Genomic DNA, 120,001 nt, shown 5'->3' on the forward strand with positions numbered 1-120,001 from the left:
TTTTTCAACTTAAAATATTTATTTGTTTATTCAAACATACCTACCCGGTATAATAAAAAATAATACAATCTATTAATTAATATTTATTTAAATAATAATCATTAATCACTAATATTTTTATAAGGATCTGTAAGGGGGTCAGAAAGTAAAGAAGGATTAAATATAGGTGGCATTGTTGAGGATGTTGCCATGTTGGTGTAGTTAAAGTAGAAGGTTGCTGATAAATATCTGATGGATGATATGTGGATAATGAAGTGGATATTGTTGATGGTGTTCCTATGTTATGATGCAGAGAAGGGTTGAGATTATTGAGATAATTTGCTTAACAACTATACGGAACTTCGGATTGCAAAGGATTTATACTGTAGATACTATGATTAGATAGGTCTGGTACAGGTTTGTTTGACTTGGATGTATGAACAGGGTTCTGGAAATTGTGTGGTTGTGGTACTGTTTTGGAGTGAGATTTGAAAAAACTAATTACGTGTGTTTTAAAATCCAGTTATGGCTCATCAAATAATTTTTTTATGTGGTTTAAAAAACTCATTAAAAGCGCTACATCAGGATCTACATCTTCGGATTTTTCTAACATACGCAACAATTTTAATTGGAAAGGAGTCTCGGCATTTTTTTTTTTTTTACTAATAGTGTACAAATTTAAATAAAATATATGAGTAATATATGATATAAAATATAATAATTAATTAATAATAGACTTTTAAGATTTCTTAGATTATATTTGGCATTTCGATACACCGTAACATTTTTAAAATATTTTGATTTATCTTGAGTTGTTTATGGACATTTTCAGTTTTCAATTTTTTTTATATTTTTTTTCTATAGATGTCAATAAAATTTTATTTGTTGGGTAAAAAAGCTTAAAAATTTAATACAAGGATCCTAATATATTGTTACATTGGTGTATGAAAAATATTAAAAATCCGTTGTCACAATTATTTTTTGTAAACATTTTAAGTTCAAATATTGACAAAATACGTAAAAATCACGAAAATGTGCAAATTATTTTGAGTTAGAAATTCATAAAAATTTTTCTTTTTAAATCCAAGATTTGAAAATATAACACAAGATTTCTCATAAGATTGACTACCTTTATCAAAAAAAAAATTTATCTAATATCTAAACTATTTTATACATAATTTATGATCACTTGCGCACACGTGTAATATAAAAAAAACATTTTCGTTTTTAATACTGAAAATAATAATGTTTTAATTTTAATTTTTTGGAAAAATTCAAAATGGCCAATTTTTAAATCTGATTATTGATTAAGAAGAATTTTTATAGTAAAAACATTTATCTAAGTCAAGTAGTTTATTTTTTAGAATTTTTTTAAAATCAAAATGTTTTCGAGTAAGTATACATCAATTTAGAACGTGAAAACTTTTTTCAAAATATTATTTTTCGGAATTTCCTGACATGAGTATATTTCTTAAATTTTTTACTAACCATATAATTTTCACAGATTTTAGCATACGTTTAAGATCAATTTTTTTTTTTGTCAGTTCTGTTACACTTTGTATACTAGGAGCCATGTATTATATATTTTCAAGTAGACCCAACTATTAATATTTGTTTAAATTTTAAAAATAAACACACGCATACACAGTACACACACATTGTCAAATCAATACATATATTATAGGTCCACTCAGAATCTAAGACTATTGTGTATTATATGCAATTTGTCTATAATAATGTATTTAAAATTAAAGTAGAACTTACTTTCTTTTTTTCACTGTTTGTTGCGAACAATTTAATGCATCAGCGTATACATATTTTTTTTTGAAATTCCCTCGTCACCACTTTTTCCTTGGTTGATAAATTTAGAGTAATTATCACGAATATGACACCATGTATTTTTCATTTCTTTTACTATTTAGTTTTTAAAAGAAAATTAAAAATGCATAAGAATCATGAAATAGTAATAATAGTAGGTAGATAATAATAACTGCAATTATTTGGTCGGTGAATTATAATAAAATAAATAGTCTTAACCTAAAATATTAACTATATAAATTTGTTTTATTTTAAGTTAATCTACTGGTACAAGTTTTGGTGAATTACTGTTTGATTTTTACATTCTTCGGTGTACTATTAGGGAAATCTTAAAAGAGACATTATACGATTTTATGGATGGTTTTACAACTAAAAGAATTGCCAGAACCTTCAACAGAAAGATGGGTTGAAATTGCTAATACTTTTTATGACAAGACTAATTTTCCTAACTGCTTAAGAGCAATAGATGGTAAGCATATTCGATGTTAAGGTCCAAACAATTCAGGCTCATTATACTTCAACTACAAAAAGTATTTTTCGATTGTGTTGATGGCATTTGCTGATGCCAACTTATGTTGTATTGCAATTGATGTTGGTGCCTATAGAAAAGAGGGCGATTCAAATGTATTTAAAGAGAGTTGTTTTGGAAAAAAACTTTATTCAAATCAACTCCAACTACCAGAATTAGCAAATTTACCTAACACAAATGAACATCCTCAGCCTTTTGTATGTATTGGAGACGAGACATTCGCCTTACATTCTAACCTTTTAAGACCATACCCAGGACGTGGTCTTAATGATACCAAACGAATATTCAACTATAATCTATCAAGGGCATGAAGGACGGTGGAATGTACCTTTGGTGTTCTGGCTAATAAATGGCGTGTCATCACATATGTCTTCTTATATTGTTTTCAGTTTCAACACATTTTTATATTTTTTTTAGTGAATATATTTTTGCAACCAATCTTTTGGAATTTTTTAACTAAATGTTATTAGTTTTATTTGATTTTAGCTGTAAATAATCTACAAATTATACGGTTTAAAGTTTAAAGTTTCAAAATGATAACAAATACTTAACATTGTTTAGCGTGTCCTCTTATTTAATATAAAACAGAACTTATACTTATTAAGAATCAATTACACACATATTTAACAAATACTATTTATTAATGTAATTACAATAATAATTTGCTTAAAAGATTACTTTTAGTACCCAGTTCATTTATTATAATATCATTATCTATTTCCGTTAGAATTGATTTTTCTATAGACATCAACACAAATGCTTCTAGATTATCGTTTGTCATTGAATTTCTCAATCTATTTTTTAAATATTTAAGGGTAGAAAAAGTACTTTCATGAGAAACTTGAGAACTTGAGTTACTGGCAAAGTCAACAGATATTTATATGCTAAAGTTAATAAACTATATGCACTAGAAAATAAGTTGTATTATTTATTATTATAAACCAAAAAAAGAAAATTTAAAATCGAAAAACTACAGAATATAATATAGTCCAAAATTGCACAGGCACTAATAAATCAAAATATGATAACCAAACATTATTTAAAAAAAGTTATTAATAGAATTATATTCAATAATAGGCGTGTTAAATATTATGATTTTTGATATTTTAAATAAATAATTATAATACAAAATATATTATAATATTATATTACTATATTAATCGAAATTAAATTACTATTGTTGTTTTCACTGTGATGTAGGTTAACGACAGGTATGTAATCTACATTTATTAATACTCAGATACTCTAGAAACAAAATTTATATTACAAAGATTTTTTCGTTAAACCATAATATAATCATTATAAACAAGGTAAAAAAAACAGTATATTTAATTTTGTAAAATCATTTAAAAAATACTATTACTGGTGTTTAAATAAAATTAATTTTGTATAGTATGACCTGATTTTATCATCTCTTTCATTAATACTTTTGTTGATGTGATGAAGACGGATCGTAATGTAATAATTTAAAATATTCTTGACTTGACTACAAATCCTTGTGTGAATGGATGGTGAAAATAAATATTTTTTATTTAATGCTGCCACCCACTTGTCCCTTAAATCCTTTTGTTCAGGACACCTATTTTTGAATAGCAAATATAAAATATTATACTTGTGTATACCTACATGTTATATTTCTTAAATAACGAAAAACATTTTTCAGTATTGAATAACAATGTACTTATGTAATTTTAGTCCCGAATTTCCAGTCCGTTGGGAACTGCAACCGGTAACACAACACTTTTCTACCATCATGTGATGGTAAAGTGGAAAATCAAAAGTGTTGTTTCCAACTTATATTAAATTTTTTGGTTTCATTTAATTTTTTGTTATTTTGACTTTCGATGTAGTCGTATTGGCGCATTCTTATAGTAAAATAATAGACACAAATGATTTAATTTCTAAGATAATTAGAGCATCTAAGAGGATATTTAACTATAAATAAGTGGTTTATAACTGGTGTACCGGCTCTACTGAGCTCGGTGGATTCCTTTTCGGTTTTTCTTTCTGCTTCAGGCCCTCAACGCTGTTATTCATGCCGTACAGTACGCATACGAATAGTCCGATCGCCAACTCTGGCTCATACTGAAACGGATCCAGGTGTTTCGTCAACAAGTAAACGTTCATCAAGATGTTAATGTAATGTATGAGTGGAACTAGCGGGACCTACGAAAAAGGAACATACGTTTATACTTTATTTAAAAGTTATTGCTCTCTTTTGAGACAGAGTATAGTAATTTAAAATTTCAAAGATTTGAAATGTCTTTGGTAAATAAATATAATTGAACCATACTTTCTATACCTATATTTTCTCAGTATTTATTTATTCCAGAGCCTGAGACAAACTCGGTTATAATATCTTCAGGTTTGAAATGCTTATAACAGACCCTGGAACTATTCTTAGATTTTCTTAATGTAATAATTCAATATGAGGGGCCTCAATGCAAAACGTATTTTTTCCATTTTTTTTTCAGTAGAGCAGGTTTTCTGCTTAGGGTATTTTGAATTGGCTTAGACCATCCCGGAGGGTTTTAAAAAAATCTAAAAAAATATTTTTTTATTGTTTATAAATTAATTTCTTTTCTGTTTAATTTATTTATTGTTCTTTTTTAATATAAAAAAAATCGTTTTCTCCAAAACGGACCTTTTCCGGAATAAGTACGTTTTGCATTAAATTTGGAATAAGTACGTATTGAAAAAACTATAAACAATTTTAAACAAAACGTACTATTTCCGGAAATCGAACATTTTGTAAAAAAATCTATTAATTAGTCCATTTTGCAAAATTATTTTTGATGGAATTCATCTATTCCGGAAAAAGTACATTTTTAAACAAATTTTTTAATATGAAAAAAAATTAAAGAATGAAATGGTAAAAAGATTAAGGAGTTACTGATAACCAGGGTTCGGGACTTATAGCACTTTAAAACACAATAATAAGCGCTAAAATATGCAATTAAAAACCCTAGAATATGCATAAAAAATTAAAAAATATGCATTTATTATTTTATTAATAACTTAATCATTTATTACAATTAGTGTCACATAAAAATTTTTTAAAATAAATCAACTGATAGTTTCTTGAATTTCCGAGTTTTTTGAATTTTATTCGTCAACTATATAATGATGGGAAAAATTAAAAATTAAATTTAATAAATAAATAATTTTACATTTATGTGTCTTACCTTCATGGTTACATTGAATAATTAAATGTTTCCGCAAGTTTTCAAATGTAAATGCTCTTCTATTGTAGGATAACAGAGTTTTGTACGATGAAAATGACCTCTCGACGTCCACTGAAGTGGTCGGTGCATATTTAAAGTATACAAAGTCATTGCATGAATAATCTTCAGGAAATTGACTCATATCCGAAATTTCATCTTCTCCTTCTAAAATGTTTGATATTTTCTTTAGCATTTTAAGACCTTCATTATTTTCAAAAACTTTTTGTAGTTTTAAAAGTACTGCTTTTCCTTGAGTTCCTTTTAATGACTGAAATTTCGATTTTACTTCTTGAATAACAGTAAGTGAATCGGCCAATGGAAGGTTTTTTGTTTGTAATTTTACAATGGCCATTGTAAGGACTTGAAAATTGCTTTTGATATAAGCCAAATTGTTTTCCAATCCTGGTTTCAGTAAGCATAATTTGACTTTTTTAATACTATCTGCATCATTTTCGTCTAGGGCATTTATTACGCTACATATTATTTGGAAATTTTCACAGTAATAAATTGCGGCTTCAAGCCATGTCCCCCAACGTGTTAAGATAGGTTCTGGTGGTAATCTTATTCATTGAGCTATCGATTTAAACAAAGCAACACGGTATGGGGCTTTACGAAAAATTTTTTTCATGTTTGATATCAACTCGTCGACAGTATTGAATTGTCCACGAATTTCTTCAGCTATCCGATGAAGTGCGTGTGCACTGCAAGTGGTGTGTATCATTTTGGTATATAAATTTTTGAGAACTGAACCGGCCTTTACCATGTAAGGAGCTGCGTAGGATAAGAACAGTAAGACGTTGTTGTACATAATATCTCCAGGCCATAAAATGGTCATTGCTTTATTAAAAACTTTACAAATAGTATTATGATTTGTTTTTTCTAACTCTTCTGAGTGCAGTAGAAATGAACGACCAACACAATCTGACTTTAAAATTCCAACAATAACATTTGCCACACATCGTCCTTGTACATCACATGTTTCAACAACTGACACCCAAATTTGATTGTTTCCAATTTCAATTCTCATTTTATCCATTACTTGGTTATAAATGTCGTCAATATATCCTTTTCGTAAGGTAGCTTCAAATGAAATACTTTTACCCGTATAACTTTCTAAAAATGAACGAAATATTGTGTTTGAAAGTTTATTAAACGGTATGTTCGCGGCAACCATTGCTTCGCATAAATCTATATTGAAATCTGATTTGGTAGGTTGATTGGTTAACAGTTGTTGTGATTTCCTTTGAACTTGATCTTTTTGTCGTTTGGCACTTTTTACGTGTTTTTCAGTTCGAATGTGTTGGCTTACGTTAAACTTTTTTTCGAAATTAATCTTTGATTCACAAACTTTGCAAAATAATACAAACCCATCAGTAGATAATATTTCAGATCCAAATTCAGATACATAGTTTCTCAAACGCGCACTAGCGGATTGTTTTACTTTCCCCATTTTGAGTACCTATAATATTATGTTTACGAAAAAATGTACACGATTACAAGCACGCAGGCGAATACACGGCGACGGATAAACGTTGCGGACTGAACAAATAATCGGAATTATTAAATAACTATTATTGCCTTAATGGCTGCCAGCCGTCCGAACTATGATTACCGGGAATACCTTAAGTTTCACAGAACGTTTTATAAAAACATTATATAATTATCGTATTGCTCGTACCGTAACATATTATTAATAATTATAAAGAGTTGCGAGTTGTACAGGTATAGTAAAATAGGTACAAAAGGTTGCATTACTATTTTCTTTTTTAGATTGGTTGAAATTTTGGATAATTTTCCAAAATATGCAAAATAAGCACTTTCCGGCAATATGTATGAAATATGCAAAAATATGCACATTCAAATTTTAGATCTGGTATCACTGCATTGAGAAATGAATTTATTTCGCACTCTGCTACATTTTACAATAAATAAAAAAAGTATGCAAATGCTATAAGTCCCGAACCCTGCTGATAACATAATATAACAATATATTTTTAAACTTAATTTACACATTTATTTTGTTTTATTTACCTACCATGGTAAAATTTCAAACAACATATTAGTAATAATAATAATAATGAATAACATATTATAACTACAAAACATTATGTAATAAGTAGTATAACAATACATTTTAGTAACATTTTAGAGTAACAAATAAATTAACTTTTATGGACTAGAAATGAGTTATAATATTATAATAATTTATTTACCTACCTTGGTAAAATATCAAACAAAATAATAATATTAATAAATAACACATTATAACAAAGTATATAATATGTAGTATAAAAATACATTTTAGTATTTTTGAGTATAAAAATATAAAATAATAAATTATCAACTAGAAATTAGTTATTTAAGCATAGTACTTTATTAAAATGTATCATCTTCATACTCTTGGCTATCTACTTCAGCTGATGTTTCAATCACTTCATCATTTAAAATATAATTATAAAAATCTTAAGCATCTGGTGGTATGTTGAAATACTTTAACAGTCTTTTTACATCATCCCTTTTCTGTGGTTTTACATGACTAGTTTTAGGTAGTTTTTCAACCAATCCTATATTTTCCAAATTTCCATTTTTTTTTTAGTACAGGAACTCTAATTGGTTCTCCTTCGTATGTTTGAGAAATACCAACAGTTTTTTTCCTTGGGTATAAGCAAAACATTTTTGTTCAGTACTTTTGAATTCTGTTTTTTTAATATTTTTTTTTAGTTGCTTCTTTATAATCCATAATAGATTAGTAATTATCAAAAATTTTGATAGTAGTGCATTTCTTAAAAACATTATAATATTCTTCAGGAGAAATTATATTTTCCATTTGTCTAAGGTCTTTCTCTATTCGACCGAAAACTTGGTCGGGTGGCATGTAGCTGTGTCCACAAACTGGAAAATAATGGTTGATTTCTTTAATAATTTTGGCCTTAAAGTTAACAAAATGTAATAATGCAATCATTACATATTGGTTCTTGTTTTGTGCCAAACAGGAATCAGAAAACAAGTTGATAATAGTAGGAGGATTATTTTGACTTTGAAACTTTGTGTCAATCATTTCTTAAAAATCAATGAGCACAGATGCAACTTCATTCGGACCTCTCCCACTTTGAGTTTCAAGCCATGTGTACATATAACAACTATCAGAGTTTTGTTTTTCTGAGTTTAAAACAAATGTAAGATTGTAGAGCCTTGAACTACTTGTTGAGAATAAATTATTTATTTAAGAATTATATTTATTTTAGAATTATTTATTATAATTTTATTTTTCCAAAGTAAAAACATTTCACTCACAGATAATCCAGGTGGAAAATATGAACGACCTGTATCTGCCCTTGAATAATGGCTTTTCTTAGAATTGAATAGGGTAATATATTCATAATTCACGTTATAGCATAATTTTATTTTGTTACATTACAATAATATTATGAAATGAATATCTATATCTAAATATAGATGTGTAATGAACAAACTTGCTGTAGAATACGTTTCTTATGAGGATCATCATCATTATTCGAATACAAGAATGGCTTGAGACAAGGCGATAAGATATTATGTTAAATTGATAGTAATACATTATACTTATAATATATATTATTTGGATTTAATTTTTTTAAATTTTTTTGAAAAGTTCTGTATCCCTGAGGAATTTAAGAACATTCCTAGTTTCGATGTTAAGGTTTTTTGTAAGATGGGGGGGGGGGGGTAGATTACAATTTTGATGTTGTAATTCATACTTTCTACAGTCAGTGAGGATGCGTTTGATTGTCATAGGATCGTTACAGGTCGGGCACATGGGTGGGTCTTCTTTCTTCATTAGGAAAGCGTGGGTTAATCTGGTATGTCCTATTCTGAGCCCATTGATGACTACTTCTTCTTTCCTAGTGAGTGTGTTGTTTGGCCGAGGGAGAATATGGTTTTTTATTTCATTTAATTTGGTGTTAGATATTTTCTAATCGTTTTGCCAGATATTGAGATTTGTTTTTTTAATTATTTGTTTGATGTCAGTTAATGAATAAACTTGACATGGGATTGCTTTTTGCGAAACAATAGTCTCTTTCGCGAGTTTATCAGCTCCTTCATTTCCTGTTATATTTATATGACTTGGTATCCAGCTTATTTTTATGATGGTGTTTTCTTTTTATAATTTATATATTTGGTTCTGTATTGTTCTGGCAGTTCCGTTTGGTCTAAAGGAGTTTTAGATACTCCTGAGAGTGCTGAAAGTTATATTGTTGTTGCGGTAACGAGACAGTAGAGCGCACCACTTAATTGGTATTTCGTTCTCTGTCTAGTTGCATTGTCCCTTTGATCAGACCTTAAAGTGCATATAAACGTAAAATCAAAAACTTTGGAGGGCCATAACTTCGGAACTAAACGAGAGCGACAAATTCTGATTGCACCATCGTTCTTAACTCGTCGAGTTACATAAGTATTGATAAAAAAAATTGAAAAAATTGCTTAGCCCCTAAACTAGATTTATGCCATAATTATTAATAATAATAAAAAATATTAAAATTTAAAATGTGATATTGAAGCAATAATATATTGCTTGCTTTTAATATTTTCTAAATCAAATATAAAATTAAATCTTTTTTCTAGACTATTAATAATTGATAGGGCTAAACATCTGCAATATGTTAAATTGGTTTGCTGAATTAATAAAAGTCTTAATGATATTATCGTAGGTCCAACATATCCCAGAAAACAAGATTTTTCTGCTTGTATCTTATCAAGTGAAATAGCAAGCGGCTCCATAACCAAACAGTACTCTTCTAAAAATGACCAATCTTTTTTTTTTAGTTGTTGAAGTTTCAAATCATTAAATGAAGATAGTACAGTCTCTTTGTGAGCAATTATTTTTTTTATAGCGTCAAATGATGAATTCCACCGTGTAACAACGGGTACAGGAAATTTGCAACCACAGATATCATATACCTTGTCTGAGGCATCTGTACTTCGACTTAAAAGATTCCAAAAACTACATAATTTACTAAAAGCACATTTAGAATTAATTGTATAACACTTGTCAGAGATTTTGTCTACATCAACAGTTGCAATTAGATAAGTGTATATGCAGAACATGTAATGATCTGGTAAGCATATATCATCACTTTCCATATCTTCGGAATTCTGAACCATTGTGGACCAATCTATAGTATCAAAATCTGCACTACAATAATCAATTTCTTCTCCAGTATTATGATCATCATCACATATAATTTCATCGCCAAACCAGTTATCACTATTAATATTTAAAGACTCCTGACCAATAGATTTTAAAGAATATGTTCTGAATGCTTTGCCAAAATTGCTAGCATTATCAGTTACTGTATGTGATATTTTAGAGTTTTGAATATTATATGTATGAGTTATTTCATTCATAGTTTCTGTTATATTAAAATATGTATGACTACCTTTAATTCTTCTGCAACCAAGAACATATGAATATCTAACATAGGTATGCTCATCAATAAAGTGACAAGTCACACCTAAGTAACTTTTGTTATTGCTAGACCAAATATCAGCCGTAGTGCATATAAAATTTTGTTTGGCTATCAAATCAGTTAGAATAGTTATGTATGATATGTACTTATTATTTAATTCCTTAGACATAACTCTGCGATCGGGTAAAGAAGTTGCATCATCAAGGCCACATAAACCTTTTACAAGACGTTTGAATGCCGGTTTTTCGCATGTCACTAAGGGCCTCATTTCTTCCACAATGTATGCAAAAGTTAAATCAATAATCTGAAAAATTAAATGCACATACTAATAATTACTTACATAAAGGTACTAACATTTACAAATAATAAAATACATGTTAAAAAAAATGTTGGCAATATAAAAATTAAATTGTTCTATATATTTCTGTCGATTAAAAAATAATTTTATAAAAACTTTAGTTATTAACTTACTATAATTTTATCTACTCATAAGTCATAATTATTAATCGTGATTAATTATTTATAATCATTTTTAATAATTTATGTTTGAGTGTTTAACGATTGATAATCATGTTTTATAAAAAAATATTTCATTGGAAAGTAAAATATTGATCTAATAGTGTTTTATATTTTCTATATTTCTTATAATAAGTAAATGTACTACCAACTTGGAAAATAATCTCAATAATCTTTCAATTTCGAACACTGCAAAATGTACCTATGTTTTAAATAAATATGAAAACTGTTAATTAAATATTTAAATGTATATCTTTTCATTTAAATAAATAAAAATTATTTTTTGAAATATTTAAAAATGTTATGAGATTTTGGTTATAAATTTGCTGAATTATTAACATAATCACATTAATTAAATAGTTAATTACATTTTTAAACATAAATTATATTTGAACAGTTTCTATATCAAATTATTTTTTCAAGAGACAAGAATGTATTAATATCCACAGATATTAATACAATTTTGTAGGTAACTATAGTAGGTACTTATTTAAAATACTAACCAGTATTGTGCACACCTGTAGTTCAGAAGTCGGACCCTTAAGAACTTGTCAATTGCATTTTTTGACGATTGCTTTATCGGAAAAAGTATTTGTGCCTCTTTCCTATGTGCAGAAATCAAATGTTTTTTAGGCCCGAAGTGTTTCTATTCTCCATTTGAATATGAATTGTCTTTTTATTTCTTTCGCACAATTTACACTTGCCGGATATTTGATTTTTATTATTGATGATTTCAAAAAAGTCACAAAATTTATTGTGGGACTGTACACTGTATACAATTTCACAGCATTACATGAATAGCAAACGAAATAAATACGTGCAATATAATAATAATACGGTATTATGGCAAGACCAAGACAATTTTTCCCATCACTAATATTACCCAAAGTACCAACTTTAATTAAATACTGTTATTAGTTTTATATTCAATGGAGAGAGGTATTTACAGCACTAAATAAATATTGCGGTTTATAAAGATACCTTATCGCCCGTACGGTGACTGATGTTATTATTATAATATTTATTTGTGCTCACTGCTCGCACATCAACATTTGTGTCGTATTCGGCAGCTAAAAATAATTCCATTAAGGTTTTGTATTGCTATTTGTTACAAAATCACTTTATATTCGTGGTATCCAATTATTTATTATCTTGTTATCAATAATTCAATAATTCATTATTTTCTCAATTCCTGGAACGTGTTGTTCATCAAATGAAATATTACGTTTTTATTATATTCCTAATAAATTATTTCTTTTAACCTACGCTAAATGACTTGTTTTCTGGGAAATTTTTTTTAAAAAAAATACAATAAATATTGCAAGACTGCAAGACTCTTGCATTGTGGGTCTTGTTTTGGTCTTGGTCTTGCAGGCTCAGTCTTGGTCTTGGTCTTGGCAAAGCAATTCGTAGTCAACACTAGTTAGACATAAATAAATATCACACTTTGTGCATTTGATTCTTGATCGGCTTTTACATCCCTTCATCCTGCACCATTTTGGATTTGGTATGTACTTCTGGCGAATGCTCGAATCCATCCTTCACTTTGGTTGTTGGTGGGACTGGTGCCCTATAGTTTTGAGGTCTCTGTGTTGTCGTCTGATTTTCCTCGGTATCAGACGAATTTGATCCTTCAGATGATAGTTCACTTATATTTGGTGATTTAGTTAACCATTCTCTAGCAACAGCGATTTTAAAATTCATAAGGTCCATAATTTTATTTTTACGTTTTAGTAACTTTTGCGAGTCTTCTCTATATTCCAGACAGGCGTTTACGATGCTTAAGTCAATGAAATGTAGTACAACTTTTAATGTCCATTTTCTTAATTTAATCCACGTACGGTAACATTCCATTTGTTGATCAGATATATCTACGCCACCCATGTGCTGGTTATATGACTTAACAACATCTGGACTGGGTACTTCGATTTCCTTATTTTTCGTTTTACTCCATCTTTTTACTACACTATGCCAAGTATAGTCAGCATCTGAGTCGTCACTTCCATAATCTAAATCCTAATCGTCACTTAATGCGGCCAAAATTTCAATAGCTTTCGCGTTCAACTTTGCGCGACGCATCCTTGAATAATTATAACTCAAATAAAAACAGAAGGCGAAATAACGTATGATAATCAAAACTATGACACAAAACCCGAACAAGCCCAAATGTGTGGGTAAATTAAAAACGATTTAACCGCACACAATTCGGACGATAACTGATTAAATTATGTGACTGATCAAAGCATTATAACATTTTAAGAATATCATGTATAATACGTAAAATAATATAATAAACCCAGTGCCTAATTATGGACTATAAATGTACCATATGAATGCATATCTGAACTAAGAAAAAAAACCCATGATATTATGAATATAAATTGATAAAAATAATTTTAAACCAAACACAATAACACGCAAAATCAGGTGGGCTAGGTCTAAACACTGTAACTCATTTCGTAAATTATATGTAGGTACAAAATATTTCACCCAACCATGACGTTTGTGTGGGATAGGTCATAATAGTACTTAAAATAAAATAAGCCTCGGGTCACAAGTGGTACGCGTAATAACACCTACAAAAGTGTGGGATAGGTCCATAGTATTAAAAAGCTAATAACTATCTTCGGGCTAAAAGGGATATTAAATTTCAGTAATTATGCTTAATTAATTTAATTGTTTGGATAATTTGGTTAGGTATGTTTATGAGTAAATTATCATTTTTAGGTTAGGTTTTTAAACATTTGCTTAGTTTTCAAACAGTAGTGCCCATCACTAATATTTAATAAGCGAACTTAACAAAAGTGTGTAAAAATGATGAATACCGAAGAAAATTTAAAAAAAGAATATTTGAGTAAAAAAATGAAAAAGCGTGCAAGTGTTCAGCTTCTCAACGAAAACAATCATAAATTATATACTTATAAATACAATCACAGGATTGGTCAAACGGGGCACCCAGGTTGAAACCCAACCGAGATATACTTAAATCAAAATAAAGGTTTGGGGTTATAGTTTAGCATACGGTTGCCGCATGATGCCAGGTATTCGGACTTGCTGCGGTAATACCACCAAAGCCATCGAAAACAGACACCTGATTGTATGGTTTAGCATACGGTTGCCGCATGATGCCAGTTATTCGGACTTTCCTCGGTAATTATCTCCTCTTCGCTAACCAATTGGAAAATTATCCCTAAAAACGTATTCACAGGATAGCAGAGTATCTACCCTTTCCAGCGACGTATTTTTTATAGCTGTAGGGTGGATGGTTATTTTTTACGAATGTTCCAAACTTATGATATTATATCATACCGTTGCCGCATGATGCCCGACAAAACTCAAAAGTTCTCAACAGGGGGGTACCTCTCGATTTTTTGACGGAAAACCACAACTACCTCGATCGACACCAGCACTCCCGACGTTGTTCGGGGACCTTCAGCAAGTGTATTGCCAAAGTTATAAAACGTTGTAGCCATTATATCGTAGTGTAGAGGTATCCGCGTATAGTTATACACTGATTTGACGTGCGTATGGACCTGCTGCGGTATACAGCTTCTCCTCGCCAAGTGCCAACCATCGCAAGTGTTAATCTTATAATTAAGTCGAGAGGATAGCAGAGTATCTACCCTTTACCAGGAAAAACCAGTTGTTTTTTTTTAATTAGGGTAAACGGTATACTATATTTTATAACATTGTTGCGGTTGATGGATACAGGAGTGTCAATCATGGAACAGTATTGATTGTAGTTTGGTTATTTTTTTGAGGACATTATTCATGAAATAAGTCGACAAAGTAGCAAGTGATTTTCTGTATTAATTAATTTAAGGTGATTGTTGAATTCCGAGAAGAAATGTTTAATGTCAATATTTAAATGTTTTTTTACAATGCGATCCGTAATTTGTTGAATTCGATTAATTTCTGAATGTAATGAAGGAGACGGTGTAATTTTTTAAAATGAACAGTGTATAGTATTATTAAATAATGATGTTGGGAGGTTAAGAGATCTTGAATATTTAATAATTGTTAATTCTGGTATATTTAGAAAATTTTCTATTATGGTTGAATTGTTTCTGATGAAATTTTGGGTTACCGTGCTATCATAATCTATGAAATATTTATACCCGTCTTTGTTGTTGGATTTAACCCGAAAAATTAACGTGGCCGTTCGTAATTGTTAAATGTGTCTTTTGAAAATAGGTTTTGTGTAGATATTGTTGAAATTTAAATGTAATGATATCGTAACTAATATGAACGTGTCATATAGGTGTTTTACCTGTAAATATAAAAATTTTTAATTTATTCTTAGTTTTAGGTTTTAAGGTTTAGTTGATATAAATACCGTTGATAAATGTTGATATGTTTGATTATTTTGTAACATTACTGTTGCAAACACTAATGCATTTACAAAAAAGCAATTTTCACCCATTAGAAATTTAATCGAATAACAATTTACTTTTACTAGGCATTTCTTTTCGTCAGGTATGTACCATCTCTTCTATAAACACAAAAATAATGCATATAAAAATGTTATAATCTTGTAACTGTTTGTTATCAAAAAAAAAAAAAGAGAAAACTAATGGAACCATGTAAAGATTAAATTCAAAATGTTTTTCAAAATGCTCAATTTTACTAAGCATGTCCTTGAAAGCCACCAATACATAGTTTTCATATATAAATTATAATTTATAATTCATGTCATGGTTCGAGTATTTTTACATACAATTATATCTATTAAAGAATAAAGATTTCGTCTGTGTATGAAAATGTTGACAGTATCAAGAAGCTATTGAAGAACCTCAAATTAACAGATAATATTATACATAATAAATAATAATACGTAGTTATCTAAACACGACTACGTGTGACTCTTACTATACATAATGCTATGACACGTATATACTATGTTTGGATTTACACAGGGGGGGGGAGATGGGTATTGTCGGTTTGGCATGTTCAGTCGACGGTGTCATTAACATATTTTACCGCGTGAAATTGGACGATTTAGAATCCCGTATCGATCGCTTACCCGCCCATGCTACACTGTACACAGTCTACGTAGTATAAATACATACTTCGACTGCTCTTGTCGTAAGTATAAACATTATACATGTCTGTGTGTATTGTTACCACATACATATATAGTTATTCTCTTGTTGGGGGTGTACGCTCACCCTCTGCGGAGTGTCAGCGGTGACGGCGACGGGCGACAGTGCGGAAAATAAACCTGTCAGTACTCGAGTTTTTAGAGAGCCCGAGTCCCCTGAGGCATTCCGCATTAACTCCGGTCTAAATCGGACGAGTGCTGTGCGACGCGCGCGCATACAGTTCATTTCTGGACTACTTGGGGGGAGGGAATATCGGAGTTAGTACAGGATTTTTTTTTCGTCTGTGGGGTTGGATTGTGGAGAGCGAGGTGATGAAGTGATTGGTATGGATGTGTACGGACACAGGAACAATGCGTGGGATCGGAAATATATTGGATGGTGGCAGGGATGAAAGCGGATATGAAATGAGAGATACGTAGAGATCGTGTATGAGTGCGAGAGAAAAATTCCGGAGGTATAAAGAGTAGAGAAAAGTGACCTATGACCCTTTCGCCGCCGTCGCGCCTCGCTACCATGGTTACCGGACAACGACCCTAAATGTGTCACGTATACGTAACAACGGTTCTTCTGGCACCGGACTTGTCGTTGCACACAAATGCAAATAATATACATGTATAAAAAATATATTTCGTTTGTCATGTGTATCGTTCCCCCTAGTCCGTAATTGCTTTGCTCACTAAGGTTTGCACAGTTGCTATTATTTTTGGAGAACTACCCACCCATCTATGATATTACTTTATTATAATACATTAATAAAACTCTAAAGTGACACCGCTGGAGCATACGTAAGTGGAGATTTGTTCAAATTTTAGTGAGCTTATTTTTTTTTTTAACTAAAGCTTACATTTGAATAAGAAAACGAAATAAATACATTTCTGCACATAACTACACGTCTGAAATACATTTTTTTTACAGAACAATTCGGCGATATTACAGTCAGTAATTACCTATTCTGATTCTCTAAGGTAAGGTGTTAGACGGTAAATTGTTCCTGATAAATTGCTATAGCCGAAAGCATTTTTGGTTCTTTGATTTAGAATGGCATACATTACAGACAAGAATAAACTGATTGTGACTTATTTTCAAATGAAAAATACATCTAGTTAAGGAACATTTTAAAATATTTAATGTGGTATTTCCTAAAAAATTGCATCAACATCATCATGACAGATTAAATCAAAATAAATTAAATATTTTCCCTTTATCATAAAAAATAACAAATAAGATGTTAAAAACTAAAGTTATAATAAGAGCAAAATGCTATTCATGTGCCATAAACAACCTAGTTATATATTTTTTTTAAGATTCTCAGCGTAGCGAATAAATGTATTGTATTTATAACAATGTGGTTTTTTTCTGCCAGTCATCAACATTTAGGGTAGTAACAAAGCTCTGAAAGTGAATCTAGTTAGTACTCTTAACAGGTCAAAATTTAAATTTTACAATAGTTTTCGAAAACTTCTGGAAAATCAAAAAAAAATGGTAATTTTTTTGTGTGATTCAAAAACGAATAACTATTGACTATATTCTATATTAGAATTTCCCATACAAGGTTAAAAAATATTTAGATTTTTGTGTGCTATTTATGCTAATAGAAAATATTCTAATTTGGTAAATTATTTTTCATTTAGAAATTCATAAAAAATTTTCTTTTCATAGCTAACATTAGAAATTTTTATAGAAGATTCCCAAGTTTTTCTACCTCTACCATTACAAAAATTTCACTACAAAGTTACACTATTTATAGCCATGATATATTTTAGATTTTTATTTTAAATATTGAATTGGATTAATTATACAAATATGCTAGGAATCTAATATGACACAACGTCTGCATCCAGAATCATTTTTTATGCAATAACTTATCATTTAATTCAAATTTGACACATCCATTAAAATTGTATGCTCCACAATTAAAGTACAGCAAAACAGTACCCATTTGTTCACCTTTTTATATATTTATTATTTACTTATTTATTGAATCAATATTATATTTCATATTAACCGTTATGTAGCTTACTTAAAAAAAGAGTATTTTATAACTCAGCATTAAAATGGTAAGACTTGTATTTAAAATTTAAATAATATATGTTGAGGTATTTTATCAGAAGAACTGAAGAACGCCTGATAGTATCAACCTAGGTGGGATTTAATGACTATCTAGAGAGAGCAAATTGAATTACATAAACATGGCATGACACTAAAAAAATATTAGTTAACGTGGCCGATATTTAAAATTGACTTTATCATATGCTATTAATTATTATTATAAATTACTATAAAATGAAAATTCGTTCATTAATTATTATTATTTATTACTGTGAGGTGAACTGCTGTGATAGGACTAGTGATATGATTCACAAGCTCTTTTCCTTTGTCAAAACGTTAAGTTGATGGAGCGCCGAAAATTATGTAAACAATAAACATCCATTAAATTAGACAATTCTCTCTACACGTTTAGTTTTAAGGGCTAACCAAATCAACAATTCGTTAACTAGTCGTTAACTATTGAATTCATTTTCATTCATTATAAGTGTAAAATATTAAAATACTTCATGCAATTTAACTAGGTAAATTAAATTATTAAATCTATTTGTATTTTGTACACGCAAATTAAACGCTTTTTAATGTACAAAGGTTTGGACTAAAGGAAATTACCTGTATTGTACTGCTAGTTCTTTAATTTGGTCATGTTTATGACAGCGTTTAAAATAAAAATATCAGCCAATTAAGTTCAATTTAAAAAATAGGTAATTACTAAATAATATTGATTTTATAAAAACATTTCCTCCGTAAGTATTGGTTTAGTTTTGCCAAAGCGTAAATTAATTTGTATTTGTACAAAAATGAAGAAAAACACTCAGTGCAAAGAGTATTTGGTATATTCTGGCATTTCATGTCTTGACCTTTAAGACTTATAAATATATTTAAATGAGTCACTCGTTTCTGCATCATGCAACATTTATATAACTTATAACATTTAAAAACAAATAGGTACTTAAAAGAATTATTTTAAAGTGTATTTAAGTACCATTTAAAAGAAAAAAATATTTTAACATAAAAACTTTTATTTTAAGCATTTTAACCTAATGGATTTAATTAGTTCATTATCATTATTTCTACTGCAAAAAAATGTTAATAATCAACGTTTAAAAAAAAAAATTGTCATTGAAAATATTTATAAATCTCCTAAAAATTATATTTCTATTAAAACACCTAATTTGAATTATAGTTTATTTTACACTGAGAATACTTACACAGTGACAACATTATACAAAGTAATATTAGTGTAAAGTTTGTACATTAGTTTGGTCAATCGGCATATTATATTAAATATTATGTACTTTGCATTTTTATGGTCCACTAGAATTTTCCAAATTCTTAATGTGGCCCACGGAAAGTATTAATTGATTACCCCTGCTGTAGTAGTTACATATTGTGTTAGTGTTGCGTCGAGATAAATTATAACAGATCTTTAAGATATATAACATATTCAAAATTAATTAACAGTGATTTAGGTTAAGACTATTAATGAATAAAAATAATGTTTATTTAAAAATATATTAGAACGAAATATTTGTCTTACAATAATCAAAAAGAAAACACCATACGTACAAAAAAAACTGTATCTTTCCTTCCGCAGGCTTGTTTATCTACAATTTAGAAAAAAAGCAAAAAATCAATTTTATTTTTGGAAAAATTCAGTTGTTCTAATTAAATATCTAGGTATATAATTAAGTTATAATGTTACATTATTTGTGACTATAATTGAGATGACAGTGACATTATGGTAGATATAATTTAATATTAATAAGTACTAAAGTACCTACTTATGTATAAATGGCACTTGCATAATAAGTATAGGTGCCTACGTACAAGTCTACATAGGGTGTTACCTAAAAATGTGTCTACTTCAAAGATTTGCCTAAATTTTTTTATTATTCGGTATATCTACTTGCAAAATAAATTATTACAACATAAGCGTAAAAAAGTTATCGAACAGTGATCAACGCTAGGCAGTCACTGTATCCTGTTAGGATGAAAAAACGTTGATTCGCTTTTAAGGTGTGCACTCTCAAAAATTAATACAAGCAATCTGTTTCAACGACCAAAGTATTCCGATTTCTGACAATAATCTAATGACGCGTATTGTACTCTTACACCGTAGATATTTTGGGTTCGGTAAAGTAAGTGCGGGCTCAAATTCCCAAAGCCCCTATAATGGTTCCGGCAATGCTCAGGATAGAAAAAACATTTCGAAATTAGAACCGTGCAATGAAAAAGTTAAAAAGTAATTTCACACTTTAGTGTTAGAAAAACAAATAGCAGTTTGTTCTTAATGTAGATAGTTTAAAAAAAAGGAACATTTATTTATTACAAACAAACTGTTTTGCACTCGAGTTAAATCTTTTTTTCTAAAATCAAAAGAAAAAATATTTACTTTAATTATTTCACATTGTGGGTTATAATTGAATAATGTGTACAATAGTTTATTTTTTTTTGTCTGCGAAATTCTCAAATAATTCTAGATCAGGTTTAATCCGTGATTATTACTAGGTACCTAAAAGGAAAAGTAATATATAGCGTTGCTAGCGACATTATGTGTTTAAGAAAAGTTTTAGGAATGTATTCAAATATATTCATTTATATATTAAGTGAAATACTGAAATGTAAAAATTAAATGCCATCTTTTGCATTCTAAAGAAGCTTCCGGTGGAATGTGTCGCATTTAGGAAGCACTTGGATGTGTGATAAACTTATTATATCACTCATATTAGTAGCACAGTGGAACTGCGAAAGTCTGTTAGAGCTACGTGGATGCGTGACTGCGTAATTTTGTGGTCCAAAACTTATGAAATGTAATTCATGCGCCTGTAAAAATTGTATAACATTCATCATTAATGCACAGATAGAAAAATGTATTTCGTTTCCCATAAATTGGTGTTAAAATAACTAAGATGGCGTGTTGGTTTTCACTTATTAGGGTCGATATCACATTAGACGTTCAATCAAAATAAGTTATTTTAAAGGTAGTAATTTTTAATTTTTTTGAAGTTAATTCAACATCAATAGTTGTTTTATGGTTTTATCATTGTACTTGCAAATATAAGCTATTCTAACTCCGTTTATTTCCAAAATAACATTTAATTTAGAAATATAAAAATATTATACTGCATTCAGAATAACTTTTATATGATATCAATTTATCTCTTTTAATTCCAAAATGCTGTCTTAGTTTAATGCCACTTGCCTTTATTCATTAAAAAAAATTAACTAACTAATTAATTCGGTACATTTCAACTAAACAAATGCTTATAATTATTTATTTATTTTTCTCATCCCTTTCTCTCGTACCTAATTTTCTCGTTTTATATTTCCAAAGTAATATTTCTCCCGTTTTCATAAAATTAATTATAACCCTTATGTAAATAAAAAAATCACGACATACCCCTACAAACAAACCTAGGCTCGTGATTGGCTAGCAAGGCAACTACACAGTTCTTTATTTAAGATAATATTTTGAAAGCATCTGAGACGGTTTGATGGTAATTGCTTATAAAAAGGATATCTGGGTATAAGATAAAATCAAACGATTATCTACAACTCGGATATTTAAATTCATAATTTGAATTTGTATTTTATAAAAACTTAAGTATTTATAGTGTTACAGTATTTATTCAAGGGTTTCATACAAATACGCCAACTATAAAATCTAAATTCTAGTTGTATTTCTAATAAATAGATAAATAACTAATAATGTTTATCTATGTTTCGTTTCATTTAAATATTATAGGTATTTCTATAATTTATATTCACATACTTCCAAGTTGTTGTATGAAATAATAATAATAACAATATCATTAATCAGTAATCATTAAAAATCATTCAGTTCTAATAAATACTAACTCTCTACACACATACCCACATACACACAGAATTATTTTAGTTTAATTTAGTTTCAATCAATTGACAATTGTTAAGAAGCTAAATGTCAAAATAACTAATTTGTAAATTAAATAACAACATTGGGGTGTTGTATTAAATGTAGATTCCTGCACTAAGTAGGTATAGTTAAAATACCTTTATATGCTATATTTGAATTGATAAAATATTATTATTTTGAGTAGGGATATGGACGATTAAATTAAGTTTTTGTTATGTAACTTTAAAACTATATTAATTAATAACTTAACAAATCCATGTTTAATCATTTTAACGATTAATATTTTGAAAATCAACAAGCAGTTCTTATAAATACAACCATATAAGTATAATTTTTACACTAAATGAATTGTTAAAACTAAAAATGTGTTGTTGTTAAAATAACAATGAGTTTTTGTGATTTTTACAATTTTCGATTTTAATATTGTACTACTAACTTTACTAAAATAACTTTGCTAAACTAGCTAACTTTCTGATTTTTGGGTTATAGTATGAACTGTTTATGAGAAACCTTGTATTACAATTGAATCTTTAGCTCTCCTACTTAAGCTTGTTTTTGGGGACAAATTATTCTATATTTATATTTATTTTTTTTAGTTCTGTATAATATCTTGTAAAATAATAGTAAATATATCTCCTAATAATAGCTATACAAATTGAACACTTAATACATTTTTGATCACAAAATCATTCCCAATTTTTTTCATTAATTAAGCTTAAAAAACTCCTGCCTGTGCATCTTTTATATTTTAAACAACCATACTTAATAAAAACTTATGAGGTATCTAGCATTCAATTTTAGTTTTTTTTTTATCGACAATAAGTGAATGTTAAATGAAAATGAAAATACATTATAAATAAAATAATTCTAAAATGTATCAAAAATAGTCGAAATATTTTGTGAAAATATCAAGTATATGCGGATATTTGTCTTTGGGTTACGTCAAAAAAACAGTATCGATTTTGTCTTTAACTATCTTCACATACAAATTCCAAGTTTTTCTTAATATTTTTTTCTGTTTTCAAGTTAATTATTGACCTCTTCAAAGTATAAACTAGATCCAATTTGCATCAGTTACCCCCCTAAAAGTTGAAAATTGAAACATTTTTTCAACTAATTTTCGTGTATAGAGTCACAAAGAATAAACACACATGTTGTAAAATCAATATATTCATTGATTCGCTCAGAATTTAAGATATTCAGAAAGTATTCTAATACGGTAATATAAATTGGACGATAAATATTATCATAATACTTTTAAATATGTAATTCAGGTAGGTAATTTTAATTTTATATTATAGTCATGATCGGTGTTTATATCAAAACATAAACGCCGTGTATATTTTGTTTATGACAAGTCTTAATTCACTATGAAAATATAAAATTAACCCCAATAATGTGGTCTTTAGGCCACAAGATCACCGGGATGGCACGTAAAGCGTGACTAGTAGTCATAAATTCAGATTTCTGTGATTGATTTTCGTGCATCACCAACGAGGCATAATGAAGTCAGTTATTAACGAAATCAATTTAATTTGAGTTTAAATAAATTCAATATAACATATTATGTACCTACTTAAGTATATAAAAAATTAACATATGAAAAAAACATAATAGCTTCTAGAGTGTGTCTCAATAATGTGTACTCAATTACAATATCACTCGGTAGGTACTCATATGCTATAGAGAAATCAATTTGAATCAAATAAACCAAATATAGGTACATAAACAAAGTTATGCAAGAAGTTGCCTGTGATTTTTTCGGTAATTCGATTCAACAATACACATTTGTACGTTTTATTTATTTGATTAAATTTAGGTACAACTTTTGAGTAAATTATCAACTAAATAAAAATCCTGAGTTCCCGGAAAAATGTCTGGGCACTCTATACATATTTTTTTATTTTTTTATTTTTTATTGTTGGTTACATCTTCGGTAGCATAGGCCATTACCTTATGATTTTTATACAATTATATACTTATAAATATATACTTATAATAGGAGAGATAAAAAAAAGAACAGTTTATACAAAATTAGTGACTTAGTCTATTTAATTATTATATGCTTTTATCTAATTTTAATGCCTATATATTTTTTATTTAATGTAAATCGTAAATGATATACACTAAAATACAAAATAGTTAAGAGGACGCCACACCCGCATGCGTTGTCTCCGTCTTACAAACGAGTAACATACCAAATTTACGCTCAGCAGTTCAAGTTTTATGCCGTTAGCATAAAAATTAGAGTGAATTAACCTATTATGAAACTTGATGGTAAGAACTATATCCGTCTTTTGTTGGAAGTTTTTTTAAGATACTTCAGTTTTTAAGCGAGGTATGCTTGTATAATAAATGTAAATTAAAAATGCTCATAACTCACTTAAAAACTAAATTATTGTAAAAAAACTTCCAACAAAACACAGATAAAGTTTTCACCATCAAGTTTCATAATAGGTTAATTCACTCTAATTTCTAAGCTAACGGCATAAAACTTGAACTGCTGAGCGTAAATTTGGTATGTTACTCGTTTGTAAGACGGAGACAACGCATGCGGGTGTGGCGTCCTCTTAAGACTCGAAGTAGCACTATGAGTGTATTGGTTTTACAATGTGCCAAAAACCTTGGAAATCTAAAACAAGATTTCTCATTGGTGTTCATTACTGCAACCAAAAAATGTCTATACACATATTATGTAGAAAAGGTCTTTAAAAGGTGCATTTGTCACAATGTTTTCTGATCTCCGAGAGCACAAAGAAAATTTTTTCAATTACTTCCGGATGTCCATCAAAAGTTTTGACGAACTATTTTACAAACTGGAACACAATTTAGAACATTCATATTGGATCTGAGTACCAATATCTCCAGCAGAACGATTGTGTGTAACGTTGCGATAAGCTTATTTCAAATTTGAATTACCTATATTTTAGTTTGGATAAAATAATGTCAAAGCATTTTTAATTAACATACTAAAACCCAACACAAATTATGACGTGTAAGTTTTGCCAGCTTACTGCTTAGGTACCTACATATTATGTAATAAAACATTAATTATTATGCATTGAAATATGTACATATTTGTAACTTAGTATACAAATATAAAACTTTCTGTGTTATGTTAACAAAACAAATTGTATTTATAAAATATACCAAACTTTCGTTTTTAATAACAAATGTTTAAAATAAAATAAAACCATCATTTCAAAGGACACATTTATGTATAGCTGTATTAGTCAGATATTAACTATTTAGCAAATATTTAAATTAATTTGTGGAAATAATAACTGGCCTTGATTTGAATATATCGGGGCAATACATGTTTAGGAAATCAGAAATTTCAAGATTATTATTTTATAGTTGGAGACGGGTGATTGGTAATATGAGAGCAATTTGTTTGAATAGGTACATTTTTTTCCCCGTTTAAAGATTTGAGTATAGTAGAAAATCAAAAGTAAAAATGTTGATAGTTTTCGTGCACAAAATAACATCACAGTTAGACGTGTAATATAATAATATTATTGTATAGATTATTGTATTATTGTATATTGCAATAAAAGAAGATACAAGAATACACCTGAGTAGAAAAATTGACACAAAAACCAGCCATGTTATTATTATATATTTTACGGTTTCCCTTTTGACAAAAAAAGCTGTTGTTTCAATATTTTTTAGATATAAACAATAATATTTGTATTTCCTTGCGTTGGCCGGCGCGGCATATAGACAATTTGACTGCTTTGACGTGTAGGTGGCTTTTCAGTGCTGTTTTTGGTAAACCGATTCAGTATATATTTTGAATATTAAAAAAGCGGGTAATAGGATGTCGCTCTGCTCTACATTAGGTGTCTAAGAGGTGACTGTAATGGATGGTAATAAATTTGAATTCAATGATATCATATCATTGTATGCGAAGACGATTCAGAATGGAGACGGTATGTCAGTTTAGGATATTTTATATATTATATTGTTAATATTTATTATTAATATGGTAGCCGGTAAGTTGAATTAATATTATTCTTAAATTATCAGTGATGGTGGAAAAATATTAAATAAAACCTATGTAAAATTAGGCTGTTTTGGAACCGAATTACAACAAAATGATAACCATTATAATTTGTGCTAATATGCAATTTTGTCCAAATTTGAACTTAAAATGTCTGTACAAAATAACTGTATTCATACATTTTTTAGATTTATTATTTATGGAAAAAGCTGCTTAAGTGGAACCTTGTATTACATTTTCAATCCTTAGCTATAAAAATTGAACATTTTATATATTTTTAACTACAAAATCATTTTCAATTTTCAACTTGATAAATATTGTCAAAAGTTGAAATTTAAATGCTAATAGAAAAAAAATCGTTCCTATGTATTTTTAATATTTTTCATCTGCTATTGTAACAGTTATCAAGCGTCTTGTATTAAATTTTCATGCTTTTTAACCCAACCAATAAAATTTTATTGACATTATAGAAAAAAAATGAAAATAAAAGGAAAATAGAAATGTCTGACACAGCCTAAAACGAGTCAGAATATTTTGAAAATTTGTATAGAAACTTGTATAAAATGTTTAAATCTTACATATAAATAGAAAATTTTTTATAAATTTCTAACTCAATATAATTTGCTAATTTTCATAATTTTTACGAATTTTGTCAAAATACTGAGTTTAAGCACTCATAAAAAAATTATTGTGGATTTACGTTCAACTTTTTTTTAATTTTCACTAACAAAAACTTACAAGGAATCTTGTATTACATTTTCAAATTTATTGAAATTTTTTTATCAACTTGAGTTTAAAAAAAAAAAACAAATAATAATCGAAAAATTAATATGCCTATAAATAGTTCAACACAAATCAAAATATTTTGAATATTTGTTTTTGTATAGAAAATACTCACACAAATATTCAATGAAAATTGCATGTATCTACGGTAATTTTTGCTAAAGTTACACTAATAACTAAGATCGGTTCTTTCAAAAAATCGTTTTGCGTAAAAATTCCTGTTATTCCTTAATTTTTTGTTTATTTTTCCTGTTGCGTTTGAAAAATATTGGGAATTTGAAATTTTGACCACCCGAAATCACCAACTAGTTTCATTTTCCTACCACAAACTGTGCTATTTAAGAAAATCGAAGCACTTTTACTGATGAAGAAATCGTGATGACAGACACAAAAAAAATATATATATATGTATAAACACAAATTATTGTAAAATCAATACATTAATCGCTCCGCTCAGAATCTAAAAATAAAATTAAGGAAACACGGGGATTTTTACTTAGAAAAAAGGCCCACTTTTTTTTGATTTTAAATTTGATACATTTTGTAGAAATTTGAATTTCAAATTTATAAGCTATAAAGAAAAATCGTGACTATTTATTTTTAATATTTTTCAACTGCTATAATAGTGACAACATGTCAGGATACTTGTATTAAACTTTCAAGCTTTTTTACCCAACAAATAAAATTGTATCGATATTTATAGAAAAAAAAGCTAAACAAATTTGAAACCGAAAATGTCCGTAAAAATCTCGAAATGATTTTGAAAATGAAATGGTGTATAGAAAATGCTAATATAAACATTCAGTCAACATGTCATGTACGGTCATTTGTTTTAGAGTTACGCCAAAAACCAAAATCGATTTTTTCGAAAATACGACGACCGACTACATTACATATTATATCGTATGGGTATCTCAACAATAAGTGCATATCATTGAAGATGTATGCAACAAAATTTGGCGGCTCAAAAGTGAATGTATGGTGTGGAACCTACTGAAGATAACCGGAAAGAAATTGCAAATGGTTATCAAAAAGTAGCAAATTTTCCAAATAGGATTGGTGCCCTTGACGGTAAACATGTAAAGGTTATCAAACCCACAAAAAGTGGCTCGTTGTTTTAAGACTATGAACATTATTTTTCAATTGTCTTGATGCCCATATGTGACGGAAATTATTGTGTCACTTTAGTGGATGTTGGAGCGCAAGGGAAATTCTGCGATTCTAGCGTGTTTAAAAACTGTACATTTTACTAAAAGCTTGAAAATAATACTTTGAATATTCCTAACCCAATGCTTTTTCCCGGAAAATTTTATCTATCGTTTATCGAGCGCAAGGACAAATATTGAATGCAGTTTTGGAATATTATATTATTATCTAATAAATTTCATATTTTTCACAAACCAATAAAATGTGAATGTTGAGTTGGCTGTGTGTACCGTAAAAGCATGCTGTATCCTGCATAATTTTATACGCGTTAGAGATGGATTTACTTTTTAAAACACTCTTAGCATTTTTTTAAATGTGAAAGAGGTTAATATACAAAATAATAATGTGACAAGATGTGCTAATACAATAAGAGACAAGTTTGTCAATTTTTTTATTAGTGATACAGGAAATTAGAATGGTAAGAAAAATATATTTAATAAAATCTGCTTTTTTATTATAAAGAATTTGAATTAAAAAATATTTTCATACATTTTTAAACCATAATTAGGTATGGTATAAAAATTAAGACGATTAACACACTGAGGTTCTAATTATATACAACAGTCAAATATTTTATAAAATGAGACCTATACCTAAATTTAAGTTTATTTTTATATATTTAATTGCTTACCTATTTTTTTTTTTATTAGCTTCCTGTTCATTTTTGTGATACTTTGTATCTTGGTATAATGTATGATATAACCTGTATAGTGTATATTCAGGTCGTATTGTTTTTTACTCCTCAATTAAATTAGTTGTATAATAAATGAGTACTTAATATATACCTATTGTTCTTTGTATGGAACAAATACTTGAATAATTTTTGTTTTACTTACCTGTTTTTTTCTGATCAGCTTTAAACTGCATGGTGTCATATGTGAACACTACTTTTTATTTTTTTGTCATATCCTCCCAAGCTTTAAGCTTTAAATCTCAATCTCTGTTTTCTTCAACACCAGGGTTCCAAAGATTAATATGGATTTGTACCTCAATCATTATATTTTCTGTATCCATTGAGTTCATAGTGAATATAATAGTAATTTAAAAGTATCATATTAAATGTGGTAAGTGTGATAATAGGTTAATTGACTATAATATAAAAAGTAAAAACTAACACTATTGAAACTAGTGAACGAAAATTTGGCATGTCGTTGGCACGTGTGTACCACGGAGACAATAACACGTGCGGGTGCGACGTTCTCTTAATGTGCATCGTTACGCGTAAATTAAATTGGTATTATTATAACATATTAGGTATCTATATAGAATATACGATATATGTTAATTTTTATAACATATTTTTGTAAAAATATGTTTATTCCAATCAAAATTAAGACTACTCATTCAAGTAATCCCTTCTACCGTGTATATTGAATATTTAGTAATATTATAACTTATAATGATGAATGTTATAATAATTATTACATTATTTATATGTGATTTATTATGGATAAAAATAAGTTCAATCTTCAAATTATTATTTATTAGTACCTAGCAATATAAGTGTAAAACAATGTATCCTTATGAATACATGGACGATGGACAGTCAGAATCGTTTTTCCTTCGCAATGATTTATCATTGAATTCAATCAGTATTTTTGTTATATACTTATATGAGTGACTTTAGATTTTAAGACTCTTTAATTTATTTGAAAATATATTCGCATAAATTATATTACTTAATAATTAGTAATTAGTATAATATTTTATCATATTATAATATTGTCATAATTTTATAACCCAGTGATGACAAGTACCGTAGAATGGTGTAAAATGTAAAATGTAAATAAGTACCTATTATATTTATCTATACCCACCTTAAAATTGTCTAAACTAAATGTTTAAAACTAGATTCTTGAATATTATATTTTTATACACCTAGGAAGTGGCTAATAGCTAAATCCCGGCTTTCAGTGTCTAAATTATTTCATTCTTTCAAGTCATCTTTTTCTAACAGGGATCGGTGATGGTTTTATTATCTGTCTACCCCGTAATTCCAAATAAACCTGTAAGAAGGTTAATTAAAAACTATTAAATTAAATTCTTAAATATTTAGTTTTTTTTTTTTATTAGAGAAAATCACATTAATATTTCATTTCGTTATGCTAATTTACTAGGTAGGTAGGTACTTATTTCTCATGCAACCAGTTCTATTCAGGGCGTTAAATCGAGTTAGATCGCTAGGTTGGATGTGTCTTATAATGCCGTACATGTTAGTTATATGCGTGGAGTATGCATAATTAATGCGTATAAGTCAGAAGTGGCTAATGTAAGGAATTTCATAAAGGATTTGTACAAAGATCGTTGTCACAAAATGGCCGACCAACAGACTTTTTCAGGTCTGTTATTATACTACGCATGGGTAGAGATACACGCGCTCAATAGTCATGATATATATCTAGGTAGGTAGTTATTTACAACTGGAGATTTAACTGATTAAAATACATATTTTATCACTAGATAAATATGTTGATTTATTAATTATTACACCAGCTATATTCCTTAAAATTATCATTTCATTCTGCATACATTTTGAAAATTTTCAGATCTATTAGTGATAATAGTTTTAAAAAAAAACTTTAAAATCACTGTTTATTGAACATTCTGGTTTTTTGAAAATTTATAAGGTTTATATATTTAAAATAATAGATAATCTTATGCACATTTAAAAATACCATTTTAATTACAATGACTAACACTTAAGTACATATTTTGCTAATAATATAGATGATATAGATGCTAATAATAATTATACTGCAGTAAATCGTATTATTTTGTGGAATTTAATTAATTTTCTAGTCAATTTACTCAAATAGAATGTGTTTTAATGATCCACAACCCTCTATAATAGTCCATATAACATTGTTGGGCTATTCAGTAGGGAGCTACTCATTTAAATTAATAAACTAACCCTTTTAAGCCAATTTTACACTCTCACATTGATAAACATGTGATTTGGAGGGTGTTGAACACTTAACTAGTAATTTTTGGTAATCTATTTCCCACGCTTTAGTTTAATTTGTCGTATTGCTATGATTTATTATTAAATTTCTTAAATTACTAAAAACGAAATCTCTATTTTTTTAGAAAACTGACACATTAAGTGTATTGAATCAAATTAGATGATTAGAATGATTCATAAGTAAATTTTTCAAATTATTGTAATAAAAAATATCTGTCAAATGGATATATCTGTTAAAAAAAATATGTTAGATATCACTAAAAAAAATGTAGTAGGTGCTTACGAAAAAAAATAAAGGTTATAAACATGTACAACTATAGGTAAATATACAACATATAGACTGTCAAAGTGTACACCTCTTATATTATTTGGAATTTATTTTCGTGTCTGTTTTATAAAATTATTAATGTATTCACTATACATAATAGAATATAGTATTTTGTATAGTATCATTCGTTAAAAAGTTTCAAAAGATCCATCAATATGACGTAACTATTACACATACGGCCATACTATATTTTAGCCTATAATTTTATGTTTTATTTTCGTGCGGCTATTTTGAAAAATTGTAAATGTATTCATTATACATAGTATTAGGTTGCATTTTTTATACTGCCATTCGATTAAAATGTTTCAAAAGACTTATTTGTATATTTTTTTCTCGTGTAGGGTGCGTCGACAGCCATGATGAGTGACACGCGCCGTATTGGGGTCGTAATAATATACTGTAGCACACACTACCATGGCATAATATAATATAATACATCATAATTCATATTAATATTATATACCTATACGGACCGGCCCCGCGTCGTCTAATATGCGAGTACACTTTATTATTCACTTTTAAAATAGTGTTGAAAAATCTAGAAAAATCAAATCTTTCAGTTAGAAATCATCATTTATTTTTTTAACAATGGCCCTGCTGTGGAGCGAAAAAGTGGAATTGTGTTGATATGATCTTTATGTAGACACTTTTTATCTAGAAACTAGTAAAAACTAGTAAAAAAAACTATACAATATGTAACATATCATATTATATTAACCTTTAAAAATTAAAAATCGTTCTTTGATGCCATCAATAAGCTAGTGTAAAAGCAAATAGTCACATGTTATACTCACAACTATGATCTGCATTTAAAGTTTTGATAGAAAAAAATACATATAGTATAATAATAATTGTTACAAAAAATAAATTGTCTTCAAATTACTTGCTTAAAATTACATTATAATTTATAACTACAAAATTGTTAGGTTGGCATGATTTTACGATCCAAATTCACAAGTTAAATACTCAGACCTGGCTGAATTGAGAAATATCTTTAATTATATATACTACCAGTAATCGTATGAAATATGATATTCCGTAGACATCTAACATTTGATGGATTTGCCATTTATAACAATAGTGTTAAACTATATGTTTGGGTAAATGAAGTAGGCTGGACATTTAAACAAAAATAAACAACTCTATCGATGAGTTTATAGTGAAGGTGTTTATCGATGATGTACACCGACATAAAAATAAACAATACATTAATACGCGATTAGTATCAGCCATAATATTGTTGTACTAGGTGTGTATTGTACTGTGTAACCGCAGGGAGGAGGGAACTTTATTTTTCAAAATGTCACGGTTATTGTATGCTGCCGATCGCGTTGGAGTGCGTAACGACGACAGTGGCGGTGAAGTCGTCAATACGACAAAAGGCAGGTAACCTATACGGTGTATATTCGTCGTTGCACGATGTAGAAAGAGAGGCGCGGCGATACGAAACGTATACGGCGCCGCCGCGGCCGCCGTCGGCGAGACGCAATCGTCGATAAAAACGGCGCGGTGACTTGCGGTTGAGAGCGTGGTGGGAGAGGGGAGAATAACATAGACTGGGTTCTCGTGCGTTACTTTTCCGCTTACGTTTTGTTTTTACACAGCCAATCATAGTAATAATAATTTAATTATTATATGGGCCTAAATAATATTTAAATTTTATGAAGGGAGTGCCGAGTGGATCGTTAAAAAAAAATAACACACTTGGTGTGTGTAGTGGAGGGGGGGGGGTGGTACGACTGATCCCCCAACAACCCGCTACACATGAAATCCGTCACCAAAGGATCTGCTACTGTAATATTACGAAACCACGAATACAAACGACAGCAACAACAACAACAACATCAGCAATAGTAATAATAATCGCAATCGCATATCTAGAACGTGGCGCACGGGGTGTATGTGCTTGCACGTATTTACGGTCACACGATGGTGGCAGCATCTGGCTTCGGCCGAGGGGTGTATCCACGGGGTCGGGTGGCAGAGCGGCAGGCACGTTCCGGAAATTTAATTAAATCCACGAAACCGCTTTGGCTTTGATTACGGACTGAAAATCCCCTTTCCGTGAAACGATCGTCGGCGACGACGCACGACGGAGAGCGACGGCCGCGGTAGCGACCCTTGTGCGAGCGTCAAGACCGCGGCGGGGTGGACTTGCGCACGACAAACGTCCCTCTCACCCCCGCCGACAGCTTCGCCGCCGTAGCGCGCGCGACACATTATGGATTTACCCGTCCGCCCGACGAGTTGCACCGCTGCCGCCACCGTTCGACCGTATAATAATTGATCGAACGCTTTCTCTCTCTCTCTCTCTCTCTCTCTCTGTTTCCCACTTCCTCTTCCTCTTTCGTTCTCTATCATTCTTTTTTCTCCGTTTCTCTCCGCCGACGGTAGGCGCGCGCACTCGCTACCCAGACACCGCTCGTACGCTGCCCGAATGAACGAAACGCTGCAATAACGGCGAGCACGGCGGTACGTCGTTGTCGAATTCGTATCGTTTCGACCGTTCGTTGGACGGTATTTTTCTGATTCACGATCGCCCCTCATCGCCGACTTACTCACGATGCACCCCACGGGAGATGAACTGCCATCGGCGGTACAACGGCTAGGCCTTTGACGACCGAGTGGCTGAAACGAGCACATCGCCGACGGGCCAGCCAACGCTGACTGTGTCCCGAACAACGTCAGCCGGAACGACAAAGGGTGAGTAGTAGACGCCTCTCGTCAAATGTAATTATAACGTCGTCCTGTCATATATTTCAATTATTCTATAACGTCATAATTATTGTGTTATCGGCTTATCACATTGGTTGACGTAATTACGGGTTAATCTTATAACGATCGTCCTTAACATGTACCCGATGGATGTGTTTATAATACTTACGTAGACTTAATTGTAAAAAGCGTAACCACCACCCTTCCACTCATCAGTTTCCGACGTCTATCACTCGAAGAGTCAGTCGGCTGCTATGGCCTATGAGTGTCACGGGTGTCACCTGCCTACATTGATTAACAATTCTTTCTGTGTCCTTACTGTGCTTTTATTTTCATAACTTTAAACCAAAATATCGACTATATCAATATACGAAGTACGTAATATATGTATTAAAATTTGATAAGATATAACTTACCTATCTGCCTATTAGAAATAATAGTTTTGAAATTCAAAAAATCTCTAAACTTATATGCTCGAAACTCGTTTAAATTTTTACTGGCTAGTTGTTTTTTAAGCTACTTTGTTTTAGAAAAAATTTTTTGTTGTTAGTAAACATGGAATATTTTGATACTCAACTAGGTATGACATAAATGTAGGTTTTGATCAAGTTTACAAGTATTAACAATAGTATTCCATATTTTGTAGAAATTACTAAAAATATAGTATCGTCCTGTTCTATTTTTGAATAGATCAACAAAAATCAAGACTAGTTTAAAAATAAACAACTATAATAGGATAAGTAGGTGTACGGAATAAAATTAGTCGTGTTCACTCCACACATGACATAAACCTTAACCATCCTTATGTAAGGCTTAGGATACATTGAATTTGATATGAAATACTTTTGGAAACATAACTAAAACTATGTTAACACTATCATCGGATTCAAATTTTAAATAATAATACTTTGAAAGTTTGAAACAATACATTTAATCGCGAATCAAAACTTAAATGTGTTCACCAAAATTTAGTAAACTCGTATAACCGGTATTTTATTCTTCTATCATATTTAAACAATTACAATTTTTTAACTCAAATATTTGATTTCTAAAAATTTTCTGAAAATATATTGTTTTCTTTTTTTTTGTAATTTATAAACATACCTACCTATTACTTTTTCATTTTACAATTGACAGACGTTAACACTAGATTATATATACGCTTAAACATGCTAAAAACTGAATCAATTTTGTTAGTCAAAGCTATTCAAAGAAAAAAGTTTTAAAAATAATACTGCTATATCTGAAATGCACTATGCAACTTAAAGTCTAAAAGCACTTGGATCACAAGTAACATCCAATATAAAATAAGCGGAAGTCACTTTTTATGACAGGAGGGGTCATATGCTTAACATTTAACACAGAGGTTAGCTGATCAAAAAATCTAAAATGAATAAATTATGATATAGACAGTGATTAAAATGCAAATTTGTTGGAGGTGGTGAACTGTTGAAATATCACCCCTTCCCCACCTCTACTGGGACCCCATCGAATTCTGTTTATAGATTGGTATTTGGTATAGATAGGTATAATACTTATCACTACGCTTAGCAGTTATTAAAACGATTTTAAAATAAATTTATAAAATATATTATGATAATGATAAACATTAAACATAGGTTTTTAATATTTAATTTCTTAAATGTTTATTAAATTGACCTAACCTAACCTTTGACGAACTAGAATATAATTATAGGTAACGTTATCAACTTCTGCCATGCACAGAATAATGTCTTAATAGTTTTTGGTCATTTTTGGTAAATTGTTTAATTTAAATTACGATAAAGTATATAATCTCCCGTATTATCTACAAATTATAAGTTTTTTGTTTTTACAAACTTTGTTTAAAATGAACTTCATTGAACTAACTTCAATATCAGTAGGTAGTTGTTAGTTAATTATTACACGTATTATGCACATAGTTAAATTGAATTATAGTAATTTATAGTGTTATAAATAAATCGGGCTGGGTCGATAAAATCATATTACTCGTTCGTTTAGCGATGTATTGATCAAAACTGTTTCGAACAAATATTAATGATATTTATAATGAATAATGAATATAATTTATTAAATTAAATCACAAATTCAATACGTTAAAAACTAATTAAAATACGTAGAATTAATAAATGTAATTGGTAACAAAAAATATCTGTATTATTTTGGTATTAATATTAACATTTCCCTAATTTCAGATTTTTTGGAAATTTCGTTCATTAAAGGTCTGTTTTGCCATAGAATACACTGTGAAAAATAATTAAATAACTTTTGTGTTTCGACATAAATTAATATGTATAATTTATTCTTGACAATATGGGTGATGATTCAACGTAGTTCTTAGTTATTAAAATGATTTTTTTATTGTATTTATATATTAATTATTCTTTATTATTATGAAGTAATCATTGAGTATTATATACTTAAATACATATACATATATATTTATATTTATAAATATTTACTCAATGGTAGTTCATGTCACAGTTTTTTTATTTTTATTTGAACATTAACTTACATAGATTGGAACTCTTTTCCCCAACTCAAGCTCGCTTACTGAAGCAAATTATTTAATTTGTCCTTTTGTTTACATTAGTTATGGAGTGATATGAAATAACAAATGAATAAATAAAATAAAGCTAATCATATTCTATAATACTTACATTTAATACAAAATATGTGTTTGATAAATAATATTTGAATAGGTACGTTTTAGTTATCATCATTAACATAATTTAAAATATTGTTGATATGGATACGGGTATTCGTTTGTAGCACCAACAGTAATAATAAATAACCCTGGCAATGTTCCTTTTGCGTTGGTTAAAAAATGCAACATTCAAGTGCAAAAATCATCAGTTAAAAATCGTGTAAAACTACAAACACAATAAGTAGGTAGGTACTCGAATGAAATTTAATTAATTTTTTTCATCAACACTTTTTTATTTGAGTGGATTGTTTTCAATACGATTGTCGTCCAATATTATTTATTGTTGTGCATTGTGATGGTCAAAAAAAAGCCCCATCAAAAAATCTAAAGGGAAAAAATTCAAGTATTAAATATACCCCTGTAAAAAAGGCCATAGAAAAAACCCGGGAAAAGAAATGACCACGCAAGAGATATTTAATAACTGTACAATGTACATGTACTATGTATTAGTATTTTGCATAATATTTTATAAATGCATTATGTATACTTCATACTATATTATAATGTAATTTAACATCACTTTTAATTGGTTATAATCTCCATTATTATGATTAATGAAATAATATTAAATATAATATACATTTTAATAAATATTCAGAAAGAAAAAATGCAAAAATTTAAAATGAACATTTTTTCTTTAGACGTCGAACAATAGTGATATCAAGTGTAGGTACCTACACTAAATCCAATAAAGGTACCACTTTTTGAGTATACATTTAATAATTTTCATTTTGTGTTACCCAACTATTAATAAAAATGTTGATATTAAAATTTTTATTAAAATATTTAATACTGAATGTTTTGAGCAAAGTATAGCTTACTTAGTTTATTTTATCGTATTTTAATTAAGAAACTTTAAAGAAAAAAGATAGTACCTTCACTATACATTTTTACTTAAATTATTAAACGACTCCACGGAATGTCAATATTTGTAGGAACATTTAAATTTTTGAATAAATAATAAATATACAAGAAATCAAAACAGTTTTTTAATTAATAATATTTCTAAGAATTATTTACGACCATCACCAGCAAATATACTGATATAAATCTATGTTACTATATGTTTATATTTGCATGTTTATGAATAATTTAATTTTCAAGTAATTGTTACTTGCTATAGTTTTGTTTTTGTTTCTTTTATTTTAAATGTAAATCTTTATACTACACAATGTATTCATATGTATATATTATTTTTTAAATGGAGTTTTGTCAGTCAATAAAGAATAATAATAATAATACTGTTGGGTACTAGATACATTTATCTGTCAGATTCTTGTTTTACATATTAAAAGCTAATTACAAAAAATGTTGATTTCTTAAATTGTCTTAAACTATAAAAAATTATTAAACATTGAGTTTTTTCATGCAGGAAGAAGTTTCTAGGTGAATGTTTTTCTGAAATTTGTGTAATGCTCCTACAATTTTAATTCTTAACTGATATACAAATGATACAAAGAAAATCACAACAAAATGTTTTATAATATGTGCCTAGGTTTTAAACTATAAACAGAATATAATTATGGACGTTTTAAAAGATTAAATGCTCTTATGATTATAGTAATATATAAGTAATATAATAATAAAACCTCGGTGTATGATAATTCTGTAAGAGAACCAATGCGATCGCGTTAATATTCTGGTACGTTCGTTCGAGGAGGCTGTGCGCACGCGTATACACAAAAGTTCAAATGCCTGCCCTCGACGTTTTCCGTAACATAAACGGGACGTCAAATCATTGACACTGGTCGGCCGCAACGAGCTTGATCCTTTTTTTGTTTTTTTTTTTCATCTACTAACAACAAATGTGTGTTAAAACAAACGAGCATTATTCGAATAATCTGAGGTTAGTGATTTTTTATTTTATTAATCAGTTTGATGTTGAAATAAATAGGTAGGTACGAGGCAATAATGTAAAAAACCTTATCTAACTATGAATATTACTTCTTAATAATGACATTTGTTCGTTCCATTTCTACAAATATGTTTAATGTTTACCCTCTAATTCAAAAATTATATAGAAACAAAATCTTTTTTTTTCAGTTTGGTACAACTATAATCGACGTGATTTAATTAGTCTGTTGATGATATTATAAAAAAATATATTGGACTATTTTCATATTTTGCTGCTAACATCAATTACATGGTCATTAGCTTCCTTTTTTTTAGGTTATAGGTATTTATTTATATTAAATAAACCTAAAATTATAAATTTTTTTTAAACTAAGAAATTAAATTACCTATATACATTTGCTGTATATATAATTCCTCCATGGATTGTCCATTTTATGAATTATATAGGTACCATGTTTAAAAATAGCAACAATGTTATGGCATTTTTAGAATTCATTACATTCTAAACTATTATACTCAATCATATTATTTCATTAGTTTTTAATACGATATAGTACAGCGAAACCTTCCTTTACGGATACCTCTAAATCGTTTCTTAGGAACCTTTTACAAAATGTCTACCAACTGGGACCTCTGAATAGCGGACATCTCCGAATAGCGACAACATTTCAGTGACCCAAAATGTCCAGTATTTAGAGAATTGACTTTACTACATATTTATATTATATTATAGCGTTTATTATTAAATTTCAATAACTATAGCGTCTAGACTTAATCAAATTATTTAGTTTGACATTTAATTTATATCCAGTTTCATTTCTAATTGAAATTGTATTTACAATTTATGATACCTGTAGGCTACAACCTATTAAATTATGTATAATTTTATACAGAACTAAATATTCTACTTTGATATTCGACGTTCTTTAATAGTTTAATGATTAGTTTCAATATAAATAACTTGTGATTTGGTGATATAGTAGTGGATAATGACATTGTCATAATAATTATTATTAAAAGAAATTGGATTTTCTTATTTCTAGCAGTCAATTTTAAAATTCAATTTTACTTGTATACAAATTATACATTTTATTTATACAAGTGTAAATATTATATATTCATTATGTATTTATGTAATATTCAAGTGTATGGCTGTGGACATTTTTTTTTGTTTAATCAACTATAAGCATTCATGGTTGAGCCAAAAATAAAACCGAAAATAGAATAAAATCTCCATATCTGTGTCATCAAGTGGTTAATACAAAGGGTAGTTTTTCATATCTATACTCACGTCTTTTAACGAAATAATCTGAGAAGGAACACCAGATGTAATCCTTGTTATGAAAAGAAAACATTGTTATTATTAGACCTTGGCGATGTATGGCAGAGATAATAGCATACCGGACTGTCTTAATCGCGCGCATGGGACTAATGTTAATTATAAAGTAGAAAATAACGTTTTATAAATAAAAATGTCTTTTGTTCTAGAAAAATACTTTTATTCTAGTTGTTCCGGAAGTGGAGGTGATTTTAGATTAGAAAATAAATTGTATGGTCATGACTCATGATCCAATGGCCGTTTATATTGATCTTTTAGCACACGCATTCCCATAATATAAAACTAGTAACGAAATTAAATTGAACCGTATACTGTAAGAATTCCAATTTAAGAACCTATCTAATGATTAAAACAGAATGAATAAAAACAAATTGATAACATTGTAGATTCTTCTAGGTCTCGAGTTGTTTTTCCTATAGACGTATAAATCTAAACGTCTAATTGAGTTATGTCAATTTTGTGAAAACTTATACATTATTAAGATTGGTATAAAATAAAAGCTTAGTTGAAAGCTGGTTAAAAGTCTATCAAAAAATGAATGAATATTAGTAAAAAAGTATAAATAGGTATTTATAGTCATATATAGAGTAGAAGGTAAATCAATATTTAGTATTTAATATAAATAAATGTTTAAGTCATTTTAAATGTACAGAAAAAATAAGTTTGTTTAAGTAACAGTAATTACTAATTTGCATAATTTTTTATCGTTTGGACATGTACTTTTACTCAAACAACTTAGGAACCTGAACTCTTAACCTCATGATGATATTTGAATAGATTCACAGTTAACTATTTCTGTTTTCCGACTGGTATACCTGAATTAAAGTTTATAATGGCATGCTTCATGTTTTAAAAATTTTGATTGAAAGACGTGAATGCAGAATAGAATGTGATTAGGGGTAGGATTTGTATTTATATTTTTACTAAAACATGATAAATTAATTATTGTAAATGATAAATTCGTTTCACATGATTTGTAATAAAATAAGACATATTTTATTTTACATGTTTTTACATATTTCGTCATAAATACATATTTTTACATTATTTATAAGATTTCTGGTTTTATCTTTCATGTTTTGTAAATGTTGACAAAAATTCCAATGTATAAAATAATTTGTCAATTTATATCATCAAAATTAGTGGTTTAGTAGTATTATACAAATACTTCGACAATAGTACTCGTAAAAAATATAAGTGTAGGTATATTATAGGTATAAAATTGTATTTTATTATTTTAACTTAATTAACACGATAACATATTATAATTTCTTTTTATTACATATTTTTAATTTTTTGCTACATATTTTGTAGGTAAAAGTCAATGTTAATACCAAATTGTTGTAGTTATAATTTTGAAAATTTATAACAATATGTGGCTTGTCATTGTTTGACCTACTTCGAATTGATTGAAATATTGATTAAATTATTTAGAAATTTTTCTTATATAACAAGTGTAGGTACATATTTAAGAATTTTTTTTTTAATACATATTTTTTATTTTATACTACACATTTTGTCAACTTTAATTGCATATATATGTAGATATTTTTAGTTTTTCATTACAAATAAATCCCAGCAACAACTGTGATCCATGCAGCAACTATAGGTACACTTGAATATGATATTATTTTAAAAAATCCACAAATTTCAGATAGGTTAACCGAAGTAATTTTATATAAATAATGTTGAACAAATAATAACCAATAATTATTATTTTAGCATAACAGTTATACTAGGTATACATTAAACAAAAATAACAGTAATCAAAATCGTATGCGATGAATGTTTTATTTCAATGCAAGAATGACTTTATTGAGACGAAAATTACACGACGTCAAATTGAAATGACTATTTCATGAAATATTTTCGTATATTCTGTCTATGGCATCGTATTTATAAAATATTTTCTTTAAATTAATTAAACTAAAAAATGACATTTTATTAAAATCAATTAGTATAACTTTTATATAACAATTCATAAATATGAGATATAAGACTAATTATGGTACTTACTCTTATATATTTTAATTGTCTAGGAAATAAGCACATTTGATAAAATATCTATAAAGTTCTAGTTTCAAAATCTGTAGTGGCCATAGGTGCCGAGGATAGATTATAATTTATAATATCAATAATAAAAACTATAAAGTTGTCAGTTGAAAACTGTAATATAGAATAATTAGTTGCAGTATGGATTAAAACGTTTAAAACCTTAAGGAGTCTTTATATTACATTATTTATGAACTAAATTAGTTTACAACAATAGCTAAAAATGTAATGTCATCAAAAATTAATATGTCGTTAATAAACGGATGTCCAGAGAACTTATACTTTATACATTTATTTTTTTCTACAGAGACTGAATAAAATTTCAATAAGCTCGACTACTTGTATAAAAAGAGAGTAGGTAAGTTTGGCAGTTTTTGATTTATTGAATAAGAAACTGATTCTTTGTTCAATCTCACTGTCGTCCACGTTAAAAAAGAAATGCTTCTGATCAGCCCGACTGGATTGTCATAGGATTCTTTTACATTCTATAAAATGAAAGCCGTATTATTAAAACGAGTTTTCAGACGTATTTCAATGAAGCCACTCCCTGTATTGTCAATCCCAGTAAAGTACAAAAGTCCTGAAATGTATAGGGGTTATTTTCTACTTACTACTTATGTGCAATATACTTAGAGAATCATGTAACTTTTTCATTTTCCTTATGAAAATTGCTAATAAAATATAACTCACTTTTTTGTGATACAGAGAAACTTTGTCTGAACTTATTTTTTGTACACACGTAATGTGCTATATTTGAATATAAGTTTATAATATTATTGTAGAACTACATTTCAAAGGTATTATTGGAGAATCATTATGTATAAGCACAATGCTCACATTTTTTATACTGAAATTTATTATGTTTATAAAATAAATATTTAATATTAATACTTTACGGTATTAAATTGATCGAGGATTACACTTTTTTTACAGATGAGTTATTGTACAGTCATACCATTATATTTAATCGAATAAATAAGAATTATTGAAGTAAAATAAATATTTATTTATTTACTACATTTATTTCAGTTTAATTTGATTTGATTTTTCTCATGTTGTTGTACTTTAAATGTACTTAAAAATATTTTTTTTTAACATTTCTCTGATTTTTTTTATTTTACTCTCAATCGCATTAGTATGAAACTAACATACAATTTCATCTGTAAAACCATTGACCTGTATTTTAGCTGTTCGGTGAATCAAATAGTTTTCTATCGAAATATAAAACGTTATTAATAATAAATTAGGAACTATAATGAACATTGAACACTGATCACTGATCAATCATAAATTGTAAATTACCTACTCACACAGTATTGGCAATGTATAGCATTCATACTATGTATGTATAAATAGTAAGAAATTCTTCGCATAATACTAAGAAACTATATCAATTTTTTATCGGAAGAGAAACTGTTATATTCGTACGATGTTGGTACACTACGTATAGGTACGTTGAGTACAAAACAAACATTCATAATGCGTAACCAAAAAGCATGTTATGAATTTGAAGTTTGGAAAAGTGTTATTCACAGCAAACAATATTTACTTTTCTTGTTTAACTTGGCGGTAATACCAAGAAATCTTAACCTTATCAATATAGTATTTGCCAATTGGAAAACAGTTATAAAACATTTTAAGTTTGACTTTTCTTGTAAAGAGCCATTTCAGTGTTCAGTTATTGATGCGATAGATTTATTTTCAACAAAAGGTTATAGGTACTCGCTACCGCCTACCACTGAATAATAAAAAGGAAAATCCTTCTTTTAATTTGTTATTAATTTTAATTAAGACTTTTAAAGTATACAGGGAATTGAAAGTCTATATTGTGTCACCAACGTTTATTAGGTAGGTGTCTAAACATTGACATCGCCGTACCTTAGGTACGGTGGTTTTTTACTAGACTATTTAGCATACCTACCTATAATGCAAGCAACGATCATAGGCGCAAATAGCGTTTGAGATTTGGGGGGGCTGAAGCCCTAGGTACTGAATGAAGCATTTATACAAGTATTTAACACCTAAAAATTTTTTTTAGTACAACATAGGTATATCTTATATTGCTTACTTAATTACAATATTGACTGAAAATAAAACTTACTAAATATTTTTTTCAAATGTGCTATTTCATCTACTTATAATAGTTGTCAAAATTATATTTATAATTATACATTATACACCACATAAATTTTAGGAAAACAATAGGAATTATTAATACTGTATGTATGGCTTTAGAGCAACAAGTAACAACAAAATAATATAATTATAGAACAAATTTTTATTTAAAAAAATGTGCCCAATACATTTTTAGAGCTGTATTCGTCGGTTGGATTTAGCAAATGTGTTTAATATTATTTCAGTATCTACTATAATATCTTTTTCGATATTCAATATTGCTAAATTAGTAAATCGGCCCTGAGTCATGTTAGCTCTGACATATGTGTTGATCCTTCTCATAGTTGAAAAGGACCTTTCACAAGTGGCCGAGCTCACTGGTAATGTTATTGCCACTTGCATAATTTTAAATAAATTAGGAAATACTTCTTCATTTAGATGTTTTTTGATATTTTCAAAATTGACTTCTTTCATCATGTTTTTCATTACATTTATTTCACATTTTAAGTTTGAAGAATAGATATCAAAAGTATCCTGTAAAGTGTACATAAATATACAAACAAAAACAAAGTAGTTTAAAAAAAGTATTTGTCAAATAGAATTCATAATTTATAAATATTGCTCAAATACAAGTTACAACGTACCTTATAATAATCAATAAGAAAAGATGATTTTTGAAAATTTAATTTAAATAATTCATCAATTGCTATTGAAATTTTTAAACTCTCCTCTGAAAATCTACTATTCAAACTAACTATAATTGCATCTAATATTGGATAGTTAGCATGCTCTTCCCAATATTTTTTCTTTGACGAATCGTCTTCGTATAACGAGTTCTCAGCTTACTGTCTATTAGTGATAACTGATAACCTATTAGTTATTATAGTATAGCCCGTATAGGCGTATTAAATATGACGTAGGTACCTATAATGGCCAAATGGTATATGAATATGAGCTGCAAGTGAAACAATAGACTCCGAAATAAGAATTATTATTATTATTAGAATTATTATTATTCTTATTATTCTTAGTTCTTGGTAGGTATTATGGTTTATGGCTACAAGTCTACAATAATAATAAAAATTAAAAATAATACCATGACAAATAAAATTTGTTCATTAACGAATTACATAATCTTAAAAATACAAACACGAATTTTGCATCATAAACTATAATAATACTAAAAAGGCTTAAAAAAAATCAGAAAATGTTTGGGAGGGCTATTGAAGTGTTTGGGGGGGGCTTAGCCCCTAAAGCCCCCCCCTATTTGCGCCTATGGCAACGATACCAAAACTACTTGATTTCAAAACTATTATCTAATCACTACATATTTTTACTTTTTACTATGTTAACATAATATTTGGTTCAACAATTATTTTGACATTTCGTACTATGAGTATTGAGTACCTACATTTGTGAAGTAACTGAAAAATAAAAATTTATGATTTTAAGAAAATCTTTTTAATATATTAAATCACTGATAAATAAAAAAAGCATTTTATATATTTTTGAAATGTTGGTATCATACTATTAAAAATGTTTAAGAAATAGGTATGGTTTAAATGCAATTAATAATTGTTTTCATTAATTAAATAACTTTTTTAATTACTACATTATTTTTATACTTACATAAAAATACATATTATAATTTGGAATGTAATGTAGTTACCTAATTAATATATAATGTTCGAATCACTTGGTTTGGTATTAAATTTTTATATTATTCGTATCAGTAAAACATTTTATAAATGGTACTTGCTAACCTATATATATTTTATACAAGTGTACAGATTGTATACTCAAGTCTCAGGTTTATATTTGGTAAAATTAATACCCGCCATTTATTTTAAAGATACTTGGATCTTATCCTTCAACGTTTCAAACAAATTTTTGCTATTATTTACGTTTTATTTATGCATAATATACAGGCACTATATAAAATATTGCCTATAAATATACCTACTCATAAATCAAAACATTATTATTTTTAAAATTCATTTTATGTTGATAAATAATTATATTTATATTATAATTATTATTAACCAGGTAAGATTTATAAACGATGTATAAATAAATGTAAATACTTATTATTTTTTAATTACGTGTAGAATATTTTTTTGTTGGCTACACTTTAAAAAAAAATAGTATTTGTTGTTTTGATAGGAAATTAATCAAGCCAGAGAAGTTCCTTCCGTGGCAATTAATACAATTATACTGGTAATATATTGTTAACAGATGATTCAGTTTTAAAAATGTATTTTTTCAGTATTTTATTTACAAGATTTACAAAATGTACATTTCCTATAAAAAAAAAAACCAATAACTGATATTTTCTAATCTGAATTTAAATAACATTTTTATTGCTGTTATTGACTACTGTTAATAATAATTTGTTAAAGCATTTCACATTGATGAAGTGATAAATGTTATTTTTTTTTTAATATCATAATAACATTGAAAATATCAAATGCTGGGTATTTAATTTTTAATTTTAAGTAGCTATTAGCAAATATCTACTGTTTATCGACCTAACTAAAAATTGTAACTATGTTATGCATTTATAATTTATGAACTATTGAATAATAATTAGGAATTTAGCACATAGTAGGTAGTTCTAACATTTTATAAATTGTCTAAAGTAAAATGTATTTATCTTCTATGTTTTTATTGTGTGTTTAGGATTTCGCATTTCGCGATTTGAACAGTATATCAGCATGTTGATATTTGAAGTGGAAAATTCTTTAAAATGATGTTCCCTGGTGATCTTAATACAAGTTCAAGGGCTAATCCGCCTGTACCAGTATTTCCATTAAGGTCTACGGGATTAAGCTCTCAATATTCACCGTACTCTACTTCAAGATTTCAAGAAATACAACAAAAGTGCAATTTAAAATGCACTTGGAAATGCAGTTTTCTTCTAATGGTGTTTGTTACCTTCATAGTCACCACATTCCTTATTTATTTAATGGGTTAGTTAATATCAATAAAAAGAAGTTAAATTATGTTGTAATGTATTATTTGTTTCTTTGCAAATAGCTATGAAGAAATCATGTACAGACACCAGAGAAAAATGCGTGTTCGTGGAAAAATCGGGGGCCATTGCAATGGATTTGGAAAACTCACTGAAACTCACTACTGAAGGTATGACAATATTGCATTTCATTACTTAAATGCCATAACATATAATACAACAAAACATACATTTAAAAATACGTATATACCTATCTATATTTCATTATTACATAATAACCAAATTAATATACTATGTGTACGTTTACACCTTTAATCCAAGGCTTGATGTTTTGAAACGTGTTCAAAACAATCCATTTTTGTCATAAACATTTATTGTTATATATTATATAATATAACAATGATTGTAGAGGATAATTAATAATTCGTGTAAAATATTTATAATTTCAAAATAAAAAAAGGCCGACAAGTAGGTACTGGCTTTGGTTTACTGGTTGGTATGGATGTGTTATATTTCAATTCAATGGATTTATCATTGCATACGAAGAACGGTTCTGAACGGAAAAGTTGTATCATCTTAGAATATTTGCATAAATAATACAATTTAATAGTCTTACCAATCTTATGTTTACCCTTTCAATGTATTACAAAATAAGAAAGTTGTTATCAAAAATAATTTTAAATGTTTCCTTTTCAAATTTCTTAATTATTTTTACGTAATATCAATGTATTTATATATACATACATTATCTATGCATCTCCATAACTGTACTTCTGCAGTGTACAGTGATCTTATAATATAATATATAATTAAATATAATAAACATATAAAATCGTATATATCTTATCTGATGATCTCTATACATTATCTTATACATGGAAATGAAAAAGTCGTCATAGTTAAGCATTTATCAATAGAGTCAATAGATATGTTTTTATTACCAGGTTTCTTTTCCTAAATTGTTAGTCATTTTATTGCTAAGCAAAAGTATTAAGAGAGTGTCTCACAATATTTGTTTTCTCTCTCTGGCCTACTCTCGACATAGACAAAATGCATTCATTGTAAATCATTAAAATTTTTTCCATTTTTTTTGGATAATTGAATGTAAAATAAGGCACCACAAAAATAATAAAAAATGTATTTTTGAGGAATTGGCATATCAATTTATCTAAATATTGTCTCTAATAATTTTTATGACTGTTTAAGTCAAATATAAAGAATAATAAAATAAAACATAAATAAATATAAAATAAAAATCGGTATGTCAAACCTTTAAAAATTGTATTCATTACAATATTTATGGTGTGTGATACTTGAAGATTAATCAAAAATCATAAAAAATTTTAGTTTACATAACTGCTTCCACTTAACTGAATACCTAATAATACTTATGAATAACAATAAATAATTTAATTAAAATGTGTTTGAGGGGTCATTGTAAAAATTACATTCTAAGAAAATGACTGTTTATGAAATGCAAATAAATAAATGTGAGTTGTTTACTGTTGTTTTGTCAATATAATATGTATTATATTTTTTGAATATTTCTCATGGATAGTTGCATTTTTAATACATAGTATTTTTAACATATTTTATCTTCTACTGATATTTAAATAACCAAAGTTTATTTATTGGATTGAGCCTATTAGATGAAACTAGATTACAAAATAAAACTATTAAGATTAACTATTAGTTCATATGTTGCTTTATTATCATTTCTATTCTATTATTAGACCATCGAATCAAAAAATTTCGGGATTTGGCAATTGATCTTAGATGAGTCCTCGAACATTTAAATTCTTACTTTAAATTAATAAGAATTTTGTAGTCTATATTTTTCTAGTAACGTCATACATTTTTTTAGAAAATGTAGAAATACATTTTTACAAAAAATGTAGAAATACATTTTTCCATATAAATTCTTTTAAGTTATAATACATAAAATCGTTTTTTCAGCTCCGCCATTGACAACGACTACTGTTGCAAATGTGTCAATACGTGGTAAATTTAAAAGCGATGTAGCTCAAGACGAACAAAGTGATTTGCATCGCCAACATACTAGGTATCAATGGCCCTCAGTCTTGGAGATAACTAGTTTCAATACTCCATACAGTTCCAATGTATATCCATATCATTTTTGGAACTTGGAGTTTTATAATAAACAACCAGTGTTTATGAGGCTCAACCTAACACTGCCATGGGGAGCTAATTTCGCCGTATATGGTCGACGAAACGTAGCTCCTAGTATAACCCAACACGATTTTTCGGAATTCATTAAGGGGGGTAGATTGGACAACAGGCTAAGTCGCAGATCAGCAGATGTTATTGAAAAAGATCCTTTGGTCGTTAATGTGACATTAATACAATACCTAGACACTGGTCGATGGTTTTTATCGATTTATAACGACGATCTCCGACCACATACGGTAGTACTTAAAATCGCAGAAGCCGAAGATGTTTCAACGACTTGTCCCAACGAATGTTCTGGACACGGGTCCTGTTATCTCGGAAAGTGTGACTGCATTGATGGATATCAAGGAAACGATTGTTCTAAAAGTAAATATCTTTTAATTTTTATATTTCTTTCGATTTTATCGGATTTTTCTAAATTGTATTAATTAATAAAAACCCAATAAAGGTGTATGTCCGATGTTGTGTTCAAACCACGGAAAATACGGTGGAGGTCTTTGTCATTGTGAAGAAGGTTGGAAAGGTACAGAATGTGACATACCAGAAACTGATTGCAGATTAGCTGATTGCTCTGGACACGGTGTTTGTAAAAACGGCGTATGCCAATGCCAACAAGGATGGAAAGGGGATGATTGTGACGAAGGTACTGCGATCTTTTTATTTATTATTTGATTATAAAATGTATTTTCGTTTTCAGTGGACTGTATGGATAAAAGCTGTTCTAGCCATGGTATCTGTGTATCAGGTAAATGTTATTGCAAAGCTGGATGGCAAGGCGAAGATTGTTCATTAATGAACAAGCAAGTATTCCAATGCCTTCCCCGTTGTTCAGACCATGGTGCATATGACTTAGAAACGGGGGTCTGTATTTGCAATAAATTTTGGACCGGGCCAGATTGTTCACAAGGTATTTTTCACACGTCGTGCAATTAAATATTTAATAACATATTCATACATTACTGATTTTAGCTTTATGCAATCTCAACTGTGGTCCACATGGGAAATGTGATCAAGGTAAATGTGAATGCGATATTGGATGGACAGGTGATAAATGTGATCAACTCCCCTGTGACGAGAGATGCTCTGAACACGGACAATGTAGGAACGGCACATGTGTATGTTCTAGGGGATGGAACGGCAAACACTGTACTTTTCGTGAGTTAAATATAATAACTAAATTCATTATATAAATTATAATTCAATATTGTTTTATTCTAAACAGAATATATAATATTATGAGTTCAATTTTTTCGATATTTTCAGAGGGTTGCGATAACGGTTGCGGCAATCACGGAAATTGTGTCTTGGTTAACAACATGTACAGTTGCGTATGCAATGATGGATGGGAAGGAAAAAGCTGTTCGGTTCGCTTAGAAATGGAGTGCAACGACGAAATCGATAATGACGAAGGTATACATTTTTTTCAATTAGTGATGAGCAAAACAAACATTTGGCATTCTTAGTCTTGTTGATTTAGTCTTCGTATTGCTGAGAGATATAATATATATTATGTACAAAAAAAACATAAACAACTCATTCACTGTCCAGTTGACTTGAGAAAATCGGTCATAAAAGCATACGAGATGTTTATGGTTTTTGACAAAAAAGTGTTAGTGTTTCTTTTTTAACATTTCTTTGTTAGTCCTAAAGTGTTTTATTTTTTATTCATACGTACTTTATTTTTTTTTTTAACTAAAGCACACAGTTTACAAAATCCAAGTATTTTAAAATACTTACATCGTTTTAAAATATTCATCAAATATAGGAATTGTTTGCGTGTGGTCAGTTGTTTTTAGAAGTGGAACTTTATTTGCATTTATGCTAATTTGGCAGTTACTTTAACTAAATAAAAAAATTCATTATAACTTATTCATTCATCCGAAAACCGCATTTGATTTAAGAAAGAAGAATATTTTACATTTACTCGTGGAATATAGATATATGTATATTAAGGAATTTAACAAATATTATTGTATGATAGTTTTGTGTCCATCAAATTTTACCCTATTATTAATATGAATATATGCCTAATGTATAAATACTCCACTCTAAAATTATACGTTAATCAGGTGATTATTGAAACATATTTCTTTGATGCAACCATCACTAAAACACGTCAACATCCATGTACAGTATGTACTTATGCGGGTTACAAAATGGGCGTTACCTTCCTAGTAATAATGATAAATTACTTTTCGGTATCCTTTGACTATAAATGTACTATATAGGTACCAAGTTTAAAATTCGTATTTTATTAGCAACACTACTAGAATCTTGTAACTCTTTGGTTCCAGTATTGCACTTAAGTCTTCAAGTTTTGTTCTTGGTCTTGCTATTACTTATTTACAATATTTGTCTCGATTTTGCAAAATACAACATTATGTCAAGATCAAGATAGCAAGTTATAAACTAATTTTCCTCATCACTTGTTTCAATTATAATTACCCAGTGACCTAGGCGGATATAGGGGGAGCTTTAGTGATTAAGCCCCCTAATAATGTCAATGCCCCCTAACATTTCTAAATTTTGTTTAAGTTTATTCAATATTAATATAATAGAGGTTTAGCTATATAGCCATTTCTCCCCCCTTCCTCCAAATATCAAACAATATTTGAGCCTATGACTGGTGGCTTAATCTCTATGAGTATTTAAAAACATTAAATAGTAGGTATCTACCAGTAGGTTTACCATACTACAAATTATATTGTTACATAATGTTTAAATTATTTATGACTCGTGGTTTTACCACTAAAGTTAGGGACTAAACAAATGTATATTATTTATTGTAACATAATATTTTTAATTAAATAGGTATTCTGTTTTGTAATGTACAATTTAACATATATACTGTTTAGATGGAATGACTGATTGTTCAGATAGCGAGTGCTGTAATTCTGCTTCATGTGCTGAGCATATAATGTGTTTAGCTTCCAATGATCCTCTTGATGTATTACTAAGGAAACAGCCGCCGTCGGTAACGGCTTCATTTTATCAAAGAGTGAAATTTTTGGTAGAAGAGCATAGTGTCCAAAGCTATGCACATTTGGATGAATATAGAGAGAAGTAAGTGTTTGGTTATGTCATTACACCTATTCATACATAATACATACATATTTCAATCACTAATTTAAAGAAATGTATAATGGTTCACATGTTGGATACAATTATTTTTTAAGATTCTCAAATTTGAACAAATTAATGTCTCACACAAAGTTTAAGTTGTGTGTACCTAAATACAACCATTAGCCGTCCAAGTATGAAACAATTTCAAGGATATTTTCTACTTAAATTTACTTCGAAGCTTATAATGCTATTCATTTGTTAGCAACTATAACCGTAGATAAGACTGCTAGTCTCAGACTGAAAGGATAATGATAAATTAATTTATCATTTTTTAGTTTCGGATTCGTATTTTTTTCTAAATTTTTATTCAGTAGGTATTTGATAAGCGCCTGTGAATAAAAAATATTCCAAAAGTTGTTATTTTCATTTTATAGTCGATTTATAACCATGAAATATCGTTATGTATTTTTTAAAAATAAACGATTTAGATATTTTGAAAAAGTGCCCAGTGATCATTTCATTGATAGAGTACCTAGGCATTTATTGTATTTCGAATGTTTTTCAATTCACATTACTCATAAGTTGTACCTAATAAATATATTACCTGGTACAACACTATGACTTCTATACCATGTTATGTTACTCTCATTGAGCATTTTATTTTATTCCATTGGGATACAATTGATAAGTAATAATAATATGTTTAGGTGTATGGGGTTGGATAGATTTTACTATCTTTTTTTTTATTGTTATTTTACTTGTTTTACTTATTTTATTTTCAACACTGTGTTGTGTGTGTTAATGCTTTTATTACATAGATATGTCGAAATTCCATTGTGTACGTCTCGAAAAAAAAATACTTGTGACTCATTTCTTACTTTATTTGTAATACGTAGCTGCCTGTGTAGTACCCTTTTCTGAATAAAAATGTTGTTCCAAAAGGCTTGGCTTTCGGCAAAAACAATATATATATATTTATATATATTTATAAGTATATATACAATATACATATTTATATTATATTATGTATATATACGTATATTTTACATAATCACATTTACACTTAAATTACGTAATTGTGAAACGACAAGCTTGATAATATCAAGATCGACATATGAAAAACGTGCATTACGAGACTTTTCAAAATGCAGGTGGAGTTCGTTTTGGTTATTAAATAGAATTTTCAACATAATAAAGTTGAACAAATAAAATAATCTAACGCTGTTAAGATAGATGGTATATTATTATATAGTTTAAATTGTTACCAAAAAAAAAAAAGTAATAAAACTAAAACACGCAACACAATTCATAAAAGTATAAATCACATGATTAATGTTTCTCAAAAATCTATGTAGTACCTGTACAATTTATCATGATTTAAGAACAATTTTTTAGACATCTTAAACAAATATATTTATTAGAAATTTCGTTCTTTGATTTTAATAAATGCTATTAAATTTAAGTTAATTAAACTGTTATTTTATCATTTACCAACGAACTCCGCCATACTTTTGCGTTTGTAAGAAATTGAAATTTACAAAACGTCACTTGGGCTAATCCAATGTCCAGTGCAATATTTCTATATTTGGTTTGTTTAAGATGTCTTGAACTCACAAGAGTTAGATGATAAGATGTTTTTTTTATATATTTTAAAATGGTATTTTGGTAATATTCCTTCTCTTTTTCATTCTCTTTTTTTCTATTGTCCGTCCTCGTACACTTCGAAACGAATATGTACCATAGTGAATTTTGGAACTCCTTTACACCTGGGTAAGTTTACAAATTATAAATTGTAATTTTGTTTTTGGTTTTTTTTTTTAATATTTCATAAAGCTTGTATTTGGTTTTTTTTCTGACAGCACATAGTCAGATTGCTCATCATTTTGTTCTCATTTTGGTAAACAATTTAAGAAATGACTAATTGATTATAATAATATATATAATAATTTTATAATTTGTTGTTTGCGAAATTTTTAACCCAGATTATTGTAATATTTATTTTTTCGTAACTTCATCAAGAATGAGTAGATTTTTGTTGCCTATAATAAAAACTCCCCTTCTAGTATCTTATAATATTATAAACTATATTATTTGATTTAACAATTGAACATTTAACTATTCAAATAAAGGTATAAGGTAACAGCATGGGAAATATTTATGTACAGAGTTGGTGTCGATGTCGTTTACGGGATTAAAAAAAGCATGTGATTATTAAATTGGTTAAAAGAAAAAAAAACGTTAACTATAAGTATAGTAAAACTCCACCTGCAAAATGTTTACAAATGTTACTACTTCGTTGATATTAATAATAATAATAATAACACAAATTACGCTGTTGATCGAATTTGTATACAAGTTTGTTTTTTATACTATACTTACACATTTTGGTTAGCTTATTAATTACTATAATATACAGATAACCTCAGCTGATGCTCTTGCGATATGTTTACAAGTATAATACAGGTATCTACAACTTTGTTTTGTGTCATATGTGTCTCTAAATGTGTCGTCCAGTAGTAATTAGCATATAGGCATTAGAAGCAAACATTTTAGCACTGATATTAAATATTTTGTTTTATAGGTTATTTTTTTTATTTAAATAAATTTAAAAAAAAAGAAACAAACCAACAAAAAATGAATTGTTACACGATTGTAATTTTTAAGATGGATGGATCGATAACGCGGGCAATATTATAAAGTGATTACAATATCGGTACTTACCCAAGACAATTATTATTATTATTATTATTATTATTATTATTATTTTTATATTATATCAAAATATTTCAATATCACTATTTTTTGGGGGATATTTATATGCATATCTTTTATATTTTTTCATCGATTGTACATTTACGGATATTTTAACCAAATTGTGTATTTTTTTTGTCTACACATGATTATATTTTCATCACAATATCATATAAACTCAAAATTCTACAAAATGTACAAGATTTTACTGATGATGAAATAGATTTGTATACCATGCTGCTGCCTTAAACTTTAAAACAAAACAATTGTTTAATGCGTAGTATAGGCAGTTCCCAGCAATGTCTCAAAAATTCAAGAGCCAGTTACCTACCTAAAATCTGTGTAATTTTCTTACGTGTTTACTGTTTAAACACCCATTGATACATACATTACTTTATTCAATTTGTCTACAGTAAAAATCGGAAACAATGTAGATTTGATTTGAAAGTTGACCATTTAGCAAAATTACAGTAATGATTAGGTACATTTTATTTTATGTATTATTATTAGTATTGGATTCATTTGTTTGTAGAATAGGTTGTATTTTTTTTATACATTTCGATCGGGTCAACGATTTCCGTGTATTTTTGCGTAGGTACCGTGATTTGGGCAATCCAATCGAAATTATGATTTCACCGATGTTACATTGATTGCAACTAGTTTTTTCTCACTATTCTTATTATCCAACTAATTAATTCACATTTTTGGTGTGTACATTCGTATGTGAGGTATATTATAAATATTGTGTTTCTGTTAAAAAATTAAACTAACAACACCAACCATAACGAATGTTTTACTTATTGCATGTATTTGTGTTTCTGTTATCACCTACAACGCGAAATAATGCTTATTTAAAATGTCATTAGAATAACTGTAGAACGTAGGTACTGCACTTCATTTTACGCAACAGTCTTCTGAAACCAAACACTTTCGGCTTAATATTTTGCCTAATTTATGCTTGTTTTTATTTTATTTTTTGTTCAGGTATATTTTGCTTTTTGCATGCGAACGTGTACATATTATAATATTATATTATGTATCAAAATAACAACATTGTAAATAAATACCTAAATTAATGTTTGTTTAATTTTCGAACGGTATAACCATTGTTTAATTACCTACTGATTAAACTACTGTAAATCGTTTATACAAACATCTATGAATGGGATATGAATTATGATAGTATTACTTGTAAATATGCCTAATATGCAGATATTATCTACTTATTAAAATAGAATCGTTCACAATTAGAAGACGTATAATAGGTATGGCCTAAATGTCGCGTTGATAACTATCGCGGTCATACGTATGGATTTGTTTATCGATTAATAAAATATGCTATTATTAAAAAATAATTTATAAACATGCAGTTAATATCTATTTGCACTTATAATTACATCTCAACTACTCGTAATAGTAAACTGAAAAAATAGTAACGATTTTGAATTTATTTTATAGTTTATTATAAAAAGCCAAAAGCCGAATTGGAAATAAATCAATTTTATTCCAGCGCCTGTAAATGTTGCTTGTTGAATTGTGGCGTCTTTGTATCTTCCAATATTTTTAGATTTTTTTTTTTAATTACCATAGTTTTACTAACCGTTTAATTTTTCAATTACAATTTTCCTTCGTAAGTGTCTTAATTTTTTCATTGTGTCACATGATAATTGTCAATTCAGTAAAGTTTTTTTGTCATGTTTAGAGATTAAAGTCAAATATTGCAAAACGCACACATTATAGGTACATTATAATTAATAAACTATAATTTATTATTGCAATTGATCAAACATTACTGTTAAATCAGTTTTGATTTTGCTGGTTTTTCATTACCTAAACTTTAATTTTTTTTTTTTTGTAAGCTATTTTACTGGAATATTAAAATTGTTGGATACCTATTTAGGTATGTCTTGTGTTCCATGTGTGCTTGTGTAATAACACTAATTAACGGAATAACCAAATTTGTTCAAAATAATTAATGACAGTTAATAAAATGTATGATTAATTAATAATTATATACATTACTTATAAACTAAATTGTTAACCCATGCTACCTACCAACTTATTGATTATATTTTTCTACCAGTTTTATTTAATTTCTATTCACTGTAAATAAATAAATTATGTATATAAAAAAGGTAGTAGGTACAAAAACATTGTTTAATGGTCATAGGAAACTGTTTAAAATTAAACTAATAACTACCCGATTATACCAATATTGCTTATATTCAAGATTTAACATAAAACTTAATTTTAATTAAATTAAAACCAATTCAATTAGTTACCAAATAAAGGTAGTCAATATATTTCCACTAAATGGTTTTATTGATTAGCTCCTAACCATAGACAAACTAAAATATAATTATTTTTAAAGTACAAGAGTTACCAAGATGGTATTAAATAATAAATGGTGTCACATATAATAATGGTTGAAATTTAATAAATCTGGAAAATACAGTTAGCGTCGTATGTTATTAGATATCACTGCTACTTAAATAATGTAAATCAAACAAGGCAAAATCTGAACATGACATTTATAAAATATAAATAAACATTAAGCACAAATAATATTAATAACAAAATATACTCCGTGGCTTAAATTTTTTGTCTAATATTTTTAAAATGTATTTGACATACGGAATTATACATTATTATCAGAAATAATTTTAAATTTTATTTTCCAAAAATTGTATTCTGTGTACATTTATTATTTTATTTGAACTTCTTATGATAAATATTGTTGTATCAGACTGATCATAGAGTTAGGTTATTGTTTAAGTATTGTTTAATAATACATTGAAGTTCAATATTTTTATGTTTTTGACAATTGTACCTACAGTATTTTTTTGAGGACCGATTCTTAAAGTTTTTGTTTATAGTTTTGGCCAATACAGTGGTTGGTTTTGAATTTCTTTAATATTGTAAGTCAATTTGATTGTACATTAAAAATTAAAATAATTACAGATTTAAATGCTATTAGAACCTAACTTGCAAATAATCAAACAAAAAAACTGAAATCGGTTAAATATTTAACAAAATTAAATTACATGTAAGATGAAGGTGGTAGGTATCTTCAGATGTTTTATTCTTGGTCTTCTTTTAGCTATCTATATCGAATTAGTTTTTTGGTTACGTTTTAAAACTAAAAATAATTCTTAATATAGTATACAATTGTATTTTATTTATAGATTTGTTCAATTATTTATGGTACACAATTACAGAGTAATATTTGTTAACTCTTGTATACGTCCAACAATTTCTTAAAATAAATATAATGTGTTTTTGTACATAATACATCTAGATAACCTTCCTATGATATATTTAAAAATGCATTTTATAGGTAATTAACAAAATCGATCATTTCAATTAATTTATCATTTTTGTGACTAGGTATTCAAATAATAACTAAATCTTAAAAAAAAAAATGACAATTAAAGTGGTAATTTACTCTCAATGTTAGGTTATCTAAGTACCAAATTAAAAATGGTTTAAATTTGACTTTTTTAAACTATAAAAGTATAAACACTAACATTACCTAATGTTTGTATAATATTTTTGGGATAATGTTTTTAGAAGAAAATAACATATGTTCGACGGTGACTTGGTTTATTTAGTAGGTGCTAATTGTATTAATATGTAAATGTATTTTTTCTCTAGACGAGTATCTGTAGTGCGGGGCCAAGTATTGTCACCACAGGGGTTGGGAATTATAGGCATTCGAGTCTCAGTGGATCGAGATTCAAGATTTGGATTTACGTTAACTAGAACTGGTGGATGGTGAATACAATCAATCAATATTAGTCCCTAGAAATGTATTGAATGAATATGTGCGTGCTTAGGTTTGACGTAATGGTCAACGGCGGTGAAGCAGTGACGCTTCAGTTTCAACGAAGCCCGTTCAGGCCCCAGACCAAAACACTGTACGTGCCCTGGAATCAGATTGTATCTTTACCGTCAATAATAATGACAATAAACGAGGAAATGGATTCATATAAAGAATCTACGTTGGACTCAAATGGTAGCGTTCATTGATAATTATTTTACCAATACCAAAGTCAATAACCTCATCAATAAACTAATATATGCAATATGCATAGGTCTATACGAACATAATTCTTACAATGTAACACCGTGCATTGATCACAAAGAAAATCCACAAATTGTATCTACGTGGTTGCCAGAGAAAATCGGAGGCATGCCAGGAAAAAGTGTGATATTCGCGGAAACGCAGGTAAAATTTTCCACCGAAATGAGTTTTATATTATATTATATATGGTTAAGTGTACAATTATTGAACTAGGATTTTTGTAAAAATGCGTGTAACTGTTAATTATGAATATTATATAATATTTATATATAAACAATAACTTTGATTTTAATTAACAAAAATATTTATACATTATGTCTGTAACATTCAATAGATAATGATAATAATAAATTAATAGGTATTCATTAAAATTTAATTTGTGTAATAATTTAATAATATGGCACTGCTCAAGAGAAGTGTCATAACGTCCAAACACCTCTTTGGATACGCCAACAGTAAAATATTACAATATAAACATTTTTCAAACTCTCTTAAAAATTAAAATATTGTAAAAAACCTAAATTTGATCAGTGAAGTCAATTTACTCTATTGAAAAACCTTATTACACAAAACTGGAACTACAAAATACAAATTTGTACATTCGTAAGGCCGATATAACACACTCAGATGTAGCGTCCTCTTTAAGTATTAATTATTTTATTTGACTTGTTGTCTATTGACCTACTTTCTATTTACGTTGAATGGAAATACATTAAGTTCAGTAATCTAAAATTATCAATTGTAGAACAAAAATGTAAGAATTTTCAGTAAACAATTTAATTTTTGTTAACACTTACTGTTTGAGTAAATGTTTAATTGAAATCTACGTTTTGTATAAAAAGTATTAACTGTAAAATTGAAATTTTTATTTCTAGTTACTTCAAGAAAGTATTGGTATTCCTGGTTCAAATTTGAATCTAATATATAGAAGCAGCTGGGCAACGGGGTATTATTCGTATTTAATTATTCATCTCACTCAATCTGATATATCGCCACTACTAGAAGTTGTGCATATTTCTGTTGAAATTGAAGGATCAATTTATAATCATAAGCTTGAGGCAGATCCTAATTTGAAATACACGTTCACATGGGATAAGCGAAATGTTTACAAACAAAAAGTTAGTTTGTTTTATATAGTTAAATGTTCGTTAGTCCATTGTGTATTTACAATATATATATATTCGTTGTGAGACAATTTATATTTAATAAACACTATTGCACTAATTCATTTATAATAGGTCTATGGAATCGCAAACGCAAAAGTTTCAATTGGTTACGAGTATAAGAGCTGTAATCAAATCGTGTGGGAAGTACAAATGGCGGTGCTACAAGGTTTTGATGTGGATATATCAGACATAGGTGGATGGAGTTTAGATGTGCATCACCATTATAACTTTCACGAAGGTATATCAAATCGTATATTAAGTTAAACTTAAAAGTACCTACGTGGCTATGTAGATATTATAAATAGAATTGTACATTAATAGAAAATAGTAACATCTGAATATTTATTTTGACTAAGTATACATTTTGACTCATTAACAAGAATACTTAGAAAACAGTTTATATCATTTGGGAAACCTGAAATCAATAAATTTATATAACATCGATTTGTACATTTTTAGGGATTTTACAGAAAGGCGATGGTTCTATATTGTACTTTAAACATCAATATCCTCACACATTACACGTCGTGACTGGTACAGGTATGCAAAGGCCATTGAATTGTAAGGATTGTAACGGACTTGCCAAGGACACAAGACTGTTATCACCTTTAGCATTAGCCTGTGGTCCTGATGGAAGCCTTTATGTCGGAGACTTTAATCTTATTAGAAAGTTGACACCAGAAGGAAGTGTTTTTACAGTATTACAACTTAGGTGCTTATTTAGACAACTGTAAAAATATTATGTACCCATAACAAAATATGCAAAATTTTTTTCAGTGCCACTCAAGTATCATATCAATACTATTTATGCTTGTCTCCTACTGATGGACATTTGTACGTTTCTGATCCTGAAAAGCATCAAATACTTCGAGTGTTAACTACTACTTCAGTAGTAGTAGACCCTACAATAAACTACGAGGTATACGTTGGTTCAGGAGAACGTTGCATACCAGGTGATCAAGGTAGTTGTGGCGATGGTGGGAAAGCAATTCATGCAAAATTGTCGAATCCTAAAGGTTTGGAAATTAGTCAGTTATAATTATAGTTACCTAACTTAACCTAATATTTAAGTATTAAAATTTAAAATGTATAGCATAGGTAATATGTATTTGAATACAAATATTAAAAAAAAAAAATGAATTTGCATAGTAGGTATTACATGTTTGAAATAACCAACTTATGTCTGTGGCTAGTAATTATTAACTAAAAACATAATCATTCATTTGTTTTGGCCACCTTTTTGAAAAGTAATATAATGTAGCACTAATGGATTACTTATTATAAATTAAACCATACATTTAAATACTCATCTCCAGACATTATATTGCTCATTTTATTTCAAATGATACAATAAGAATTGACTACTATGGTACTAATTGTCTATTCAATGAAAAAATAAAAGATCAATAAAAGATATATAAGATAATTTTTTTTAAATATTACAATAAGATATGTACTTATAATATGTGTGAGAGTATTATTTTAAGATTAAGCATAAACTAATATTGACAACGACCTTCCTATGACATATTTAGAATTATTTTTCATTCCTCTAGAAAATCACACATAGAAGGTATATTCAATAATATATAAGTTATTAAATTAAATATTTTTTGAATTGTGATTTAAAACTGTATTTATTTGTGCATTTTAACAATTCAAAATTCATCTTTACTATGTTAAGTTTGAAGTAATTTTTTAAAGATTGAACTATAAAAATCACTTTTTTTAGGTATTGCAATATCTTCAGATGGGACGATGTACCTAGCTGACGGCACCAATATTAGAGTGGTTAGTCGTGATGGAAATATTCATACACTTATCGGCCATCATAAGCATAATAATATTTGGCAACCAATGCCTTGTAAAACTACTGTACCGACTTCACAAGTATGTTAAAATTGTATTACCTCGATGAAATTTATATTTTTAATATATTATTTTAATAGGTGCAACTTCAATGGCCTACTAATTTAGCGTTGAATCCCTTGGACGAAAGTTTGCATATCACTGACGATAGAGTAGTTTTAAAAGTGACCAAAGACCATCGTGTTAAAATAGTGGCAGGATCACCATTACACTGTTACTCGGGGAATGAAGTAGACAAGGGTGGAAAAGAATCAACATTGCATGAAAACCAAGAAGTAATGACAGAATCATTGAAGGCCACTCAAACGGCCTTGGGTACCATCCTGGGCATAACGTTCAGTCCATATGGTGATTTATATATAGCCCAAAGTGATTCTCGAAAGGTCAACACTATCAAGGTCGTCAATTCTGCTGGATACATATCACACTTTGCTGGCTATCAGCAAACCCAAAATCCACAAAAGTAAATATAAAATCTCACAATAAAGACAAATACATAGAAAACTAATGTTTTTTAAAAAACGTTGAAGTAATAAAAATTCCCATTAATTCTATAAACCAGCAAAAATGAAATTATGTTGTTGTAAATAACCCCATATTTATAAGTTAAGTATAAAACAAAGGTTTTTTTGTGTTGTGTTGAAAATCACCAAAATAGGGAGGTACTTTTCCCTTGAGGGTTATCCTTCCTAAAATTAAAACATAAATATAATAATAATGTAAATTAAGTTATACAAATTCTGAGGCCCAATTTTATTTATTTTAACTATATCCAATGTCTTCGACGGCTTCTCTACTCGAGAGCGTTATAAGGAAATAATTATCATATACGATAAAAAAAATATGAATATTTTGTGTAAAATATGAGAAAGAAAAGGGAACGTTTGAAGTCAAAATTAATTATTTCAGAAAATATTTACTGAATTCAGTAAGGAAATAAAATAAAATAAATTATTTATGTTAACTTAGGCAATGCGATTGTGACAGTTTTAATACTACTTGTCAATGTGGAAATGGATCCCGAGAACATTTACTATCAATCACTGCAAAATTTACAACGATTTCAGCTATTATTGCATCCCCAGATGGTGTGCTTAATATTGCTGATCAGGTACATTGTAATTAATAATATTTTAAAAAGGATTGTTTAAAATTTAAAACTATTTTAGGGTAATCTTCATATTCTTGCTCTAAAACCATATTTACCATCGCATGTTATGAATGGTGAGTTTCAAATACCATATCCAGCCACTGGAGAAATTTATATTTTTAATAGATACGGGCAACATACGGCTACTCACGATTTAATGACTGGTCAAGTAAGATATACATTCTTGTATTCTAAGAATACTAGTTTTGGAAAATTGTCAACAGTGACAGATAGTTCAGGGAACAAAATGCTTTTTTTGAGAGACTATAGTAATGTGGTAAGTTTATTTGATCAAAGTGTATTTGCAACGACTTCCTAAACAAAGTCCCTATTTTGTTAAAGGTGAGTGCTATAGAAAATTCACAGGATTATAAATCTGAACTTGTGATTTCTGGTGCTGGAAATCTTGTCAAATTTTCAGAAAAAGGGAGATCGGAAATAACATTTAACTACGATAGCAGTACCGGACTTCTTACAAGTCGTTCTGATTCTACTGCGGAAGTACGTTCAGTAATAACTTAGATAATAAAGTTATTGATGCATCTTACTAGATAAAACCAAAAAAAAATTATGATTAAATAAATACATTTTTTTCAGCAGGGCGGATCGTTATTCATTTATAATTACGATAAATTAGGGCGTTTAGTTGATGTTGTGCTTCCAACGGGTGAAGTTTTTGAACTTTCATCTCATATATCAATGGAAGATGATGGTTTTGAAGTTAACGTATTAACACCCTTGCATAACCCCATTAGTATGATATCATTAGATGGTCGCAGAGATCACATAACCATCAAAATGGAAGGGAATGATTACAAAAAGCTTATTGTGAAAAATAGTAAGTCCTAATTTTATTACCATATTATAAACATAATAATAGTTTACATGGTAATATGTTCTTATTTGTATTAGGTGCTTCTGCCATTAGTGAAGCTATAAGTTTCAAAAACGGTTCATTTATGTTCCGCTCCAGATCTGGCGAAGTAGTGCAATGTTTTGCGGAATCTAAACATCCTATATTAGAACTATCTTTGCCGGTGGAAGCCGAAATGTTGCCAGTTTTTAATAGACAAGTTTCCTCTAGAGGTACCTTGTCTAATATAGTGTTGTGGACATATTCACTCGTTGGAGACGCGGGCTCAACCAAATTTATTATAAGAAGAAAATTGACAGTAAATATTTTATTTTAAATTATTAATACCTTTAATTATTTTTACGAATTTTTATTTAGATTAATAATAGTACCGTCCTGATAATTGATTATAACCAGTACACAAGAATTGAGACAGTTTATAGTAGTGATAAGCCATCGACTTCCTTGCTCAGCATTGCATACAGCCAGAACGGCCTGCCCTTATCCTGGACAATTGGTCACTCAAAGCACAGTGTTAATATAACATATGATAGGTGAAAGAATAAAAAAAAACTATTTCTTTGAAATTTAGGGTAATCATAAAAATGCTTTCATAGATTCAACCGCCTGGAATCTTGGAGCTGGGGTGCAATAAACGAGCAATACAAGTACACGCACCATGGTCTGTGTGTAGAAAAGCTATTGAGCCATAGAGGTCCTGTAAAATATCTTTATAACAATTGGAATAAGGCAAGTACTTGTTATTTAATTTTGTTCATTGTTTAAAATTAAATAAACTTTTGATACAACCGTATAATAGCACTGTTGTTATAAATGTATCTATGGTACTCCCTGCAGATATCTGAAATTGAACTTTCTACCCATCGAAAGTTTATGTATTTGTATGACGAATCTGGTGGCTTAAAAAATATTGTTTTGCCATCTGGAACTAAACATTCATTTTCATCACAAACGTCATTGGGATTTATACGTTACACATATACTCCTCCTGGGTCGACGAGAGCATACTTACAACATTATAGTTACACTGGAGCGCTACTCCAAACTGTGTATCCTGGAGATGGTGCCCGAGTTCTATATAGATATCGTAGTTCCGGTCAATTATCTCAGGTAAATTTATGAATAATTCAAAACACGAATATGCTTATAATTATTTTAAAATGTATATGATTATAATATTATAATATGTAGGTAGTACACGGAGATGGTATTACAAAAGTTAAATACTATCCAAACACTCAGCTGCCTAGTCAAGTATTAAATATTGAAACTGATTTTGAATATCGATGGGACTATCAGTATAACGATGGGTTGTTAATTGAAGAGAGAATTGACTATGGGCCTAAAACTGGTCTTAGCAACGCCAAAATCACATATGAGTACGATAGTAATTTTAGAGTAATTTTAATTGAAGGTCGCATTGGTGGGCAGACCTTACAAGAAAATCGCATTGAATACAACCCGATTACTGGCAGCAAACAGCTGTTGGGTCAATTTGAGGTGAGTTATTTTCACCAAAATGTGTGGAAACGATTAATAGGTAATTAATTCACAGCGAAGTACAAACGGAAACATAACAAGACTCACCGATGGAACTGGTATATTTAACCGAGTAACAAATGACTATTTCCAAGTAACACACATGTCCGTCACGATACACCAGATGGAAGTTTTTCGCATGGAGTTTATGTACAATCTGGATAGTCGAATTGAACAATCACGTACTTACACGCATAACGTAGGAGTTAACACTTATACAATCGTAAAGAACTACACGTTTGATGCCGACGGACAACTAATGTCGGTGGAAGCACAAGAGCCTTGGAGCTTTAAATATGATCAAAATGGAAATATGCTCGCCATGACGTACAGGTGCATATTATAATAATATATTTCACTAATATACATATATGTATATTTATGTATGTGTGTGATTTCATAAATAATTGTTATTCACACACGCACACAAACGCACACACACGCACACACATATTATGAACAAATTCAATATTTATTTAATTTATATTTAGGGGTAATATGATACCTATGGAACACAGTGTTATGGATAGAATAGAAAAATTCGGGGAAGGACTTTATAGGTATAATAACCGTGGACTCGTTGTGCAAAATGCTAGAGAAGAAAAATTTCAATACAATTCTAAAGGACTTTTGGTAAATATTAAAATATGAAAAAAAGTAAAAGTAAATAATATTTCATAAAAAATTAGGTGAGAGCAATAAAAAGAGGCCGTTTTGATGTACGCTACTTCTACGATCATCTCAATAGACTTAGTACGCGAAAAGATAATTTCGGAAATGTGACTCAGTTCTTTTATACTAATCATAATAATCCAAACGAAGTAAGTAAATTGCATCACAGAAATTAAAGTATTATGTATTGACTCCATTTTATCCATAAAATAGGTCAGTAATATATTTAGTCCAAGAGATGGAAAATTGATGTCGCTGACATATGACGATAGAGGATTTTTAATTTACGCTCAAGTACATAGATATAAGTATTATGTAGCTACTGACCATTGTGGAACGCCTGTCATGATTTTCAATCAATATGGAGAAGGCATTAGAGAAATTATGAGATCTCCATACGGGCACATAGTTTATGATTCTAATCCGTATTTATACTTGCCAATAGATTTTTGTGGTGGACTCTTAGATCAGGTAAATCATGATAACTGAAACGTTATCAAACGACCACTATTTTTAGTAAACCAGTAACCCATTAACTTGAAGTGTCACAATTGTTTAATAGTTTTTATTCATTACAAAATTGAAACTAAATTTAATCGTAATTTCAATCTACTATAACTTAAATAGTGATGCTTCCAGAAGAACATTTTTGAAAAAACTTGTTTATTTATTTAAGCCTTTTAAATTGTTCTTAAATACCTATTTATTTTTTTTTTAAATCAAACCAGACTAAAAGCAAAATATAGTACAGTATACTATAATTGTTTAAAGTTGAACAGAAATATTGTAAAATTTCTTAAACTTAATTTATATTATTCAATTATACTAACTACAAATAAACGATCATTTAAAAATGATAGTTTAAATATTTCGGATAAACGATAGTTGTGAATATAATAGTATTTTTTATCAAAAAACAGGTTACATCATTGGTTCATATGCCCAATGGAAAAGTCTATGATCCTCTCGTTGGACAATGGATGTCACCTCAATGGGAAGGCATGCTGGCTCGTGCAACAGAGCCCCAACAATTACATTTATACAGGTTCAATGGAAATGATCCAATAAATGTAATGCCTACTCGACAATACCTTAAAGGTATGTGGTTAACAAAATATATTTCTTAAATTATTAAATAGTTACAATATATTGTTTGAGGTATGTTGTCTTGGAATACAACCATATACTTTGTATAATTTCGTATTCTTCTTATATATCACCATAATTGGATACTATAAATTCAATAGAACAATAATTAAATATTTTATCATCTTTAACGTTCTCTTGAATAGATGGTTTTACCAGTTCTAACATTTAAGATACCTCGGAGTTCTTCTATATCCAGCCCGCTTCAATACCAGCTCATCGTTTAAATCTCACTTCTCAAAACTTCTTTCTAACCAAATCGTGTTATTTTTTCTATTGACAAAGTTAACCATGCTGTTTAAACACTTAAAAATAGTAAGTAGGTGGGCCCAGATGACTATAGGCACGTCGCCTAGCCTCTTTAAATCTGTTTTGTCTCCATATCCTTGAATCTGAATGTACTCTCTTATGAATCTCTCTTTTGACCTCATAGGTATCGGAAATCCACGACTATACTGGTTAAACTCATTCATTACCAATTGGTCCATCTATGTATCTGTTCACGGATACTACTCTTCTATATTTTCTCCAAAATATTAACATATGGTGTCCACCAAAGTGCTTGTTTTATCTTCTCAAACTTATCATCAATTCCACCTCTTCTATTCTCCTCAATTCCCATCTTCTGTTATTCATTGATGAAAATAAATTACTTCTTCACACAACCTCAATCAATGAATTTCTCTTCCTACAAAATGAGCTCAACCGACTGGTTACTTGGAGCAAGATGCTTGGTGTCACTATCAACATCCCCAAATGAGGTGTAGGTATTAATCTTTTACCTCTCGCGCACACCATTCATTTTATCCACCTAAAAAAATAACGTACTTATCAAGCTACCTTATAAGCGCCTACGTGACCTCGGCTTTAAACTCTCCCCCACCCTCTCCTACCAAACACATTGAAAATATATGCTGTCAAGCTTTCAAGTTCCTAGGCTTCACTCTCTATACCGCCCTCAATTCAGAGAAGTGTCCTTCGAATGCTGGCTATTAGACTCAATATCCCTCACCCTCCTACCTAATGACCATTCCATAGTCCAAATCTTCTACATCTCCCCAGTCTTGCTGATCGCAGGTACGCGTATAATCTTTCTTTCCTTTCAAATATCCATACAAGTAAAATCGATTCGTCTAAACTTCGATCTCAAATTTTCTCGAAACCCCAAAACGACACACTCAAATATTTGTCTAATCCCAAATCACCTTCTCTATGAATAATTTCTAGACTAACTCCCCAATTTTCCAGCTCATACATGGCTCAAATCACGACCTATTTTTCGCCACACATTTTATGTATTATTATTTTATCTCAATAGCCAGTTCTAGTATTTAGTTCAATTTTAGTCTTATTTTTAACTACGATGTTATTTAAATCTCATCACCTGTTACTACGTTTGGGCTTGTTCTAAATATATAAATATAGATAAAATAATAAATAAAAAATATTTTTTAATCATCCTAAAAATAGTTTAAAACTTTTTTATAGATGAAAAATATTGGTTGTCTCTGGTCGGCTACGACTTGAAGTTACTCATGCCTCAGATGCCACAGTCCATATCGACATTCCCATCATTATTACCATCTATGTCAGCAAGTCTTGGAAATATACCATTGGATATAACGTCCGTTTATTTCAATCATTTGACCAAACTATTAAACAAACGAAAACTTACGTCTCTTCCGGAATCAAAAACTCACGCTGACCCCATCATCAATTCATTCAAAGAGAAACCGAAATATTATGACCCAATGTGGATGACGTTCTACATGAACGATTTAGAAGATAATGCCGATAGAGGTCCCAAAGCACACGGCATCCAACCGGGAGCATCTTTAGCACCGCTTTTTGGTAATGGTATTCATATATCGAGATCATCAGACGGCCGAGTGATTGTGCAAAGTGTTCCAAACGCCAATCCCATTTATAAGGATGTGTTCACCTCAGTGTTCAACGATACGTTCTTGTTACCATTCAGCTTAGTGATGCACGGTGCCCAACAAGACGCTTATTACTTCGTTAAAAAAGACATTAGGCATGCCAACGAAGATAAGGCACAATTGAAGAGGTTTGGTTCACAGATGAACACCACTTTCCATGAAAAAGATTCAGATAACAATTCTGGAAAGGTAAGTACATAATTTTAATGATATTCCTAGGTTCAATCAAATACTATTGCTCACTGTCCTTATCGGTTCGACTATTTTCATAACACAATTATATGTATTATTTTTATGCAACGTTGCTATGCGGCCTTTCTGAGAAATCATATATCATAGATCTAGAGGATAAACAATATAAATTATCATGTAGTACAGACCAGGAAAGCTTAATGATATTTTCAAGTTGTTATTTTAAGTTTAAAGCTATTTTTCTTACTTTTCAATTTGTAAAAGTTAGAAGTTTAATAGAAAAATGCAGACAAGTGGAAATCTCTCTAATGCATAGTAGTTGTCGAGTATGCCATTATAATGAATGTGTTATATTTGAATTCAATGATATCTCATTGTATACGAAAAACGATTCTACATACAGCACAATAATATTAGAGGTTGTGTGTAGTAATTATGAAATATTTTAAGACCAATTTACACATAGGTACCCATAGGTACATTACCCTTGATTATAAAATGTTGATAATAATAGGACTCAGTGAGTTACCAATTAAGCCACAGTGCTCTGAAATTTCCTGACGCTTTCACATTATCTATAGCAATTTTTTGTTTTTTTGTTTCCAGATGGTAGACGTGCGGATACATTGTGCGGACACAGTGATAAATCTGAGGTACGGCACAACGTTGGAGCACGAAAAACAGCGACTGTTGCATCATGCCAAGACGTCTGTGATGCGAAAGGCTTGGCACAGGGAACGAGATCTGTTAAGATTGGGCTTACCCACAAACAAGGACTGGTCGGTCGCCGAGATCGATGACATATTAAAATTGGGCTACGCAAATGGTTTCGACGGCGAATACATCCGAGACACTGAGAGGTATCCAGAGCTATGTGACGATCCGTACAACATAAGATTTGTTAAGACAAACTAATGTCCTTGGAATCGACTGAGTTTTAGCAACTATTGCCGGACTCTGTAACATTAATTTCCATATGTATATTAATATGTCCTTTAAGATGAAAAAACAATCATTGAATTGACCAATAATATTTGTGTGGTACTTAATTTTAATCATTGACGATCACTACAACGGTGTGGATCGTTTGTGCCGATGACGCTGACCCCCAATTCAACCGAAGCTGGGATATCGTTGGAAACTACACCCTATTGTAATAACAAAATATCTCAAGCTTAACATGACTCGTAAACGTCAGATCACTCAAATTTTATCCAGTCAACGAGTCGACCGCAGTGTTTGTCTAATTTTAATGCTATATGTGGTTGATTATTATTATTTGTATGATTGCCATTCCTTTTAGGTTAAAACATTGTTATAATTTTATTATCTATCTTGTACATTTTATGGGTAAACATCTGCATATACTGAAGGTCATATTTAGGTAGGAATTATTTGGATATGAACACTCGCTCCAGAAAATTTCCGAAGCAGATTTTTTTTCATTTTAATACTACTCGCTAGGCATCTTTAAGAGTTTATGATAAAAACAGTACGTTTATGTTATCGACTTATTTTAGATTGTTTATGAACCCTAAGTACGGCCTTGTGTTTTATGTATTTACTTTGTTTGATGTTTTCGTTGATTCTTCCTATCGTGATTTAAAAAAAAAAAACATTTTTTAAACACTGTATTTTGCTATTTATTTAAATTGTTAAGATTATTATGCTGTATCTAAGTGTATTGTTTATTCTATTAACCTTGAGTTCGTAACGTCCTTATGGTATATTATGTATTTTATATGAATTGAGTAATTTATTTCTACTGGCTCACGGTAGAAACCTATTGTTTGGTAATTATTCCAATGTTCTTTTATTACAAAGTACATTTGTTTATACTTAATTTTGCCAAAAACGTCATTTAATCAATTTATTTTTATATTTAAATAATATTCGATTTTGTATGATCAACCCTTATATTTTCAATCCCTGGTGACATTTTTTTTTAAGTGTCCCATGCGTTGAATTGTATGTACAGTATATATAACCTAAATTACGGCCAATGCATAAAAGTTGCCGAATATCAGTATTAATTACCAAAATTATCACTATCGATGATTTAAGATTAACTTACTTGATGTGTCCAGATATTTATAAAATTGTAAAAATACTTATTATCAATATAAATATTTAAAAATAAATTTACTGCATTTACATGTATTTTATTTACATACACAATTGTATTAATTTATTCGAGATCGATGAAAAAACAGATATAAGGCGACATGAAACAATAATGTGCTAAATAAAATAAGTATAAGTTATGGTATTTAAAATATTTTTTATGTTTTGCAAGTTAAGCTACCCAACAAAAACTTTATTTAGTTTGGCATTGTACACATATTATTTTAACACGAAACAATGAACATTTAAGTGTGCTGGAATCTCTGTTTTTAAGAAGTATGCGATAGGCAATTGATTTAACACGTGAAGTAATATGTACCTACTGCGAGAAGTAAATAAACATTCGTGTGAATGTCTAGCATTGCACCACTACTGCCCACATATCCCAAAGTTGTGGCTCAATATTAAGCTAACCTATATTCTTTTGATTGTATCTAACAAAAAAAAAAACATAATGAGTACAGTATGCACAATATGGGACAACGGCCTGCTAAATGGCTGCGCATAAAATAAAAATAACAAGTTGGCTAAACATATTATCTAAAAAAATTTTTCATAATTGGTCTAGGACAAATATTAACTAACTTTTTAAATGCTTCATATATATAAAACCAAAATAATTCCCAAACAGATAATGTGTCGTGAAATGCGTATGTGCGAGTCGGTCGACCGTTGACAGATGTAGGGCGCTGCACAATAGCTTACTGTACAATGGCGTGCATGTGGAGACAATGAAATAAAATACGATTATATTAATACCTAACGGACGAAGCCATAAAGATACATTAATGATAATGAGTGGATAATGATAACGCCTATAGGTGGATCACATTTAGTCTTATTTTGAACCATGGGGTAATTAGCTGTTTAGCGTCCAGCTCTCCTGGCGTTCACTTGACTCATACCTACTTTTCACAATACCCAGTTAGCTGCTACGAGTAGGCCGTGCCCAGTTGGTGGAGCCAATTTGTCCCATTCCGCCTTTGTAATTAAAGTATAATATAATATATAATAATATATAATTTGGCAGACATTTAATTGCTATATGTTTACCGTCTATTGCTCCAAGGAAGTTTGGAAAAACTGCATAAGAAAAATACGGTAATATAATATGTTAACGCAATAAATTATTCCTCGATCCATGGGTTGAGTTAAAGAAGTTATGTTTGGTGGGAACCAAGGAAGTTTTATATTTGGTAATGTAAATTTTGGATGGCATAATGCATTATCTAAGAGTACCTACTATGAATTTTCTATAATCTTTGAATAAATATAATTGAACTGAATAAGCAAGTTTCATCCAAGCTTTCTTATCAGTACACCAAATTAGGGTAGTTTTGAAATATTTTAATTTAGCTGACTTTCCTATCACAAGAGGCTTATCCGTGTCTCCGACCATATTCCCACATAATAAAATCGTTAATCTCTCTTTAGATAACTTCAAGCCCTTACATTGCTCTCTTTTAAGTTGTAATGCTGTATTTAGAATATCACGAAAAAACAGACCGGTTTCACCACAATTGTAAATGTTACATGCACCATAATATTTTATGAACTCAAATATTTTTGATTTCCACTCTATTACACTGTCGGAATTTACGTTGTACGACTCATCACAAACTTGATTTCAAGCGATGTTCTGTCTATTTTTAAAATTAACCAACCATTGAAAGCTTTAAATGTATTATAAACATGCCGTACAGCAATTTCATGGACCTTTTCTTGTAACATCGGTCCAAAAACAGGAATATTTTTAGCTCCTACTGATATAAAACTATCCCAAATGTCGTTGTTAAGTATCTCGTTCTTAATTGCTCTTTTCAGTTTACCGTACCCTACGAAATAATATTTACGTACATATAAATTAAGAAATTTTTACAACTTCAACAATAAATTAAAAGACAAATTTACCTTTTAACCATTCTACTTTAATATTTCTTTGATTCTTAAAAGTGTCGTATACTTTTTTTTCACATTTGAATAGGTTTTGTAATTGTTCTGCTGAATGTCTTTTTTAGCTCATATCAATAAGTTATTAAGTGTGTGTAAACTACTAAACTGTAAGCAATATAGCTCAATTTTCAGAAAATCTCTCTTATGAGTCAGGCAATCGATCGAATTTTAAGTACAATTCCATCAACAGTTTCGAATAAGTCCCAAATCGATTGGGATTTTTATATATTAATACAACACTGCCAAAAAGATAAAAATAAAAAATCCTCATTATTTGTAAATAATAGAACTGACTGCAGCTCGTATGCATGTGTGTGTACCTACTTGTTATTATTAATTCGATAAATGATAATGTTTACTGTTTAGTTGAATGCTAAGTGGTACCCTTAGTTTTACGATTTTTTCAAAGGTTTATTACCATTATAAGAAAATACCGTTCAAATTCGTCCTCTAGGGTAGTTATATATTAAAAAATGTCAGTGTTTAATGATACAGACAATGTTTCATTGTAATTATTTGTGGTAAGAACTGAAAAAAGTTCTTCAAATATTGTAAAATTGATTAATTTAATTTTTCTTTTCCAATTTTATAATTTATTTCTGAAATCGTTTAGGTTAGAAAGAATCTACATATTTGATTATATTTGTATATTTTTCTTGCATATGAATATTGAGCTTATTAAGCTGTTCAAATATATCAACCAAGTATACAAGACCTGCAATCCAGTTTATCCCCTTTTTCAATCGCGATTCAACTGGTTTGCCCGGGCCCTTGTGTAAGAGTACCAGTTTGACCTTCTTCCAGGGGGGAGGAACATGTGGGCCACCTGTAGTAGATATCCAGAGTCGCCATGGACCAGTAAAGGATAATCCTCTTGAGCAACTTGTTACCGATCCCCGAGGGACTACCCGCTTTTGGAGAGGACATCTTCTAGGTAGAATTTAAAAGCTCGTCGAGGTTCTGGTAAAGACTAGTTCGTCCGAGACCGAATCGAACGCCTCGAAGATATTCCGGACCTTTGGAAATGGCATCGTGTCCATGACTGGGGTGGCTGAAATAAGTGGTCTGAGATCACGTGCTCCGGACCTTTGACACCAATTTATCCACCAGTTTATCAATTCAAATCAGATACATTTCATCACCCCCCTCCCTTCGGAAATTCGAAGCTTCATTTTCCGTTAGGTTGCGAAGCTCATAGTCGTGCGCATGAGGATGCACTCGCTTGCATACTCTGTGGGCTGGTGGAGAAGACCATTTTAGAGGTATGCATTGATAAATATAATTCTGCAAAACAACATTTATTAGAAAGAAAAAATAACAACGTATTTTGTAGGTAAACCATTACATCCAAGCTTTAATATTATGTGACACAAATTATGAAATTACTACCTATAGGCTTTTAGATAAACCCGAAAATTGTAATCTATGATAACTGTACAATCTACATGAGTTACAACAACTGTCTGACTTTTTAATGTAATTATTAGTTCGTAATCCATATTTTGCCTAAAATAATTATACCGAGGTACTTGAAATAATATGCAAAATAAAAAATATGAGTAAGTAGGTAAATTCTAATGTACAGTAGTTATCAGGCATATTTGCGTTGTATGATATATCATTGTAATGGATGTGTTATATTTGAAATCAATGATGAATCGTTGCAGACAATTCTGATCTGATATGTTGTGTCTTCTACTCTTCCTTGCATACTTGTATAAATATTTAAACTTAAAATTAATTAAAAATATTAAAAATATCAACTTTTTCTGATAAAGGTAAAATAACTATAATAAACAAAATTAGGACAATTTCTCATTGTTATAAATGACTTAAACAGTCAAAATATTTTTAAATTTTTACATATATAGAAATTGTTAATATATTTGGTGAAAATTGCAAGTGTCCACGGTTATTAGTTTTTGAGTTAAGTCAAAAAATAAGAGTTAAATCAGTATGAACTGAATCAGCAACTCACATGACTCAGTGACTAGTGTTACCCCAATGAAAATTAAATAAAACTGAATTGACTGATATAATATATTAATTATGATTTTAATAATTATCCATTAGAAAGACTTAGTAATTTATTCTAACTCACTTGGAAGTTGTGAGTCAATAGGTCCTTAAATTATCTATACATAAATTAAGATTTGTTAAGAGAGTGACCACTCTTGGTTTGGGGATTCAACTCATTTAGGTGAACTGAGTTGTAGGAATTGAATCATATAAATGAGTTGAAATAAATACCAATACTTACCTAATCACTACTTACCCTACATAAGGTTCTTAATAAGCTGCTACTAGTGTATTTTTTTTTAAAAAAAAGTTAATCTTAAACGTCCAAAGTTTTTAAACTAATTTTTTTTATTAGTAAACTATAATGAAATGTATATTTTATCATTTTTAAGTTCATATTTGGTACAATGTTAGTTAATATACTTAAATTTAGCTTCAGTTATGACTTGAGACAATACCAAATTCAGGATATCAAATCAACCTTAAGGATGGGTCGATGGTAGTGATCGGTGATGCGGCAGTAGTATGGTAGCATAAGCAGCGTAGGTGGACACGGCACACTGGTTCTTACCACGGGCTAAGTACATGTAACCGTTGTCACCCCATTTCGAGCTCCACCAGTTTTTCAAAATCCAAGCGTTCTTAGTGTATCCGACCAGCAACATTGCGTGGTTAACAGTGTTAGACGAACAAGCTGGATCATCGTATACTCCAGACCTATAAAGTTATAAGAAGGTACGATGATTAACATTTTTCTAGAGATGGATGGGGCAAAGATAATTGAAAAAAATAAATAACTAATAATTTTTACAGAAAAACATACTTTAGTGTTTTACAATCATGAACTAAGACACTAAGGACTGGAAACGAATGTCTAAACAGCAGCCCCGTTTTGTTACGAACATTTTTTGGTGGGATTTCAAGATCAGTATAGGTACTATATTGTTGTGAACTAAATTAACATTATTTATGATTATTATTGTATGTTTACTAATTTAATTAAAAATGGGTATTTTTTATTTTATTGCTGAAAACTATAGCGTAAAAATAATAATTGGAAATTATGTAATTTGAAGTATATACAGGAAAAATATATGGACACTCGATAAAATAAAATAACAATAAAACAATGACACATATTGGGATGAGTTTGTAACTTGGTGTCTTAATTTTTATATTTATATGTATTAGTAAAATATAGTAAAACTTTTTGAAAGAGTAAAATGTTAATGTATCTGCTGATAACTATTTAAATTAATGGTAGAAACTTTAGTATCTTGATGATAACTACTTGTTTGTATAAAAGAACAACATCCTTTTCATGGGACAAAATCAATTGCCTCCTACAAGGACTTAAGACTTATTTGAAACAGTTATATCTTCAATAGTTCTCTTAGCGGTACCCTTTAAATTATTTTACATAATTCAATTACTGACTACTACTATAAGCAAGCTATAATATACATTTTGAAATTGTTTATACAAGTAGCTTACCTCAATTACAGAAAATGCATACTCATTTTTTTTTTTACATTATGCTGCTGAAGTTGAGGAATAGCACCTTCAACTAAACTAAATCTAGCTCTACTTGAAAAATGTATGTCTTAAAATTGTAGATTATTATGTATCATAAATTATAGTTTAGATTTCATATTTATTTCAGTTGAAGAACATTAAAACATGAATTTTCAAACACATAATAATTTAAGGTTATCCTGAATTTATACCTGTATACCTGAACTCCGGCATAATTTTTAATTATATCTTGAGGAAGAATTTTTTTTGCAAACAAACTTAATTTTAGTGCCATGACTTTTGACTGTTGATACAATCTCGGTCCAATTATCTACAGATGTTTAAGGTACACCAGAAAAAGATCATTCACTATCAAAGCTCTTGCAATTAATAATTGAAAATTTTCTTGAAATTTTAGAAATTACTCTTATTAATAAATTTCCTATGTACCTACTTGTATGAATTTCCTACTATGTACAAGGTTATGTAACATATTATAATGAATCAAATTGCAATACCTTCTCTATGTATTGTGTTACATGTGTTGTCGTGATGTCACATGTTAGAAGTTAGAACAAAATTTATGTTAAGATTATTTTAATATTTATAAAAAGTATATCTAGAAACCATTCCCTCTTCAATGTACCTGGAACAATTTCATATATTTAATAAGTAGGTAGGTATTAACACTATTAACTATTAAATGCCTTTCATAGCCAGCCTTAGAACCACAGCACACTCGTTAGTAGTTCATGGTATTCACCACCAGGTTTCAGCGCAGTCCGTTAATTTCCCTCACCATAAATGTCCGTAACAAAAACTGGTCTCATTTCTCTCAACCGATTACTTTGTCGTTTCCAGTCCATAGTATCTTAGTTTATGATTACAATACAATATATAGGTCTAAAATATACACATTATACATCATCATGTTTAATATAAATATAAAATAAATGTTTGGAACGTCTCTCCTAGATGATCTCCACATCGATGACATAGCTTTTATTCCATATGCGGAAAGAAGTTTTTCGGCGTGCAAAAATTTATAGACAGACAATTGACAGTCATGTTAACACTAGACGAGTACTTTTTGTTCAATGCAATAGTAAAAACAAATACAGTACTCACACATAAATATACTTTATTTATATTGTTTTTTTAACAAAAAAAAAATACTTACAAAGTGAAAAAAAATGTTTCAGATGAGTAGAATAATAATTACATTTTTAGAATTTGATTGAAACAATTTATTTATTATTCAATTAATTTTGAAGTATGTAATTTAAGTATTAACATCAATATAAATATTTAAATCAAATTAAAAACCATTTTAAGATCATTTTTTGATTTTTCATAATTTGTACTGCAATAAAGTATGAGATGAACTCGGTGATGTTGTTTTACGAAAAGCTCAAAACTAACAAAAATAAAATGGTATGAATCATCTGTTTGAATGAGTGTACTAAGAAACTAAATATAGGCAAAACTATAATGATTTGAATATCCGGCAAAGGCAACAGCCTAATAAATCTTGATTATTGAAATGAATATTTGATTTCTAGTAATAAAATATCTACTGTAATTGGAAAAGATTATAATTATGCAATAATTGGTTATTCTTAGAAATACTATAGGGGTCCCAGCAGAAGGGCACATTTTAAAAACGCCGCGATTATTTTGTATTTNCGAATCGATATTTAAAAGAAATTTATGATTTATTTAAATCTACGGAGCATAATAATGAAATACAAAAACAAACGGCCAATGATGGTGTAGAATGGCGGTTCATTCCCCCGCGATCACCGCATTTTGGGGGTCTGTGGGAGGCCTCAGTGAAATCGATGAAAAATCTGATAGGTAGAGTGCTAAGCGAGTCGCATTTAACGTACGAAGAACTAAATACTATACTTACCCGGGTAGAAGCATGCCTTAATTCCCGCCCTTTAACCGAAATGTCATCCGATCCCTCCGACTTAACATATCTTACTCCTGCACATTTCCTAATTGGAGAATCTCTGATGGCCATACCGGAAAGGGATGAAAGTACAATCCCGACGAATCGATTAGACCGTTGGCGTCGTATTCGACAATACACGCAAATTTTGTGGAAACGATGGAGCAACGAATATTTAAATCAATTGCAAGTAAGAAAAAAATGGTCAGTGGAGAGAGGTCCCACCTTGGCTGTCGGAACAATCGTTTTGATGCGTGAAGAAAATATTAAGCCACTAAATTGGAAACTAGGACGGGTATTGTCGGTCAGCTACGGAGAGGACGGAGTTATTCGTACGGCGGTGGTGAAAACTATGACGGGCGAGTACAACCGAGCGGTACGAAATTTGTGCCCGCTTCCGTTTGATGAGAACATGGGTTAAGGTAATATCGTAAAAAAAAAATGCGTATATTATATATAAAATTGAATATGATAAAAAGCGAAAATTTTTTTACGCTTGTATAATAAGGGGTTAAATATAACTTATATTCATATGTTTTGTTTATATATATTTTGTAGTATATTGTATTTCGTTAGTTTGCAATTAAAAAAAAAACAATAAGAATAAAAAGGGACATTTTCTCATGCATTGTTAGGAGTAAAATTCAAATGTATACTTACCTTTTTTGTTAAAATTAAATTTTTTATATATTTATATTATCTACACTTATATTATGTATTTTTCGTGTGAATTATATATTGTTTAAATATTAAAATATTTCAAGGCGGGCGGTGTTGACGCGTGCTATCATATTATTATATTGTATTATTTTATTATTATTATTTCATGTTAAGAGTCGATAATTTGTGTCGGGATCGCTCGGTCGCGATAAAGACGATACGCGGGCCGACCCCGATAACACATTATCGTAGACTTATATTATACTGATTACTGTGTGACTATTGAGTCAGTCGCGTACAATCAATGTAATCGACACCGGCTCGCGTCGTCGTAATAAATAAAGATATATATTTTTGCGATCGAAATAAGGTGTGTTACAATATATTAATTAAACTAATTATTCCTATCCGAGAACCAAAAACAAAAAAGGCGTTACAGTCCACAACAACCTATATATGTTGTTTTTCCTTTGTGAATATTAATAACGTAAGCATAATTCCTTAGTTTTAGTTTGGATTTATTTTAATTTTGAATTTATTAAGTTTTCTATTGTTTGCCTTAAAATAAATGGATATCAATACAACTTTAATTTGACATTTTACTACGTGAATCAAAATTATTTAAAATAATTAGCACTATATTATGCTCTTTTTAATTAATATGAAATAATATCAAATTTTACAATGATTTCATAATAGATCATCAATACTGGTTATTGAGTATTCATTATTTATTACTTTTTTCGCAAAAGAACATTAAACAAAATAGAAATTTGAGTTATGTTTTTAAATAGAAGCCCAAAGTATTTGAAAAATCAAATGATTAAAATAAATTTATACTTACGAATACAGTTGAAATGTTTTTGGACTTGCATTCACTGATACGCTGATTGGTCCTATAAGCGCCACAGCTACTTTTAGCGCGTATTCATCGGACTGTGGCAGTATTGAAATGTTTGAAATTTGAATTACCGCTCTAAACTTTTTAAAATGGCATAATGTTTTCTGAAATAAATTGTTTAAAATATATAATTATATTATGTTAATAATTTACTCATACCTGAGTAAAAATACAACCAATTATTTATTACAATGAACTATAATATTACACAGTACAGGGTTGCATCATTTTTATATTATTTCACACAATCATTATGCCTAAAAATCAAAATTCTTAGTGATTAGCTCATTCTTGGTTAGTTCTCCATTGTGTTATCTGCCCTGTTATTAGTGTTAAACTCCTTCAAAAGTTAATAGAAAATCGTAAGGGGTGTGCTAGAAATCCAATTTCTACAAGTGGTATAATATAACATAGACCTTGATCAGGAAATCTCATCTCATGTTTCTGTGTGAAAAAACTGATGTTTAACTCACCTTTGCTTTGTACGAATACTCGATTCCTTGCATAATTCCTCCAACTCTCTGGAGATACTGCAATGTGTTTTTTAATGAACCGCCAGAGCAACCGAGATTTCCGTAGGCGATTGAACAGTCGATGATTTGTTGCGAACTAATACATCCCGGGACGAAAAGTTAAATTTGGTGCGTTTTAGTTTTCATCTCGTAGGATTTTGATTAAACTACATTCATTTTTCTATACTCACCTCAACGTGTGCAACTTTCCCGTGGCTTTAAATAGCTGTCCTTCGAGCATAGAAGCTATACTGAAAGCGTAACACGCACCGCAGTCCAGCTGATTCCATCCGGGCGTGTTAAACCCCCTTTCCCGCCAGTCAACCTGTCGATCGGAAAACGGACTTCAGTGGTTTTATAGATGCTGTTAAATATATACGTGGCGCACAAAATATTTTAAAATGTACACAACAATATTACGTAATAGTATATTGTGGGGCAGGGGCAGAAAGTGAGCTATTTTGGTCGTGGGCAAAGGCCGTGTTTCGCCTAAGATTGAAACTGCCGTTCCGCATGAGCAACACGTACTATTTTTTGTCACGCCTCTGCGTTTATGTATCATGGAAATGGTAATGCAGGGATAAATGCAATAACCAGACTATTCTACGAAAACACTATCATAGAAGAAATGTTATGTTATTTTGGTATGAGTGTAATAACCACCATACAAGTTCAATTTCCACTTTATTTATATATTTTATCATAAAATTATTCTGTATTTTATTTTAATTTATATTTAGTGTCCAACTAGTACAATTACTTATAGTGAAAACATTTCTACAGACAATTGCTTTATTTTTCTGAACGTGGCTTTTCACTGGCTGTTCCGCCATGCCGTTCCTACGGTCTATGGTCGTCAACGGCACGACTCGTGAATATTAAAGGACTATACAAATAAAAAAGAATTGACGGTTTACTTTTTTTAGAAAATTAGAGAATTTGCTTTTAAGAATAATTTATTAAGATTATATATTTATATACCTCTTCGGGAATTGATCTCGTATGATGTTGTGGCGGATGGGTATGGGTATCAACACCTTTTGTTAATTTGCTGGACGAAAGACTTGTAAAGTGTCTATTGTACAGATGTATAGGCTGAAAAATATACAAAATCATCATTAAATGGAAAAATAAAACATTTTAAATATAAACATATTAATTGAAGATTTATTTATATCTAAACGATTGTTATGTTTTATTTATTTGAATATAATTTATCTTTACTAAATACTAAACATAAATAACTATGCAATTATTTAGTTGAGAGGTATACGATGACATCCATTGAATTCATTAGGTCTAAAGTAAGATAACTAAGACAAGCGAGGAAGTAGATAATCGACCTACTGTACACTAGGACCCAATGGGAATCGAGTGTCTATCATCATCAATGGGTTAGTTAAACTTGAATTATAAACTTAAATTTGTTTCATATGTGGTGTCCCTTACTAAGAGTCTCAGTTTGCAATTCAGAATTGAATTACTCCGTCGAATGCTGTAGGTACGTTATTATTTTTTAAAAATTAACTTATTATTTAATTGTTTATATCAGTGGTTCTTAACCTTTTGTAGAACACGGACCCCCGATGAAATATTTTTAGAAATCACGGACCCCCCCCCCTACCAATATTTTGTCGAATTCCTTTTTTTACAAAACATATCAAGTTATCATAACCAAAATTATAATAACTATTTTATATTACAAATTATAGAAGTAGACATAACAAAATATACACATTTATATACAATTATAATTTTATATGAAACAAAAATAATAATGTCACGTATTAACTTATGTTAGGTGGTAAGGCTGCCACGGTCCCCCGACAGGAGTATTGCGGACCCCCAGGTGGCCGCGGACCACAGGTTAAGAACCGCTGGTTTATATAATTTGTTAAGGTATATATATACATCTTCACAACTTAGAGTGATATAATACTCAGTGTAATATTTTTGTAAGCACACTTAATAATAAAGACTGATTGATTAACATCTCAGCTCAAAATCATTTTTTGGATACAATTATTTGTCATTTAATTCAAACATGTGTGTGCAATCTCTCTGTAATTTTAAAATACGGTAAATATGTAATGTAAGAGAAGAATTTGAGCTGTGGCCAAAAATTTTGAAGCCTCCTTATAAAATGCAATGCGGTTAATATTTTTGTGTGAGTATCAAATAATGACTGTGTAATCTCCCTGTGATGTGTAACACAGTAAAACAAGTGTTCTCGGATATTTCCGCAGCTTGGGCATAGCGTAATTACCGCAGAGAAAAAAAATCGAAGGTATTATGGACAAACAAATGTATACTACAACTTAAAAGCTTTTTGTCAAACCAAAATGCCATAACAATTATTTTATAATAAACAATTGCTTACCATGTCAGCTAAATGATTCAAATCTAGTGTGTAATTATGTTTTCCGTCTTTGGCCTCTTCGTTGTGTCTATTAATATGGTGGAAGTTCTCCTCCCACGCTGAGCGATGGTGATGTTCATTAGTTCTTATGTAAGTTTTATTATGTTCTGCCTATAAAATAAAAGTCACATTTTATCTGGAATGATCTAAAGTTATATACAGTATGATCACGATTACAGATACCACTGAATGTCTAAGCTGCGTGACATTTCATTGAAATAGGGATTTTCGGGAGGTGAGTACCTAAATACACATTTTGAGGAAATTTTTAATTTTTAATCCTTCCGATATGCTCATGCGTAATACTACTTACTTTTTTAATGGAAATACCTATTTTCTTGACATTTTTAGATAGATTTTTTTTTTTTAAACAATTTTTGTATAAACATTTTTTTTCTTATTACAAAATTGACCAAGTTAGAGTAACCTCAAATTTGAATTTATGCATAATTAATTTTGATTAAAATTTTAACTTTTAACTACTGGAAATAATAAAATAAGTGTTTAACATGTCTTTGTTTCTAGGTAGAGTAGATGAATGATTTGTGATTGGTTAACTGCTATATGATTACAATTTGAACTATTTTTATAGTGAAATTTCATTTTATTCTTTAATTTTTTTACTAACGATAAGTCAACCAGATGATTAGGTTTTTAATTTGATGAAAAAACCATTTTGCTTTTTATCTTTAACCAGATCCGTACCTCATTTTGTGCGTTTTTAGATTATCACCACTGTGATAATACCTGTTTAGTAAGTATTCCTATAATTTAAATGATATGAATAAAGCTGAAAAATTTGATTTAGTCTTAATTTATTGCGAATGACAGCGTAATGTACTCGTAACTGCCAGGACGTATTCTGAACGATACAAATAAAGATACAATACTTTAACTAATTTGTAATACAACGTTTTACAATGGTTAAATAAAGATTTAAGATTTCCGAGCAGATTAACCGACAAAGGAGTAAATATGGTTGATGAAAATACAGAGTTACAAGTACTAGCACACGTACGAGCTAATCCTAGTTCGTGACTTAGACATATTATGTTGCCCTCAAAATTGGAGTTTCATATGTTTTTGTCCAAAAAGTTCTAAAAAAAACACAAAATGCACCCATATAAAGTGGAATTTGTCCAACATTTGGGTATAAGAGTTTCTATCCATAGGTTGGAATTTATAGCGTGGTTTAGTACTCAATTTCATAATGACCCTTTAATTTTCAATCACATTCTTTGGACGGATGAATCAAAATGTACAAACAATAATATTATGAACGAACGAAATCATAGATACTGGGATTTGAATGATATAAACCCTCACTGGTCAAGTGACACTGATTTTCAAACGGTCTGGGGAATGAATATATGTTTGGGGTTATTAACGGAAAGCTTGTAGGATAGTACTTTTATGATGGAACTCTTAATAGTAGACGATATTTAAATGTTGTAACTAACGAACTAATAATACTGTTGGATTATATTCCGTTAGACACTTAAGATCATGTGTTCCGACAGCAAAATGGTGTACCAGCTCACAATGTAATAATTTTTAGGCAGCATTTGAATCAAATGTTCCCGAACGGCTGGATTGAAACTTACAGGTGTTTAACGCCAATAGATTTTTTTATTCGGACTTCTAAAAACTGTGGTTTACGCGGATCCACCAATCAATCTCCAGGACTTAAAAAGCGAAATACAGGCAACATGTAACATTTTAAGAGAGAACCAAACCAAAAAAGAAACTGACTGAATTTTTAAGGTGACTTGAGTCATGTTAGAATATAAAGGGAAAAACTTTGAACATTTCATAAGATAAACAAATACATTGTATTCTGTGTTCTAATTACTTTTTAGTTTTTACTACTAAGTTAACTAAATACAATTATAATAATTATTATTTGGCACCAAATTATATTATTTCCAGTAATCATAAAATAGAATTTTGTTCTAAATGAATTATGAAGAAATTCAAATTTGTGTTTAATTTTGTCAATTTCGTTAAAAAAAACAAAACTCTTTATGTAGGAATAATTTGAAAAAAATTGATCCATCTAAAAATGTTTATGAATTTACGTCCTTGTTAAATAGTTGATGATAGTTGAAATTTAATTATCATTTTTAAATAGTATTAATAATACGGCAAATGGAGGAGGGGGTTCAGCCTATTGGCCCTCTGCTCACGCCACTGACGTAACTCACATTTGAAGTTAAAGTGTTGGCGAAATGAATAATATGCAAATTATAATGACAATATCCCTCATAGTGATTTATTTTTTGTTGCTATTAAAAAAATATTAATTTCAGAGACTTTTCGTTATTGTGTGAGGTAATTATTAATACACAATAAGATTTTTAATATATTTCGACATATTATTTTAAAGTAGGTATTATATTGCTACATTAATTTTTCTGATAGAAATTAAAAAATATTTAAAATTCACAGGCACTTAATTTTTTTTATAAGCATGTGAAATCATATGTTGATAAAATCTCGAAAAATATCAAATTATTGTGTGATTAAAAAATGTAGAACGTTATTTAGAGCTAAGGCTTCGACATTTTATGCAAAGTTCTTCGTGAATAAGTTAACTTTTAAATTTAAAAAAATAAATTACCACACTTTTATAGACCGTGGGAGTTTACATTTTGACAAAATTAGATATTTAAACGAAGAATAACAATGTTAGTTATTTCTCAGTTGTTATAGTTCAAAAATATTATTTGTGGAGACGTGAAACTTTTACTTATGTTATTATATTTAATAACAGAGGTTCCTAATATCTTCTATCCTACGCCTCCTTTATACATTTTCGTAAAACTCGCTCCTCTGTCTATACATTGAAAAAAAATATTCCCGTTTTTTATATTAGTATCTAACAAAGAAACTATTCATTATCTGGCATGACTACTTGTATAGTTTCATTTTACTTGGAGCATTATTTTTAGCAACAAAAACTCTTTAGGTTTTTCTTTTAGCATCGGATAAGCTGTGGTTCTAGTCGTTTTGGTTGAAGGGCACCGTTACTCAACACACTGAGGCTTTTGGATATCATCGTTTTCACGTTTTCAATAAACGTAAAACCAAATTTAACATAATCATCGATGTACGTTCTTATTTTCGGGGGAGTATTATCTATTTTAGAATATTATCAACACACGTACACTAACGACGACTACGTACTAAGCCATTGATTATTGTCTAAAAACAATTTATGTAGACAATGGTCAATGAAATTTTCAAAATATTTTGATTAATTTTAAGCTACTGTCTATTTTTACCACGAAGACATGAACCTACAGAAGACCCACACAGTTCCACTGCAAGTCAGAACTGACTCAAAGGTTAATAACAATATTATATGATCTAAATATATACTATTATAATAATTAATGATAAAATTAATGCTACGTACCTAGCCTATGTTTGCTATCAAAAAAGGTAGGCTGATGCCTGATTGTTATGACTATAATATAATATTTATCAACGAGTTTCTTCTTTTGAGTAAACGGAGGTTTACTTATAACCTTGAAAATTCATTAAAAAATTATATATGGCGTATAGGTACAGTACAAGTTGCAGCCGTCTACTGTTATGGCGACGGAGATCGAAGATGACCACCACTTAAAATTAGTAAATTTCTACAACACACCACATTATTGTTAATAATATTATATTTATAAGTACTTTTTTTTTGCGTTATTACAAGCATTTTATTACATTATGTACACTGTGAATGATAAACTTTAAAAAAATATATAAAGAATAAAGTTCATTGCACATATAAAATTTAATCTGTTTATCTATTTTTTACTTTAGGTTTAGGTAGATCTCAACACGTGTCGATGTACCAGAAAATATTGGTGTAAAAACTTTTTACTCATCTAAAATGGACCGACGGGGAAAGAAACTCGTCAAATAATAAATATATATTTATTTTTCGTTTTAAAATTGATTCTTCGTATATACATACATTTTAAGGGCTAGGATAAGGAATTACCGTGACCTATATAACTGCAGCGGCATGATGTTTTGGGCAAAGTAGAAATTCATGGAGTCTTGGGCCAAATTATTCGCAAATAATTAACAAGATTATTCGTTAAATTATTAATTCATGCTATACCCTCGGTTTTGCTTTGATTATTTGGACTAACAACTTAGGGACCTAGACAACATTATATTTTGTTATTGACTACGCGAGTTTTCAAACATACGCAGACCTTGGAGATGTAACAGATATCCTGTACGTAATTAACGTCATCGTTTGTAGAATTAATGAATTTATATACATTTAATGAACTTAATACTGATTCATTTACCATCGTAACGGTTCTGTATGTTAGCATTACGCACTTACAGTTCCTGCCCAATCTTGAAAAATAGGCACCTACCTACTCAAATAAAAAATAACTTGACATTTTCATCACTAGAGCAAGGACTAACATGCACTAAAAAATCATCAAATATGCATTTAAAAACATGCACTTATGTATTAAAAAATTTAAAATATGCGGTTAAATATGCCCTTAAAAAAATTAATTTCATTATTATTCACTATAAGTAAATTGATTTTTAATTTTTTTTTGAATGTCGGATCCCATTCTTCTTAATTATTATCCGTTGAAAATACAGATTCACCAAACTCGATTACAAAATTACACAAACAATAAGCTTTAGTCGAATTTTTCTTTTGGCATATTACTCACGAACGTTATATACAAATTAAACTAGCGGAACTTACACACACGTGGCAAATCTACTAGAACTAATCTAATCCACCCACTGACTACAGATAGTTACTTGATACTATAAAATTTATCTCTATCGTCTTTATAAGTTTATGGCAAATTGTTGATCTTGATTCATGGAAAATACTCACCAAAGTGCTCGATTGTCGATATACCATCAAAATATGCACTAAAAGCTTAAAATATGCACTAAAAACTTTTAGCTTTTGGCCATAAACGGTGTGAAAGGTATTGTGTATTTACTCTGCATACGTTTAACTAAACCAGAAAAAACATGCAAATGCATGAGTCATTGCTCTATTCATCACATATTTACACACGCATCGACGACAAATTTATATTTTACCCAATTCTATGGCAAGGTGGTATTAGCTCATTAATACCAATAATAAATTATCTATATTTATAGATACTATACTGTTATAGTAATTAAATAAATACAATGTTTACAAAAAGAATTTAATCAACCTACTAATAGTACCTAAATTAAAAGTAAAACTAAATTTCTTCAATAGCAAAATCAAAAAACATATTATCATGAAATATATTATATAAATAAATATTGATAGTCCATGATGCTCAAAACCATTGTTCTTAACAAAATTATATTATATTATCATTGAATTCAAAATCAACACATGTATTACGGTACTTACTCGTTGGCGATGTACACTCAACGCCTAGCTACAGCTCAGCAGAGCAGTATAGTTTACTTTACTCTTACTATCAATTAATTTAGAAAATAAAATAAACAATTTAAATATTTTGAACATTTTAATGTGTACAGAAAATAATAATTTAATATTAGTTGAAATTTGTTTCCAGTTTCTGCTATAATTTTTTTTTTGAATTAAAACAAAATAATAAAATATAAAAGGTTCCACTGAGCATATTGAGGCTCAATTCCAGATTAAGTATAAATCGTTATGATACATTTGAATATCTCTTGAATGTCTAATTTAATTTACAATCATATAAACTTATAAAGTTTTGTTTTAAATTTTCAAAGCTAATAGATATTAATAAATAACAAATCAGTGGTTTTGATGAATTTCGTAAAAATATTTGTACTTAAAATTGTTATATAAAGGATTGTGTGACTATATATTTTCGATCTATTTTATTCATGTAAGAACAATTCATATGAGAAACCGGATATCATATTTTCTATCATTTTTTAACCAAAAAAAAAAGTTTTGCATGCATAATACATAAATCGAAAAACTAAAATTAGACAATTTTAAATATCTAAATTTGGAATATAAAATGTTGAGTAATATTACTAAAAATATTGCTGATATAAACTATCATTGCAAATATTTTAATACATTGACATTTATTCATTTCAGAATTACAAACAAAAACAAAATCATTTTATCAAAAACTAGTTTTTAGTAAGAACATCTGTTTTTAAGGGTGGTACTCGTTCCACCAATAATCGTTTCTATCCAACACCAGTTATATACTAAGCTTATAAATTATATTAAAAGCTGTTAAAAAGTAATAAATTAATATACACCATAATATAGATGTATATGTTACCTTATAATAATAATATTTATAATAATTAATTTTATAATTGTTAGATAAAGTTTATTCATGTAAAATATTGTACGTAGTAAAATGTTACCTTGTAATAATAATAATAATGCTAATAATAGTACAAATTTAATAATAAAAAAAAGATTTAATATTATTGTATAATAGTAAAATGTTACTTTATAATAATTCGTGGATATTTTTTTAAAAATTGTATGACATCGGTTTCACAAAATCGTACCCGAAATTTAAAATAATATTTTGTTTTAATTAATAAATTTGTTGTATTATATTGTATTAAACACAATATAGGTTTAAAAAATTGGTTAATACCGGAAGACAGTTATATTATCACTAGCTTCCTCGCCCTAACTTTTATACCATATTATTGTACAATGTTTTTTGTTATTAATTTTGTTCAATTTTGTTATGTTGTATCTTAATTTATTACATTTTAACAGCTTTTATAACTTATAAGCGTAGTATATATAACTTGTCTTGGTGTAAAATGGAAAGGAATACTTTTGGTGGAAACGGGTAATGGTGTAAAAGGAAAGTTACACTTTTGGTGTTACGGCAGTTTTTAATTTTATTTTTAGCATTATTTTAAAAACTACTTACGATTTTTAATTTTTAGTTTCGACTAGTAGTTCTAAATAGATTTAATTTGATTCTAGCAACTATCCTCAAGGTTAAAAAGCGGGTAAGTGGATGTCGCTGTTCTGTATATTGGGTGTCTAGAAGGTCGTTGAAATGGATGGTATTAAATTTGAATTCAATGATATAAAATGAGACGGTCTAGGATATTTTATATTGTTATTACTTATTTTAATACGGTAACCGGTAAATTGAATTATTATTTAAAATCTGAAATAAATTATCAGTGAGGTTGGAAAAATATTATATATAATTATGTAAAATTTGGCTGTTTTGAAACCGAATCGCAACAAAATTAATAAAATCGTTATTCTTTGTGTTAATATGAAATTCTGTCGAAATTTGAACTTAAAATTACTATAAAAAGCTGGGTTTATGTTAATTTTTCGATTTTTTTAGTTACTGAAGAAACTGCTAGTTTTAAATTTTTAATGCTTAGCTACAAAAATTTTATACACTTTTAACAACAAAATTATTTTTCAATTTTCAATGTAAGAAATTGAGTCAATATTTGAAGTTTAAATGCTTATAAAAACAATTGTGCCAATGTATTTTTAACTTTTTCAATTTTTATTGTAACAATATATCAAGAGTCTTGTATTCATTTTTTATAATTTTTGACACAACAAATAAAGTTTTATTGACATTTATAGAAAAAAAATGAAAATTGAAAATATCCGTCAACAGCTTAAAACAAATCAAAATATTTTGAAAATTTTATCAAGTATATGAATTGATGAAATAAATATATAGTATAAACTTCAAGTGCTTACTGTTATTTCCTTTTGAATTACAATAAAATAAGAAAATCGCTTTATAAAACATCGAGTGAATATTCTATGTTTTAAAAATGTTAACTTCAAACGTTACTAAAAATGTATTGTGGATTTACTCCCAATTTTTTTTTTAATTTCCACTAACAAAAGTTTACGAGGAACCTTGTATTACATTTTTAAGTTTTTTGAAAAACTGTTAATCAACATTAGTTAAAAAAAACCAAAGAATAATCGACGATTTCATGTGCCTATAAATAGTTCTACATAGTTTTCGTAAAAATTCCTGTGTTTCCTTAATTTGTTGTTTGTTTTTAATGTCGCTTTTGAAAACTATTCGAAATTTTAAATTTTGGCCTCCTGAATGCATCAACTTGATTCACTTTTCTTCCAGAAAAGTTGCTGTTGAAGAAAATCGAAACATTTTTACTGCAACAAACCGTGATGACAGACACACAAATAAAAAATAAAAAACACACATCGTTGTAAAATATTAAAATCAATACATTCATATCTCCCCTCAGAATCAAAAAACTAAACATTTTTAATGTTATGAAAAAAGGAATATGCATGTACATTAAAGTAACACATTTAATTGTGAAACCAATACATCATTCATCATTCACCTCATCTAAAATAAGAAAAGAGTTTGAATTCTTTTATATACTTATATAAGTAATTGTATTTTATGTCATACATTTTTGCATAAAAATGTCTTTGAATGTATAGATCAATTAAGTTAAAATATTGTACTACTATATACTATTTATGTTCCCCATTTGGAAACTACAAAAATAAAACAATCATTTAATTTGTCTCACATTCAACAAATTATTACATTAATATTTTATCAAAACATAATTTTATAAAAATTCGGTAAAAACGTGTTTTATCCGGATATATAAATGATTATTGCAAATGTCCAAAAACCTAATTTAAAATAATTTGTTTATCATCAAAAGGTAAAATTTGGCTTATTTTATTTGAGAGATATATATGATATAGTGAAATATAATATTTTAATGACAGTATGCATAAACTTTCAGACAAAAGTTTAATGAAACAATCAAATTGTAAATTATTAGTTCTATAAACACATTTTTAAATTGCTATTTAAAAATTACAATCGAAATCTTACGTTATTTTTAATGTATAATATTTATAGACTAGTTAAATTAATTAAATTAATATTGTTATTGTAATTGTATATTTGTTGATCATAAATAGTAAATCGGTGTAAACCTATCTAGGTAAATGTATAAAATTCATACATTTTTGAGGGGATTAACTTCACTCCCGTGTATACTGTACAAAATTAAATATATCACCTGGTTGGAATTTTGAGGTTTCGCCCAAGACACAATATTTGGTCGCTACATCACTATAATATACAGATCGCCACTTTTATTAGAGCTAACATCTCACGAGCCCCAGGCAACATAACAGTCCTATAAGGTATCAATGTTAAGGTTGATCGGACTTATAAGCTTGCAAATACGCAATATGAGTTTCAAGGCGATATAGACCGACTTGATGTCAAAATTCATGGTAAATTTAACATTAAGAATATAAATAAAAAAAAAAAATGAATAAACCCCCAATTTCATGAGATTATACAGAATTGTTGAAATTATTTTTATCATTTTTCTCTAACTTCACAATATACCTACACAAGTTGTCTTAGTAAAGTCACTTTGGTTTTTTTTTTTTAAATAAACCAAAATTAAACATATTTTAGTTGAATAGCTACCGTCAGATATGTTACCTGGCTATATACTGACCTTAAAATTGTTCCAGTGAGGGTCTAAATGGACGGAATGTCTTGGCTTTGCTCCTCCGGCGGCTTGGAGGAGTATTGCCCAACAGAACAACTGCCAAAAAGAATCTTGATTGGTACTGTACCTGCAAGCCAAACAAACCGTAGTCACACAAGACTAATCTTAAAGTCTCAAGAACTCGAGATATTATTTTACACTCACATCGTCGTCTTCTCGTCAACACCCTTGCACAATACCCGATGATATCGATAGCAATGTTGTATGCGTGATGGTATGGTTGGACTTGACTGGCAGCAATGTAGTATACAGGTGACGGTAACAACAAGTGTGGGATATCACGGCGCGGTCGGGGCGGTCTGCGGAGAGGTTTCAATGTATTGCTTAACCGCAATGTAAAAAGTCATGCAAACATACATTTTCGCACACTCGACGAAAATCAATTCAACCGACGACCGGATAACGCGTGCCCGTGCACATATACGTATATATACATACAGTATATACATACCTAATACATGGATATGAAGGTGCAATACGTTTTCCGTCGCGTTGCTAAACCGTTCCTACATACGAAAGAGGGGCGACAAGACTGAAGACAATGAGATTTCGCTATTCGTGGTCTTCGTTTATAGGTCATAAATTGTACCGGCTCATAGAAATTTTTTTGTTTTTTTTTTTTTACAGATTTTCTGTCGAGTTCAAACAGTTTTATGCCATATGTATCTTTTTTTTATTTTTTTGAAAGTAGCTATACTTGTTATTAACTGTTAGCCGACTGCAATTATAAACCTCGAATATCGGTAAAGTGTTGATATTGTAAATTGGAACTAATAAACAGATATCGTTTTTTTTTTTGTATAAAAAATATACCAGTAGCGTAGTTGGAGCTCAATCAAGAGGGGCTCTATTTAAAAATGTTAATAGGTACATCACAAAATATTGCGAGGACTCCTCTCTGAGGAAGTCAAATTTTTCTAATTATTTGGAACATTCCACATTGCAAAACATTCCTAACCTTCGAATGCCACAATAACAAACTTCCAAATATTATCAACCTACCTAATAATGTCATTAAAGATACCAATTTATTTAAAATCATTTAACCTGAACCGAAGGAAATGAACGTTTTTATTTATTTTTAACCTTTTTATTATTTAATTGTTTCACGTGTTAATTGACATTTATTGACTGTTATAAAAATAAATTATTTATGAACTTAAAAGCATGTAATATTCCAAATACAACATCAATTCAGTCGAAGCCTTGATTTGTTATAATAACATTTTTTTTAAAAATACATATTATACAAATTGGAAAAATTTTCATAGTAATATAAATATATTTTTTTCCCGAAAATCGATCTATGATTAATTGGACGTCCACTTCAATATCTCTGTGAATGTTTAATAAATCTAAGCCTCGTTCCTTGCCCATTTTTTCTTTAAACCAGGTTTTTAATCTACAAAATATGCAAAACTAAGCAACATACATGTGGCTTTTACGATGTAAAAGATGAAAAGCATCTAACAAAAAAAATAAGAATAAACGAAAATATATACTAACAACCAGTCTTTCATAAAATCAATTTTTTTTGTATTTACTGAAGAACAGTAGATACTACAAAATGCATAAAAATATTTTTATTCTTTTTAAAGTAATTGTGGACACTTGAATTGATTTTTCAATACCTAAAATTTTAACCAGGTATATATTATATATTTTTTATCAGATTTATTTTGGAATAGTATGAATCATCACAAAGGAATTACATTTTACATATTGTTTATATTTTTATTCTTAACCTAATTATAATTATTATTAGTTTTAATGTCGTTTTAAATTAGGACTACCTACCAGTAATTAATATCTTGTCAGTTTATTTTAATACCATTACATACCAATATTTCTATAATAATTCACATATGTTTTGTTTGTCTGCATAATAAATTGAATCGCTAAATTATATCAAAATGTAAATAAATTAAAGGCACTCCACACTGAACGAAAATTATAACAACGAATAGAATGCTCTTATCTAAATACAATAATTATTGTAACATTTTGTAGTAACCCGCTTATTTGTAAAATTATATGAACGTAGTAATGAACAAAAAACCATGCAGAGTATAAGCACCGTGTGTGTTTGGCGCTGTCTCGTCTCGCTCGGCTTGGCAGAATATTAAATCTGAGAGCTATAATAAATTATGGCATTCCAAAAACGATGCTGATCAGATAACTGTTGAAACGGGTCGACACTAGTTACCTCCCGAAGTCAAAAGGTCAATAATTTTTATACAAATTGGCTTCCGACTTACCCTAAATTGTGTACTAAACGAAAAGGGTGTAGTACTAGTAACCTTCTAATAGCCAGGTAATAAATATACAAAAGGTTCTAAACAATTTCAAACATATCATATTGTATCAAAATAAGTTTGTTATTTCAAAGTCGTAATTTATGACTTTTGTCATATTTGATATTTGATACGAGTATATCTAATGACTAAACATTAAGATAATATACTCTTCTGTGTAATGATAAGATTTAATGCAAACCAAACCTGAATCAGACCATAGTAATTAGTAGGTACATAATATACGTGATCGAGTAACATTTAGTAGATTTCCAACACTCGTTCTCGTTGTACGAATTGTTCGATATTATAATTTTTAAGCGGTTTTAAATTGTTACCTCAGTTTTTAGAATGGTTAAATGAAAAATGTGATACATGATAAGTGAAAAGGGAAAATGTGTTAAAATAATTAAAGGTTTTAAATTTAGTTTTCAAAAGAAGATGGCCTTCGACAAACAACGGTGGAACTGTACAACAAAAATATGTAAAGCATTTTTAAAAGTAGATGAAAATGATGAAGTAATATTTAACGAAAGTAAGTTAAACCATCATAATCATGTACCATTATCAGAACAAGTATTCAAAAGACAAGAAATTAGTAACTCTTTAAAATATGCATACATATATACACACATACATACATATATTATATACAGTTTATGTACCTATAATATAACTTATATTTATGAAAACAACAAAGTCACGAATACAACAATTACTATTAATGTATAGTATGTATCCGCTATTTAATTGTTTGAAATATCATAATAATTGGTTGATGTAGATATACTATTATATTGTCTAAGACTATTATTGAACTATAACTGTTAAAAAATTTAACTTAAAAAAATATAGTCGGCTTGTAAACAGCAACAATAATATTATACTACACAAATCATCTTAACAACACATTATTGTTGAATTTATTTAGTGAATTGTAATACATTTCGTAAAAATAAAAATAAATCCGACAAAATGTGTCTTATATGCTTCTTTTCGTTATTTTGCTTTGTAGTATACCTCGGAGCATCGTTAAATCTACAAAAATATTTTATGAAAATTGTGAGATATTTAAAATGCACCATAAACTCTATTTTATTTCAAGCACGGAAGGATCCGGTTGACATATGTTGCGCACCACCTTCACGACGAAGAATACGTTAGAGCTGCAATTTGTAACTACCGAAGAAATTATATTTATCGTCAAAATGATTGAAATAAACAAGTTGTATGAATGAATGTTTAGAAAAATTAATAAAATTGATAAATTCAAAAATCTTTCAGTCAGTTGTTGTAGGCACCTATCTCCATGATCTAATCTTTTTGTCAGACTCTTTTGTCGCCATTCGAAAATATGTTATGTACCTACCTAGCTACTTATAGATAATCATTCCACATTATCGAGTATACACTCATAATACATGGGAATTTGTTTAGTGAGCTTCCAAAACCTAATCAAAAGTGTTTAAATGTTTGGAAACGTTCTGAAAAACCCTGAACTTTTTCAATCTGTGTCACCTGACACCCACACTGTATATCTAGTTATATTATATTACTTGAGCTTATGAGTTATGTTAATAATAATGATAATAATATTATACCTAAATTGTAGGTAGGTACAATATTATAGTAAATTCAAAAAATGAGTAAAAAAAAAACGGCTCCCTACAGTCTACAGTAAAAAGGTATTGAATGTTGTTTTTTTCCCCAAACATAATATAACATCTGCGTTACCGATAAATCGAACTCAAGCTTAATGAAATTAACCTCATGATAACTCACAAAGACACAACAAATCGTTATGTTTCAACATAATATTTTTAAAAAAATGTAAAAATAGCATTATCTTAGCGCCATATAGAGGTACCACAATAAATATCTTCATAATCAAAGTAAACTCATTAAAACAAGCTTTTTGCATCATATAATTATAACTATAAAAAGCGAGTAAGTGGATGTCGCTATCTGCTGTACATTAGGTGTCTAAGAGGTCACTGTAATGGATGGTATTAAATTTGAATTCAATGATATCATTATTATATGATATTGTATACGAAAGACGATTCTGAGTGGGGACGGTATGTCAGTTTAGGATGTTTTATATTGTTAATATTTATTATTAATATGGTAGCCGGTAAGTTAAATTAATATTATTCTTAAATTATCAGTGATGGTGGAAAAATATTAAATATACCTATGTAAAATTGGGCTGTTTTGGAACTGAATTACAACAAAATGACAACCATTATTATTTGTGTGAATATGCAATTTTGTCCAAATTTTAACTTAAAATGTCTATAAAAAATAATTGTATTAATATATTTTTTAGATTTATTAGTTATGGAAAAAACAGCTTAAGTGGAACCTTGTTTTAAATTTTTAATTCTTAGCTATAAAAATTGAACATTCTATACATTTTAAACTACAAAATTATTTTCAATTTTCAACTTGAAAAATATTGTCAAAATTTGAACTTTAAATGCCAATAAAAAAAAATCGTGCCTATGTAGTTTTAACATTTTTCAACTGCTATTGTAACAAGTTATCAAGAGTCTTGCATTAAATGTTCACTTATTATTTTGAAAATTGTGATAAACTATACAATAATAAAAATAAAAATAAATACAAATGTATGTACAAATGTGTGATAAATCTGAACATTTAAGGAGTACAAAAAAATAGAATATATAGTAAAAAATGCAACAGATATTGCTATGTAATCAAGAATGTTAACATCATCATAATTTTGTATGTCAATACGAACATAAATGTCGTCTGTCGAAAGGCCAACTAAGGTAACCCTCAAAAATCAAATTTTACAGGGGGACACTAAAATAATAATAACTTTGTTCCAAATTCATCTTTTTGTGTTAATTTTGTTTACTGTAAGACTCTATATCTTGTTATTCTAAGTGTGAATTGAATTAAAAGAATGCAAATTTTATTCATAACTAGCTGGGGTTACCCGATCTACTCCCGGGTCCTCCGTCATCCGTCAATTAGTCATGGAAATTTTATAGCTATATTTATTGACCTGCAGTTATTATTAGACCAATATATTATTTTATTATTTGCCAGGTTGTGATTACTATAATTTTAAATGAATAAAGATTTTTTTTTCGAATTAACTTAATATTAAATAGAATGATTATCCCATCTGATTTACCATAATTCAATTACTAAAATAAGTCGGAAATGACGATGTCTAAATATAGTATTATAATATAGTAGGGCTGCTTGCTTAGGATACCATTGGGCAGAGTGAAAACCCATCATGGATTAAATATAGAAAACCCGAATAACTGAAACGAATAACTCTTAACATACGATTCAGAGACGAGAAGCGAGAGAACCACTCAATTTACTTCCCTGTTGTTTCAACAACACAAGGCACAGGACCTGTAACCTCAGACAACAGATCTGAGAGGAATAAATTAACTTATGACGACCAACTCTCGCCGAACTGATGGAGGAAAGTAGGATCTCTCCAATAAAGATCTTTCTGAGCTAGCTCACAAGGCCCCAAACCTCTGGAGGCACAATCTGCCGAGTTCATCTCAGTGCTGATATAAAACCAACGACAGGACGGTAAAAATTCATGTATCTTATGGATATGGTTAGATACAAAAACATTATACGAAACATGTGGTGTGTTAACCAAGATAGTACCACCGAAGAGTCTGACCAAGCAAAAATATTTTGGATAGATATCTGAGTAGAAAGAGTGCTCTGGATGCGATCTTCTAATATTTGGACTTTCAATGTCTTCTTCATGGAAGTCACCAACATAACCTAACCTATGAAATTGTGGATGAAACAATAAAATTGTCTATCTTTATAGGTATATGGTTTTTAACCATGAATCTTACTCCATCTATTAGAACAATTTAAATACAATCAAGAAATTGATACAACTTAACCCTCGGTAGAACTATCCTAAATCTCGTCTAGTCTTCAAGTATATTATTTTCACAGCAATCTCCTTTATTTATACTATGTGAAATATTTAAAGAACTTACTACATATTCAACTAACACTCTCTAAATTTAGAAGATTTGTTTTGAGGAGATCTTTTGTAATACATATAAAACTAACACTTCAGACATAATAATATAACATATTGACATATCGCCATCGAGCTGTGATGAAATACATGATTGTCTATATCAAAGTTATTGAAAACGATAGCAATTACTTTTCAAAAACCAAACCAAAGTTGGATTTGATAAATTTAAAACTATAAATATAAACATAAATATACAACGTATAAATAACATAATATAAATACAAACACTATATTTAAAAAAAAAAAATTAAAAAATAATAAATAGAAGTATTGCACCTTAATTTTGGATTACACTTGGCTACAAAATAGTTACATAATCTTCTCAACATTTTAAACCAAACTGATCATCTTTAAGAATATCCGGAATTTAAGTTCAGTATGCTGAACTTAATTGTAAGTTACAGAAAAAGTTGTTGTGGTTACATTTTGTTACAAAATGGTAAGTACATATTTTTGTTAAAATTTGCTACACAAAATTACAACTTGGGGTGCTGGAGTGATGGTGCTCTTATTTTTGTACTTTTTATAATTTTTATATACATAATTTATAATTAGTTTAGTTCTTTTGTTATTTAATCACAAATTTAATTTGTACAATGAAATTAGGAAATGATAGACTTGATAGACTGATAGTCGACTTACTAGTAACTACATAAACAAGCCAAAACTTAAATAAAAAAATTATTCCTTGTTTGGAAAGTTATTATTTTCTTAAAATGTTTATCATACTTGTATAATATACAGCTTAAATAATATCATCAGCCCATGATGTAAATGATCATGATTCATTATTCAAAAGCATAGGTCCCATGACTGGTATATTTTAATAATACACGAGTGTGTTCGAGCTCTGTTCGAGTAGCTATTTTTTAAAGTGTTACTTCATCGGACACATTAATTACTTAGAGGTGTACGCATAGATATGTCAAATAAATTAATATTATACATATTATTTATTAATTGTTGACAAGCAAACAAATAAAAACCATTCACAAAACTGATTAATATAATGACATATAAACACATTATTTAACTATAGAGAAGTAAATACTGTCTTACATTGAGTAAAATTAATTTTAATTTTAATATTGACGGATTTAGCTACTTTTGGTGGTAGTGCGTGTCAACAATTATTATTTCTTTAGCCGTGTGTAATTTGGAGCTCATTTAAATGTCGTTCTAGAAAAAAAATATGTATGTAAATATATTAGCTTATAAGGTATTGATTTTTGTTTATTATTTTTGAAATGTACCTACAACAGTTATTTGTTTTTGTTGATTTGGATTACAGTATGATATACAGGTTACTGAGATACCTATGTGTCTCTTTATTTGAATCATTGATATGTTACGGTCAAAAGCCGAAATCGGGCAAACCTCAGAAATGCCCGGGCAAAACGCGAACTGCCCACAATCCTTGGGCAAAATGTCATATTTCGGCTTTTGACCGGGCAAACCTAGTTATGACCAACCTCATTTGGGCAAAACCGTATACTGACTTTTATCGTAATGGCAAAACCGTAGTGTCTTATATACGTTCTATAATATTAAATACAAATATAATTGATTACAGATATAATTGAATACACTTAAATAATAATAATATTACGTACTCGTATAATGTTAAAATAAATAATTAATAAAAAATATTGTACAGATATAATTGAATACACTTAAATAATAATAATATTACGTACTCGTATAATGTTAAAATAAATAATTAATAAAAAATATTGTACAGATATAATTGAATACACTTAAATAATAATAAAAATATAATGATGTTAAGTACTCGTTTAATAAAAAAATAATATTTTTGTTTATTTGTTGCTACACATATTAGAACCATGGCATTTAGAACTACACAAAATATTTAGTTGTTTACATTTGCATCGTCTCGTAGTGCACTTAGTTTTGCAAGAACAAAAAATAAACCCTTGTCCTCCAGTTAATGAATTTTGAGTACTAGCAGTCCTCAGTGGTATTTCGATATTCGGTACATCATTGCTACTAATAAATTGTTCCTTGCATTGAAATATTTGGTTTCTGGCATAAAGTGATGACAAAATTCCATTTTTGGTTCCTATTTTATAGAATCCATCATCAGTAACACTTAATATAACACCTAACACATTATTCGCATCGACTTTTCCTCTATCAACACAAGGCACTGGAATTTTCACTGTCGTTTCGACTGTTAGAGGTGGAAATAGATTTTCACTCAGTAATTTCATTTTTTTTGCTTGCGCAACTAATCCATCAGTAGCCTTTTCCCGTGCTTTTTTAAAATTTTGTTTTTGTTCAGATAGGTTGACTAAAATTTTTTCATTTTCATTTAAAACCTCTATTTCATTTTCATTTTCAATTAATACCTCCATTTCATTTTCATTTTCATTTAAAACCTCCATTTCATTTTCATTTTCAATTAATACCTCCATTTCATTTTCATTTTCAATTAATACCTCCATTTCATTTTCATTTTCATTTAATACCTCCATCTCATTTTCATTTCCATTTAATACATCCATTTCATTTTCATTTTCGTTTTCTACAAATTGAAGTAAGACATTTTCGTCATTTACATTATTAATTATATCATTGGGTAAAAATGACATTTTTAATCCAAGACTAACTTTTTTTCCAAACATAGCTTCATATGGAGGTTGTTTGATGCCAGCATGATAAGCATTATTTTTGGCAAATTGACAAAATCTCAATCCTTCACTCCACTTTCTAGACTGATTTTCTTCCATCCAAGCATAAATGATTTTTTCGATGTCCTGGTTAGCTCGCTCAACACTCCCCTGGCTTTGCGAATGACGTGGCTTCCCGTATAAAATTTTTAAGCCATCCCACATTAGAACTAAATCATTTATAATATGATTTACAAACTCTCTACCATTGTCTGATTGTAGTATGCACGGAGCTCCAAATATACAAAAAATATCTATAAGATTGTATGCAACCTCGCTTGCAGTTTTTGTTTTTAAAGGTCGCAAAGAAACAAACTTAGTAAAATGGTCTTGGTAAACCAAGATAAATTTAAAATTACCATCTTTATTACTTTGCATATCTATCAGATCGACTTGTGCACGAGAATTAAAAGTTTTAGATAAAATTGGTTTTATTACTAAACCTTTTTTGGGATGAGCGTGTTTTTTATTACATATTTCACATAACTGTAAATATAATACAATTATATCCCTGGTAATATTTTTGTATTTTTGTTTTATTGAATGCTCCATTCGGTTTCGACCACCATGACCACAATTTATATGAGCCATGTGTAATATATCGAACATTTCATTGCATTTTACAAAATAAATAATGTCACCATTGGTTTTACTTGGTGGAACTATTAATTTTTTAGACTCACCGATTGTGAGTACGTCAAATCTATTTAGTCTCCTGTATTCGCTCGTTGTTTTCTTGGAATTGACCTTCGCTTGTTCTACCTCTTTTATGAGTTCATCATATCTTGTATCGCTTATTAGAGCACTGCATTCACTTTTTGTAATTTCTTTAAGTTTTAATTCAAATTTAGTTTTAAAATCAGACACACACATTACGTTAGCCATTGCTAAAGACGTACTAATATAAGCTCACAAAAATACGAACTACAGTAACTACGGTACAATATTGTATCATTTAGATAAGGTGTATTTTGTGTACCTTTAATATAGGTAACGAGTTGATAAAATACGATAACAACGATAAATTAACAAGATACGTGGGGTCATTTATAATCGTAATAAATTCGTACGACAAAAATCACTATTTATATTTAATATTATAGAACGTATATAAGACACTACGGTTTTGCCATTACGATAAAAGTCAGTATACGGTTTTGCCCAAATGAGGTTGGTCATAACTAGGTTTGCCCGGTCAAAAGCCGAAATATGACATTTTGCCCAAGGATTGTGGGCAGTTCGCGTTTTGCCCGGGCATTTCTGAGGTTTGCCCGATTTCGGCTTTTGACCGTAACAGATATATATTTCAGTCATAGGTAGTCTATATCATTAAATTGAAATAATTAACAAAAAAATACTACTCACGGATAAGTGAAACTTTTTTACAGAGGGTATGAAAAAAAGATTATTGCTCGTAGCAATTATTATGGGTGTTTATCAGTTGCCCCCCAAGGGTATTATCGCGATTTTAAAAATATACCAGTTGCCCCCAATTGAATGTATCAGTTACCCTCACATGTTAATATATACACAATACAATATATATATCGTAAAATAGGGGAGGTGAATACACAAATCATAAATAAAATATAAAATTCAAAATTATAATAATTTGTCAACATACCATGTAATTTTAAATGCGTCTGAGTGGATATAATCATCGAAAACGTATGGATTTTTAATAAGTATGTTAAAAGAAAAATGCTCTGGCTTTGAACTTGAATTCAATCCGTCAATTATTGTATCCGATAAAATAAATATAAAAACAAAAATATTAGCGGTATTAAATCGGTTAGTAATTATTATAACAAAACATAATACTTTTGAATTTTATACAACTTATATGTTGACAAATTATTATATTTTGATTTTGTACTATTTTATATTAACAAATTATTATAATTTTGAATTTTATATTTTATTTATGATTTGTACATTTACCTCCCTTATTTTAAGAGCTATATATTGTATTTGTGTATATATTAACATGTGAGGGCAACTGGTACATTTGGTTGAGGGCAACTGGTACTTTTTCCTCTAGGTAGTTTGGGGGGATTTGGTATAAAAAAAGGTACTTTTGGGGGCAACTGGTACATGCTCATTATTATATCTTACCATAGAAACCGTAGTGTCGTGACTGACGATAATCTTTCTTTTTTTTCGTACCCTTTGTAAAGAAGTTGCATTTCAAGAATAATTTTTAAAATACACTTTAGAGCTTCGTTTCTCTTTATCTGTAAATTAAGCACATTTTGATAGATGTTACATTATGTTAGACGAATTTGTAAATCATATTCTGTGATCTTTTTTTTCTTGGTTTGGGGGCGCTCACTGATTTATACTTAATAATACATACCTACAAATTATACTTAAAACCTTTCTAATGTTATATTTGTTTATATTCCTTACAATATTCGTTTGCCACCAATGGTTCAAACCTAAAATATTAAACATGCTTAATATTCTCACAAATGTAAAATATACGTAGTTACTAATTCAATGAATTATATTGTAAATAAAGTTTACCTGTAGCAACAAGATCATTAGGTTGATAGATATTGTAGATCTCCATCTTTGTTGGGAATAAGTTTTCTTCAATATTTTCCATTTTGTTGCATCGCCAAAAAAAAACAGGGAAATTCTTCGACAAAATATTAATACAGAAGATTAATTGCAATGTATTTATGTATATTTTCCTAAACATAATATTATTAAATTAATATATTAAACACATACCGACCTTAAAGTTAAAAGAAATTGTTTCACTTCTGTTATCTCTGGAATAAATATAATATTTAATATGTAATATTTGAGAATTTTTTTTCATACTTGAGAATTTTCAGCAACATTTTGAATTCTCAACACTGACATTTTTCAAATGTTTTTATTTTTTCGGGTAGAACACGATTGAGAACTGTCCTTATCAGCCGTACCTTTTTTAATAGCACTATTGAGAATATTCTTATCTGCTAACTTTTATGCAACGTTGCCACATTAATTAAAAATAAAAATAAAAATAATAAAAATACAATATATAATATATATAAGATATCAAACACTATATTTTGTTTACAAAATAAACTTACATGGAATTTTTTTTAATTTTCAATCCTTAGCTATTAAAGTTAAACATTTAATAAATTGTGAACAAAAAAATCATATTTAAATTTTAAATTTGATAAAAAAAAAACTCACACATATTGTAAAATCAATACATTCATCACTTATTTTTAAGGCATTTTTTTAAGATGAAAAGTAAAAAAAATTATATTTATATACAACATATTTGTCAGCTTAAGATTAAAAATTTAAAAAATCAATATTTATTTGCCAGTATATACACAATTTAAATTGTTTTTCCCAAGTACTTATTTCCGGTTAATTTTAAATACCTTATTATGTCCTTATTTTGTTCAAACTCTTTATATAAATTAATTGTTGAAACAATACGATTATAATCTTAGCTTGCCATGGTTTTTGTAATATTATTTTCAATGGAGTTGATTATTGCCACGGGTTGTGTTTGGGTCTCCTTTAAAACAGAAATTACTGCATGTGTAGGAGGATGTGTGCTGTAAGATTGTCCGTTATAAGTTCTGTGGAAACTTTCTGCTCCATTGGTGGTTCTTAAAAATAAAATAATAAATTACTTTAAACATGCAGACCAAATAAAAGCAGATAAATATAATTACAAATAACTATAAAATACATTATTATTATTATTATATATTATATTACATTATTTTATAGTAAGTTACTAAGTTATAGTATATTAAGTACCTTGGATTTAATGACGGTACTTGAGCCCCAAGAATAGGTGGAAATAGCGAATCATCTTCAATGTATGCGAGTAACACGCAGTCTGAAAATAAACTCCCAACTTCTAAGTCTGGACATATTATTGCCATAAGTTGTATAAACGCATCATCAACATCAGTGGGAAGTAGAAAAGGCAAACCAAAAAATAATTCAAGCCATTGACCTAATTCGTCATTGTTGTCTTTATGGCTGTATGACATAAGTGCCAAAGGTACAAAAATGACCTATAATTTGCGCCAAAATTAATATTTTATATAAGTATTAAGTAGGAAGTTATTTAAAAATTTCTATATCTTATAAAAATTATATTATATTAATATTATTATGTTGATAGTAAATTTTAATATAGGCAGCTACATGCACATTATTAAATACATTTAATAAATTGATTGATTTTTTAATCCCACTTTTCAATAATTTATTTATTTTTCTAATCAATAGTTCTAAATTTAATATCTGTTATTTAATTTCTGGCGCTTTTTTACGATACGACTTTTTTTTTCTTATCTTATTTTGGCGCTTATGTCTTTCACCGGTCTTTATATGGACTTCTCAACTTTGATTCTCCGGTTATCTGTCATACAGATAATATAAAATACATATGTTATTAATAAGAGTGAAAATCCAAAATATTATCGTATTTTTTACCTTTCTCCACCAAGCTTGGGCTATATGAAAACGGAAAGTTTCGATAATGACATTGGGAAAAATTTCTTTGACTGCTTCGTGAGAACCAATTTCGAAGTCGAGATGCAGCTTTTTAACGTTAAGACCTGGACATATTTGCTAAAGATACTTTCACATTTTAATGTAAATTTGTTTTGTTTTGTTTGGCAAAAAATAAATAAACAATATGCACCTAAAAACCATTCACGTATGTGTGTTGTAAGAAAAATTTTGGTGCAAAATGGTATGTACCGTCTACATAAAATTCAGTTTGTTTCGACATAAAATTTAAATTTTGGCTAGTTGTTATGCAAACGAAGTCATTTGTTTCAGGAACAAAAACAAATTGTTCACTTTTAAACATACATAAATCATTATTTTGCATATTTTTTAATTGGGATATAGCTTCATTTAAAGAAGTAGGATAAATTGGATACTGTTTTCTTTTTTTATCATAAATCGCCTTTCGCACTGATGTAATATCATTGTTCATAATATTTGGCGAGTCACTGTTTAATAACTCTGTTCTAATAACTTTTAACGGTCTTGTCGATGTATTTTCATCAGCTTTTCGCTTACAATTTTCCCTCAAAATCTGTCTTTCAATTTTTTCGTTGTTATTACTTGCATGATTTACATGTTCACCATTTGACGAATGAAAAGTTTTGTCTATTTTTGTTAATAAACTGGCACTACAGCTGTTATTGGAACATTTCCATTTCATTAATCCATCTATACGTGATCATACATATGAATATTTATCATTATTTAATAATACAAGATCTTTTCCGCGTTCAGACGTTATAATTTTAAAGTGTTCCATTATACACCACTATATTATACACTATTACACTATATTACGTTGTTACCGCACTGTCCACCAAACAACTGAATTTGGCAATATTAACAATTTTTTACAGTTGAATATCTGCAGATACGTACAAACAGTGTACATCTCGTTATCGTTTTAGTACAGTTACTTGTTTAGTTCTGGACGTACTAATTGGTTACTAATTCGGTATATGAGGCCTAGCTGTTGTTATCGACGATAACTTGTACCTATATATATATATATATATATATATATATATATGTATGGTATATAGGTATATATAACGGCAATAGTTTGAGCGTAAAAGCCTAGCTATGATAATTTATTATTAACCGTCGACAGTGTGCCAAATGTCTCTTGTTAATCGCATGAATCGTTGTACATTTTATAAACAAATTGTGAAAAATGCCCAAATAATACATTTTTTTAATAAAAAATTTTAAATTCAAAATCCCAGCCCAAAAAATTATTACTAAAAGATAAGATAAATGGCAACGTCGTTAGAAATATCGTTCTCAATCGTTTGATTTTAAGGTACAAAATATTGTTTCTTTGATCTGCCGACATCGTTCTCAATCGTGTTGCTAAAAAGGTAAAACGTTCTCAATCGTACAACACCGATTTTTTCAACCATTTTTTGTGTAAGATTAGCCTACATAAATAACGGTATATAGGTTGATGAAGGCCGTAGATAAGTTTCCAACTTCGGCATATTTCCAATATGTAATAATAGTACCTACGTATTTAAAATTCGTTATATTATGTATTCAAACTGTGATAATCATTAAAATAACGTTGATGATAATATATAGACACCTAATATAATCGGACAGTCGGTAAATGTTTTGTGTTTAATTAACAAATGATCCATAACAATATTAAAAAATAAATACTTAATTAATAAATTCATATAGGTACATAGCTTTCTACACTTAACACTTTAATACCTGTAAAATATCAATCACATACTTAGCTTATAATTATCGCTACTAATCGAATATTTATATTATTGTTCGTTTACTATCGCAAAATATTAATGAATGATTACCGATGTAGGTATGTTGTATGCATGTATTGCAATTCGATACCCAAAATTGCAACTTATAAGTGTCTAATATAAGTGTCTAATTTTTGATGCGTTGTCGGTAATCTGTTAATACATTTTTACGGTTAATGATCCAAAATTTATCATAATTATTTAATAGTTGAATAGATTAAGTGAATGCGACGGATATAAAAGAATTATATCTACATTTAAATACGACTTTTACTTTTTATACCCAGTCCTTTTATTGTTGTTCATTACGTATTTTCAAGTTTATAAAGCTTCAACTGCAGTCTGCAGATGTCAGTGGTTGTTGTCTGACAATATACATAAACTTTTAGTTAAAAAATATTACATTTATAAACCCAAGGTTTTCAATTAAATATTATTTCTAAAGCGCACTTCGTAAGTTTATCATAAGTTTTATCAATCCTAATGAATTATTCAAACATTGCCATTCAAATGGTTTCTTAATTAAATATAACGTTTTGATTTTATTTAGTCGTAGTTACAAAGGTCATGCGTGACACGGACATGTTGTATATATATTTATACGAATTGTTAAATTTTTTTTATATCGTGTCTAGAGAATGTTCGTTGATGTAACCAATTATTTTTTTTTTATTAAAGTTTATACCCTGTTACTGTGTCAGTACATTATCGAGTTGAAAAAAGAATATTTTTTATATAATAAAATATTATTTAGAATCAGTAGAAAAAAGTTTTTAGTTTTAAAAGTGATTGAATATTTAAAAATAAAAATTGATTATATATAGATGTAGATGTCATATAAGTATAACGTATATCCAGTATTGGGAATAAGTAACTAAAAATTATCTAGATAAGATAAGATAGTTTTATCAAAATAGTATCTAAATAAAAATAAAGATAACATAAATAGAATTTATTATTTAATATATTATTATTATCATTTTTTTTTTTTTGAACTTATTTATTTTGTTTTATTTGTATCAATATGATGGCATGACGAAATAATATGTATGATAACAACTGAATGCGCCTTTTATTTGAACAATACTTACCTTAAATCTCTGATTTTTTTTGAGTATGTAAGAATGAAACATAATAACATTAACTATACCAATACCAGTATACCACTATTCAAAATAGAATACAACATTTTTAATTATAATAAAATTCAAAAAGCAAAAAAATAAAATTACAAAATTACTGCAACTGTATAATATTTAATAAAATATTATTTATTGAAGTCGAATCGATCCATCCATGATTTAACTGCTCAAAATTCGATATAATAATTAATAAGCTCATTTTTTATCTAAGCTACCTATACATTAGATAAATCGTAAAGTAATCATCTAGATAATTCCCAACACTGCGTATATCGTTATAATATTAACAAAAAAAAACCCATTTCAATAAGATTGCATTTTTAAAAATTGTGAAGTACGTATGGTAAATAGCACCCAAATATTACAGCCAAAACATAATTGTAAGTAAATAATGTTTAACCATAATTTAGAAACATCGGGTATAATACTGTAGTTCTCATTTATCAACGACAAATGGTGAAAATTACATTGAAAATACAATTTATTTTCTTATTAGATGATGTTATTGTGCAAAAAGGTAAATATTGTATTACAATTTCTGCAGGTGCATCACAAAGTACAATATAAATTAATCGTTTACATTTCTTATTAGGTAACTTAGAGTATTTTGAAAATGTAAAAATACTAAACAAAAATATACAGAATCAATAAACATATAATATACCAATACCATTTTAATCGCCAAATTATATAATATATATATTATATATATTATATTAATATTAACAACCTAACCTAACCTTACCTCCCTAGACCCAATGCCCATTATAATGGACAATTATTATAGGTAAATGGTTTGGCGCCCAAGCTTACACTATAGTGGACATTCTTTCTTATACCCACAAACGCTCGTCAATTGTTTTACTTATATTATACTTCTGTCAATATAACATTAAACTAGTGATAGTTTGGAAGGATATACATGACGTGTTTGATAATTTTTATCTGATACCATTTCGTCTAAAACACTTAAACACATATTTTAAAATGTACATTGAATTGGACGTTAGGTTGATGTTAATTCAAAATAACAATCTATTAATATTATTAAATATTTCAATTTTTAACTATAACTACTTTTTGATTATTATAAAATAATGGTTTAAATCGTTTATTATTTAACTAAACAAAATTATTTCGAATGAAAGTTTTAAAACAATTGTGTTTTACGTTGATACAAAAATATAAATTACGTTTAATACGCCTAAACAATTTTTTTTTGTTTGGATCCTTCTATGCAACACCTTTGAGAATTTTTAACTTCTATCATTTTCGGCAAATTTCCAGCTCTTACAAATTAAAATATAAATAATTTTTAATTTACTATAGGTTTTTTTTTATTTTTAATCTAGGATATTATACAATCCATACTAAAAAAAAAAGTACAATAAGCATAATGTATGTTTAAATTAAGGGCAATGGCTTGAGTGTCTTGAGGCAATAAGAAACCGTCCGGTGAAGGTACGATTGGACCTAATCTTTCGGTGTAATTTACTTATAGGTAGTTTAATAATAATTTATTTATTTATACCTGCATTTCTAATTTTCACTGGTGGCAACGGAATATGTTTGCCTGAATTTCATTGACGATCAACATATTCGTCGTCTGAATCTTGACTATCGTCTTCTTGTGTACTATTGAATTAAGTCATGGGCTAGAGTAATTATAAAATCGAGGAGCTGCAAGATTTTCTTTTCTGGAGTATTTTTTCTTTTTAAATCTTGCTTATAAAGTATTCAACTGTTTACTACTGCTAAGTCAATAAAATGCATTATTGTTCTTAATGCCCATTTGTTTGTTCTATACTTCATGCAGTAGTATGCGATCATACGATCACATAAATCCACTCCACCCATATTTTCATTATACTGTTTTACAATAATAGGCCGAGGACCTGAGGCACTTCAATTTTTGAAATATAACGGTAAATAAATGATTTTATAAGCACATACAAGCACTACGCTCATTTACTAATACGATCGCCACTGTGATACAGCACCAGTGCAATAACTAAATTCGATATCAGTAATAAACATTAAGTAAAAATAATAAATACTATTGGGAAATTTAATAAAACCCAAAATAAATAAATATAATAAACCTAACCTAACCTAACCGATTTCTGGATACATTACATGACAACATTATCTAATCGAGAATTCCGTGAACCTCTTCAATTTGAATCTATGACAAGTTTCACTGGAGATCCACCTGTTAAATGAATACTTAAATAATGTATTTTTTTTTTTTTTTATTATTGAGAGGACGCTACACCCGTTGTGTGGTCTCCGTCTTACAAATTTAAAACATGCCAAAACTGTTTCACCCAGGAAAGAACCAAGAAGGCTACAGCTTCAACAAAGAAACCAAATTTTTATCATCAATAGAGGAGAATTTCAATTGTGTCGTGACGTTTTTATTTTTTCGATTTTTCGATAAGACCAATACATTAAAAGTTATATAACGTTCTAAAACTTAGAAATATCCGAGTTTTAAAAGTATTCCAACTTTTTCTTATTAAGAATATTAAACAAATAAGAACTCTTTGACACAGAAAATATTACCTTCTATATTGCGTAAACTTTTGGTGTCTCAACTAGGACTAAAGACTGAGTGGTTCTATCCCGTGCAAAAGAGTTAGTGCTTTATTGTACATTTGTAAGACAGATGCGACACATGCAGGTGTAGCGTCTTCTTAAATATTTCAACGGAGTTAGGTACTTTAAGTATAAACTTCGTTAAAAATACACACATTCTCGACTCAAATGTATATAAGTTCAGTTTGACAATTTACAAAGTTTTTTTTAATGTTACCAACTAAACAAATTAATTACCTCCGAAAGCGTTTTGTATTGTCTTGACTAAATATAATATGTACACATCATAACAATATATTTAGGTATTAATTACTATCTTATATATTAATAGCTATAACTACAACATTTTTGTATGCATAATATCAACTATAATCGAAAAGAAATTATTAAAAACAACGCAAAAAAAGAGATAGAATTTGTGACAACCCGGAGTTTAAAGGATTAAAACAGTTAGAATTAAACATATCGAGCAGCTTAAATGGTTCGACAATAACATCAGATATCATCTGCAGTTATATTGTAAATAATGTTAAAAATTAAAATAGTGTAAAAGCCTATTATTGCACTCTGTTAAACTATTACCTAGTAATCTTGTAATCCATAATATCTGATATAAAAATGTCAACAATTTTAAATTTATATCGGTAGGTACCTAAGTTAGAATCAGGAAAACTTAAAGAAAACTTAAATATAATAAAAACAAATCTGATGTTGTTTGTAATTATTAGGTACCTATTTATTTATTTACAATATAGGGCAACCTAGTTTTATTAATTTGAAAGTTAATGCTTACTAAATTTTAATTTTAAATGTATTTTATTTTAGTTGAATTTTACATTATAAAGTTTGAATTCGAAAAAAATTTAGGTTATATAGTTCTGTTAGCGTTCTTGAAAATTGATTTTTGACACCTTCGACCAATTCCTGGTAATAAATTATTATTAACGATCTAAGTTATATGTTATGTAACTAATAATCAATTAACTTAATAATAACATTTACCTATGAGCCATATATAATGCAATAAACTAATAACTAATAATAGGTATATGTTATATAAATATTAATGTTTTTTTGTGTTGCTAGTTTTGCTTATATATAACTTGCTAGTTGCTACTTTAGTTTAGAATACGATATAAATATATTATAGAAAGTAAATGAGAAAATCTGGTATATCTTATATATTTTAATAGATACGGGAATGGTTGGTACAATGGTATACCTACTCGTTCGAATATTCGATGCGCTACTGTTCAGAGACAGTCTTTAATGTACATAGATATTCTCCATGTGAAGTATAATTTCAACTCACTTACTCAGACAGAATTTTCAAATTAATGTAAATCATAACAATTCTTGTATTATTTACTATTAGTTTCAGCACAGTTAATAGTTAATATTTCGTAGTAATACACGTAAATGAATAGGTAAGAAAAAATTATTAAAACAACATGTATTGACCACTTGACATTAGAGATCCTTAATAATAATGTAAAATATTAATATTATTAATAATTATTATCAGTTAAAAAGTCTCTTTTCCACCTTCGGTATAAATTTTTCCCTTACTAACGCCCTCTCAACAAACAATATTAAACTAGTTATACACACACTAAATTTTATAAGACAATCGGGCCTATAAATTTAATAGTGTGAGCTTTACAAATATTATGTATTTATATAAATTGTAATTGTTGAGACATCATAATTTAACATTAAAATCTCATTAAATAAAAAAAAATAAAAAATAAATTATTATTATTATTAAGGCTCTTTTTTGACACTATACAATATAAACAAACAATTAGGGGTGCCTTCAAGAACTCGAATTGGGGAAGAGGTGGTGGGGTATGTCATATCAAAAACCTTATTTTAATACGTCTATAATCTGCTACTCGTATGTTTCGTATTTGCAATCATATATATAGTGATAATTAATTTGATACATCCTTTTCGAGGAACAAATAAAACTTTTTTGAAATATGTGGATTTTAAATTACTACACAACTAATAATAATGACTGCATATAAATTGCGTCACAGAATACGAAAATAAAAATCGTGATCCCCGAATTGCGTCCCTGGTTTTTGCACAACACATCCGAGTTGCGTCCGCGATTTTCTCGCGACACGTACGAATTACGCCCCGGTTAATTATTGATTAATTGGTTAATATTAAACATATTTTCCTTCTCACTTTTAAAAACTGAGGACTGCACATTTTTACTTTCCAATTTTTGAACAAAGTCAAAACGTGTTATATTTTTGTTTTTAAACTCAGTCATAGTTTTTTTTAATAAATTCTTCTTTTTCTACATCTTCACTTCGTTTGTTCCTAAATTTGAACTTCGCATTTTAATATATAAATGTCAGTTTGAAAATGTTTCAGTACTTCAACAAATTGGAAAATGTTAGGGTATGACGAATAAAACATCCCATTTAATTTTTAGTGAAACGATTCACATGAGTTGGTGGTACGCATTAACGAGTTTGAGAACTCTGCCCATACTGATATTGATCGTTCCTCGGCTGTAATACTTCGCTGAGATTGAATTCCTTTTTCTCGTCTTTTTTTGTCCCTTTTAATAATTGATAAAAGTTGATCAAATTGTTTCATACTCATACCAAAATATTCTTTAAATTATAATTCATCTTTTCGTAGTTGTTTTAAAATATGATGAAATTCACCAAACTTTTTACGTTCCATGTTTACTCCATGGACCCAATTCCTTTTTTGTTTATTATTATTATTTAACGAAAATAATAACAAAGCTTCATCATCACTACTATCACTTTCCCAAGGCAACGTACCTGTCAACATCTTGACCATGACTGATAACTGTTCAGCGTGACTAGTAATAAATATTGTACTTAGCAAACGTAGCATAGCATTTTGTGTGGCCTCAGTATTAGTAGCTGAAAATCCCGTGGACACAATTCGTACATGTCGCCAGAAAACAGCGGACGCAACTCAGATGTGTCGCGAAAAAACCGCAGTTGCAACTCGGACAAAATATAATTTTAGGACGCAATTCGAATGCGCCGATATTGTTTAAAATATAAATTAAAACTAAAAATATAATATTTATACATCTATAAATATATAAACAATGACATATAAATCAAACACTTCTTGATAAAAACGACTGCTTGAAATTATGTGTACTTGCCTATATACTATTATTTTTATGCCGCATAATAATATTACCTATAAATACCAAAAATAAGACAAATTGTTTATAGATCCGTGTATTACCTTTTTTCCGTTCAAAAAAACCGGAAACGGATGGGAACTTTTAGCACAATACTGCCACCGGTTCCGTATCGTTTATTCGCCAAATACATTTACATGATAATTAATTATACATAATATGACGGATGAATAAACCTATAAACATACATAAATATAATATTTCGATATTAGTCACCTTGTTTATTTCCGTACATATTATTAATAAATAGTAATTACAAATAATAACTATTTTCCAACAAACGTGTTTTAATATTTGATGTTTATTAGGTACCTACATCTTTTTTTAATGTTCTTATCAAAAACGTCATGTTAAACTTCAAAGGGTCCTTTTGTAAAATACAATTCAACATTTGGATAGACGTATTTTCTCATTTTTTATAAAAGTTTAACTTAAATCTACTTTTATGTAAGACATTTAAATTCAAATAAATATTTGTCATAAATAATATCGAATTTTAGATTATAGACCTTGGAGTGTAAACGGCGTGCCTAGTGTGTCACAGACCACAGTCCCGTGCAAGCGTTGGGAATAAATTTATTACGGTACGTTTGAGGAGCGATAACAGACAAATACCAAATGGCTTTTTTTTAATATATATTTTAAAGATCGATTAACGTATTCAGTGGTCACAGTGAATAGATTTATGTTGACGGTTTTTAATCAGTCAATATATTATAAGTGTGTGTTGATTATGCACGAAAGTATGATAAATATATGTAAATTATAAATGTACTTAAAAAAAATAATCTGTTCAATATCGTGCTGTCCGAAAATCCGGGGCCCCACAATTGAGTGATGTATTAATGGGATGCATTATAAATAACATGCATACATGTTTGCATTAATTCTATGTGGCATCATAATAGTGAACAGCTATATGGATGAACATATAATCAATACCTACGAATCACTATATGCGCTACATACACGTCAATAAAGCCAAAGCCATCAGTTATGGTAAACTTTTATAATCGAATTATTTTTTAACGAATTTCACATATTATGTTTTCTAAATTTTATCATTCAAGTGTTTGACATTTTAAAATAAGGCACAATAAAAGTGATAAATATTAGATATATGTTATCTAAATATGTACTTTAGGTAACTTGTAGAATGTAGAAGCAACCAACATGTACCTATGTAAAATTATCAGTATTTTATCCGACAAATGGAGAGTTTTCCACACCTGTCATTGGTAGAACCAGATTTCGCAGTTGTGATAACTAAAGCTTGTTGTGTTTTGCACAATTTTATTAAAGAAGGGTATAACACCAAAGATACTCAGAATTGCGAAAAGAAACGATTGGAGTAGGTAACTCAACCTCAAAAAATTGCAAAATATATGAGAGACTATTTCGTCAACTATTTTATTGAACCAGCTCATTAGTTGAGTTAGCAAAACAAGTTGATATAGGAATAGTGAGAATATGTAATATAATGTGTAGAGTATCAACATATATTTTGTATTATATAGGTTTATATGTTATTACTTATTACTTATGATATTTAAAATAATTTTTTTTTTTTGTCACCTATCTGTTATGTATTAAAAATATGCCTAACGTGTGCAAAAGATTAAACAAAACTTAATACATGATATATTTTATGCTTACTTTACTTGCTTTTAACATTTACTTCAAGTTCGTCGAAGTATTTGATACAAGCAATGGCCATCTTAGTCCAACTTACGTGTTTTGCATTTTTATCGTGATAGGTATAATTTATTTTCTCTACATTTAATATGTAACATTATGATGTATGATGTTTCACGTATAACTGCGTTTGTATGGTATACATGCTCAGAATAATTTAGTTGGTTAGATTCTAAGTTCAAATAACTTAATACAATGTTAATGTTAACTTACCTATATTCCTTATTAATTCCTTCTTCGACACCTCAATAATAAACGATTTACTGTCAAACATTTTATTTTTAACAATTTTAAAATACGAAAACAAGTTTAAATATACTAACTAGGTGTGTTACAGCTGTAGGTAACTGTAACTTAACGTACTTAGTAAGCTACTTCTTAAAATGAGACAAGAGACAAATTATGAATTATCGTAAATAAACACGGGCCAATCAAGGCATTTAAATCGTCCATGTGTATTTCAACTCCAAAAATGCATTGGGAAAATAATGTTAGCTGAAAACCAAATACAGGTACCGATACAATGACGGAAACGATAAAAATGAGTAAATATTTGCAAATGGTTGATCACTCAGATACAATATTACCGGTTCGATGGACGATACACGCACTAACATTTTTTGTGCAGTACAGCATACACATGGGATTCAATGAGTACTTGTACACTACTAATATTTTATGCCAGTACGGTCCCAAATATCGTATCGGAGGACGGAATATACGAAGGTATTACTAAAAAGTTGCACAGATAATTCGTATTGTGTACCGGAACAAGGTGTGCATCAAAACTCAAAATTCATACTTAAAACCGGAGAACCTATAAAAAATAGAGTGTATCTTATTATTTCGAATACAAAAAAAAGATTCTGTGAATCAGAAATGGATTTTAAGAATAGGTAGGTTGTATGATATTTTATACATTATTATTTATTACTTAGTAATTTCTTGTTCAGTATAGGTTGACAAAAATAGTATATTATTATAGCATTGATTATAGTATATAATATATATACATACATAAGTTAATACCGACACATAACGGACCAACATAAATTGCGTAGCATAAATTAATAGTTTAAAATGAATATTATACATTTATAGTTAAAACGACATTGCAACAAGTAACAACCCATTGCTTACCCTAGGTAGTTGATAGTATTCTAAATTATAGTGGTATTGAATATAAAGTTCATCAGTTATTCCTAAGAATTCTAAAATTCTCAAAAGTATGGTTTCTTTAAAGTTCCAGACACTTAAGAACTTTGCTAATGATCTAAATTGGAGATAAACTTCAATGAAAAATTCGTGGAAAAGTCTTAAATTGCCAATCTTTCTTCGTCCTGTGATGACGCATAAAATATTAAAATAACTTATAACAATTGTACTAACAGCATAGATAATTTGAAAAATAAAATGTCATCAATAATTAACATTGAAAAACTTATTGCCGAAGTAAAAAAATAAGATATCTTTTATAGCCATGAAAATCCAGAGTAAAGCTGTTTTCACACAAATCGATAGCGGTTTCAATTAACACTAATGAGTAAGACTAGAGTCGGGACCTAAACAGTTTGTGTACTGACTTGGTGAAATCGGTTTTTTAGTTACTTGTTCTCTGCTGGTCTCAAAAAAGTGCATTACTCTTAACCAACGTTTTCTGTTTGGGATATTGTACTTTCGAAGAAAGTTCCATACGGACAAAGTTAAAAGACGATACTGGATTCTTTCTATTTTTAGCGTAATATACTTAAAAGACTGCTTTACAAGCTATTTATGAAAAACTCAGAGATAAACAATATTAAATTCTTAAAATATTTTCGTTTGAGTTATTCTTCTTCTGATTTTTTGGTAGAATGACAAGAAATTAGTAAACGGCATCAGGATACTCCAATGCGAACATGGGTTTCTCAAAAAAAAAATGATTGCACAAACTATAAGGTAATATACATTTATATTTTCTAAATAAAAAAAATCCTCTTTTTATTTTATCATTTGAATTTATACTTATGTTTATTCATTTAATATATGATATTAATTTGTATAGCATGGTATTATAAATAATAGTATAATAATATTTACTATTTAGTAAAATCATGTATAAATATTGTGTGGAAGCCGGAAGGTGTAGTTATATTATTATTATGAA

General features: G+C 28.8%; 4 protein-coding genes and 1 pseudogene across 5 annotated transcripts; 2 read left to right on the forward strand and 3 right to left on the reverse strand.

Moving 5' to 3' along the window:
* Positions 1–2,106: 2,106 nt before the first annotated feature.
* LOC111034971 lies at positions 2,107–2,637 on the forward strand (annotated as a pseudogene).
* Positions 2,638–34,132: 31,495 nt separating this feature from the next.
* LOC111034980 (teneurin-a) lies at positions 34,133–72,371 on the forward strand. 2 transcript variants are annotated; one of them, XM_022316446.1, is made up of 35 exons: positions 34,133–34,544; positions 47,303–47,592; positions 47,660–47,764; positions 49,551–50,150; positions 50,233–50,427; positions 50,482–50,691; positions 50,754–50,939; positions 51,048–51,194; positions 52,640–52,847; positions 54,591–54,617; positions 59,253–59,372; positions 59,435–59,613; positions 59,693–59,826; positions 60,558–60,800; positions 60,921–61,086; positions 61,308–61,560; positions 61,626–61,864; positions 62,581–62,738; positions 62,798–63,180; positions 63,687–63,828; positions 63,887–64,144; positions 64,210–64,368; positions 64,468–64,705; positions 64,780–65,039; positions 65,099–65,274; positions 65,338–65,470; positions 65,579–65,851; positions 65,933–66,241; positions 66,297–66,613; positions 66,772–66,913; positions 66,970–67,101; positions 67,166–67,423; positions 67,873–68,050; positions 69,587–70,227; positions 70,837–72,371. In XM_022316446.1, exons 2-35 carry the CDS (start codon positions 47,370–47,372, stop codon positions 71,143–71,145), a joined length of 7,701 nt encoding a protein of 2,566 aa, XP_022172138.1. In that variant the 5' UTR covers positions 34,133–34,544; positions 47,303–47,369; the 3' UTR covers positions 71,146–72,371. The 2 variants fall into 2 exon arrangements, with proteins under 2 accessions (XP_022172138.1, XP_022172137.1); XM_022316445.1 differs by lacking the exon at positions 34,133–34,544 and having other exon boundaries at positions 47,370–47,592; positions 64,465–64,705; positions 70,837–71,145.
* Positions 72,372–76,731: 4,360 nt separating this feature from the next.
* Positions 76,732–94,059, reverse strand: LOC111034978 (cathepsin L1). Its single transcript, XM_022316443.1, has 8 exons — positions 93,987–94,059; positions 93,789–93,909; positions 84,249–84,398; positions 82,850–82,963; positions 82,060–82,193; positions 81,830–81,965; positions 81,300–81,460; positions 76,732–77,043 (listed from the first exon to the last, which is right to left on the reverse strand). Coding segments are annotated over exons 1-8 (1,053 nt in total). The 5' UTR covers positions 93,989–94,059; the 3' UTR covers positions 76,732–76,808.
* Positions 94,060–99,575: 5,516 nt separating this feature from the next.
* LOC111034972 (KRAB-A domain-containing protein 2-like) lies at positions 99,576–104,181 on the reverse strand. The gene is made up of 4 exons (XM_022316435.1): positions 102,695–104,181; positions 102,138–102,469; positions 99,775–99,933; positions 99,576–99,699 (listed from the first exon to the last, which is right to left on the reverse strand). The coding sequence occupies exons 1-4, from the start codon at positions 103,778–103,780 to the stop codon at positions 99,576–99,578; spliced, it is 1,701 nt and encodes a 566-aa protein (XP_022172127.1). The 5' UTR covers positions 103,781–104,181.
* Positions 104,182–106,355: 2,174 nt separating this feature from the next.
* Positions 106,356–106,914, reverse strand: LOC111034973. The gene is made up of 2 exons (XM_022316436.1): positions 106,676–106,914; positions 106,356–106,521 (listed from the first exon to the last, which is right to left on the reverse strand). Exons 1-2 carry the CDS (start codon positions 106,912–106,914, stop codon positions 106,356–106,358), a joined length of 405 nt encoding a protein of 134 aa, XP_022172128.1.
* Between the last annotated feature and the right edge of the window lie 13,087 nt (positions 106,915–120,001).

Source organism: Myzus persicae, unplaced genomic scaffold (genome assembly GCF_001856785.1).
Source record: "Myzus persicae strain clone G006 unplaced genomic scaffold, MPER_G0061.0, whole genome shotgun sequence".
Taxonomy (NCBI): domain Eukaryota; kingdom Metazoa; phylum Arthropoda; class Insecta; order Hemiptera; family Aphididae; genus Myzus; species Myzus persicae.

Bases quoted from the DNA above. Each gene is read 5' to 3' on its own strand.
- LOC111034978 (XM_022316443.1), bottom strand. The intron at 84,399-93,788 runs GTCAGTATATAG...TTTATTTTATAG, and splicing joins CTCACTGGAACAATTTTAAG to GCAGAACATAATAAAACTTA. The intron at 82,964-84,248 runs GTAAGCAATTGT...TATATTTTTCAG, and splicing joins TGAATCATTTAGCTGACATG to CCTATACATCTGTACAATAG.
- LOC111034980 (XM_022316445.1), top strand. From the start codon at position 47,370: ATGATGTTCCCTGGTGATCTTAATACAAGTTCAAGGGCTAATCCGCCT. The intron at 62,739-62,797 runs GTATGTTAAAAT...TTATTTTAATAG, and splicing joins CTACTGTACCGACTTCACAA to GTGCAACTTCAATGGCCTAC. The intron at 65,040-65,098 runs GTAAATATTTTA...ATTTTTATTTAG, and splicing joins TTATAAGAAGAAAATTGACA to ATTAATAATAGTACCGTCCT.
- LOC111034973 (XM_022316436.1), bottom strand. From the start codon at position 106,914: ATGTCATACAGCCATAAAGACAACAATGACGAATTAGGTCAATGGCTT. The intron at 106,522-106,675 runs GTACTTAATATA...TTTATTTTTAAG, and splicing joins GTACCGTCATTAAATCCAAG to AACCACCAATGGAGCAGAAA.
- LOC111034972 (XM_022316435.1), bottom strand. From the start codon at position 103,780: ATGGCTAACGTAATGTGTGTGTCTGATTTTAAAACTAAATTTGAATTA. The intron at 99,934-102,137 runs GTTTATTTTTTG...ACAATTTCATAG, and splicing joins TCATTAACTGGAGGACAAGG to GTTAGGTTATGTTGGTGACT. The intron at 99,700-99,774 runs GTATAATGTTTT...GTTTTATATCAG, and splicing joins GTTAACACACCACATGTTTC to CACTGAGATGAACTCGGCAG.